The following is a 127,553-nucleotide window of genomic DNA, read 5'->3' on the forward strand; positions in this document are numbered from 1 at the left end:
TCACATTCTCGAATAACACCGTGGCCTTACAAAGAAAACAATCAGAGGAGTTATCTTGTTATCAACTCTTTCTCGCCCGAAACGTCTCCCATTATACATATGACCAAAACAATTCCACCCCCATTTAAGTCGGTATTGTTATTGATGAATGTGTTGAGCGTGTAGCTTACGTAGCGCGACTGTGACCCAGCAGCATGAGAGGCGAGGGTTGGTGGATCACGCAATGATTTGTGAAACTTCAAACAAAGAAACCCCGCCGGGCTGCTGCTGCTGCTGCGTGCTGGCGAGTGCAGCAAGCAGTAGCTCCGCCAACTCCGCTTCCGCGGACCCTTGAGCGTTTCCCCCCCCCCCCCCACCACCGTGTCTGTGTGATGGGTTCTGTCCGGACATCTCTGAGTTCCTGCCACACCAAACCAAAACACCTCCTCATACAGAGTGCGGTATTGATAATCGAATTAAGCAAAATAAAGAACAACCCCCACAATCTTTGTGGATGTAGCATTCTTTAGTTTAATGATATCGGTTCATGTATCGTCCATTGTTTGACAAACTCAAGTCTACACGTTGGTCATTCTATTTCCTAGCCGCGGTCTCCATCCAGAAGCAGATAGATTATGGCTGAGGCTGATAACAGCTGTGTTGGTGACGCGTTCAGACGGGGGGGGGGGGGTGATGGGGGGCGGGGGGGGGTGATGGGGGGCGGGGGGGAGTGATGGAGGCGGGGGGGTGATGGGGGCGGGGGGGTGATGGGGGGCGGGGGGGGGTGATGGGGGGCGGGGGGGTGATGGGGGGCGGGGGGGGCGGCGGGGGGGGTGGTGGGGTGGGGTGATGGGGGCGGCGGGGGGGGGGCGGAGGGGTGATGGGGGGCGAGGGGGGTCATCATCTCCGCCAGACATCGGAGGTGACGCATTATTTATTTATTTGGCAGCACGCTCCACGTATCTCGGGAACCGCGGCAGATGACGGCGACTGTGAAGCTCACAACTGGTGCATAACAAACACAAAGACCCCCCGTACATCCTCGACAAGGCGTTGGGGCAAGTGCTGTACGAAGGCCGCTACGGCACACGAGGGGGGTGGGCCGCCTTTGTCTCCCTAGTTGGCGATGTTTACACACCGCCCCAGGTGCCAATTTAAAGGCTGAGCCGACTTAGGGGAGGCTCAACACCGTCACTCGTGTTGGCTGTGAGCGGGAATCGAACTCGGGTCGCCGGGTTCGTAGCGCAGCGTCCTAACCACTACACCACCGCTCCCCACAACATTGACAACACATAGGAACACAAAACAAAGACAAAGAACCCCCCTGTAGCCTGAACAGACTGTTGGGGCAAGTGCTGTTAGCAAGCACCTACAAATGCCGGCACGGCACACGAGATGGGGGGCCACCATCATGCCCGGCCGCCTTTGTCTCTCCAGTAGCGATGTTTACACACCGCACCAGGTACTCATTTGAAGGCTGAGTCGACCTAGCCAACACCGGTTCAGATAATCGTCACCGGTGTTGGCCGTGAGCGGCGGGAATCGAACTCGGAGCCGCTGGGTTCGTAGCGCAGCGTAGCGCTAAATGTCCGACGTTTTTGTTTTGCGCGAGCCAAAGGTGTTTTTTTTGGCATCGACGAGCAAAGATCCGTTCACACGACAGGGATAGAGTCGCCAAACGGAGAACGAGGAGGAGGAGGTGGAGGTGGTGGGGGGGGGCGAACGTTTAGCCGAGTCAATAAACACAGCTGGGCGGCAGCGTCGCGAGCACTCCAGGCACGCATCGTCACGCGCAGAGGAACGCGCAGAGACACTCGCCCGGACCAAACAGCAGAGACGAGAGCCACGGGTCTTCTTCATCCGAGCTGCGAGGATTCATGTCAGGTACAGACCCCTCCCCACTCACCCACCCACCACGTGTGGCGAGACGCGATGATCCGAAGGGCCACGCGCACGGCACGAACAGCAGCCTCCCAGGTGCCCGTGCCGTGCGCTGCTGCGTTCACCACGTCCCTGGGTGCGCTCTTCTCGTGGATTCCGACGAGACCGGCGGTGAGCGGAGAGTCAACGCAAGAGCTTCACAGCGCATGGGACTCGTCCCAGTATAAGTAAAGATTGTGATTCAGGTGAACTCAGACCCGGGGGCAAGGCTGGACAGAGACAGCGAGTCGAATCGTCGCCTCTGGATTGCAAGTCCGGCGTGCGAACCACTCACACACGCCGCAGTCGCCTGCTGCGGTTGTGTGAGTGTTGGGTTTGCCGTCCTCTCCCGCTCACCTCCGATTCGCACGGTTGGCTACGTACGGTGCGAAACAAGTTCAACGCACACGCACAATGACACAATGACAAAGATCCCCCGTGTAGCCTTGACAGACTGTAGGTGCAAGTGCTGTTAGCGAGCATCTATGAAAGCCGGCACGGCACACGAGGGGATGGGTGGCCATTACCACGCCCGGCCGCCTTTGTCTCCCGAGTGACGATGTTTACACATCGCACCAGGTACTCATTTAAGGCTGAGTCGACCTAGGGGAGGCCCAGGACCGGTTCAGATAATCGTCACTGGTGACGGCCGTGAGCGGGAATCGAACCCGGGCCGCCAGGTTTGTAGCGCAGCGCGCTAACCGCTGCACTATCTCTCTGAGTCGTCCTTTCTCTGAGTCGTCCTCTGAGTCGCTCCCTCTCTGTGAGTCGTCCTCTCTGTGAGTCGTCCTCTCTGAGTCGTCCTCTCTGAGTCGTCCTCTCTCTGAGTCGTCCTCTCTCTGAATCGTCCTCTCTCTGAGTCGTCCTCTCTCTGAGTCGTCCTCTCTCTGAGTCGTCCTATCTGAGTCGTCCTCTCTCTGAGTCGTCCTCTCTCTCTGAGTCGTCCTCTCTCTGAGTCGTCCTCTCTCTGAGTCGTCCTATCTGAGTCGTCCTCTCTCTGAGTCGTCCTCTCTCTCTGAGTCGTCCTCTCTCTGAGTCGTCCCCTCTCTCTCTACAAGAGCGACGAGTGGATGCCGTGCTTCGGCGGAGCAGTATGGATGTTGATCTTCTTTCGCACCGTACGTAGCCAACCGTGCTCATCGGATTTTGCTGCAAGGTCGACAACATATTACAAAGTTGGCATCATCATCGTCATTGACATCAGTACAACTATATCGAACTATAACTTTATTTTATCTACAAGTTCCACAAGGTATGCGTGTGCGCTAACTCCCCCCCCCAGCCCCACGCCACCTTCGTGTCCTCGGCTACGAAGGGGAACACCGCAGCGACGTCCATCGCTCGGGCATTGCCAGACCCCCTCTCCTCCCCTCGCGATTGATGTTACAGACGCTGCGAGTCGCCACTTGACGCGATATTCGGGCGTGGCTCGCCGGCTCCAGGGATCGAACCCCATCGCTGTGCAACAACGCGGTTGAGTGGCTAAATCGCTCGATGGTTAATCTTCAAGATGCCAGAACCCAGGATCTCGTGTTCGTGGTATAGTGAACCCGACAATTCACGTCACTGGTAGTATCGGACATCATGATCGGATAAGGTAAACAGTCCGCAGTAATTAGTGATAACTTATCATGATGTATTGTAATGATAATGTATAGTCTTTTGTTAACCGACTGATCGATGAAGTCCTCCACCCGCTCCAAGTTGGTCATGGGGATTGTTTGACCACACTTCGCTGGTCCAGTGAATTGTGGTGATTTTAGGGACAGGGCCGCTTCAGATGTAACTCGCCACTGATGTTAGCCGTGGCCGGGAATCGAACTCAAGGTCGTGAGGTTCAAAGCACAGTGCGCTAACCACTGTGCCACCGCTCCATAGATCCACGGCTATTTATGGGCACAATCCGTTTAACGGAATCCGCACGAAGAGAAAATGACGCAAGAGGTCCGACTGACGAATTTAAGCTTCTTGTAACTCGTTTATTGTAATGTATTATGTTGTTGACGTTACAATCAATGCACGGTTTTGCATTGTTCACGGTGATATTGAACAGATTAGCTAAATTATATAAACTCAAATAAAGCCACCACCGTCACTTCCACCACTACAACTGCCGCTACTGCCCCGTGTAGCCTCAACACGTGTTTTGGGCCAAGTGCTGCCAGCGATCACCTATGAAGGCGGGCATGGAACACAAGTGGTTAGATGGCCAATACCACGCCCGGCCGCCTTTGTCTCCCCAGTACTGATGTTTACACACCGCATCAGGTACTCATTTAAGGCTGAGTCAACCCAAGGGAGGGCTCCGGACCGATTAGAATATTCACCACTGTTGTTGGTCGTGAGCCTAACCACTACACCGCTCCCCATCACCACTACCATCACAACCACCACGACCACCACCACCACCACATCCACTACCACCACCCCCACTTTAAAAAAACACAACCGTCACCCCCACCTCCACCACCACCACATCCACCACCACATCCACCGCCACCACACCTTCACGAACACCACCGCCACCACCACCACCACCACAACCACCACATCCACCACCACGACCACCACATCCACTGCCTCCTCTCCCACCTTCACGAACACCACCGCCACCACAACCACCACCACCACCACCACAACCACCACCACCACAACCACCACCACCACCGCTCCATACCTCTCCCCGCCTCGACCTCTCCCCGGACCGGGCAGCAGGATCGAGCGAGCCAAGCGGGTGGTGGTCAACTCGCACGGGAGGCAGCAGCAGCAACAACAACAGCAGCAACAACAGCAGCTGCTGCTGCTGCTACGCGGCGCTCCCGCTGCTGGGCCCCGCGTCGCGCTACGAGGAGCTGGACGAGAGGGGGTCGCCGCGGGGCACCGCCGTGATTCTCCGGGCCCCCTCGGCCCCTACGAGCGGGGACGCCGCGACTCCCGTGATGACCACGAGCAGCAGCAGCAGCGGCGGCGGCAGCGGCAGTAACGGGAGGCCGCGTCCGGCCCCCGACTCGCAGTGAGAGGGCCCCGGGCGCACTCCCCCCGCACTCTCCCCGCACTCGCAACCCAACTCGCCCGCACGAGTTCTGTCGCAACGCATTCGCCATCTCGCCACCACCACCACCACCGCCGCCCACGATTCGATGGCCGTGGCTTTCATGTCTCGCCGAATCATTTTCCGCCTTTTCCGACTGTAATGTTGAACTTCTTTCGCACCGTACGTAGCCGACCGCGATATTGCGGAGGTTATAGAAGTGGAGGCACCCGACTGGTAGTAGCTGCGGTCACAGCGCGATGTCTTACTGGATGAACCTCGAAATGAGTACGTGGCGCGGTGTGTAAAGACATCGCCCACCGGGGGAGACAAAGGCGGTCGGGCGTGGTGTTGGCCACCCACCCCCTCGTGTACCACACCGGCCTTCATAGGTGCTCGCTAACAAAACTTGCCCCAACAGCCTGTTAAGGCTATACGGGGCAGCTTTTGTTGTTTGTATGCCGGGTGGGGAGTTATTTGTCCGTGTCGCCGACCGGGCTGTAATTACGCCCCCTTCAAGACAACGTTTTGTGAGCCGCAAGACAATGCCTGGGGTGGCAGGAGTAGACTTCAGTGTTTGTAGGTGGCATTGCTCAAAGCAATTGATCAGCGTATCTCAAGCTTAAATTCCAGCGATGAAACCCATTTTATAGTTATTGAGAAAGTCCCCGTCTCGCGCAATATAAAACAACATCAGCAGTCCATCAGCCGAGCGGCCTTCTTCACCAATATTTCTCGGCACTGTATATTTCAGCAGGCTGGTTTCATGGCGAGATGTTAACTACCTCGGATGGTGTACAGGAGGTCGTGGGTTCGATCCCGACTCTGCCGCCGCCTATATATTTGAATGTTGCAGGTCCTCCCCGTGTTCGCGTGGATTTTTCTCCAAATTTTAGAATCAACAACACGCGTTAAGAGTATTTGGCTGCTATACATTCCCACATGACGATACGCCCACTTCGTTGAGCTGTCATCTGTGATGGCCTACGTCAGTAGGCCTTAACTCGTAAAATACAAAACACATGTTTGATAGTTCAGTTGAGACTTATCTGATTTTCATCAGCACGGAGCGGCCAGCAAAAACAAATTCCTGACGAGTTTCCGTATATAATTTGGCAAGAGTGTTTGCATTTCCTCCCAGGGATGAAATGCAACGTCTGCGTCTCACATAGTTAATGGATTGACTCAAGGCAAGATAGGATCGAGGCACCCCGTGGCATTTGTTCAACCAGGCCACACCTCGCTGATAACCCTCAGCACAGTCGAAACCCAGCCAACATTCCCCCATTCCATTCACGTCCGTGTACAATCAACAAGCTGTGACTAAACTAAAACTAAACTATTTTAAGTATTTTATTTCACCAGGTGAGGCCAACTGAGCTATATAGTTATTTTGTCAGAAGCGACCTGGCCACAAATGATAGTTCAACGAAGTGGGCTTACCATCACGTGGAAGTTTCTCACGGCCGAATACTACTCGTTGGTTTTTTCGGTAAAGTCACATAGATAGAAACAATTATAATAGAACACGACGTTTCGATCGCAACACAAGCAATCGTCTTCAGGTGAAAAAACACAGCAGGCGGACTGCTGAGGCAGGAATAATTGTAGCGAGAGAGCTACTGCAGCCAAAGGTTATATAGGTTTGTGGTGGGCACAACCCAAGGGTAAGTGGGCGGGGCCAGCGATGGAATTTGCAAGTCAATGTAAGATCGCAGAGCTAGGCACACCTCAGCTAATCCGAGGGGGGAGGGAGGGGAGGGGCTGCCGTAACGGGCGAGAGGGTGGGGGTGAAATTCAAAGAGGGGACAAGGTGAGAGAGAAAAAAAGAAAAATGATCTAACTTAGCAAACTTAGCAACGTAATGAGAGTGGGCCAACACAACAGTTAACACTTTACCTGGTTGATAAACGTCCTTCCAAAGATTGCTACATTTTGCATCCAAATACTCTCAACGAGTGATGTCGATTTTAAATGCGGAGCGAAAATCCCGAGGACCCGGAGAAAAATCCACACGACCACGGAGAGAGAGACATGCAAACTCCAAATATACAGGCGGCGTGAGGGTCGGGATCGAACTAACGACCTCCTTGTCCACGTGTTGAGGTAGTTGATATCTTGCCGCTGTGTCACCCAGTGAACGCTGAACACGTTGGTGTGTACACTATCGTGAACCCGACAGTGTACAGCACTTTGCCAATCCACTGCTGGATGAATGCCTCCCCGTACCGAAGTTGGTCCATGGGGATTGTTCGGCCACACTTGGCCACGCTGGTCAGCGCGGGTTGGCGGAGGTGGTGGGAGACGAGGACTGGTTCAGACATTACTCGCCACTGACGATATCCGTGTCTGGCAATCGATGGAACCGAGGTCGCAGGGTTCATAGCGCAGTGCGCTCACCGCTGCGCCACCACTCCACCTGCAACGCGCACGATGCCCGAGTTTCACTGCGCGTGCCATTCTCGGGAATTCGTCTCTCACTCGATGTTGTCCGGAACGCTGTAGGCTGGCTTGGGGGCAGGGATCATTAGCGTAAGGCACTAACACTACGCCCATCCTAAGTAATGCTCAAGAACTCAACACATTTGTCAGTAACACGACCTTACAGCACACACACACAATGTTGTCTCCCGTCCAACCGCATAGCAGCATGTCGAGTGAATTCAAACCACATAGAGCGACTTATGGTGGACATATGTGAGCCGCATATACACAGCGCGGAATCACAAACCGATCCCGCACAGAGCCAGGCAACCCTGCGCTCGACTAAACTGGATTCGAATTAGCGACGTTCATTTCGCCCAAGATGACAGTATTACGCAGTCCCCACCTCCTTAGCCTGCTATCCGTGCTTCTCTTGAAGCCTCTCCCCTCCCCTCCCCTCGCCCCGCCACTCCTTCCCGTCCCTCCCCTCGAGCCCTTTCGTGATCCCCAAGCACCCCTCGATCGCTGCTGTCACTCATTCCTTAATTCTTGCAGCACGCCCCCCGTCAACTACATCATTACATTCGGAGTCCCTGCGCTGTAAGCTACGCCATTGGGTGCCTTGAGTGAAGGCGCTCGATATAAACATCGACAATTACATTCGGTTTATAGGTGACACGAGAACACGTGACGTGTGCTTGAATGTACGTTGAACTTCTTACGCGCCGTACGTAGCCAACTGCGCCAATCGGAGGTGCGCGGGAAGGACAACAAACGAAACATGAAGAGCAGTTCTAAAATAAATTAATTTTCAATCTAGATTAATTTAAAAGTGCGTAACTCCCCGTGGCTTCCTAACATCGGAAGGAAGAGCGTTCCAGACGGCCACGCGAAGCGCATCTAAAACGCAGCGCGATGCGGTGACCGTTTTGTCCGACGGCTCGCAGCCAAAAGCCCCCGCTGCTGGTGCTGCGAAGATGACCAGAGTTGGCTTGATGATGGTTTATGCTCCATGACAGGTGGGGGTCTACAGAGAGAGAGTTGGGGCTACTGCCTCCCACCCAGAGAGACAGACAGAGATGGACTGGCGATTGTGGGGCCCTCCCTGATCGAGCCACAGCTCGAGTTGTCACAAACAGGACAGGAAGAGAGAGACACTCGCAGGAACGGGGACAGGAAATGTCTCGGCTTAAATCTCAGGAACCCCGGGGTCGGGAGAGACGCTGTCATCTTGAGAGGATCATTTGTACTATTATTATTATGGATTACAATTGTACTGTTCGTGATGCTGCGTTCGCAGTGGTGCATGAGTTAACAAAACAACAACACGTGCAACATCTCAGCAAACTGCTCAATAACACTTCCCTAAAAGAGGGAAAACTAAAAATCGTGCGTAACAAGCGACCGTTCCCCGCACAATCCGTGAATCCCGTGAAGACAACTCAATGGCCACGAAGATGAAATGCGGCGAGATGAACTTGGCGGTGGCTAGGAGATGTTAACTACCTCGCTTGGTATACAGGAGGTCGTGGGTTCGATCCCGACCCTGACGCCTGCTGTATATTTGGAGTTTGCACGTCTCTCTCTATCCCCGCGTGGATTTTTTTTCTTCGGGTCATTCGGTTTTCCCCTCCACATTTACAATCAACATCGCGCGTTTAGAGCGTTTGGCTGCTATAAATGGCAACGTGATGATAAGCCAACATCGTTGAGCTATCATGTGTGATAGCCAGGTCGCTTCTGAAAAAATATCTCGCAAGCTTGGTGGGCCTTACCTGGTAAAAAATAAAATAATAGTTTAGTTTAGATTCACGAGTGGCACAAGGTGGTGGGAGTAACTAGAGCCACTAGCCACGTGGGCTGCAGGCTGCCCGTCTCTCCCGAGTCACCAACAACCTGCACACTGACGAGTCTCAGTAGCGTGCGGTGGGGCGGGGGGTAGAGGAACTCGTCGGCTCGCTCTCTCGTTCTCTGTCGACATTCGCAAAAAAATCCAACACCCGTGGTGGGAATCCCTCGCTCAATGAAATCCACAAACCGCGCTCGCGTCAAAGCGACCTGCGCCGATCCGTGAAGAGTTTTACGCATTCGCGTTGCCTTCGCGACCCTTGGTACCCTGCGATCAGCACGGTAGGGTGCGAAAGAAGTTCAACACATGCGTACGTACGTACAGACCTCGTTCAGAAAACGCTAACGGTGCATTTCAGGATACGTTTCACGCGGTAGCGTGGGATTATCGGACTCCTTTTGTATTTGTTCGACTAAAAAAAAGAGTCGGAAAAAAAGAAAGAGCGAGACGGAGAGCCAGCGAGCGAGCGAGAGAGAACCGGTAAATTCTTACAGCAAACACGAGGCACCGATGCGTGCGAGATGTCTCGTTGTGCGCTCGGCCACGACGCGCCGAGACAACAGCTGGCACGAGCGCAGCACGCGGGTCGCGCTCGATGCGTCTCAACAATCTCGAGCAAACATTCTTGACGTGCTGCTGCCTCCATGCCGCTCCTCGCCCCCCACCCACCCACCCGGCTCTCTCTCTCTCTGCCAAGCTCCTACCTCCCTCACCCTCATCGCCCTCACCACCCCCCTCTCCCTCCCTCTCCTCCTCCCCCTCCTCCACCGACATTTGCCATGCCCAATGTCACTCGTCGCTGCGCGAGAACGCCCCTTTAGGAAATAACGACAGATCGCAATAATAACACCGCTTCATCTGGCCACCGGCTAAGCACGGAGTCACACGGCACGGCCCGCGCGCCCTTTCCATACCTCGCGCGCTCAACACTGCACACACACACACTCACCCACATTCACTCACTCACGCTCACCCACCCACAAAATCACGCTCACTCACTCATTCACACACTCACTCGCGCTCACCCACACACACATTCACGCTCACCCATTAACACACACTCACCCATCGACACATTCGCTCACACCCTCGCTCACACCGTCGCTCGTACACCCACCCACGCACACCACACACACACTGCACACTCACTCACCCGCACGTACACGCACCGCTCGCACACTCACCCACCAACACACCCACCCACACACTCACCCACCCACCCACACACTCACTCACCCACAAACTCACACACCCACACACTCACCCACCCACACACTCACCCACCCACACACTCACCGACCCACACACACAACCACCCACCCACCCACCCACACACACACCCAACCACACACTCATCCACCCACACACTCACTCACCCACACACTCACCCACCCAACCACCCAAACCACTCACCCCGAGGCGTTGCGAACTGCGGGAATAACGGGAGCCGGGCGCGCGTGGCTCTATGACAGCGGCTCCATGGAGCGGCCGATCCCGTTCGTGGTGCCGCCGAGAAGGGAGGCTGGAGGCGCGGGAGAGGTTCGCGCCCAGGAGCGGGGGTTGCCCGCGGGGGGAGGAGGAGGAGGAGGGGGAGCAGGGGGAGGATTTGACCCCGGCGGTGTGGAGCCAAGGAGGGCATTCGGCTACCGGCCGCGAGGTGCGTGCAGCGGTCTCCCTGCGTGTCTCTGTGTCTTGTCGTGTGTGTGTGTGTGTCCCTGCGTGTCTCTGTGTCTTGTCGTGTGTGCGTGTCCCTGCGTGTCTCTGTGTCTTGTCGTGTGTCCCTGCGTGTCTCTGTGTCTTGTCGTGTATATGTGTGTGTCCCTGCGTGTCTCTGTGCCTTGTTGTGTGTGCGTGTCCCTGCGTGTCTCTGTCTTGTCGTGTGTATGTGTGTCCCTGCGTGTCTCTGTGTCTTGTCGTGTGTGTGTGTGTCCCATCGTGTCTATGCGTCTTGTTGTGTGTGCGTGTATCCCTGCGTGTCTATGTGTCGACTCAGCCTTAAATGAGTACCTGGTGCGGTGTGTAAACATCGCCACTAGGGAGACAAAGGCGATCGGGCGTGGAGCTGGCCACCCACCCCATTGTGTACCGTTCCGGCCTTAATAGGTGCTCGCTAACAGCACTTGCCCCTACAGTCTGTTAAGGCTATACAGGGGATCTTTGTCTTTGTTGTCTATGTGTCTTGTTGTGTGTGTGTGTGCGTGTATCCCTGCATGTCTATGTGTCTTGTTGTGTGTGCGTGTATCCCTGCGTGTCTATGTGTCTTGTTGTGTGTGCGTGTGCGTGTATCCCTGCGTGTCTATGTGTCTTGTTGTCCCTCTCTCTCTCTTTCTGTCTCCATGCGTGTCTCTGTGGTTTTGTCTCTGCGAGTCTATCGCTGTCTGTTTGCCCTCCCTTGGTGTCTTCGTGTCTCTCCGTGTCTATTTCTGGAGCTCTCTGTGTCTGCCTCTGTGTGTCTAGAGCTCGTTCTCTCCGTCACTATCAACTTGTCTCTTTCTCTCTGTGTGTTTACGTATCATCGCAGTATTTCTCGTCATTATATCTCCGTGTGGATTGCTGCGTTTTGCAACTCTTCGTTGCTTAGACCAGGAATACAATTGTTTTTTTTTATTAAATAAAATAATGCTCGTAATAATTAATCAGTGTGGTTGGGTAACACCGTACGCGTTTATAGCTCTTGCACAATGCCGACGCATCGATCGTGCAAATTCCACGACGCATCGCTCAGGGTTTCACGTTCGTTCGTTCCGCGAGAAATCGCGGCCACGTTGTGGCGATGCCGAGTGGCCGGGCCACGTGTTGTGGTGATGCCGAGTGGCCGGGCCACGTGCCAACAAGGAGCGGTGGCGATTGCGATGCCGAGTCTCGGATTTTGTCGGAAAAGTCGACCAGAGAGAATAAGTAAAAAAGAAACTATTTTTTTTCTATTTCAGCAGGTAAGGCCCACCGAGCTATGTAATTCCTTTTCAGAAGCGATCTGGCCACAGATGATAGCCCGACGAAGTGGCTCATCGTCGCGTGGAAATTCATAGCAGCCAAATACTCTAAACGCGTGATTTTTAACGTGGAGGGGAAAACCGGAGAACCCGGAGAAAAATCCACGCGACCACGGAGAGAGCGATACGCAAACTCAAAATATACAGCAGGCGTCAGGGTTGGGATCGAACCTACGACCTCCTGCGTACCAGGCGAGATATTTAACATCTCTTAGCCACCGTGGCGCCCCAGCTCAAGCATTCGGTAAATCACGTGACTTCCGCGTGACCACCCCCGACTCCAAATCGCTCCCTTCTATCTGCAGATCTCTGATCTCTAAATCATCTCAAGCCTCCGGGAAATCACGTGATCAATGTTCGGTCGCCCCACCCCCCGCCCCCCACTCCAAATCCATCGTTTGGTGTGTCACGGTCTGAACAAAACGTGCCAATGAGCAACAGCTTCAGCGCCGCCGGTGTGTTGGAGAGCAAACCCGCAACACCTATAACTCGAGCATTTAACAAATTGGTAGATCTTGTTCACGCGACTAACCTTCCTAATTGGCTGTGTCGCGTGGAGGCGGTGCGTTTACAACACCCCACCCCACCCCCACCAAAAGTAACTTCATAACGAACACAATGTATAGCCACAGCCGAGGCGCTAAATGAAAACGAGTCTCTTTCCAAATAAACGAGCATCAATCTTGATTCGAAGCTTTCGTGACTGCAGGAATCCATACTCTTTTGTTATTTCGGTAAAGTCACGTAGGTAGAAAAATAAAAAAATAATATATCCACTGCTGGATTATTTTTTCCGCCTGAGGACGACCGCGTGTGTTGCGATCGAAACATCGTGACATATTATTTAAATTTTGTTTAATTTTTCTACCTACGTGACTTCACCGAAAGAACCAAAGAGTATAAACGAACATCGTCACCCCCCCCCCTCCCCAACTTAGAGAGCTTCGCGCTGGGCTCCATAAACCCCGAGCTGTACGGCTCGACGGGCGACGAGGAGGGCGAGTGGGAGCACGCGGCTGGCCCGAGCGGTCCCGACACTCCGCGCCTTTGCTTCTCGCTCCACTACGAGCTCGCCTCTGAGCGCCTCCACGTGACGCTGCTGAAGGGACGCAACCTGTGGCTGCCGGGGGGGGTGGTCCGCCGCGCGGCACCACGCGACGCTGAGGAGGTGGGAGACCCCCTGGTCAAGGTTTTCCTCCTGCCCGACGAGAGGAGGCACGTGCAGTCCAAGGTCCGGCGCAAGACGGCGCACCCCACCTTCAACGAGACGTTCGTCTTCCAGGTGACGACGACGAAGGCGACGATGATGATGACGACGACGATGGTGATGACGATGAAGACGACGACGATGATGAAGACGACAATGACGACGATGATAAAGACGACAATGACGACGATGATAAAGACGACGACGATGATGATGACGACGACAATGATGACGATGATGATGAAGACAACGACAATGATGACGAAGACGATGATGATGGTTGATTTATTTCTGTGTTAGTGCGCTTGTGGCTACCCTGTTGCACCGAGTGTCTGCCTGTGATCGAGCGCTGTGGTGGCAGCAGCGACTTGTTCGGAACAATGTGGTACATGCAGCAAGTGTGAACTAATCTCCATCTGTTTCATCTGTATGGGATAGAGTGTTTGCCCTCCCCACGTGTGTAGGTTTTCTTCCCACACCGTGTAAACACCCATCATTTCATTGTACGTGCGTACATATGTTGCACTTCGTTCAATCCGCACGTAGCCAACCGCGCTCATTGGAGATGCAGGAAATACGCTGACAACACCCTTACATGTAGAGGACCGCAGAGCTTGGGCAATTGTTGGCGCCGGCTCACCGCGGCGAAATTCGCCACACCCCGCTTGTTGTCTGTGGTTCCTCCTCGCACTGCCGAGTTATCTCTGTCTCTCTCTCACTCTGTCTCTCTCTCTCACTCTGTCTCTCTCTCTCTGTATGTCTCTCTCTCAACAGCAGTTGCATTGTATACTTTTAAAATCAATGATGATGATCAAAAACCTGCATTGATACGATGATGATAATTATCAGCTGCAGAAGTAGCATGCATAATCATCAGCGGTATGATCATTAGCAGAAGCAGCAGTAGCATCATCATCACCTCCATCAAAACCGCCACTACCGTTATCACCAATTTATCCTGCATGATTATTACAACCACCACTAACATCATCATCGTTAACAACACTATCACGCATCATAGCCATCATCATCAGCAGCAATATGAGCTCCAGCACAACCAACATTAGCAGCAGCCGCAGTATCACCATCAGCATCGCTATTACCACCACCATCATCATCAACAACAACACAACTCTCATCCACCACCATCATCAACACGCGTGTGCGTGCAGACTGGCGTCACAATCGACCCGCCCCGATAGCCACAGATTGCTACGTTCCGCGACCTCCCGCGGCGCTCCGCTCCCTCCTCACCACGGCGCGAATCGCCCTCGCGAGTGCGCTGAGACGCCACGATCCAGCAGCGGGCCGGCGTGCCGTGTCATGACACCGTCAGCCACGGCAACCACGGCAGCCACGGCCAATCCACCGCTGGATGAAGGCCTCCTCTGCCTAGCCGCAGCCCCCTCCCCCCGCATAGCTACCCAACACGATCCTGCGACCACGGTCAACACGGGTCCTGGGCTTCCTCTAGGTCAACTCAGCCTCACGTGAATACCTGGGAGCGATGTGCAGACATCGCCGCTGTGGGGGAGGGGGATGGAGACAAAGGCGGCCGTGCGTGGTGTTGTCCACCCACCCCGTCGTGAACTGCGCCGTCAACCTTCATAGCCGCCACTGCTACTCCCTAGCAGCACTTGCCCCGGGAGAATCCATCGAAGGCTATACGGGGGTGTGGTGGGGGGCTGTGTCGTTGTCCCTTGCAGGTGTCCCACGGGAGTCTGAGCGAGCGGACGCTGCGCCTCTCGGCCCTGGCCGTGGACGTGCACAGGAAGCACCGCGCGCTCGGCCACGCACTCATCCCCATGCGCGCGCACGCGCAGAGGTGCACGCGCGCGCGCCTCGTGCTGTGGCGCGAGCTCGACGCAGACGCGCTCGAGGTACCGCCACCACCAACACCACCACCACCACGACTACCACCACCACCACCACCACCACGACCACCACCACCACAACAGGGCGCACACAGACAACGATCCACTACCCCCCTCCCTCCTCCTGCTCGCCGTGTCGCCTTGAGGAGCGTGTTACGAGTCGTGCGTATGCAGGGCAATGTGCTTGTGTGCTGGCCACGACAAGAAGGCTTCAGGAGAGAGAGAGAGGGGTTGTGTCGTCTTGTTGATCTTCCTTTGATGGAGCGCAGGCCACAGTGGCTTTACTAGCTGGCCAATGGACTGAACACTGCCCATACACTGAACACTGCCCATACACTGAACACTGCCCATAGACTGAACACTGCCCATACACTGAACACTGCCCGTACACTGAACACTGCCCATAGACTGAACACTGCCCATACACTGAACACTGCCCATACACTGAACGCTGCCCATACACTGAACGCTGCCCGTACACTGAACACTGCCCATAGACTGAACGCTGCCCATACACTGAACATTGCCCGTACACTGAACACTGCCCGTACACTGAACACTGCCCATACACTGAACGCTGCCCATACACCGAACACTGCCCGTACACTGAACACTGCCCGTACACTGAACACTGCCCGTACACTGAACACTGCCCATACACTGAACGCTGCCCATACACCGAACACTGCCCGTACACTGAACACTGCCCGTACACTGAACACTGCCCGTACACTGAACACTGCCCGTACACTGAACACTGCCCATACACTGAACACTGCCCGTACACTGAACACTGCCCATACACTGAACACTGCCCGTACACTGAACGCTGCCCATACACTGAACGCTGCCCATACACCGAACACTGCCCGTACACCGAACGCTGCCCGTACACTGAACGCTGCCCATACACCGAACACTGCCCGTACACTGAACACTGCCCGTACACTGAACACTGCCCATACACTGAACGCTGCCCGTACACCGAACGCTGCCCATAGACTGAACATTGCCCGTACACTAAACTTTCCCATACACTGAACACTGCCCATAGACTGAACATTGCCCATAGACCCCATGTATCTCTCCGAGTCTCTATGTATCTCTATGTGTCTATGGGTTTACTATGTGGTCGATAGTTTGTGTTGCACGGTCACAATCGCACGCACTACTGTGGCTTGCATCTTGAATTTCCCATTCATGAAGTTGTTGATGTTCTGAAAGCGGTTGATGGTTCCACCACCGGTGTCTTCGAGGAGGAATGTCAAAGCCAGGAGGTGCGATGACGTTTGAGTCACGAATGAGATATTTTTTTTACTATTTATATTTTACCAGGTAAGGCCCATTGAGCGATATAGAAGCAACTTTGCCACAAAGGATAGCTCAACGAAGCAGCTTATCACGTGCAAATGTAAAGCAAGCCAAATACTCTAAACGCATGTTTCGAAATGTGGAGGGTAAAACCGGAGGACTCGGAGAAAATTCCACGCGACCACGGCGAGAATACGCAATCCCAGGTGAGGCCCAGGACCGGTTCAAATAATCGTCACCGGTGTTGGCCGTGAGTGGGAATCGAACTCCGGTTCGCCAGGTTCGTAGCGCAGCACGGTAACCGCTGAAACACCGCTGCCCATTATAAATAGACAGCAGGCAACAGGATTGGGATCGAACCCACGACCTCCTGTATACCAGGCGAGGTAGTTAACATCTCGTCACCTCGGCGCCCTTTTTATAGACGTCTGCACGAGCACTGCAAATGTTGTTCTCGCGAGCACCTCTCGAACTCAGATCGCCGCCGGATTCGTAGTGCACCAACCGCCACGCTACAGACACATTGCCTCCTCATCTGCAAGTGCCTGGACGATGTTGCCATTCGTCCTGACCGTGCGGAGTAGGGGCAGCGGAGTGGCGTTGATGGCATGGGCCCTGGTCCAAGGAATGGAATGCCACCCCCTCTCTCACCCTGCCCCCTCCTTTCATATTTGTAGCCCGGCACCCGCCCCCCCCCCGCACCCCCCTCTGGCCCGCACGCCTCTGTGCAGTTGCACCACCTGCGCACTCGATAGCGACGCCACTCGGGAGGCGGGGGGGGCTGCTCAACACAGGCCTCTCAGGCACAATTGGCAGCAGTAGGCAATGCTGGCTTCACTCGTACTGATGAGTTGCAATTGCGCTGAACCCTTTGGTTGGGCTTATGCCGCAAGCTACGTTACGCAAGATGCCGCTGCTCTCGGCTCTCGAGCTGTGGTTGTTGCAAGGCCGTTGCAGGGGCATGGCAAGTTTGGTTGGCGATGATATCTCGCCATGCGCGGAGACGTTCGTCCTGAGATTCCGGTTGTGTTGCGCTTGAAGTCGCCGTCCCAGCACGCAATATGTAAACCAACATTATTATTATCTCGTCGTGCAGTCAAGCAAGATTGTTGGAGGAAGTGTTGTTAGCAAGCACCTGTCAAGGCAAGAGTGGGTGGTTTGATGTGGCCAACACCACGCCTTTGTCTCCCTGTCCCTGGTGGTAACGTGTTTAAAAAACACATTGCACCAGGTACTCATTGAAGGCTAAGTCGACCTTAGAGGAGATTAGCAGTCCTGAAATTGCTCCTACCAGCTCCTGAAATTGACCCCAGCCGGTGATCGAACCCAGGCAGGGAGTAATCCCACCCGGCACACAACATCCAGTATACCTTTCAGGCTGGCTGCGGTTGCTAGTCACGTGCTCCCTTCCGCAATCGACTTGGGCAATCTTGAGCTTGTAAGGCCTGCATATATACCCACGGCACATGCAAATATCACCCGCATGTTTGCACGTTCTGCGAGTGAGCACCTCTTCAAGGTCGGCACGGCACACGAGCGGGTGGGTGGCCAACACCACGCCTGGCCGTCTTTATCTCCCAAGTGGCGATGTTTATACACCACGACGGGTACTAATTTGAGGCCGAGTCGGCCTAGGGAAGGCCCACACCAGTGTAGTTGGTTCTACAGAGGAATACACTTTAACTTGGAGGCAACACGTTTATGACACGGCCCTAAGAGGGCTACTACTTAAACGTTACAACGGGTTAACTAGACCCCAACAGGGTAACTACATAACCGGGCCAGTCAGTAACACACTGCCTGACCCACGATGCCGCACGTGACGACCGGAGACCGAATATCGAAGAGACGTAGCACCGACGGGTTCCATTCCAACAGACAGCCGCGATTGCTCTCGGGACCTCCCCTTTATGCTCCCGAGCGTGGCCTCGCTCCGCCCTCGGCCACGCCCCCTTCTGGATCTCACCAAAAGGTTCTCGACCCAGCACCACGTGTCCCTCAAGCCACCCTTTGGGGCCCCTCGCTACCCTGTTCTGATCACGTGCCCTCTCGGGGTCACCCAGACTGCCACGTCCTCACTTGCCCTCTCTCTGACCGTCACCAGAACCATGCCCTCTAGGGCCCGCTTACATGCCATACCTACTCTGGTGCCAGAGAGAGAGGCTCAAGATGCAGAGTTCCAGTCTTGTGACAGTGACTGGCGTTAACCACCATAGTGACTCCATTAAACGTCACTCCACCAGTACTCGCCATTCGCCACTCAGTGACGGTGACGTCACTACGGTGCTTGTGCCAGGCCAGGTGCACTTTGAGGCCACGTGAAGTGTTCAAGGCTCGCTGACAGGTCACGGGACAGAATCAGGTGCCATGGGTTGACTGAGATGACGAGCAGACATTTTATCCGCTCGGTGCTCCACTCGTGAGCGTCGTTTCCCTTCCCTCCGTTGTTGTTGGAGGGCGACTGCCTCCAACTACCCAGTAGCATCCTTCACGAGCCTCCTCCACAGAGCCCGATCTTGACACTGCTTGTACCAGTCGTCGGCAAGTCCATTCAGCTTCACATCCTCCCGTACCGCATCAGCTCCATCTATTCTCCAGCCCGTGTCGTGCCTGTTTAGCCCCTTATATGCGGCCAAACAGAAGCTGCTTGTGCATGTTGTGGTGGGGCATGCGGGCTACATGACCTCGGCAGCGCAGGCTTGCCTGCCAGAGGAGCTCACTAATGGGAATGTTTTCAGATCTTTCAAGGATTTGTATTTGTAAGGCGCATACATAAATACAAAATCCCCCGTATAACCTTACAACAGACTGTAGGAGCAAGTGCTGTTAGCGATTACCGATGAAGGCCGGCACGGCACACGAGGGGGTGGGTGGCCAGCACAACGCCTGGCCCCCTTTGTCTCACCAGTGGCGATGTTTACACACCGCATCAGGTACTCATTTGTGGCTAAGTAGACCTAGGGGAGGCCCAGGACCGGTTCATATAATCGTCACTGGTTTTGGCCTTGAGCGGGATTCGAACTCGGGTTGCCAGGTTCGTAGCGCAGCGCGGTAACCGCTGCACCACTGCTCCCCATTATACACACAGACACACACACACGTGCACACACGGTGTCACTCACTGCCCGCTACCTTGCGCTTCAGCCCAGCTCGGAGCACGGGGACCTGCACTTCTCTCTGAGCTACAACGCCTACCTGAGCCGCCTCACCGTGGTCGTGCTCCGGGCCAAAGGTCTGCGCTTCCACGGGGACAGCTCGGAGCTCGGTGCGTCCCGTCAGCATCATGAGCAGTAGCAAAAACATCATCATCGGCCAAATCATCAACAGCAAAATGACCGTTTGGCATGGGCAGCACAATCATCATGATCCACAAAATTGTAATCGGCAAAATCGTCATCGGCAGCAAAATCACCATTGGCAAAATCATCAGCAGAAAAATCATCAACAAAATCATTCCGCTGCTGCTACTGCTGCACGTTCGTAGCCATCCACACTGATTGCAAACTAAACAATTTTATTTTATTTTACCAGGTAAGGACCACTGTGCGAGAGAGATATTTTTTTAGAAGCGACCTGGATAACACAAATGATAGCTCAACGAAGTGGCTTATCGTCACGTGGAAAATTTAAAGCAGCCAAATATTCCCAAACGATTGTAAATTCTAAATATGAACGGAAAAAAACCTAGAGGACCCGGCCAAAAATCCATGCGACCACGGGGAGAGAGACACTGCACAATCCAAATATGCAGCAGATGTCAGGGTAGGGATCGAACCCACGACCTCCTGCATACCAGGCGAGGTAGTTAACATCTCCTAGCCACCACGGCACCTAAAAGCCTCGCCTCTCTCGCCCGGCTCTCGAGCGACACCGATCTTGGCAGAGTCCCGCACAGCCGCGGTCACGTGAATGAACGCACGCATTGCCAATTTGCACAACAGAACGATAACAATCTACCTCTCTGTCACCATCTCCACCATCAGCAGCAAACTTCATTCCCCCGCACCTCCGATCGGCGTGTTTGGCTACATACACTGCGAAATAAGTTCAACATTCTTCATCATCATCATAAGTAACCATCATCGCTGACCTATATCAGGACTCGGGGTCCCTTTTCCTCGCTAAGTACCGATTAGGATTTTCAAACACCGACGAAGCGCACCGTTTGGCCATCCAGAGGTACGTCACTCACCATGACCGATGATATCGAAACGTATGACCGCGTGAGAGACGCCATCAGCTTGGAGAATGTGCGCATACATCAGAGTGGTCGATCGTGACTGCTGCCGATTGATGATGACGACGATGATGACGACGGCGATGACGACGATGACGATGATGGCGATTGCCACGTGCGGACAGACGTGCACGTGCGGGCGACGCTGCTCAACCAGAACCAGCGCGTGCGCGACAAGGGCACGGGGCGCGCGCGCGGCTGCCCGAGCCCCCTCTACAACGAGACGCTCAGCTTTCCCCTGCCGCCCTCCAACCTCGACTCCTCGAGCCTGAGCCTCTGCGTGCTGCAGACGGGCACCGGCGCGGGAGACGGAGGTGAGAGCTTCGCTCCATCTCCCGAGTGGTTGCTGGTGATAAAAGAGAAAGACCCCCCCCATCCCCGTGTAGCATTAACAGACTGTTGGGGCTGTTAGCGAGTAGCACCTATGAAGGCCGGCACGGCACACGAGGGGGTGGGTGGCAAGCACCGCACCGCACCGCACCACACCAGCCACTCATTTGAGTTCAACTCGCAGAGGCCCAGAACCAGTTCAAATAATCGTCGTGTTGGCGGTGAGCGGGAATCGAACTCGAGTGTCCGGGTTGGTAGGGCAGCGTGCTAACAGTAGATAGCTAGCGGTGACATCACCACGGCGCTTGTGCCAGGCTAGGTACACCCTGAGGTCACTTGAAGTGTCGAAGGCTGGCTGCTGGCAGGAGGCCACGACACAGACCCAGGTGCTGTGAGTTTGACAGACATCAAAGACAAAGATCCCCCGTGTAGCCTTAACAGACTGTAGGGGCAAATGCTGTTAGCGACCACCTATGAAGGCCGGCACGGTACACGAGGGGGTGGATGACAAGGACCACGCCCAGACCGCCTTTGTTTCCCCAGTGGCGATGTTTAAGCGCAGCAGCAGGTACTCATTAAAAAAAAAAGTTCGGTAAAATTGTGGTAATGCCGCTGTTGTCTCGCTCGCAGGTGAACTGACTCTGGGCCGCGTGGTGGTGGGGCCCTTCATGTACGCGCGGGGGCGGGGCCTGGAGCACTGGGAGGAGATGATCGCCAAGCCCAAGGAGATGGTCAAGAGGTGGCATGCGCTCAGCCCCGACTCCTAGCGCCGCCCCGTCGCCGAGGTGACAGAGCAGCAGCGGCAGCAGTGACAGCAGCAGCGGCAGCAGCAGCAGCGGCGGCGGCAGCAGCAGCAGCGGCGGCAGCGCCAACCGTGAGGAACGGCACCCACTCGCGAAACCGACCGCAAGACAATCGTCGGCGGCGTGAAATCGATCCGTGGACACCACCCACACCCGCAACAGCACCGGAACTCACGAACTCCGCCGCTCCCCCCACCCCCCCATACGCAAGACACGACCCATCACGGCGATGACAATCAGCGGACTGCCCTCAGGTCCTCGTGGCACTGCCAACCACCCCCACCCGGGTGGTGCCGGGTGGCATCCGCCCTGATGCAAGGAATGGAATGGTGACCCCCCCTACTCCCCACCTTGTCTCCCCCCCCACCCTGTCCCTCTCCCCCCCACCCTGTCCATCTCGTCTCCCCCCCCCCCCCCACCTCTCTTCGTAGCACGGCGCCTGGGCCTCCTCAGTGCAGTTGCACCACCTGCACACTCGATAGCCACGCCGCTGAAAACGATCTCAGACGTCAATTTTGGTGGTGCCCTCCTTTGATTTTATCAGCCCCTTCCCCCCACAAAAAACGGGCTGTTTCGTAAAGGATTTTTCAAATCGAGTGTGGCCCCTTGTCACGCCCGAGAAGACCACGCTGGGTCTGCCGTTTGCACGCAGCGTGGGGGTCACGGCTGCTGCGTGGTGTGGCGTCACGGCTGCTGCGTGGCGCGACGCTCAGTCCAAGGCCGAAGAAGCAGCAGGGACTTCTTCACTAATTCCGGCAGATTGCCCGAGGAAGCTGGTTGTTGTCATCGCCAGCGAAACGTCACAGTACTCGGATTGCGAACGCTGTGGGTTGTACTCTCCCAACACACCGGTGTGCTGAAGTAGTAATGTGATTGGCACGTTTCGTTTACCTGACAAGCCTTACTGATTGGCTGGTGTTTAGAATTAGCATCATAATGAGGCACGGATGGGTTCCTCGATGACAGACGTAATGCGTGTGACGCACAATCGTCGCCATCATCGTGATTACTCCAAATCCTGACCTCAAATCTCTCCCCTCCCTCCCCGTGTCCCCCATGCGTGGTTATGGTGCTCCCATTAACACGTCCAATAGGGTGGGTCCCAATAGGTGGTCCAATAGGGTGGTCCAATAGGGTGGGTCCTAATTGGGTGGGGTCCAATAGGGTTGTCCAATCGGGTGGTCCAATAAGATGGGTCCCAATAGGGACTGCGTTGTGAGTGATGTATGAACGCGCGCTTTTCCAGTGGCGCACACCTCGAACGTCCCGTCGTGTTTCACGAACTTCATTGTGCTCGACTTTATTGTACACGACATCATACTGTGAATAAAAGCAACGTGAGAAAGAAAAAAATGAAAGTTTAAAGAAACTGATTTTGGAGTGGTCGAGACTAATGATGGAGCGACAGGCAAAGGATGGGAAACTCGCCCGTGAAGAGGAGCGATGGTAGTTAACATCTCGCCACCGTGGCTAGATGTTAACTACCTCGCCTGGTATACAGGAGGTCGTGGGTTTGATCCCGACCTTGACGCCTGCTGTATGTTTGAAATTTGCGTGTCTCTTTCCCCGTGTTCACGTGGATTTTTCTCAGGGTTCTCCGCTTTTTTCCCGTCACATTTAGAATAAAAATCACGCGTTTAGAGTATCTGGCTGCTACTCTAAATTTCCACGTGATGATAAAGCCACTTTGTTGAACGATCATTTGTGGCCTGGTGGCTCAGTGGGAGAGCAGATTTCACGCGCGCTCAGATTGATAAAGCACCGGGCGGCCACGCGAGCGACAGAGTGTGTAGGGTGTCGCTAACGCGCGGATTATTGCTCGGGCTCTGTGGCTGCTCAGCCACGAGACTGAACCCAGATCCCTGCCTGCAGATGAGATGCACGAAGTGACAAATTGTTCGATATGGAAATATATATAAATACTAGCGGTTAGTACTACCCAGCGTTGCTAGGGCGAAAAAGGCAAACACACATGTAGTTACACACGCAAATCGACTGACATGCACAGAGTTACACGCACAAATTGACTCACACATACATACATAGACTGAACAACAACCGCCATTCGCCACTAAGTGGCGGTGACGTCACGACAGCGCTTGTGCCAGGCTATGTGCACCTTGAGGCCACGTGAAGTGTCGAACGCCCGCTGGCAGGAGGTCATGGGGTAAACTCAGATGTGACAGGTCGACTGACTGAGACGACTGGCTGATGCACCACCTGTGGCCCCTTACTGTGCCAACTTTCTGTGCTTTAGCCACCCGGCGCTCCGCTCGTTGTTGTGAGCATCGCTCCTCCGCCCTCCGTTGTTGTTGGAGGGTGACTGCCTCCAACTGCCCAGTAGCGTCCTTCAGGAGCTTCCTCCACAGAGGTCAATCTTGACATGGCTGGTAGCAGTCATCCGCAAGTGGACTCAGCTCCAAGTCCTACTGTACCACATAACTCCATGTCTTCTGTTTAGGCATGCGGTGGCTGGCCATGCGGGCTACATGACTCAGGAAACGCAGCCTTGCCTGCCGGAGGTCACCGATGGAAATTGGTCCACATCTTTCAAGGATTTGTGAGCTCCTCACACAATGAAGCCAGGTTAAACCCAGGATGGATCGTAGGCAGGCCATCCTAAATGTTTCTAACCGACGAAGATGTTCCATTAGGGGGGTCCAAGTTTCACAAGCGTAGAGTTCGGAGGGAATGACCGTGGCTGAGAAGACCTGAAGCTTCGTATGGAGTGATAGAGCAGGTAGCTTCCACACAGCGTTACGCAGCCAATGAAAAGATAATGCAGCTCGACTTATTTGGAGTGAGACCTTTGCTGTTAAACCGGAGCCGGTCATTAGCACACTGGCAAGGTATGGGAAACTGTCCACTGTCTCGACAACAGCCCCATCAACAATTGGGAGTTGTGGGGGTGGAGTGTCCGATGGTACAAAATAGGCAGGCAGGTGCTTAGTTTTGGTGGGGCTCATGGTAAGGCCCCACCTCTTAGTGGCAAGCTCCAGGTTCAGCAGCAGTGAGCAGCAATCACCAAAGCATCTGCATACATAACATGGTTGAGCAATAGGGAGCCATCCCTTGACCGCACCCGGGCATCGATCAGCCTCCCATTGTATCTGTACCATATGGTAATTCCTCCGGTACAGCCATTGAAGGCTTCACGAACTACGTGGTCAAAATATATGTTAAATAATGTGTGAGCCAGAGGATATCCCAGTCACACCCCAAGGTGAAGAGGGAACGGCTCTGACTGACAGCCACGTAGTTTGACGCGGGGCCGCTCACCATCATGAAGGTCCTTAAGGATCGTGAGCAAAGGGCGAGGGACTCAGAAAGCACGAGGAACCCAGAGCCCAGGCCTACTGATGGTATCATAGGCCTTGAGCAGGTCAATAAAGCACACAGATGGACTAAGATGCACACATGGACCTACAGACACGCGAAAAAATGGACTTACACTGACTAACATGGAGGCATGCACACACAGCGACTAACACACACGCACATGGACTGAGACACACACACACATATCGACTCACACACAAACACATCGACTCACACACACATATGGACTCACACACACATAGACATCCACTTGAGATACACACACATGGAGTTACACAAACATATCAACGTACACACATACAGCGACTCACACACAGACATACGCGGACTCACACACATTGACGTAAACACACATATATACTTACACACACACACATATCGACTAAGACACACACACATGGACATACACACACATACATAGACTGACCCATACATTGCCCTACACACACATACACATGTCGTGAGTTCCAGGGAGACTCACGACGGAGTCGAGGCACACTCTTTTATTAAACTCAAGGACAGTACAATACTTGAGGGGGTAACGGCCCCTTCACCCGTACTAGATGAGAAACCACCCCTAGCACTAATTCCCCTGTCCTGTTCCCAGTCCTCCTCTAATAGTGCTACGGGAGGCTGTCTGATCCGGCCCTGGTAAGCACGGATCCCGGCACCCAGCTAAGTCGGCCTTGCTCTTACAAGAGCAGAGGTCCGGAAGCTCTCGGGGCCGCGCCGCTGGCTTGCCCAGCTCGGCCCTGACAAGGGCAGCGAGACAGGGGAGTCCCAGGGCCTATTCTGCCGGTCTTCAGACTTCACTGGTAAGCTTCTTCCACACTGGCCCCGAGCTCTCTGGCTCCCCGCCTTTTATAGGGATTCTCTCCGAGGGGCGGGGTTATGGGGAATCACAGAGCCCCCATGGCCCCCCAGTGGTTAACGGATGCGGACGTGGGTGTAGACACCCGTGTGTGGGTGCAGACACCCTTGTGTTTTCTGTCCGCCTTTCTCCCCGTAATAACCCCTACATCACCCCCCCTTGTACAGCCCGCAGCCGTCCCGGCTCAAACAAACCCCTCAAAAACCAACAATAAAGACTTAACACAGTCAACATGTGTGTGCCCCGTAACAATAACAAGAGTAACAACAATCGACGGTCCCCTATAAATACCCCAGCCCCAACATGCAACATATGTACAGAGTGTGGTTCCCCACCCCCACCCAACAAAAAAATTAAAAAAAGGTGAGCGAGCCCTCCAGCAGCGGAACACGCGCGGGAAGCAACTCACAACCACCGGCGCGTCTTGGCGCGTGTCTGTGCAGCGGGCCCGTCACAAGGGCCCGACCCGGTAGGGCCGGCGGCAGGTGTTGAAAATGCAGGTGCACGGCCCTCCGGCTTCTTGGACGAGCCAGCGCCGACCCCCTCGGGGGAGGCTGGCGGCCGAGAGGGCGTCAGTCCTTGGGCCCCTGAAGACGGAACAGTTAGCAGCGGATCAGAGGCTGGCGGCGACCCCGCCCTCCAGGAGTCAGTGGACCCTCCACATGTTCGGCCATAGTCATGAGAGGAAGCATGTGGCGCAAAGAACGCTTCAACCGTGAAGGGTGTACGAACCACCGACGCTTCCCCCATTTAATGCGAACACATTGGGGCTGCATAACCTGCACAATTTCCATGGCACCCGGGCGACAGAGCGTAGCCACGCTCTGTCGCCCGGGTGCCATTCGTGCGTGTGTGACCGGCGCGATCGCAACCTTTCATTAGCCTTCTGGCGAGAGTCAGAGTTTTGCATAGCCGCCTCCCGTGCCTCAGCCGACTTGAGGATATTAAATTTAACATGGTCCGCCAATTTGGACTTAGCGTGTGGTGTGGCAATTTTCAGCTGGGTCGCAACAGGCGGGTCAACTTCGCGGCCATACATTTAAAAAAATGGCGAGAATCCGGTCGCCACGTGAGGAGCCATCCTGTAAGCTGCCAGAACTCCCGGAATCTGAAGGTCCCAATCGGTTTGGGACTCAGATACCTGGTGTGACAGCATGGACATAAGAGTCCTATGCAGGCGTTCTACCATCCAATCCGTTTGTGGGTGGTAAGGGGATGTACGAATTTTCTTCGTACCAAGAAGCTCACACACCTCGTGTAAAAGGGAACTAGTGAAATTCTTTCCCTGATCGGTCAACAACCGTTCCGGAGCGCCCTTGTCGAGGACATAGCCCTGGACAAAAGCCTCCGCAATGGCTGCTGCCGACTGGTTGGCGAGGGGCCAAGCCATAGGCCATCGCGTGAAATATTCCACGCCAACCAGTAGGTACTTATTACCCCTAGGTGTGGAAGGAAACGGCCCCAAAATATCAAGAGCGACAAGCTCATTAACCCGGGTGACCGAAATAGACTGGAGCGGTGGGCTTGCTCCCCTTGCTGGCGGCTTCCGTTGAGCACACTGGGTACAAGACTGCAACAGATCGTCCACATCCCTTGCCATGCCCGGCCAAAATAAATTAAGCTGGAGCATGGCAAGGGTTTTGTGGGTGCCCAGGTGCAGGAGCCGCTGATGAGCAGCCCATACAGCCCTACCCCTCAACGTGGAAGGCCCCACCAGCCTGTGGCGGCGGATCGTTCCGTCCCAATGCATGAGGAGGCCCTGGCACAACCCCCATGAGTCAATGCCCGACTTCCCCTGACCGGATCCTTCCACGCGACGCCGTAGCGCCAGGAGGAAAGTATCCTCCATTTGGAGGCGCCCCCACTCCACACCTGACAAGCCCAGTAGGGAATCCTTCCCTCCCATATCAATAGGGCCAACGCCCCAAGGAGCCTCAACGGCGGCCGCAAAGACCCGATCCTGGCCGTCGCTCGCCGATTTGCAACGCCCCGAGCCCAAGAAACAAGTGCAATCCAAAGTGACCGGCAGGCGCGACAGGGCATCGGCATTAGTGTGGCGAATCCCCTTGCGATATGTTGTTTCGAAATCGAAATCCTGAATGATCTCCAGCCATCGGGATAACTGCCCCGATGGCTGGTGAATACGCAGGGTATACTGCAATGCCGTATGATCTGTACGGAATGTGAAATGCCGGCCGTACAGATATGGCCGGTACTGTTGAATAAAGAAAACAATAGCCAACAGTTCCCGGCGGGTGACGCAGTATCTTTGCTCGGCAGGAGACAATACTCTACTACCGTAAGCCACAACGTGCTCCAAACCACCCACAACTTGGGAAAGCACGCCCCCAATCCCCGTGTTGCTCGCGTCCGTGTCGAGCACGAAAGGTAGAGAAAAATCGGGGTAACTCAACGGCGGGGCCCCCACCAAGGCGTCACGAAGAGAGTTAAAGGCGGCCTCCTCTTCCGGCCCCCAATGAAACTTCACCCCCTTTGCCGTTAAGGCATGTAACGGCTTAGCGATGGAAGCGAACTCCGCGACAAACCGCCGGCAATATGAAGCAAAACCGATGAAGCTCCTAACCTCCCCCACCGAGGTGGGAGTCGGCCAGGAGCTGACACAACGCGTTTTGGCGGGATCAGTTGAGATACCTGACCGTCTGACGATGTGACCCAAATATCTTACAGATTCGCGTAGCAAATGGCACTTTCGTGGTTTGAATTTCAAATTAGCTGCGCGCATTTTGAGAAAGACGGCCCGATGCCTATCAAGATGTTCCTCAAATGTCTTACTAAATACGATCACGTCGTCTAGGTAAATCAAACATACCTCCCATTGCAAGCCAGCGAGAACCAATTCCATCAAGTGCTGGAACGTTGCGGGAGCGGAGTGGAGCCCCATAGGCAACCGATTGAATTGGAAGAGGCCGTGCGGCGTTCGAAAAACCGTTTTGGGCTTCGATTCGTCATCCAAAGGAAGTTGCCAAAACCCTGACAGCAAATCCAAGGTGGAGAAGAATCGTGATCCAGCTAGGGCATCCAGAGATTCGTCCATTCGAGGAAGCGGGTAAGCATCGGCCACCGAGATTTTATTGAACCGCCGAAAATCAACGCAGAACCTTAGGGACCCATCGTGCTTTTTAATCAATACTATGGGTGCACCCCAAGGGCTGGTCGAGGGAGAAATAATGTCAGAAGCCAACATGTCATCTACAGCCGATTTGACACGATCCTTTTCGGCGGGACTTAACCGAAAAGGATTTTGGCGGATAGGAGCGTTGTCACTGGTGTCAATATGGTGGCGCAGCAATTTTATACATCCGATATCATATTTGTGCTTACTAAAGACGTCAAAAAATTCTCGCAAAAGGGTACGCAATTTAACACGTTGTGAGTCGGATAGGTCAGGTGTCTCAGCACAAAGCGCCTCCAGCCAACCCTCGTCATGGTCTGACTGCAGTCGCGGCTGAGAAGCGGTGGCCACCTGGCCAATGATCGGCGTTTCCGCAGGTACCGGAATCGCATGTGCGAACACGGTTCCCTGGGAAACCACCGCCGTCCGTGTCCCGACATTGAGGACCGCGATAAACGGGTCCTCATCCCCTTTAACAATAGTCTGGGCCATCACCAAATCTGGCCCATTCACCCCGGCCCTAGACGGCCCCAGCAAAATGCCCTGGTCTGAGACCCCTTTAGCGAACGGTCGACACAACCGCAGGGGCACGAGCATCTGTGCCCCCGGGGGTACGCGCACTGTTCGAGCAACGAGCGCCTGTACCGTTGCACAGGCTGTACGCAAGGCAGGGGTGGAAGGCAGGAACGTTATACGTCAGCCCGATGGAAGCTCGATGCATCCCTGGTCAATCAAAATTTTGACAGGCAATTTGGCCAAAAAGTCTGTCCCCAACAGGCACAGAATTGCCAGAGAGGAGGAGACCAACACCGGCCCAGATAATTTAATGTCCCCGATAGAAATTTGCGCTCGAATTTGGCCGATGATACCTAACGAGCCCCCGTTCGCAGCGTAACACGGTATGTCGACGGGGAGCAACGGGCGACTCTGAACGGGCAGGATATTATAAATCAAATCGGAAATGATAGTCGCCGATGCTCCCGTGTCGATCAATACCCGTACCTCCACCCCATCAATGTGCCCCGTAACAACGGACGACCCCGCCGACGCAGCCACAACACGGTGAGCCAACTTGGACCATTGGTCCGGTTGGAGCGCCCACCCCATCAAGCCGCGACCTGACGCACCAGCACCCGAACCCCGAGAATCGTGTGTCGGGGCATGTGAGAAAGAAGTGGGTGTGCGTGCAGGCCGAACATGTGGGGTGCCACGACTTGCTGGAGGATGTTGTGGAGATTTTTGAAAAGGGCCGTCCTCAGCCGCAGTTCTTGCTCCGCGCTGTCGAGGAGCCCGGCATCCCGAAGCCACGTGGCCCCGGAGGCCACAGTCGTAGCACACGACGAGTGCTCCAGAAGACTTGGGCTGCTCTCGGTGGCTCGGTGCGTCCCGAGCCGGTCGCCCGCCAGACCGCCATCCCGCAGAACGGCCCGCAGCGAAGCCCCCCTCGGATTCGGAGGTGGTTGCCGCCATGGTGTGTCCCGCAGCTGCCTTGTTAGCCTTCCTCCGCTGGGAAATCATATTGGCATGAATGTGCCTTGCAGCCCGTAATGACGATATGTCCACATCATCCTGCGCCAGGATGACGAAGTCCAAGTCGTCGGCCAACAGCAAAAATTTTTCGGCCACCATCGCATCGACCCCTTCCTCGTCCATGCACGGGAAGGCCGCCTTCGCCAACGCCAGCAGGGCCGTGCGGTACGCGAGTGGTGACTCCTTGTCGCCCTTCTGCCGCTCGTAGAAAAGCTGGCGACAATCGAAAGGCGGCCCATAAACCGTGGCCAGCACCTGCAGCGCCGACTGAAGCGTGGAGTGTGCCGACCTGGGTGCAGCGGTGAGGGTGCCAAGGGCGTCGCTATCCAGCATCGCCGGAAGAGCACGCAGCGCCTCATTGTCCGTCCACCCAGCCATTTCTTGGTGGGCGAGGAAACGGTGCTGAAACCCACCCCAATCGCCGCCGCTCGATACGAACTCCTGCAGGGCCGGCAGGCGTTGCTGAAATGTCGGCTCCGTCTCCGATGATCGCCCAGCACCCGTACCGTGTCCATGAACAGTATGGGGAGCAATGGCGGACCCTAATGGAGGTCGCGCCGTCGGTGACGCGCTGGTTCCAGCTTGGTCGGTGCTGTCGTCCGCTGGTGATGACCTGGCGACCGCTGATAGGTAGCCACTGCGACCCGCCCCCGCCAATGACGTGGCGCACACTGGTTGGGCCCCGCCGCCCGCGTGACGAGCTGGGGCCCCTCCCTCGGCTCCTACTGTACCCGTGGCGGGAAGTTCAAGCCTCCGGCCCATCGCAAAGGCAGGAGTTTCTGGCGGGCGCTGTCCGTCTTCCCGCTGCGCTGCTCCCCCCGGCCCCAGGCGAGTTATCTGCTCCAGCGCGGCGGCCGCTGCATATAGGAGGCTCTGCCAGTCGGGAGTGGGCTAATGCCAACTCATCAGCTGATGTCCCGACCCTCTCCGACTGCCCTGCAGGTGGTGGAGCCGGCAGCGGTTGGCCAGGTACGTCGGCGGCGACATCTTGCACCGCCTCTCCCTCGCTGTCGTCCTCTCAGGGGTCTTGGGCACGAGTCGTCCGTCTCGTATCCATGCTTTCGACCACTTCTGATGCCAGATGTAGTGAGTTCCAGGGAGACTGACGACGGAGTCGAGGCACACTCTTTTATTAAACTCAAGGACAGTACAATACTTGAGGGGGTAACGGCCCCTTCACCCGTACTAGATGGGAAACCACCCCTAGCACTAATTCCCCTGTCCTGTTCCCAGTCCTCCTCTAATAGTGCTACGGGAGGCTGTCTGATCCGGCCCTGGTAAGCACGGATCCCGGCACCCAGCTAAGTCGGCCTTGCTCTTACAAGAGCAGAGGTCCGGAAGCTCTTGGGGCCGCGCCGCTGGCTTGCCCAGCTCGGCCCTGACAAGGGCAGCGAGACAGGGGAGTCCCAGGGCCTATTCTGCCGGTCTTCAGACTTCACTGGTAAGCTTCTTCTACACTGGCCCCGAGCTCTCTGGCTCCCCGCCTTTTATAGGGATTCCCTCCGAGGGGCGGGGTTATGGGGGATCACAGAGCCCCCATGGCCCCCCAGTGGTTAACGGATGCGGACGTGGGTGTAGACACCCGTGTGTGGGTGCAGACACCCTTGTGTTTTCTGTCCGCCTTTCTCCCCGTAATAACCCCTACACACATATGGACTGTGACACACAGCCATGTACTTTAGATACACATGAATTAACAGGCACATATCGACTCACACACACGCATTGACTTACACACATCGAGTGACACACACACATGTATGGACTTACACACACATGTGGACTAACACACACACAGCGACTGATACGCACACAAATGGACTGACACACACACACACATACTTGTACGTACACACACACATGGGGCGTTGTCCGTTTGAAAAAGACAGACACACACATGGACTTACACAAAGACATGGACCCACAAACGTAGAAACCCATCGATTTACACGCACACAAACACATATGGACTCACACACACAGACATCGACTTTAGGGACACACATGTAGTTTCTGCACACGAACATTATAATTGTAATATTAGGCAACTTATTAGTTTCATAATAGTAAACAATGAAGCAGAGTTGTTATGTGCACACAAATATTATCATTGTAATATTTGTAAACTTATTTGTTTAATAATAGTAAACAATAAACCTCAGTTCTTAGCGGAAGATGCAATAAAATTGTACTTTACATTGGCGTGGTGACGCCTCTTCCCGTGCAGAGCCCGCGGCCTCGCCTAGATTGGCAAGCCGGAGGTGAGACATTACCAGGCTGCTGGCTGGGCCGCTCCCCCCCCCCCCCCACCATTCCCCCGCCCGAGGCAGAATAATACTATGTAAGCGCTTTAAGAATATTAAGTTAATATCTAAGAACTTTATAGCACGCATTGGGGTGGTGGGGGGGAAGAGGACATCACACTGTGAAGAGAAATCGGCAGCGTGATGTGGATATTTATTCCATGTTAAACGCGTAAAAGGAAATGTCCCCGTGCGATGGAGCCAAGGCACATCACTTGGCAGGGTCCGCCCACCCCCACCACGCAATTGGCGTCAGTTGGTACGGTCAATGTCGCGCAATAAGTAAATCATTTATAATAGAAACGGCACAAATATGTTAATTAAAGTACTTTAAAGTTTAGGGATGGGGAAACGAAATATCCTATTCCCACCGCGGGGCTTAGGGCGTGCCGCCTGGCAATTTCTTTTCTACATATAGCCCACCGTCCGAGAGCCAAATACCCCGCATCAATGTAGCGGCAGTGTTGTGCACAATCCGACAAATTGTGTTGCTTTTGGAGGATGGGTGTTATGGTGAACACACATTTTACGTAGTTTATAATTACCTGGGAATTTGATCCAAATGTCGTGGTTGCATTTGTTATGAGTCCTGCCAAATGCGTGAAAAAATAATCACAAAACGACAAATTACAGGGAACAACTCCGATGCCGATTACCGAAATTAAAATTAAGTGTTTTTTGTATCGCAGGGTTTTAATCTGTTCTCAATCTTAACCTCGCACGAGGCTAACACGTTAAACTCACCGCCGTTGAGTAGTGCAAGTCTGGTCGAAAGCCTCCCTAAAACTGTGGCACTGACAGGGTTTGTCTAACCATACTTCACCAAATTTGTCATCGCGAGTCACCGCTAATGTCAGCAGTGGACGGGACCTCAAAACCCACCCAGCGTGCGGGTTTCATAGCGCACAAGGGGTGGCTGGAGAAAAACCCAGCCGCACACAGGGGCGGGCACTCCGCACCTCAACGCTCAGACCGGTTCAAAACTTTGACTGCAACGTCACCCATAACGGCACCGCCATATCGCATGAGCTCAAAATTCACCGTCATCGCCATCGACGGGTTAGGACTTGCGTCTCGTGAGAGCCATCTACCAAGCCAAATCAACAAAAATCTACCAAGCCAAATCAACAAAAATCTACCAAGCCAAATCAACAAAAATCTACCAAGCCAAATCAACGAAAATCTACCAAGCCAAATCAACAAAAATCCACCAAGCCAAATCAACAAAAATCTACCAAGCCAAATCAACAAAAATCTACCAAGCCAAATCACCAAAGAAGGTCGCTCGGTTAAAATCACGCGCCACGGCCGTCGCACCCTCGGAGCGAGCCCGCCGCTCTGGACCAATGCGATTCTTGGTTCGGCTCGGCCAAGGGCCGACGATTTCCCCGCGTCGGTGAGTCTGCGTGGAATGTTGCAGACGGGAAAATGCCAAACGTGGTTAGGGGGGGTTCTCTCTCTCTCTCTGCTCGGTGTAAACAAAGCCGCCTGATTTAATCTCTGAGGGGGGGGGGAGAGCGTTGCGTTACACCACTTCCAGGGAAATTGTTAGCTGAAAATCGAATTGCGCAGTGAGACGAGTTGCCAATATAGTGGCTGTAGCCGGGTCAGGGAGAGCCACTCCAAACACACAACGGCGATTATCAGAAATTAATTTAGCACCTTCGCACGGACCAGCTCATCTTTCATGCCTCAGAGACTCTGGGCGAGATGAGAGAGAGAGAGAAACAGTTATAACGCGGCGCGCAACCAACTTCAATGTGTCGCAGAGACAGCGCGTGACTAACGAGGCCACGGTCTGGGGGAAGCGGTCGGAAGCAGCGCGTCACTCGCACCATGAACCCCGGCGACCTGGGTTCCCATCCTAGTCACGATGTCAACATATCGGCTGCAAGCGATCTCTTGAGCCTGCACCCGAGCAATGCCCGTGCCAAGCCCGCACAAGATCGCCGTGGTCAACTATGGGCCGAACAGCCCCCATGACCGAAAACGAAATGCGGAGGCCTTCATCCGGTGGAGGATTGACAAAGGGCCGTACGCTAGCACTGGTGAAGCCACACAAGGCGACCAAGTTAGCTCAGTCCACAAAAGCCGATAATTTGCTGTCCACGGTTAACGAAGAGGAGACCACCCAGAGACCGGTACTCTGGGCACAGAGCACGAGGAAGACCAAGGGCATTGCATACGAGAGTTGCGAAGCGTTGAGAAGCTCATCGTACTGGGGCCACGATCCTTGAAGAACAGTGGTTGACGATGTCCCATCTAGACGCTCTGGGCATCCTGCGCACACACAAAGTATACGATGGATGTCGATAACAAAGACAAAGATCCCCCCCTGTGTAGTCTTTAACAGACTGTTGGGGAAAGTGCTGTTCGCGAGCACCTATGCAGGCCCGCACGGCACACGAGGGGGTGGGAGGCCAGTACCACGCCCGACCGCTTTTGTCTCCCCAGTGGCGATGTTTACGCACCGCACCAGGTACTCATTTGAGGCTGAGTCGACCGAGGGGAGGCCCAGGAACGGTTCAGATTATGATTAATCGTCGCCGGTGTTGGCCGTGAGCGGGAATCGAACTCAGGTGGCCAGGTTCATAGCGCAGTGCGCTAACCGCCACCGCTCCCCATCCAGACGATCTATACGATGATGTCACGCACGCACACGCGGACACGCGAGATTTCTATCAATTGTAATCGGCGCGCTCTACATCGCGTGGGCCGCGTTTGGCACTCATTGGATCGGGTGGGGGGAGCGTGCAGCAGCTTGGTCTGTATTGCAGCGGGGAGGATTGGTAAACATCATTCTTGTCAGCTGCCCCCCCTCCCCTCCGAATACTGACAGTCCCTTGCCCCCCGCCAGCCATTCATGCTGTTGACTCCCTGTCCCTGTTCAAGTTGAGGCTCGAGAGAGGCCATTTATGTCTTGTGACCGACTGCCTCTCAGTGCTGCCAGTGTAGAATTAAACACGGTGTGGGCTTGGTGGGGGGGGGAGTGGGGGACGATCAATGGACATCCGCGTCCGAGTCGCTACCGCACTCCCCGCTTGTTGTCGGCGCTCGCATCGACCGGCGGATAAACCCTCTTGTGTCACAGCGTCAATGAGGCCCTCGAGTGGTCGGAAACATCCCCCCCCCTACCCCCACGCTTCCCCTCTGGCCACAGCCGCTAAAGGCCTCCCCTACAACCGTGGCAGCCCCCGCGTCGCGACGCTCTGCCGACGCAGACTGCGGGCCGCCGCTGTTTAGCGAAACTCTTTGGTTGACGGCTGATCACGTGGAAGTATTGGCGCGCTCGTTTTCGGCGCAGCTTCTTTTTTAACAATAACTTATATATCCAGGAGAGAAACACAAGGACGCTTTTTTTCAAGAGGGTCCTGCCACATTGGGTTTTTTTTTATTTCAAGGATGTTATCGGCCAATTAACGATGAGCGTTTGTTAAACACATGGGTGGAAACCGGAGCACCTTGAACACCAACACGTGGGGGGGGGGGGGGTGTAACACACTATCCCCGTACAGATGGAAACAGATGGAGATCAGTTCCACACTCGCTGTACCATCTTCTCCTTGGCGAGCCAGGAGAAGGCACCTCCTCGACGCCCACAGGAAGGGAGTTTCACAAGCAATCTGTGTGGCGGTCCGCCAACCCTCGCTGCGGCCCCCACAGTGCTGGGTTGCAGGCAGCCAGCCACGTGCAGCAGAGCCAACGTGGTGCAGGATTGAGTCATCATTAATTCATTCGTCATTTGCATGCTAATTCATATGTTGTGGCTGTTTGGGCCGAGAACGCTCGGGGGTTCATTTGAGGGTCCTGGCAATTACAAGACGTGAAGGTCACGTGCTTGTGCTTGAATAAAAAAAAAATCGTAAAATGTCACTTTGGATATTAAAAAATAGCCTCATTTGCTAGATGTTAAAATTTAATTCGCAATGATGATAATCTTCACCCGAGAGAATGTCCCGGCCTAACTCATCCGCGGCCCTTTTGAACAAAGTCTCCATTTTATCTTTTCGATCCTTGACATCGTCCCGCGATGAAAGATTCCCACGAGAGAGAGAGAGACGGGAAGTCTTCTGCAGCGGTGCCCTGCTGTGGCTGGAGGAGCTCACGGCTGGAGGAGCGTGGTGTCGAGCGAGAGCTGCAGCAGCGTGAGGGAGCGACGTGTTGCCACGTCGTTCTCATCGCACTCGGACAGCGACGCCAGCAGCAGCCGGAAGCGCTCGGTGCCGCGAACCAGCGCCGAGCAGAGGTCAGCCACGAGGTCAGAGAACGTCAACCCGTAGCCTAAATGCAGAGCACGCAAGTACGCTTACAAGCATGCAGGCATATGCATGCACAAATACAATTATCCCCCCGTAAAGCCTCAACAGACCTTTGAGGCAAGTGCTGTTAGCGAGAAGCACTTATGAAGGTCGGCACGACACACGACGGGGTGAGTGGCCAACACCACTGGTGATATTTACACTCTGCATCAGGTACTCATTTAAGGCTGGGTCGATCTAAGGGAGGCTCAGGACCAGTTCAGATAATCGGTGCTGGTGTTGGCCGTGAGTGTAAATTGAGCTCGGGTCGCAGGGTTCATAGCGCAGCACGCTTCCCGCGACGCCACTGCTCCCCACACACATGAATACATGTACACACACACACACGTGTACACACACTATTGCACGCATAACTACACACAAGTACACACACACACCTACACACTTCTTGTATGCTCCAAAAGGTGTCGTCCAGTACTCACTTGCAGTCTAGAGGTGGAAATTCCCACATTTCCTTTCGGGGAACCAGTCTAATCATAATATCCCTAGAGCTCAACTTTAATCATTATGACCAGGCAGGAATAAAAAAAATTACCCTTCAGCGTTTGTGCATCATCATTATCATCATCAGCCGTGATTCATCCACTGCTGGATGAAGGCCTCGAAGAGCCTTCGCCATCTCTCACGGTTTCACCAAGCTCCCTTCCGACCTTTCCAAAAACCGAGATGCTGCTGCCTTAAATGCCCGAAAGAGGACGGGCCATTTCTGGGAATGTTGGGATGAAAAACAGGGCACCTGGGAAAGCCCCTCCACCGCCCCCCCCCCCCCGAGCACCTGCAGGTCTGTGCAGCCAGCTGGGGGGGATGTTGAGAAGCAGCTTTTCCACGGTACGAGGGGACACACGCACCTCCACGCGCTCCACTCCGTCGGTCACGCACAGCACCGCCGGCCTGTCGAGGGCGACATGAGGGGTTACAGCTTGAACACGCAGCACCGCGCGGTTGTCTTTGGGGGAGGGGGGTTCGTTGGCAGGGTCATTGCCGTTCTGGGCTCAGGTATTTAAGACCCTTCTAAGGTTTACGAATGGACCCCATGCACGTGCTGTATTCTTCTCCCTTGTCTCCGAGATTATAGCTCAGAAGCTCCAGTGCTGAGATTGGGCCTAAATACAAAAACCTATCTTTTTTTGTGAATGGCCTTAAATTATGAATTTAATCACTTTCACTCTCTCGTCACTTTCTCTCATCACTTCACTTCTCTTTCTCTCTCTGTCGATGCAGTAGTCGTGTAGAGTTTCAAATGCGATTCGCGGGTAGCGCCGGGAGATCGAATCGGATCGAGCTGGTCACCCCTGGATGGCAAGTCCTGGACTTCTAGGCATTCAAGGAGAGAGACGGAGTGAGCAATGTTTTGGTAAAACAATGTTTCCCCCACCATCCGTATAGCCTTAGAAGATTCTGTTGGGGCAAGTGCTGTTAGCGAGCGCCTATGAAGGCCAATATGGCACACGAGGGGGGTGGGTGGCCAACAGCACACACGGCTGCCTTTGTCTCCCTGGCATCGACGTATTTACACATCGCTCCAGGTCCTCATTTGAGGCTGAGTCAACCTAGGGGACGCCAAGGACCGGTTCAAATAATCGTCAGTGGTGTTGGCCGTGAGCGGGAATGGAAACGCGGGGTCGCTGGGTTCATAGCGCAGCGTCCTAATCGCTACGTTGCTACCGCTCCCCACACACATACACACACGTACACACGCACACTTACACACGCACACATACACACACACGTACACACGCACATACACACGCACGTACACACATACACATACGTACACACATACACACACACATACACACGCACATTAACACACACATACACACGCACATTAACACACACATACACACTCACATACACACACATACACACACATACACACGCACATACACGTACGCACGCGCTCAAGCGTCGCTTGAGCAACGGAGCCACAGAGTTGGGTACGGCTCATCTCCCGTTACCGCGCGGAATCACCGCGCGAGATAAACGATGGCCTTTCGTGACATAAGCAGTAATGACGCAGAAATGAGAAACAGATGGCAAGTAATTAGGTTAACATCGACGGAGGTTTCGAATGACAGCGGAATGGAGCGGGAAAACGAGACGGGGTAAAGGCTTGGATTGTAAAGGCAGCTCTGACCACGTGGTGTATGTTTTTGATTGTTATTATTTACAATTTCACTGACGACTGTCGGAAGGGCCAGGTTCTTCTAATCGCATCAGCGTCACCCCACTGGATTCCCCGCCTGGGAGAACTGAACGATGAAAACCGTGAGATGACGGCGCCACCTCGTGGCGACTGCCCAGCCCTGGCGTCTGTGTGGAGCGCATGATGCTTGTTTATTTATTTTGAACTTCTTTCGCACCGTCCGTAGCCAACCGTGCTAATCGAAGGTGCGGGAGAAGGACAACAAACCATACACAAAATCCAGTTAAAAAGAAATTAGTTTTCAATCTGACCGAACCAGGGTCAGATTGAAAACTAAACCCCAGTGTAGACCCTTGGGAAGTTGTGATGTGAAAGATTTGTCCAGCGCTTATTGTGGCAAGGTGAAAAGTCCCTACCCACAGACGTCCGTGCTGTCAACTCCCTGCCCATGTTGAAGCCCATTCTCAAGACCTTTATTCTTTTCTCTCAGCCAAAAACGAATGGGACTGTGTCCGTACAGCATATTGAGATACGGTGGCATTTTGACAATGTATAAAGCCACGTTGTAATTGTATTGCGAGGTCGGTGGACTGATTATACGGAGCCATTTCAAGTGTAGGTGGCGACGATGGCTGAGGTTCGAGTTTAAATTTGTTTAACTCGGTGAGAACTCAAAACGACTAGCATAGTCTCATTTGCAAGAATAACCTGGGGGGCATTAGTATGCTAGGAGATATTGATGATTGCTGGGGGTGTATGGTCTCAATCGAGTAATTGGCTGGGCGCAATTGTAGAATTCGACCAATTTGGACTCGTGACTGTCAGCACGGTCGACTCGTGAATGACGTCAGGGGAGGCTTAGGGTTCGCTCTGTGAAGCAGACGGTGGGGCGCGGTTTTATCGCCACGCTAATTACACCTGCGGCAAATAACCCCGGAACTGTGAGCCTCTGCGACAAGTGGGGGAGGCGCTCGCTACCTGCTGGGCCGCCGCCGCCTCAACGATTGGCGGTGGGAAACGCGACAGCTTGTGCAAACGGAACACCAGTCAGACTGCCTTGGCTGGCGATCGTATCACCGATTACGATCGCTCGGAAATACAGCACTTTGTTGCGTTACTGAAAACTATTCACAATTAACTCAATATCTACGTTACCTACTTTCTATACTACTAGATTATACTATTTTTTTTACCAGGTGAGGCCCAGTGAGGTGTATATAGAGCTATTTTCCAGAAGCGACCTGGCCACAAATGATAGGCTCAACGAAGTGGCTTATCATCTGGATATTTATACCAGCCAAATACTCTAAACGAGACTACACGTGGATTTTTCGGGATTGAACCCACGATCTCCTGTATACCAAGTGACATCTCGCCACCGCTGCGTCAATGTATCTATCGTACGTTGACCGTTCCTCTCCACGTAACGTCTGGTGTTCACGAGTAGAATGGGCAAATGGTAACCGATCAACTACGCAAACGCACTCCATCGACACAAACGGCTAACGTTTTGGTGGTGCGGTCTGACCGAGTGCCATTAGGGCATAGCGCATACCAATCCCTAGCAGACTCGACCACGGCAGTATTCCATTCATTAACCACGAAGGGATGATTAGTTGAGTACTAAAATGAGTACCAGTCTATGAGCAGTCCACAGTCGTCATCCAACGGAAACTGGCTTCTGCCACAAACGTGCGGAATTTGCTCGGCTTTTGCTCGAACGCTTTCACTAACGCGGCTTTTCCGCCCCTCGAAGCGCAACGGACAAAAACCGTTTCCCCCCGACGGCATGCCTCCCCCCGAACGTCGCCGTTGAGTTTTCCCACGCACGGGTAGAAGAGGCGCGTCGCCCGCGGCGCGCAGGGCAGGCACGGCGCCACGACGCCGCGGGCGTCCTCCCGCAGCTCGCGCCCGCATCCCGCGCAGCCCCGCAGCAGCAGGCCCGGCAGCGCCGTAGCCACGGCGACGAGCGGCGTCGTCGCGTCGACGCGGAGAGCGGGGGGGCCGCCGTCTCGCGGCCGCTCCGCCTGACCCTCGGGCTGCCGTCCGCGTGGCGGGCGGCCGGTGCGGAGGAAGAGCAGGGACGCGATGCGCGCCGTCACCTCCACGCGGCCTGGGACACGGCAAACGACGGCGACAGCGCAGGGTCACCGAGCCGCAAAGTCCTTAAATGGGCGCGAGATTCGAACGCCGCCGCAAGCTGTTTTTCTTCCCGCTGCTTGGGATGTCAGCGTCACGTTGTTGTGAGATTGTGCGGGGGGGGGGGGGAGGTGGGGGGTGGTGGGATTTCATTTGGAAAAGTTCCCCAGAAGGCAACGTGTTGGATTATAATTCTGAGGTTCTTTTAAGCAGTGTGCTATCAACTTGAGATGAAGCATCGTTTTTGCACGCTCCACCACAGTGTTCCTCGGACAGTAATCAAACCAAAACGTGACAATTATCAGAGCTGGAAGAAGCCAAATTAAGATAAAGGCCCAATTTAAATTAATGTTTTATCGTGCGTAATTGTTGCCCAGGCTGAGACCATTAAATCTCTCTAAATTGCGACCTTGCTATAATTCCGGGAGGCTGAACCACGCCAGATTTAAACCCAGGATCCCAGCCGTGTCGGCTCAGTGCCCTGCTGCGACATATTCGCTTGCCGAGCCACACAGCATCAGAAACTTTATTCATACTGGAGGAATCCGATGAGCTACAAAGCTCGTTTTCACAGATGTTCACGTCCAATGGCAACTCTTTATTTTCTGAGCGCAAACTCGCATCACCGCCGCTCCTGGCCTCGGGGAGCCACAATCACCAACGCCACGAGAGTCACGCCACTGCCGGGCGGGGCGGGAGCAGCACGTGTGCCACCACCCGGCCCGCTGACCAAACAGCGGAGAGGACCCTTCACCGCCGCCCATCCCGGAGGCGTCCGTTCCTTGCCGGTTCGATGAAGATAATCCTCCCGCGTGCGGGGCCGGCGGAGAGAGCAAAGGCAACTCGATGGGGATTAGAAACCAAAGCGTCTCCGGTCCCAAGAGAGGGTCCCAATAATCAGAGGAAGCCACTGGGCTGCATCCAGGAATCTGCAATTACTCCAAGGTTGGCGCGTAAGGTGCACGCCGTGAGCCCGATTTAGTTTCGCAAACCTTGGCGCGAGCGTGAAATAACGGGGTTACGTAAAACAAATATTATTGCCGCCTCGTACGCTCATGCACAAACAGGAGAGAGGGCGTGCGCACACGCAACCAGCCCGGCTAGGGCAGCCTCCCCAGCGCCGGTGGCAGATTTCCTGCCATTGTGGACGTGAGCGGCGGCCTCTCCTGACCTGCGCCACTCCGCAACTATCGCCTTGGCAAGCTGCTGGGTGGTGGGACGTCTCTGATTCTCACGGCTTTCTTCCCTACGCTCTCATTCCGTTGTGCGTAATATTAATCAGAAAGGTAAAGGCGCCGCCCTGTAACTGCTAACTCACACCACTGCTGGCGGAAGCCCCCCCCCCACCCCGCCACCTCCTAGAGAGAGCTCAACAGAGCTCCTCTTATGAGACTAATTGGCCTACTCTTCCACGTTGGACATATGTAGACTTTGGTAAAGGTGGGAGAACGCACACTTCACTCAACCGCACACAAACCTGCTGGTCAACTAAACTGCGGTGAACCAATTTATACTGCTGGTTGGAACTTGAGTGGTGGTAACATTTTAAAAACGACGCAACCCACCACACACACCTTCCATCGCAGTCCATAATTTATGGAATCTCATAAGGAGCAGTATTGAGTTAAATTCATTTTAACATTTCATTTGAAATCTCTGGAGAGAATCGAGCAGCTGTTCACAATTTAAATGCCTGGGTGCCTCTGTCTAGAATTCCATACACATGCTGAACTCACCCCCCACACACACGCACACGTGTGGACACAGACACAAAATGACAAAGATCCCCCCCCCGTATAGCCTTAACAGACTGTTGGGGCAAGTGCTGGTCGTGGGCACCTATTAAGGCTGGCACTGCACACAAGGGGGTGGGTGGCCAGCACCATGCCCGACCGCCTTTGTCTCTCCAGTGGCGATGTTTATAAACACTGCAGTGGCAATGTTAATACACACATGCGTGCACACACACACATGCGTGCACACACACACATACACGTGCACACACAAAGACATACATACACACACACATACACGTGCACACACATACACGTGCACACACAAAGGCACACACACATACAAGTGCACACACATACACGTGCACACACAAAGACACACACACATGCAACACTGGGTTCGAGCTGTTTTGTATAGTGACTATTTATGAAGGGAATGTGTCGGATTGGATCTTAAGACACAAAGCAGAGTAATAATATAATTGGTGGCTTTGCAGGAAAACACTTAAGACCTAAGATATAGAGTGAATTTTTAAGTCTGACAAAAGACCAAAAATAAGCCACAGAAGACATGCAATGCCATCCGGCTTCCCTTCCAAAGAACTAACTAAACACAAATGAAATATTATCTTACTTTTCAACCCAGGTTTAGCAAAGGACCCGTGCGGCCTCCAGCGTAAATTACTTTCAGGCCAGCATCAAGAAAACTGTATTTTAAATACCAATCATCAACCTGTATTTCTCCACTCACTGGCTTCACGATGACCAGGCATACAATGATTCACATCCGTGGTAATGAGACAAATCGTCACAATCTGTTCGATGCATAAATTAATTAACACTCCTTTAATTGACGGAAAACATCTTGATATATAGGGGACTGCAGAGCTTGGGCAATTGCTGGTGCCGGCTCACCGCTCGTTTGTTGCCTACCGGCTTGTCCGGTTCCTCGGCGATTGTGAGATCCACTCTGCGAGGGAGGTTAGAGAGGTCGAGACTCTACTTCTCTGCATCTCTACGCTCTCTGACGAAGGGCCAGTGCCCGAAACGTTACCTATTAATATACATAGATGATCTCTACGTAATAATGTGCTTGTTTGCCTGTCTTGTCTGTGATGCACCGGGATGACCTCACGCGAGATTGGAGTGAGGGGTTGATAACGTCATGAGATGCTGGAGTATTCAGGAGAGGAGTATTGACATCACGCGACACTTGGATGAGGGGGTGATGACATCATGCGACGCGGAGAGAGCGAACCGGGGTTGTGACATCACGCGACACTGGGAAGGTGAGGGACAGGTGTGATGATGTCACGAGACACTGGGGAGGTGAGGGACAGGTGTGATGACGTCACGCGACACTGGGGAGGTGAGGGACAGGTGTGATGACGTCATACGAAACTGGGGAGGTGAGGGACAGGTGTGATGACGTCAAGAGACACTGGGCAGGTGAGGAGAGGGGTGATGATGTCATACGAGACACTGGGGAGGTGAGGGACAGGTGTGATGACGTCAAGCGACACTGTGGAGGTGAGGAGAGGGGTGATGACATCAAGAGACATGGGAGTGGTGAGGAGAGGAGGAGGGGTTATGATCTCACACAACACTGGTGGGGTGAAGGAGATGGAGTGATGACCAGCCAAACCCTGCGTCCAGGTGGGGGGGGGGGGGTGCCTAAACGGAAAGAGTTGGCGCCTAGAGAACATGGGGCTGGTCCTAAGCAGGAAAGGTGCGGAGCCGAAAGAGGATGAGACGGCCTCACCAGGTAGGGGTGGGGCCTAAGACTTAAGGGGGCAGTTCATGAAGAGGAATAGGGTGGGGCATCAAGCGGAAGGAGGTGAGGCCTCAAGAGAAAGGGCCGACAGAGACTGAACTTCCCCGATAATTTCAGGTCATCGACGCGTAGAATCAAATACGTGCAGCGGTCAGCGTACGTCTAGTGCCACAGATGCGGCCACAGCAGGCTGGCTAGTTTGATGATTATTAAATTCCACCCGCATTGTGGTTGTCTACGATGCTGGAGATCTGACAGCAACCCTTCCCCCCACTCCGACTCGCTCGTCTGTAGAACAGTGGTCGTTGTGCATGGTGCCAAATGATTTTAGCTTTTACTCCCCCGGGACCTTGGAGTTCGCGGTGACTCTCTCCTTGTGGATTTTTCTCCAGGTCCTCCGGTTTCCCTCCACATGTAATAAAATGTGTTGAGTATTTTGCTGATATAAATATCTCCATGATAGGCCACTTCGTTGGGCTATTATTTGTCACCAGGTTGCTTCTGAAAAAAAAATTCATACCTCGGTGGGCTTTACCTGGTAAGATAAAAATGAAGTTTCATTTGTATATTTTTCAGCGATTTGTTTACCTTTGCTAGACTTTGCACTCCTATCGTGTTTTTGTATTGTTTATTTTTGGAACGTTCTTACTCGCCCTGACTGGACATCTGTGAAAAAGAGCCTAATAGCTCATCGGATTCCTCCAGTATAAATATTCTGATTCACTCGCTCGTCTGTAGAAGAGCGAGCATTGTGCACGATGCCAAATTATTTTAGCTTTCACTCCCCCGCCGCCTTCTCCGCCCCCTCGCCAGCCTACCTGTGATGTGAGCGGCGAGCAGGCTGGCCAGGCTGGAGGGCCGGGCGACGGCTCCCTCGGGCACCAGGTCGGAGCAGAGGGCAGCTCTGGGGTCGTCAGGGAACAGGCGCTCGCACGACGAGAGCGGCGTGCTCCACAGCTCTGTCTCCGTGGCGACTGCCGGGTCTTTGCGCACCACCAAGTAGTGGAAGGCCCAGATGGTGTCTGTAGAATCAATTTAATAATAAAAAGTGTTAAATTATTAACATTTCATACCATTCGGATGGGCCTACGCACTTTAAAATTAACTTACCATGAGGGGGCTCTAAGAGAAACGAATTCCCTCATCTTGGCTATGTCGTGGTCTATCTCGTTCATCGCTACCGAACGTGGCGATGGAGCCAGTGCTGCCACTAGAGGGCACGCGTTGCCCTGAGGAGGGGCTTTCCTCCTTTGTCGAGGGGGGGACGACGTTAAGCTCAGCGGTCAACTCAATAATCAAAGCCGCAGCCATTTAAACAAACGTACGTCACATCAGACATGTCTGGGTATTGGCTGTGAAAGTGCGGAAAGACAGTTCACATCTTCTCCCAAGCACTTGTCCCACTAGGAGTGGAGGCCACTTCTGAGTCCTCTCCATATTCTTGATCCATCGCCATCTCCAAAGAAAAAAATTATTTATAATAACTTGATAGGCACCGTGGCTCCCACAAGGCCATGCGGGAGGGCGTGTGGCACAGTTTGGCGCCGGCTTTCAGAGTGCAGTCGTTTCGCTGCAGTTCTCCGCGGTAAGTCCAATGTCTTTAAAAACAGCGGCGTCACGCCACTCGAAATAAAACGAACACTGAACCGCTTGAACCACTTGCGCGTTTCCAAGAATAAGCGGTGAACGGGACGCACCCTGCAGCTTTGCAGACGTCTCGGAACGGGTTAAGTTCAAATTCAATCCCAACTCCAAGCAATCAGCGTGTTTAGGCGACAAAATAAAACTCCAGGCTCGACATAAGGGGGAACTAAGCCTGGATGCTATAAGATTTCCACGTGATAAGCCACTTTGCTGAGCTGTCATTTTTGGCCAGGTCACTGGGTGGGCTTTACCTGGTAAAATAAAAAATAGTAAAATTTTAGTTTATTTATTTGTCGTGATTTACTTACCTTTCCTATACGCTGGACTCCTATCGTTTTTTTGTTCTTTGTTGTTACTTTCTGACGCCATGCCCCCTACTGGACATCTGTGAAAAAGAAGGTTCACAGCTCATTGGATTTCTCCAAGATAAATAAATATTCTGATTCTGACTATTTATCGGGGGGGAGAACGCGATCGTGGTGCTAAGTTTCACCAAGGGGCGCTCTGCGGATGTGTCCGGCCCACGACGCAGCCTGCCCCGTCAGCCGGAGGGTGTGCTCCACCCTGGAGCTCTGTTGGAGCCTCGCGGTGGCCACCAGTCGCTCCGTGCCGGCCTGCGCTCTTCCGTTCAGCGTGTACGGGTCCCACTCTGCGGGATGGAGGGAGGCGGGGGAGGAGGGGGTAGGAAACAAGAAACATTTGCTACTTTGATGACTCGTTTCCTCTGAACCGTATTGTCTTTGAGCAGCGTATCACTGCATCTGTTGGATGCAACATTTCGCATCCACCTTCTGTTCCTCACATCACTCAACTCTGAAATTCCCTCCAGTCACCCATAAAAAAGGGTGTTTTGGGTTAGGTCGTGTAAATATAAATCGTTAAATCCACCACCACCCGAGACAGCCAATTAGTAAGGTTTGTCATGTAGACGAGAGCGAATCCAGAGGACGTCTTCACAATTCTGGATGTCGCCCGATGATGTTAGTTGTTGTGATCACCAGCGAAACGTCGTACTCGAATTGTAAATGCTGTGGGTTTACTCTCTAACACCGGTGTGCTGAACTAGTATCAAATTGGCACGTTTTGTTTACGTGGTAAACCTCACTAATTGGCTGTGTTGGGTGGTGGCAGGTGTAACAACACATTTATATTTAAGCGATAAAACCTCAAAAACATATTTATTATGGATAATATTGGTCGCAAAAGCCTACGGGTTAAACTCCCTCCAATTACTTCTAGATTTGAAGCTTTCGTGACTGCAAGGATTCATATTCTTAGGTTTTTTCGGTAAAGTCACGTAGGTAAAAAATTAAAATTAATAAAAGTAAAATAAAAATAAAAATCACGATGTTTCGGAGGCAACACAAGCTTCCTTCTTCAGGTGGAACCGTCACAGCCAGACAGTTGTATCAAGTAAATGAGGGATTACAGGAGATACCACTCCGTATATATAATGGTTGAGGGGGGCAGGGCCAGGAACGGCACACTTTTTATTAATATGGTAAGGTGAGGCTTAAGACTAAGAATAGACTGCATAACAAATGACTGAGCCTTTGTTATGGAGAGGTGCGGTTTGTGACTAACGCCTAGCCTACATAACAAATGCTGCAAATGAGACCGAGCCTCTGCCATGTAGATGGTAATAGGCTACATAACAAAAGACTGAGCCTTTATTATGGAGAGGTTCGGTTTGTGACTAAGCCTGGCCTACATAACAAAAGTGTGAAAAAAGAAAGCTAAACCTGGTAAAACAGAACTGGCTGTCTATCAGTAACCTGTAATAGTTGTCTGTCAAATAAGATGGTCCAAATAAGTGTAGTTAAATCTTTTTTGCATGGTTAATCACATCTTTCCAATGATTACTCAGTTTGTAACCATCATCACAGTTGAAATTATGTCTGTGTTTGTATATTTGTATGGCTTCGTGTACAAACCTTTGATGGAGCCAGGAGGTTTGCAGAGCACCTTGGTCTCGGAAAAGACAATTTCATGAGAGCCCACAGAGTTGTAGCAATGATCGGCAACAGCCGAAGAATCAGTTCTGCCGCGTTTCAGATCTGACTTGTGCTCGCGGACACAATCAGAAACATGACGTTTCGTTTCTCCAATGTAGCAATCACCACAACTGCAACTCAATTTGTAGACTCCAGGATACTGTAAGTCAGGAACGACATCCTTCACAGATGGAATCAGATCACGGATTTTATGCACTGTACTGAATCGGACTTGGATCTTATGTTTGTTTAGAATTTTGGAGATATTTTTGGTCAGTTGTGGTGATTGCTACATTGGAGAAACGAAACGTCATGTTTCTGATCGTGTCCGCGAGTCAGATCTGAAACAAGGCAGAACTGATTCTTCGGCTGTTGCCGATCATTGCTACAACTCTGTGGGCTCTCATGAAATTGTCTTTTCCGAGACCAAGGTGCTCTGCAAACCTCCTGGCTACCATCAAAGGTTTGTACACGAAGCCATACAAATATACAAACACAGACATAATTTCAACTGTGATGATGGTTACAAACTGAGTAATCATTGGAAAGATGTGATTAACCATGCAAAAAAGATTTAACTACACTTATTTGGACCATCTTATTTGACAGACAACTATTACAGGTTACTGATAGACAGCCAGTTCTGTTTTACCAGGTTTAGCTTTCTTTTTTCACACTTTTGTTATGTAGGCCAGGCTTAGTCACAAACCGAACCTCTCCATAATAAAGGCTCAGTCTTTTGTTATGTAGCCTATTACCATCTACATGGCAGAGGCTCGGTCTCATTTGCAGCATTTGTTCAAATAATCATGACTGTTGTTGGCCGTGAGCGGTAATCAAACTCGGGTCTCGAGGTTCGTAGCATGGTATGCCAACCGCTGCACTGCCGCTCCTCATGGAAATCAGCTCCGCACGGTGCCACACAGACACACACGCGCTGCCGCCTTCCATCAGCGCGGCTGGCCATTGCCGAGCCATCAAATCGAACGGAAGAATCTTGACACTGCCGGCGACAGCTCGATCGGCAGGATGCACTTCCCAGCCTCCGTCCTGTTTACCCGCACGTGGCGCTTGTAACTCAGCAGCCGAGCCACAATCGTTCTCTCTCTCTCTCCCAGCAACTCACAATGGTGGCTAAAAATACCGCCGAGTTAAACTCGGCTTGCCCAATGCAGTTGCGGAACTTGGAAATAAATAAAAACTCAATAACACTATCCTTCTGCTTATTTGACAGAAAAAATAACGACCTTTCTGTACAGTGTACAGCAGGCCCAGACTGGCCATAGGGCAGTCCACATGGCAAAAGCCCAGTGGGCCGGTCCATTCCGAGGGCCGGTGGGGCGGTCTGTGTGAGAAAATTGTAACTGTGATCACAGTAAAATAAAAATATTTTAATAAAAATATTTTATTACATCTGTGTATGCTGCATTTCTTATTTACACTCTCAGTTGGCATTAAGTCCCCATATTCGGCAGCCCCAAAGATTCTCCCTCACCAGCCCATTTGTGTTTTTGTACCCAGTCAAAATAGGCCAATGAGATCGCATTGCAATTTGGGCTCGGTGTGCTTACAAATGCCTGGGCAGATTTTTTCGTCCCAGTCCGTCACTGATATACGGCACCTCTGTTAATCCTGCACTGAATGAAAGCCTAAGGCCTCCCCGTGCCTCGTTCATCGTGAGGGGCTGTTTGATCATACACGTCCACGCTGATCAGTGCAGGTCAATACATTGGGGGGCAAGGGTTGGGCTCAGGACTGGTTTTGGACATTACAAACCACGTGGCTGGGAAGTGAACTCGGGCTGCTGGGTTCAGAGTACAACCGCATTCGCCACCACACAACCGCTCCACTGCCCATGACATTTTCAGAAAACTGCGATTAAAATGTGATGCGCAGTGAGAGCACGTGACAGCTTCGCCGTGGGTGGGCAAAAACACACACGAAACAAAAAAAGAATGGGGTGCTAGAATTGATAAAAAAATATATAAAACTACAGATCCTGCTCACTGAATCTGATTGCGAACACAATTTACAGCGAGCCTTTTCACAAGACGCCGCCGTCTTCAAGGTTATGTACAGAACAGGATTTATCACGCGCTAAACATCGCTTTTTTTCACGTACTGCTTAAAATTCCGAATGTGTAACGGTGGCCTTGCATGGGAATGCTACGGCGCAATAAATCACACGCTCATTACTCTGCAACGGTTTTCTCATCATTTTGCACCCTCCCAGCAATTACCGCTGCAGACCACGCGGCTATTTTCTGCGTTCCCTCCCCCTCTGCAGACGCCAAAATGCTCGCTGCCGCCAGAGCACACACCGCAGACACTGTACGCCTTGCGAGTGGAAAGCCGTTTTTGTAAATCGAGTGCTGAATGAGGATGGCTCCGCACGCCCGTGCGGGTAGTGGGAGATATTTGACCGTACTTCACCACGCCGGTCAATTGGGGTTGATGAAGGCAGGATTCTTTTGACGCACTGCCCTCTGCTGCCCAAACTGTAACACAGCCCCGCAAGAATCAGAATATTGATTTTTACTAAATGAATCCGATGAGCTATAAAGCTAATTTTTTCACAGATGCCCAGTAGGGGCGGGTAAGAACGTGATGGCAAACAACACAAAAACATGATAGGAGTGCAAAGTACAGGAAAGGCAAACAAATCACCCAAACACGTACAAATAAAACTAAACCAATCCAATCCTTCCAGACAAAGCACACTGAGATATTAACACCTTGGACAAACTGTTTGTGCATGATGGGTCATGGACCGATCAAACAACTATCCAGTTTCAGACCTGCTTTAGCTTCAGAGATCTGATGAGACTGGCCGAAATCCGGGTGATGTGGTCATATTCTAGATACACCCACCGTATTTCGCTGTGTGTATCCCGTGCGTCAACTTGCGCGTGTGTGGGGAAACGTTTTCTCGAGTGGCAAGCGTACACAAAGCCAGCAACGCGAGCTGGATTCCCGGGCCACAGATGACACGAGCGACAAGCGGTATCCGAATACGGTCCTGGACCTCGCCTAGGTCAGCTCGGCATTAAATTGCAAACCTAAAACAGTCCTGCGGAGACAAAGGTGGCAGGGCTAGCGTAGCGGTCGCCCCACCACCTCCGTGTGCCTCACGGTGGCCTTAATAGTCACTTGCTGACGGCCCTTGTCACAATACATCAGGCGATGAAGTCTTTGTCTTTTTTCACGTTTGCAATTAAAATGTGCTTGCAATCATTTTGAGAACAGAGCGCCACACTTGAGAACTAATTGTACTATGGTGGTCGTGTCACAAGAGGAAGACAGCTATTTATGGCACTTCCCCAAGTCGCAAGGCCTCACATTGTGTGGGAATGTCCACAGAAGGCATTACAAATTAGCCCCTTCTCAGCCAACGCTAGATGGCGATCTTTCCCACGAATAGCGATTCAATCTATTTAAAGTATTCTTGGTTCTTTCGGTAAAGTCCTCAAGCAGCCGTCCTCATGTTGTGGCCGAAACGTCGTGAGAATTTTATTAAATTATGTTTTATTTTTATTATTTCCCTTCTACGTGACTTTACCGAAAGAACCAAGAATATGAATCCCTGCAGTCACGAAAGCTTAAAATCGAAATCTATTTAAAGTAATTCCCCCGATTTAAGTCTTCCCCCCTTTTACGCTGTTTTGCAAATACGTCGTAACTTTATCACTAACAACGCGACCCGACTTTCGTCGCCTCAACCCCCACTCTCACGTCGCTGACAGCATCGTCCGTCCTTTCTCGTATCGGTCGCCTCAGTCTTCACCTCCACCTACCCTGTACACTAACTACTTTGTATCGTACGTACAGAACTGTACCGTGCTGTAGATTACAAGATATTATTTACGTACGGTATTTTGGTGATTCGGAAAAATTGCTTTGATTTACGTCGTTGCGAAATTCGTTGCACCTTTCAGGAACGTATTTCTGGCGTAAACAGGGGTATGACTGTATATGGCGAGATGTTAACTACCTCGGCTATTATACAGAAGGCTGTGGGTTTGATCCCGACCCTGATTATTACTATAATGAGCCAAGAATGTCTGTTTGTGTGTAACGCGTGTGACGTCACTCCACATGCCGCACCCCCCCCCCCAACATTAATATTCATGAGCGGGTGGATTTTTACACTCACGCAGAAGGTCGAGCGAAAATACATGTTTTCGCAAATTCGCTTTAAGTTTGACGGTTCTTTATTGAAAATTAATCTAATAAATAATTCCACGCAGCAAGAAAGTGGATTTGGTGTCTTTATTTATTTCTTCAGCACTTCAGACAAAAGGTAAGTCTAATTTATGCTTCTACATTATGGTAGAAATATAAATTTCTCAGTGATTTTCCAGATATTGTATTTAAATCCAATTTATTTCAACCCCAGCGACCGAAAGCAGAAGAGAATAAAGTATCAGAGCAGTGAATTTGAACAAATTGAAGGTCAGCTAAACACAGTGCTACAGTGACATGAAGTGAGGTGTTTGATGACTTCGTTTTGTGCCAGATTCACTGCCATTAATACAGTGCTACAGTGAAATGCAGTGAAGTGTTTGATGACCTACTTGCGTGCAAGATTCACTGCCATTAAATTTACACAAGATACAAATATACTCTGCTCAATTGTTTTGTAAATATTACAGCTTCCATCCTAGGATGGCCAAACAAGCTCGTGCCTATATATTTGGAGTTTGCATGTTTTCCCCATTGTCGCGTGGATTTTTATCCGGGTCCTCCAGTTTTTCCCTCCACATTTAGAAACGTGCGTTTCGAGTATTTGGCTGCAAAACATGTCCACATCACAAGCCACTTTGTTGAGCTATCATTTGTGGCCATCTGAAAAAGAGCTGAATTAGATTAAAATATCCCGGATGAAAAACCACAGTGGGGAAAATGTCTCTTGAATGGTCAATTCAATTCTTGCGCACGATGGCATTGTGTTCAGGAGCTAAATTCTCAAGTTGAGGTCGGCGAGCAACAATGAGTGGGCCCTCAGTGGAGTGCCTGTTGTTATGTTGTGCCTCCTCCAGTGAATAAGTGCAGACTGCAGTGGTGTACGAGATGGCCCACAGTTTTGTGTTGCATGGCCGCAATTACACTGCTGTGGATTGTCTTCCATGCAGAAAGCACGGAGACCATCAACTCTGCACATTTCAGAAATTGGTTTCATTGTAGGCAATTGGAACCAGAATTCAAACACAACACCTCCATGTCGCTTTCTGGAAGTCTCCAACACAGCCATTGTAAGCCCTCTCAGCCAAAGTGCCAACTATTCTCATAAAAAAAATATTCCCAGAGTGTCTACCCGTTTCTTCATATTACCCCCATGGCAATGCGGAATCATCCACCGCTCACCCCAACTGTTCAAGAGGCAGAGAGGGTGACTTGACCCGATAACCTCACCTGTGCGCGTGACGACGCCGGAAACCCGGCCAACGCAATGGAGGATGGAGTCGGGCTCGGAGGTGCGCGGGTCGCGGTAGCGCACGCTCGACGTGTGAGCCAGGCCCGGGCGAGGCCCCACCACTCCCAGGTGCGGGTGGCGCTCCGACAGGTAGCGCAGCAGGGCGTCCAACTTGCGCACGTCCACCACCTCCCGCCCTGCCGCTCGTAGCAAAACCGGCGCAACGTGGGCGTGCGTGTTAACGTGACGTTAACGTGATGTTAGCGGGATGTTAACGGGACGTTAGCGGGATGTTAACGGGACGTTAGCGGGACGTGAGCGCGATGTTAACGGGACGTTAGCGGGATGTTAGCGGGACGTTAACGGGACGTTAGCGGGATGTTAACAGGACGTTAGCAGGACGCGCCACGCAGTGCCGTGGGCCTCGTCGGTAGGAAAGAAATTGTGGACCCTTTTCAAACCCCCTTTCTTCATTTAAAAAACTATTAAACAATTTAAATATTTTCTTTTATTTTGCCAGGTAAAGCCCACAGACCTATTTGGCAAGACCCATGCAAATACAACCACATAATTTGGATAAAATTCTCAGGAAATCATCAACTACATGAAATGTAACGCAACACAATTTGTCGGATTGTGCACAACACTGCCGCTATATTTATTTTTGTTGTTATAATATATCTTTTCATATCGAACAATTCGTCACTCCCCCCATCTCATCTGCAGGCAGGGATCTGGGTTCAGTCTCGCGGCTGAGCAGCAAAAGAGCCTGAGCAATAAACCGCGCGTTAGCGACACCCTACGAACTCGGTCGCTCGCGTCACCGCCCAGCACATTATCAAATCTGAGTGCGCGTGAAATCGGTTCTCCCAATGAGCTAAACAGCTCTCTTTTAGAAGTGACCTGGCCACAAATGATAGCCCAACGAAATTTGGAGCAGCCAGATACTCTAAACGCGTGATGCTGATTCAAAATGTGGAGGGGGAAAAACCGGAGAACCCGGAGAAAAATCCACGCGACCACGGGGAGAGAGACACGCAAACTCCGTCAGGGACGGGATCGAACCCACGACCTTCTGCATACCAGGCGAGGTAGTTAACATCTCACCACCGGGGCATTGCCCAGCACATGGGCTCCTCGGGCCCATGGGCCCAGCCCGTGCAGCTGCACCACCTGCATATTCGATAGCTATGAAACTGGCATCGCACTGCGGGTTAAACAAAACTTAATTCGTCGTCTCTACCGCAAGGAACACCTTAGCATCACCATGGTGAGTAACCATGGTGATGCAGGGTAAAAGCTAATGCACAACAAGAAAGCACAGGGGCAACACAGGTGGTGTATCCTGCCAGTCATCTTATTCGGTTAACCCATAAGATGTGGGTTGGTTCTGTGACCTGCTGTCAGTGAGTCTTCCACACTTCAAGTAGCCCAAAAGTGCACCAAGCCTGGCAAAAGCGCTGCGGTAACGTCACGATCACTTATTGGTGAATAATTTATGTTGCTATTGTGTGCCTGGGTGCCTGTGTGTCTACATGCCTATGCGTGTATATCTGTGCGTGTATTCGATTTCCTGTGTCTGTGTTCCGATGTGAGTACCCAATTGTGTGTGTGTAGATCTATGTGCCTGTATGTGTGCAATATGGGGAGCAAGTGTAGCGGCTAGCGCACTGCGCGATGCACCTATTGGCCCGAGTTCCATTCCCGCTCACGAACCAATATCAGTAAAGATTATCAAAACCGGTACTGGGTCTCTCCTAGGTCGCCTCAACCTCAAATGAGTATCTGGTGCAGTGTGTAAACATCAGCACTGGGGAAACAAAGGTGGTCACGGTCGTGGTGCTGGCCACCCACCCCCTCCTATGCCGTGCCGGCCTTCATCGGTGCTACTCACAAACAGCACTTTCCCCAACAGTCTGTCAAGGCTACATGGTGGGACCTTTGTCTTGTGTGTGTCGCACCAGCGAATGTGTGTGAGTGTGCGCCGCTCACAGTGGGAGGCTTGCACCAGTGGCCACAGGCCGAGCTTGAGCATGCGGCTCGCTGGGCTCAGCTGCAGTACCTCCTCCTGCCTCCACGTGTCCATATGGGGGCAAACGTCTGGGGGGGGGGAGTGGGCAGGCGAAACGGAGAGGGGGGGGGGCGACGGAAGGGACATTTATACAAAAAACTAACCGATAATTTTTTTATTTTACAATGTAAGGCCCACTGATCGAAATAGCTCTTTTTCAGAAGTGACCTGGGCCACGAATGACAGTTCAACGAAATGACTTATCATGTGTAACTTTATAGCAGCCAAATACTTGAAACTAATTTTTCTAAATGTGGAGGGTGAATCCAGAGGACCCGGAGCAAAATCCACGCGACCGCAGGGAGAGAGACACCACAAGCTCCAAATATACAGGCTTCAGGGTCAGGATCAAACCCACAACCTTCCGCAGACCAGGCGAGGGAGTTAACATCTCACCACTTGGGCACAAAGAACCTGCAACTTGGCCGGGTTTGAAAGTTTTACAACACAATTAGGTAATAACGATGCAGCTATAAAATAATTCACCATCAGGTCTGGCTAACGCTTTGGCAAAAACCGGTACGGCAATACCCCCCATTTATGTCTACCCCTTTTACGTGGTCTCGCAAATACGTCTTCACTTTGTTATCAATACCGTTGCCCGATTTGCTTCGCCTCAAACCCACAAGCATTACCTCCGGTTCACGAGGTTGGCTATGTACGGTGCAAAAGAAATCCAACAAACTGTAAATATAAAAAAGAACCTTGCAGTATGCGTCCTGACTTTTGGGCTACCCTGGAAATATATAATCTATATATCAACGCACTTGTCAACAACAGTGCCTTCAAGAAAGCAATATATATAATTGGTGACATTTCAGGCAATGGCCCCGCTTAATAGCACAACATGAAGTTGGGTCATTTCCCGAAACGTCGCCGACTATATATTCTTTCCTCTTAATGAGTGCGTTGAGTTTTTGTTGTTGGTAATTGTGCATCTGCCCCACTGCCAACGCAGCAGCAGCATCACTAAATGATACGTTTAAATATATAAACATTTGCGCACCTGTGTTCACGAGCGGTAATGCGCGTTCTCAACGTGCTGAGTGCACATGCAGCCTCGGACGTCTCAAGCCAGAAGCCGACGTGAGAATGTCGCTCGTGAACAGCAGAGGGTGCCAGTTTCTCTCTGCAGCTCATCAATAGCACTGCCATCACTGTCACCACCACTAAAACCAACCCCACCACCACGGTCACAACCCTCCAGCACCATGGGCCCCACCTGCGGTTGCACCGCCTGCACACTCAAAAGCTGCGCCACTATTACCACCATCACAACCTCCACAACTACCACCCTGTTAACTCCTCCTACTTCTACCAAAAGACAAAGATCTCCCGTGTAGCCTTAACAGACTTGGGGAAAGTACTGTGAGCGAGCACCTATGAAGGCCGGCACGGTACACGAGGGGGTGGGTGGTCAACACCACGCCCGACCGCCTTTGTCTCTCAAGTGGCGATGTTTATACACCACATCAGGTCTTCATTTGTGACTGAGTCGACCTTGGGGAGGCCCAGGACCGGTTCAGGTAATGATCACTGGTGTTAGCCGTGAACAGGAATCGAACTCGGGTCGCTGGGTTCGTAACGCATCGTACTAACCGCTACACTGCTCCCCACTACTACTAGCATCGCCGCGATTATAATCTCTGCCATCGCCACACTCACAATAACCACAACCACTATTACCTCCACAACCACGACGTTCTTCACGAACACCACAAACATTACCACCACCACTACTATCACCATCACCTCCACATCTATCACCCTGCTGAAGCACAACACCATGGGGGTTGTGCCAGACAAGGTGCACTTTGAGCCCACAAGAGTGTGGAAGGCCAGCTGGCCTTCCACACGTCACTCAATCATGTTAACACACACACAGACACACGTGCAAAGCCTAATGCAAATACCCGCCATTCGCCACATAGTGACGGTGATGTCACCAAAGTGCCTGTGCCAGGCCAAGTGCACTTTGAGGCCACGTGAAGTGTCGAAGGCGCGCTGACAGGATATCATGCGACAGACCCAGGTGCCATGGCTTGGCTGATGACTGGCAGATGCACCAGCTGTACCCCCTACTATGCTAACTTGGTGCATTTTTACCCCCGGTGCTCCACTCGTTGTTGTGGGCGTCGCTCCTCTTCCCTCCGTTGTTGTTGGAGGGCAATGCCCAGTAGCGTCCTTCACGAGACTCCTCCATAGAGGCCGATCTTGACACCACTGGTGCCAGTCTTCGCAAGTCCACCGAGCTCCACATCCTTCCATACCACATTAGTCCATCTTCTCTCCAACCCATGTCGTGCCCGTTTATCCCCCTCTATCTGGCTAAACAGATGCTGCTTGGGCATGCGGTGGTTGGGCATGCGAACAACATGATCTAGCCAACGCAGCCTTGCCTGCCGGAGGAGCTGACTGGTGGGACTGTGTCCAGATCTTTCAAGGATTTGTGAGCTCCTCACACAATTAAGCCTGGTATAAACCCAGGATGCGTAGCAGGCAGGCCAAAGACACACGCTCACACACAATAACGCGTGTACACACACACACCTGGTCAAACAAGTGTACACGCACACACACACACGGCCACTCACTTGCACGCGCACACACACACGTGCAAGTGTGCGCGCAGGAAACACACGACTGCAGGCCGCGTGTTATTGTTGGGGTGGAAAGCCGTCTATTCCGCCTGCAACACCGCCCTGCGCTTTCCGGAACGGAGACATTCAATTTAATTTTATCGCTGCCGTGCTAGCGAGCAGCGGCAGCCGTTGCAGCAGCAGCAGCAAGCGGCGGCGGTACAACCCTTCCTTCCTACACACGCGCACGGACGGGCGGGCACCCGTGCCCCACCACCACTGCCGTGACTCACTCAGCGTTGTTTGTTCGTTCAAACCTTCTTGTACATTGTTGTTTTTTACGTAACTTTTCTTACGCAACCCTTGGGATAGTGTTTATTAATAACCACTCCTTTTGTTTTTAAATAGGTATTAAGTCATGCTCGGAAAACAAGGCAGGCTGGCACGCAGGGCATGGGGTTATACTGACACAGCTGGTGGGCAGGGCAGGTGGTAATACTGGCACAGTGATCAGTTTCGAACATATTCCGTCGCTGTAAATGCAAAACGAGAATTTTACCGGTACGGAATTTAATGTCCGCAAGAAAACACGCCCGTTGCATAATATAATTAACTTACTGAGCCTCGGATTTTCATTACGTTCGCTGGCTAAACGGATTTGGATGTGGATTACACTTGGATGGGCGACCGATTTGCCAACGCAGGTTCTGGCAGAGTAATGAATGCGCTATATTAGGTAGAGTTCAGAAATCAACGCGGCAATATGCTCGGGCGGGTACCGTGCCGTATAAAGTAAAATATTAAAATATTAAATATTTTTTTTTAATATTAAATAAATATATTAAATATTAAATAAAAATTGTAATTATGGTGCCGAAATTGATAATACAATCTGCATAATTCTGTATACAATCTGCATAATTCTGTAAAGACAATATTATATGGCACCCAATTCATATGCTTGAACGCAGGCCTCCCCATGCCAGTGTGGGGAGTCGTGTAGGTTGCGTGACCATACTTCACCACGCTGGTCCGTACTGGTCAGTCAAGTGGTGCTATTCTCATCACAATACGGAAACGTTTTTTGGGCTGGGCAGATTTCTCCCAAAAGGCTACATTACAAATCACAACTAAATAGCTTCTCTCTTACGAAGCTGGACATTCCATTAAATCCACGCCCAAAAGAAAGCACATGCGTGTAGAAAAAGCTAATCTTGTGGCCACCGTACGGAACAAGAGTCACTGCACTCCATTGGCAGGGGTTGGTGTTACTCAACGCAGAAATATGCCGTGCGTAGTCGGATGCAACGTGGTTGGCATGGGCTCTGTCCAAAGACAGGACACTGTGGTATTGTTGTTCTAAGGGAGACACGGAGCCGTCTGCAGCCAGGCTCCGCGATTGTGAAATCCCCTTCCTCGGTCTATAAGAGATTCCGAGTCTGTTTCACTTTTCAAATCGGTCTTAAAACTCCCCTATTTGTACTGCAGACTTTCCCTGTAAAATGAAAAAAAATCTCGTCTGATTGGATTACTCTGTAATTATTATTATTATTCGCTTTTATCATAGTTGTTCATTTTATTGGAATTTCGATAGTAAAGTGTTTTATATTGTTATCAGCTTTCTATTTCGCTTAGATTATATCTATACTTGTGAGTGTAAGTAACATTTTTAGGTCCTTGGCTTTCAGATACTTTAAGATGAAAGGCGCTTTATAAAAATGCAGTTACACCGCCTGCTCGATCGGTTAGCTATGCCACCGCTGGCACCGGATCATTCCGCCACACCGTTTCTCCGCACCGTTCCTCTGCATCGTTCCGCCGAGAGAGGGCAGCGAGCGGGTGAAACGCCGCAGGGGGGGGGGGTGATTAGTTGTTTCTGCCGTGCCGGCGAGGTGCTGCTGCATTTGCGGTGCCAACACAACCCCAGTTGGGGCAGGAAAGGGAGAAAGTTTAAAACGTATTTTTCCTATCCCAGAGACAATTCCTCGCAGCGGAAGGAGGGGCCCGGGAATGCGCGTGGCACGCGACCAACACGTTCTGTTCCGCAAACACTTACGCGCAACACAATGGGAGCATAAATAAGCAGAGATTCTGTCAGTCGCAAGGTGATGCTGACATTTAAAAGATCCATTTGGTTCCCGTACGCCGCTTTGGAAAGTGACACGGCCGCGGACACGGAAGGCACCCTCCGGAATAACAATGAAAATGACGAGAGTTGCTTGCCCAGGAAAGCCTCCTCTTCAGTCACGAGACTCTTTGTCAGGAGGAGCCTGCATTTGTGTGCTTGGCCGATTCCATCGATGAGTTTGTTTGGTAATGTGGGAGGAAACCGGAGTTCCTGGAGACATCTCACGCATGCTCGGGGGGGGCACTCGCAATGCACATCGGTGGGGCGGCCCCAGCAGCTAGATGTCATCTCAAGCACGCTCCCTCCTTCGGCTGCAGCTCCATCGTTCGTCTCGACTCCTGGCTATCATCATCATCATCCCTTCTAGCGAAAGTGTGCTGTCCAAGCCCACTTCCTGTCATTAACAGTCAATTCCAATTCCTTTTATTCATTTAACTTCTCTATTCCATTTGTTTCTACTCTATTAACAATATAAAAATTTTCCCAGGCAAGGCCCACACTGAGGCATATAGCTCTTTTCAGAAGCCACAAATGATAGCTCAACGAAGTGGCTTTTTATCATGTGAACATGAGACAGAAGGAGCGAAATACTGTAAATGCATCATTATCGTACTGTAAACGCATGTTTCTAAATGGAGAGGGGAAAAACCCGAGGACCCGGAGAAAAATCCACACGACCATGGGGAGAGAGACACCGCAAACTCAAAATATATAGCCGTCAGGGTCAGGATCGAACCCACGACCTCCTGTATACCAGGCGAGGTAGTTAACATCTCGCTACCTGTCTTTTAAACGTGATTCCAAGCACGCGCCTCTCAATGCTTTCCAGCTTTTGTTCCATTTTCCGTATCAACGCCCACGTTTAAAAAGATGATAATCAGGCTGTAGTGCTTTTGGAAAACTGAACTTACTGAATGGAAGGCAACATACTGCACCAATGCAAGAGCTCCGCTCTTCCTTTTTGTGGTTGTACCGCGCGTTGTTCGGCGTGAAGTCCGACGTTTCGCTCCGCGTGGTGGCAGCTTCTTCAACGTCGAGCCCCTGCTGTGACGTACGGAGGCTCCCACCAGCACGTGCAGTGCGGCATCGGGACATCGTGCTCAACAAACACCTCACGATACACCCAGAATATGCGTCGGAGAGATAGATAAAGATCCCCTGTATAGCCTTAACAGACTGTAGGGGCAAGTGCTGTTAGCGAGCACCTATGAAGGCCGGAACGGTACACGAGGGGGTGGGTGGCCAGCGCCACGCCCGACCACCTTTGTCTCCCCAGTGGCAATGTTTACACACCGCACCAGGTACTCATTTCAGGCTGAGTCGACCTAGAGGAGGCCCAGGATCGGTTCAGATAATCGTCACTGGTGTTGGCCGTGAGCGGGAATCGAACCCGTGTCTCCAAGATCATAGCACAGCGCGCTAACCGCTACACCACCGCTCCCCACAATAAACTGTGGGCTTAAATGGAAAAAAAATATATAATAGGTGACGTTTGGGCAATGGCTTGTCTTCATAGCAAGTAAATAATTTAGAAAAAATGTGCTATGAAGAAGGGCAATTGCTCGAACTATCACCTATTTAACAGTGTTATTGACGAGCGTGTTGGAGTTGTTGTTGTAAATCGATACAGTTTCATACAAAACGTGCCTCAAGAAGGAAGACGCCGATGAGGAGATATCTCACCTGCTGTGACATGTCCAATTGTACTTTTTTGGGGGGGAGTTTAATCATTAAAAAACACACGCAAAGAGGGGCACACACGTCGTCTCACCGGAGCCATAACCGGCTATCGATCGCGAGCACACAATCGAGCACGGTCGTCTGCGTACGGTGCGAAAGAAGTTCAACATACACACGTACAGCACACAACAATTACTTGACTGCGGCTCCAGTGTTTTTGGAAAACATTCCTCGTGTAAAACACACAAAAAAACCCACCCCCGCCAGTGCCGTGGGTGCGGTTGTTCTTGGACGGGCGTAAAATAATGGAAGGAAGGCTTGGAAACGGCGGGGTGGCGTAGCCTGGTACGGCGAGCTAGTGCCGTGCCGCACAATGCCCCCCACCCACAGTTTGTTATTCGGGGCCGTGCAAGAGTTATGCAGGGCCTCTTTGTATCTGTGGGAACGTTTACACAGTGCCCCCTCGGTGGGACAATCAACAGAAACGATAGGGGAACAAAAACGGTTAAATAACTCAAGCTGCATTTTTGACACCATTGTTGTTCACCCCAAAAAAGTTAGGTCATTTGGCTTCACACCATAATCATCAGCAGCAGCCATGGTCAATCCATCTAGTGCTGGATGAAGGCCTCCCCCCAATCCACCTGGCACCTGCACACGCGATGATTTCATCGCTCCATCTCACAGTTGGACGTATCTCGTCGGACACTCCCGTAATTATTCTTGACCAACATGCTCAGCAGTTACTGACCACCTTTTAGAAAAGCACGGAGTGCAAGAGAAAGTTTCGATTTTGTGACCGTTTCTAATGCGGCGCGGCAGCGAGATATTTACTCCCTCGTCTGGTATGGAGGAGGACGTGGGTTTGATCCCGACGCTGACGCTTGTGTATTTGGGGTTTGCATGTTCTCCCCTTGGTCACGTGGATTTTTCTTCGGGTCCCCTGTTATTTCCCCTCCATGTTTAGAATCATGCTTTGAGAGTATTTGGCTGCAATAAATATCCACATGACGATAACCAAACTTCGTTGAGCTATCATCTGTGGCCAGGTCACTTGTGAAAAAGAGCTGCATAGCTCAGTGGGCCTTACCTGGTAAAATAATGTTTTAGATTAGTTTAAATGTTCATTGCAAGTAGACTGCTTGTTATTCCTACTGCCCCCCCACCCCCACCCTGTAAACAGGAAGCAGGATTCTCACAGACAATGCTGGGCTCTTTCCAAGGCCCGGGACAGCTGTTTATCATCCTCATCTGCACACAACGTATACCGGCATTGGAGCGGCAGGGCAATGTACCGCGTGAACTATTTTCCTCATGGTTATTTTCTGCTTTGTCCCCAATTTGAATTGTGTTGTCTACCTGCGTCACGCGTCACGAGACAAAGACGTTTTCCCGCTCACAGAGAGCAGTGCCCCACCTTGGGATGGTGAGAAAACAACCCCGGAAAAATCATGTCACAAGAACTACCTTTGTGGGTCACTTCAACAGGCCTCTGTACGCACACTCGGCAGTCGGCACACACATTTGACACTGCTGCCTTTCGACATTTCTATTTTCAGATGTTTTTGTACAGCCATTGGTGACCGAGCTGCAACCATCAACTTGTTGTCCTTGAGATTCTAGTTGAATCATGGGTGGCGTCGAGGAATGTCAGTGGTGCTGCATCAGTGCACTGGCGGTGCATTGGCCCTCAGAGCCACCGACCCGCCTTGACTTATTTTCTTCTAATGGGGTGCCGTAGTGGCGAGGAGATGTTATCTCCCTCGCATGGTATGCAGGGGGTCTTGGGTTCGATTCCGACCCTGACAATGCCTGGATATTGTACATTTGGATATTGTACAATGAATATTGTATATTTGTCCATATGTTTTCTTCCTGGGTCACGTGGAATTTTCTCAGGGTTCCTACGGTTTGTCCTTCCACATATAGAAACATGCGCTTAGATGATTTGGCTGCGACTATAAATTCCCACATATGATGATATAAGCCACTTTCATGAGCGACCATGTGTGGCTCGGTCACCTCTAAAAAAAGAGCTCATCGGTTCAAGAGAACATCCGGCTGAATGAGGAATCTGCCGGTCAGCCAATGCTCCAGTCGATAGGTGTCGCAATCTATTTGATGATACGAATTTAAATATTTGGTGACCAAAGCCAAGGCTTTCAATAAAATCACCACGGAATTTTCACCCCTCATGGCCTCGTCCCCATCTCTCCCCAGTATACACTTTTTAAAATTACAACCTTGACTCCAAGGCTTCACAATAATTTCAGTTTGACATGCGGTCACATAGCACTGCGGTTCAAGCGCTCAACTCACAAGGAGATGGTTTCTGCTCAAGCCCAATCGAGGGTGCTGAGACATTGATCCTTCCAATTGTTAATAAAATTAGTATTGTTCGCTCCTATGCGAATGTCATTTCTGCAAATGGCTCAGATACGCCAGAGGAGATGAGCACCGTCTCCGTCGCTCATCTGAACAGGGAGACATGTCGACCGCATTCACGAGAAAGCCACCACCGGCCGCCGCATCGTACACCTTGGCAGTCGCCCGTCGCAACCCCCTTCCCCCCCCCCCCGCCGCCACGTTACCTGTGAGCACGACGACGTCGCCCGGCACCAGCAGGAGGGCCCAGAACGCCGCCAGTCTCCACATCACCACCTTGGCGCTCACCAACGACTGGTCCGTGGCCACCACGCCCGCCACCGGCACGGAGCAGCCCGCCAGGGCGCCCCTCTTCACTCGCACGTCTTGCACCGGCAGACAGGCCAGCATGGCCACCAGCACGTTCCGCCGCTTCGCGCCCGAGCTGCCGCTGCGGCCGTTGCCGGGACCGCCACGGCCGCCGCCACCGGTGCAGTCGGCGAGCGGGGTGGTGTGGACGGCGCGCATTTGAGGGTCGCCGCGCCGCAGCCGAGTCGCCCTCTCCTGCTGCTGCTGCTGCAGCCTCCCCAGGTCGGAGACAATCGGCGCCGGCGCCCGTGCTTCACTGTCATCGCCATCTCTTGGCCGTTCGGTTTTTGGGTCCGTGGCTGAAACCGCCTCTTCGACCCAATGGGCTTGACTTGCAAGCTCACACTCATTGATTTCAGGCAAAGGCAGCATTGGTGTTTGTGGATTTTCTGATAAAATTTCCCCTGCTCCCCCCATAGCATATTTCGTTTCAACAATAGAAGGGGGTTGGGTTAAAGGGTGGGATGCTTCCACCTCACATTTCTCATTTCCACTCAAAATTACGGAAGCATCTTTCTCATTTGCACAATTCGCCAATTTGTTATTTTCACCTCTGAGGGCTTTGCCGTGACCTCTGACCTCTTGTTCCAACTTCCTCTTCCTAACGAAGTGTTGTTTCAACCGAGCCGCCTTTCCGCCGCGCTTCTCGAGCGCCACAGGGGTCGGCGGCACGACCTGTGAGCACAGAACCCCCGATCCAAACGCTTCGAAACTTAGCTCCTCTAGGCCAAAGCTGCACGAGGTGCGCCCGAGCTCCGTGGCATCGGCACCGAGGCTGCGCTTGAACGCGACGTCGCGGCCACTGGGGCGACCGCGCCGGTGCTCCTCGCAGACGGTGCCGGCGCCACCGCCGCCGCCGGGCTCCTCGTTCCATTTTGCCAATGAAGGAGGTGACGGCAGCCGGTCCGAGGCCGACGCCGCAACCAGTGGCGGCTGCTGAGTCAGAAGGGAAGGAAAGGTTACTTGGGAATAGTCGTCGGCGGAGGACTGGCTTGCGAGGCTCCCCGAAGCCTGCAACGTCCTCGCCGTTGGATTCGTGAACCACTTGTGATGGTTGGCAGCAGCGGCGCTGCCGAAGGTCAAATCGTCGCACGGCCCGGGGAACGTGCTGTCAAAGTACTCCTGCAGAGACGGCTGCAGGTCGAAGAGTTCTTGGGAGCGGTCCATCACGCAAGGCTCGCCCTCATCCTCACAATCGCGGTCCACCCTTTGCTCGGTCGTGCCGCTTCCCGCTGTAGAGGCCGACATTGGAATCCTGCCATCACCGCGGCCACTGCCACTGGAGGTGGATTTTAGCAGGAGCTGCGAAGTGGATTTTTGCCAAGTGCACAGGAATTCCTGGAAGCCCGTTGGAGGTCTTGACGACCCCGACACGTTGTTCCTCATGTCACAACAATCGGGGTTAACGATGGGGGCACCCACGAACACGTGCACCCTCCTCACTCGGCGTGACCCGCTGGTGCTCATTTCTCGATAATTTCACACAAACACTTTACGTTGCGTTGGAAAAGGTTTGGGAGCTCTCACATTGGTGGGCCGCTCACACTACGTTTTAATATCTAAGCAAGTATCGGTAAGGAGAGATTCTCCAACGGTATTCATTTAATCTCCAGAGTTTCACACGACGTTTTGAAGATATTGATCTTTCAAGTGTAGTTTAAGCCTACGCCTTCCATGATTAGCAATTGTTATCCCTGCATTGGAATCCCATCTTGTTAAAATAATCCTTTGAAGGAACTCATTACATCCATATTGGAAGAGCGATATATACAGTGATGTGAATTTGCATGAGAGGGGAGTATCCACGAAATATATCTGGCATCGAGTATCTCAACGGTGCTATTGTTTGCAGCGGTTGCTTTATTTGTTTCGGGGTTTGCAACGGTCAGCACTGTCATATTTCATTTTGGCAGCGGATCCCCACTCTATTGTAACAGTCCACACAATTAACAATTCGCTCCCAGACTTTCAAGTGTACAATTGATCGATTGTTGTATGTAAAAAAGGGGGGAGTAAATTAAAAAGCATGAGGTATTTCTGATGTTTTTTTTTACAACGTTAAAATCCCATGCGAGTACGTTGACAATGCTGTGACGCAAACGTTCCATTTGTTGAGAGATGCAGCGGTTGTAGCGGCATTGTGGGCAGATGAGGCTGGCAGCACAAAAAGGTCCAAAGGAACCCCCCCGCTTGCCAGGTTCTGAACATCCTGCCAGGAAACAGAAACCAGTCTCAGCTTCAGTGGTGCCAACTGGAAACAAAATAATGTTTACGATAATTTTACGCGTTCAAAAGAACGAAAAATAAACCGCCGGCAAACCAGTTTCCTGACACATAATAAAAATATATATATCAGTGCTACACCTCCTTGATTACACCAAACTTGCATTTTGACCGCACCCGTCGTCCCTCGGGAGCCCACGATTAATCACGCGACATGAGTAATGACCAGAGAGCATCCATGCGATCGTAGCGGCGCAGGAGAGTGGAATGATGAGTGGAAAAAAGATGTTCCCTTGGAAACAAAACGTTGCGCTATGGTCAAGTCGACTCGTCAAATAGCTCGGAGAAATATTTGGAAACGCCCTCGTAAAGCAGCGGTGGGGAACTTTATCCCAATCGATGGCGAGATAGGACTTTCCGATACCTGTTGAGTGAAACGCTTTAACATGCACCTTCGTCACTTCTGTCACTGCAAAGGCCCAAGCACTGAGAGAATTGACTGAGCGTGTTAAAATTAGCAGCAGTATGGCCGACTGGAAAATATTTCAACTCGAGTACATGCATGTTAGTTGAACTTAGTTTAACGCATAGGCTTTCGCGACCAATATCATACATAATACAGGCTTTTTGGGTTAGATCGCATAAATATATGTGTCGCCTGATGAAGTTAGTTGTAATTACTGGCAAAACGTTGTACTCAGATTGTTAATGTTGTGGCTTGGCTCTCCAACACACCGGTGTGCTGTACTAGTGACAAATTGGCCATGATCTGTTTACGTGACAACCCTGACAAATTGGCTGTGTCGGGTGGTGCCGGGATTAACGGCACATTTATATATTTACGCGATCTAACCCAAAAACCTGTATTATGGATGATGAACTTATTTTGCACCTTACATACATAGTAGAGAACCTGATTAGCGCAAATAACTTGGTGGCTGACTATATTGTTTGCGTAACTCAAAATAATCATTCACGTCATTGTGGAGAATAGAACATTTTCCATGTTATTTAATTTTGCTGAAAACTAGGACGCCATAGCGTAAAGACAGGGTCCTCGCCCGCCTTGCTTGGAAGATCGGCAGATCACCCTTGATTCAAGCAAGCCTGACTCTAAATTTTGATTTAAAGCTTTCGTGACTGCAGGGATTCATATTCTTGGCTCTTTCGGTGAAGTCACGTAGAAGGGAAATAATAAAATAATATTAATATTAAACAATAAAAATTCTCATGACGTTTCGACTGCAACACAAGCGGGGACCACTTTTTTTCAAATTTTCTTTCTGTGGATTTCACACCTGATGATTGCTTGTGTTGCAGTCGAAACGTCGTGAGAATATGTATTGCTTAATATTTATATTATTTTATTATTTCCCTTCTACGTGACTTTACCGAAAGAACCAAAAATAAGCCTGACTCTACTCATGAGACAATGTGCGTTGAAACCGGTCCAGAGATTGCTTGTCTTGAATCTATGCTGCTGGAATTACACACTCCCAGAAATCTGTGCAGCTGATTGGCTGTGTAAGAAATGTTTATATTTTTTACGTGGTGACGGAGATATGAAATATAGCCCGCTTGTTAATGTTTTGAGTCGTTTCGAAGTAACAGACCTCTTGTGGCCGGATGAAGTGAAGTCACGGGCTGCAGGTACCTCATCCCATCAGCTAATTTCTACACATACCGATGGACCATAGTAGCATCCAGCCAGCTTACAGCGAACAATATCAATATGAGTTTTTTTTAAGTTAGATCGCGTAAATATGTGTCGTTAAACCCGCCACCAGCCGACAGCCAATTAGTAAGGTTTGTAATGTAACACAACATGCCAATGGGTTACTAGTTCAGCACACTGGTGTGTTGGAGAGTAAGCGCACAACACTTACAATTCGAGTACGACGTTTCGTCGGTAATTACAACCAAACAACCCCTGCATATTGGTCACGAAAGCCTACGTGTTAAGCCAATGTACGAACAATGTGAACACGGATTTGTTTTTTTTACATTCTATAATTTACTGTGTGGGGGAGCCAGATTAAGGAAGCCTTGAGTTTCCTGGTCCATAACTGTAGTATGTTTTGTCTACTGCAAGAACAGATCAATATCCTAAGGAGTCCAACGACAAAAGGTCCATTTTATTATGCTCTTTCCTCTATTTTATTGGGCTGCTTGAAACAATTTACGGATTATTTACTCGCCGAGCACTTATCACTGTTTGCAAAATAAACTAATTTTAAACGAGTCCATCCTGAAAATTCCACACGTGCCAATTCTTGACCCAGTTTGCCATTTTAATGAGTTATCATGAGATAACTTGCACGCACCCAGCACATACTATTTGTCCACTGCTTTGGCTAAAATCTTTTCAGAAATTACCCTTCTTTAGAACACATCTACTGGGCTTCCAATTTGCATTTTGAGGAGCTTATTCGAGCCAAACATTGTTTTGAAACAAAATAACGCTTCTTTTAAAAATGTATACCGCTAAAGTCCAGGACAATTTTCAGCCCTCTTTTAGCATCCATTGTTGAAGGCCTCCCCACGGCACGTTGGTCATGGGGAATGTATGACCATACTTCACCACTCTGGTCAGCGCGAGTTCACGAAGAAGAGTAAAGATGGATTCAGATATCACTAAATTGCCACCAATGTATACCCTCTCACTCGTAAATAGCAATGTAATATTATATTAATCCTGTATTGTACTGCCCACATTTAAAAGCTTGTTTCAAAATTGTCAGCTCGTGTCTCCTTTACAAATATATCCAACCACCGAGCAAAACAATTATTACTTATTATAAAAATATACAGCCCTTTGTCAATCCACTGCTGGATGAGGGCCTCCCCACGTCGTGTGGATCGTGGGGGTGATGTGACCATACTTCACCACGCTTGTTAGTTTAGGTTCGTGAAGGTGAAGAAGAGTATAGGCGTTGGAAGCATAGTACAGTACAACAAAGCATGTTTCTCTCCTGCTCTCTGCTGACAATGTAAGCGTACAGCAGCCTACACCACGTGTTTTATGCACGGCAGTCACCTGTCCCAGCACTATCCAGGCTCAAGCCTGCTTGGCTTCTGAGATCTGACGAGATGGGGTGGGTGCACCCCGTTTAATCTGGTCATAAGACTCATAGTGAACGATAAATGAGAATAAAAAATGTCTAATTGTAGCCACAGTGACCAGAATTACCGAAGCCGGTGACGAGTTATCGCCGGTTACTGAATTCCAGTGAGGTTCATACAGACGACAGAGCTCAACTGAACACAACTGACGCAACTTGGGAGCTGCCGATTGGAGTCTGAGGGGGTAGTGGCCGACCCTCGGCCAACGAGCATTGGGGGGCGTTCATGAACACTGCGGTGTCTGTGTTCTCCTCTACCCCCCCACCTCGTGTGACACGAGCTGATCATGGAGAGGCGTTCTCTCGCGCAAAACCCGCGGCACGTTGGATCAATTCCAAACTCCGCACAACTCAGTGGCCAAGTCCACGCAGTGCATACCACCCATGCCGATGACTCGGTCGACTGAAACTATCATTTCTAGTCCGTACTGCGTCCAACCACAGTACTGCAGGTTAAAACATTTATCCTGCTTTTCTTACACTGCCCCACTTTGTAATTCCGTCCCATCAGCTACAACCTTGCTCAATTCGAGAAACACATTACACGCCGATTCGTTGAAGCGCTCTACGTCCTGGATTTTGTTGTTTACTAAAACAAATGAAGAAACTCAAAATATTATAAAGTGCTTACGAGTGAGAACATGCAGCAGCGCTGGGCAAGGAAATGCCCCAACCCCCATCAGTCGTTCGACCAATGAGAGCGACAAACGCTGAGCCAAACAGACACTCCTCCCCCCGAGGTTCGATTATCACTATTTGTAGTCACGAATAAAACATTTTTTATCGAACTTTTTTAATATTTACAGTATAATCGTTGAGTCAGGTGGGAACCCACGGAACCAGTATAGACTCTCAGGCTCCAACTGAAAGAAACCTCACCACAGAAATGTAGACCGAGGGCATTATGAAGACCACGGAGGTCCTGGATCTCTTCTCTGAGTATGACGCAGATTGGGAGTGCAGCAGAAGCTCCTCCAACCCCATCTCCCACCGCTGCCTTGTAGGAGTAGAATGGCCTTGTGATTACAATACATAATATGAATGTTGTAATAATACATAAATATTTTTACTCATGAAATATTGTTTCCCATCTGAAATATTAGCGCTATTACCGATACCCCAATGAAGCCCCATAATATGTTGCTCATGCTAAATTAATAATGCTGCTGTCGGGAATGCATCCCCATCTTTACAACGGTATAATGACCTCTTTTAGCACTGATTCGATTAGCGCTCACTTCTCCAGGAACGCATCAAGAGCGCTAAGCGAGGTCTGCCTGTATATCTTAGCTAAAACAACTTCAAAGGTGATGTTTGTTGCTGGCTGCTTGGCGTTTTGGGCGTTTTGGTCTGTGCTCGGCAACTGTGTTTAAATAAAAATTTTCAAAGAAACATTTTGCATCGGATTCATATTATATTTAGAAACGCACTTAAAAGAGTATTTGGCTGGGATACATTTCCACAAGAGCCACTTTCTTTGGGCTATAATTTGTGGCTAGGTCGCTTCTGAAAAAAAGCTACTTAGCTTCGCGGGGCTTACCTGGTAAAATAAGTTAGTACAATTTTAGAAGTTTTGCTGGCTGGCTTGCTGGCTGGCTGACTGTCTGTCTGGCTACCCACCCCAGCACGCCACCCGTCTGGCTGGAGACCATGCGAAACACAGCACGTATAGGGGAGGGGGCGTGCAGAGAGTGGGGGGGGGGGCACCGAGGGTAAGCGCGGGTGGTGGGTGCGTGGGGGGGGGCAAGGAGGCAGGTGCGGGTGGAGGGCGACTGGGGGGCAGGCATGTGGGGGTGGGGGGCCTGAGGGCTGTCACGCGCGAGAGGTCACTCAGGGGTGGGGAGGTGGAGACGTTGGGGTTTCACCATACTTCATATGTTGAACTACTTTCTCACCGAACGTAGCCAACCTTGCTATATAATATAGTTTTTTTTTTTTGAACAAGTTTTACTGGCTGGTTGGAGGGACGATAACGTCCAAATAACGTGCTTGCCGATTGTCTGATAAAAAAAAAGTATCATGCAGTATTATTAGCTTTGAAAATCAGCATGCGGTAAAAGTTTGAAAGTTGACAGCCTGCGGCTTACATTGACAGGGTTGACAAACTTGTAGAAGTACCGCAGTTAAAACGTCGCATTTCGGCTCACAAAATTATATTAAAGGTAATGGCACACAAACACAAACAGGTCTGGCCCTGCAAACATTAAACATGTCCACAGTATAATACCCTATCACATGGGGAACCGTTAAACTGTAGTCTGTGTACTGCGCTATAAAACCGGTTAAATTCCTGGCCAAGTCTAAAACATCAGTGGCGAGTAATCTCTGAACTCGTCCTGCAGTCCCCAAACCTGCAGTGACCAGCAAAGTCTGGTCAAACAATCCTCATGACCAACTTGGAGCGGGTGGAGGACTCTCTATCCAGCAGTGGACGGAAACGGGGCTGTAACATCTCCCTTACATTATATCACATCAGTCTATAAATAATATCGCAAAGTTGCTTACTGACCAACGCGTACTAGCAAACACTGCCACTGCCGAAACAATTCTGTCAACACGTGGGGCTGGCGAGACCACGTGGCACCCACTACCGGGTTCCCCGCAGGCAAACAAGGCGGACACCACCCCCTCCTGCCATTGGCTGCGAGCACGAAACGGACAACGCCCCCTTGTCACGACCCCACCGCGCGTGGCGTTGACCCGAGCAAGAGCAGTGAAGGACGCTTGCTATTAGACAACCTCGCTAACCCATGAGTAGGGCAGATTTCATTTCACATTACATCCAGTATGTGTGTAAACTTCTCGCTATGTCTGTGGATGTTATTCACATACCAACCATGAGAATGTTCATAGAGAAAATAAGCTCTCTGCTCGGCAGTTTTGTGTTTAAATGGTCACGATATTATGATGGGGCTGGAATCAGAATGTGTATTAGTACTGAAGGAATCCGATGAGCTATATAGCTCATTTTCACAGATGTCCAGTAGAGCAGAGCTCCCCAGTTTTCGGATTTTTTGGGGATTCGAAACCGGTACCAGGGCTTTCATGTTTTAACAAATACATAGCAATAATCAAATATGAGGATGCATATTGTCTGTTGTTTTTAAATCAATTAAATTCATTATAGAACAGGGCACGGAATCTGACCTTCACAAAATGTAAAGGGAATCGGGGGTTTTCGTTTTGTCATTTTCTTTCATAGCAGGTTGATGCGAAACATGCTTCACCTGTTTTGCCAATCCACTGCTGGATGAAACCCCATCGTGCAACAATTTAGTAAAACATCTCTGATGTAACTGCATTTGATATTCTCACTCCGTTACTGTGGAATCACCAAACTCTTTGCTGGAAAACATTGGATTAAAACCTTTAGGCTGGTGATCTAAACGTTGTATGCTCATGCATGGACACAGACGTGTGTGTCTATATGGTATTATAACACCTGTGTTATGCCATAAATGTTATTGATACTGGCAAAAGGGTCCCATCGACATGTCTTTTGTGTGCTTACTATTTTCTAATCCGTTTAAATTCCTAAACAATTCCATACGATTTAAATCAACACTAGCCGCACTCGTTCCAAAATAATTAAAAGTCCAAAATAAATCAATTTGATGCGTTCATTCCCACTGGAGTGACGCATGTAACAGTTAATATTTATTTCCATGAAATGCCCCCCCCCCAACAAACTATTATACACGTGGATAGTTGCGTGTGCCCGACTGTCAAGACTCGAATACAAATCCTCGCTCATCCCAAGTGACTTTCGTGTTTAGTTTGTTGTCCTTCCACCCGCATGTCCGAATAGCGGTGGTTGGCTACGTACGGTGCGAAAGAAGTTCGACACGTAATTAACACAGCGGCACGCTCCTAGAAAGCATTTCTAAGTAGTTTTTTTTCTCTTTAAGAAAATTGGGAGCTCTGCACTTACCACTGTCGAATCTTCTTTCATTCCGCCCGCCAGCCGCGTGCAAACGAAGACCTTGTCTGATATACAGGACTGCCGCAACACAGCTCTCTTATTCAATCGAGAAACCTGGGATAAAACACAGAGTACCGACAATACTATCAGAATTCTAATAACAAAACCGAACATTTGATCAAACAAGAAACACAATACGCTGTAAAAGAAACGCAATGATTTGCTAAGACTTTGACCGCAATTGTGCAATTTAAATAAGCACACACACATCTGTGTGAGCACGTGGATTCAGCTTGCACCCATTACGCGTCGAAACAGTGCTCATGTTGACAATGCAATACAAATTATTGTTTACAAGCAAACCCCACTGTTGCTGATGGAGGCCTCCCCAGGTCGTGTGGGCTCATAAGGGGTTGTTCGGCCATACTTCACCACGCTGGTTCAGCGCGGGTTGGCGAAGGGGCTTGCTAGAACTCACAACGCGAGGCGCCAACCACTCTCATTACACTCCAGTACAGTCTCATAGTTGTTGTTTTTGTCACGAACCGTGGCGGACATTGGACTTATCATAAGGGAGGAGGGGGGGGGGTCAATGGAGTTAAACCAGTCACGCACCAGCATCACCAGCATCACCAGTTCACCATCACCCCACCATCCTCACCACCACCACCACTCGGCTTCCCCCTCACCACCACCACTCGGCTCTCCTGTACCAATATGGCCGCCACCCACCACCCCCCATTGCGCGACTCCCTCAAATCAACTTTACCCCTCACCAAGATGGCCACACAAACACCGCCGATGACGTCACATCCGCCCCATCAGCTGAGCTCAGACTGCCCCCGCCCCCACCTCACCCCGGTTAGACTCCGACCCCGGGTCCCGCTTCACTTCGCCTACTCCACACCGCCACCACCACCACCGCCCGCACTCGACTCGACTCCCCCGTCGCAATGCACCGCTTCCTCAGCCTCCCCGCGCTGCGGGCCGCCGCCTCCCGCGTCGCCTTGACGGGGCCTGCTCCGACCGCGAGGCCGCTCTCGTCCACGGCAACGTTGGCGTCCTCGGCTTCGACGGACTCGACGGACGTGGACGACCCCAACTTTTTCCGCATGGTCGAGGGCTTCTTCGACCGCGGCGTGAGCATCGTGGAGGACAAGCTGGTGGAGGACCTGCGCACGAGGGAGTCGCCCGAAGAGAAGAGACGCCGGGTGCGGGGCATCCTCAAGATTGTGAAGCCGTGCAACCACATCCTGAGCGTCTGCTTCCCCATCAAGAGGGACAACGGCGAGTGGGAGGTCATCGAGGCGTACCGCGCGCAGCACAGCCAGCACCGCACGCCCTGCAAAGGAGGTGATGATGGTGGTGGTTGGTGGTGAGGGGTAGCCTGGGGCTATCGTCATCATCTCACCTGTGTCACCTACAATTAAAGTATAATTTGTGCCACCCAAATCTGTCATCTCGCTTGTGTCACATAGGGTGATCATCTCATCTGTGTCATTTCGCCCGGGGGCAGCACTTGTTACGTGAGGGCAGCACGTGTCGCCTGGTCAGAATATCTCCATGTGGGCAGCATGTGTCACGTGACCTAAACGTCACTCTTTCAAGGGGCAGCATCACCTGTTGTCACCTGGTGGGGCGATCTCACCTGAGGGCAGCACACGGCACCTCGCGAGTGCTGTCCCTTCGTATGTTGGTGTAATTTTGAAGGTGCAACATGATCTATGAAGGAAATGATGGCCTTGGGGATTAATTTTTCCTCATCAAGAAATTATGACAAACGATGTATCTCTGAATTAAAGTCCTAAATTGTGTTTAGTGTATGACCCAATTTAAAACGGACTTCTTGGTTAAACTCATGGCTGCCCACATCTTTGAAGCGTCTTAAGTGCACGTCCGGAGTTGTTGAACTACCCACAGATATTTTATTTCCAAATTCTCCGTGCCCTCTGCCAAAGACAGGGGCCGTACATTGTCCCGCTGGACTTTGGCACAGGCAGAGAGGTCATAGGCACGACGGCATTCGCAGCTCTGACGGCAATGGAAAACTTGGAATGCGCAGGACTGCACGTTACATAATAATCGTGTCGAGTGGGCTGCCTGCCTCCATTGATTGGCTTAGTCTCATTGAAACTTTGCAACTTTTCCTTATAGAGCAAACTAAATGTAGCCAAGGCACCCGCCGCACCCACCTCTCATCCTTGATGTAGACGAAGAGCGACGTCATTAAGTGAGGGCCGTTGGAATTTGGCATCTTTTAATGGGGCTCTGATTTGTAAGGGCCCCCTAATGTTTTTCAGCATATTGTAGCTGCTCACCCCGAGCTATAAATTCCCTGAGAGTGCATTGTCTTTGTGCAGTTCGCCTTTTGGCGTTCTCTGGTCTAACACTTTGAGACGAGGCTCAAAAGAAAGCTGTCTCTGGTGTGGACCAATCAGTTTCAAAGAAAATGCAAATATTATCAGAGCATGTTTTTTGTTTGCATGTTCACCACAAGTACGTGTGGTTAATGCGGACAGGATTCCTTGAATAAGGATTCTGTACGGTGTTTTAACATCTTGATGTCTGTTTTATTGCCAGAAAGGGTAAAACCTGTTATATTTTAATACTGGCAATAAAGATCCCATATTGAGCCTTCATTAGTCCAACGACACCCGCAAACGAGTGATGGGTTATCATCGCGTTACAAAGGCAGTGGAGCCTACATTAAGACATCAGCATTGTCAGCTATGATAAATCCACTGCTGGATGGAGGTTTTCCCAAAACTGGCATTGGAGGCGATGGTGGGATACACATGTTACCATACTTCCCCACACTCGTCGGTGTAACTTGGTGAGCATCCTCGTCTAACATGGGGCACACACCACTCACACTCAGGTGACCCCAGCCCATGAAGAAAAATTAAATGCACACGAACACTGCCTTATTCTACACGGGTTGTTTCTTTGTGCTTTAAATGGCCACGCCTTTGGCTGAAAGCTGCAGGAATGACATCTACTGTCTGTGCGCCACACCCAGCGAGCACCCCCCCCCCAGACACATTTTTGTAATACTGAATTGGCAAAAACACAAATAACAAAAGCACTACAGATCCTTCAATAACACTACCCTAAAAGGAAAGAGTACGTATAATATAATAGGCGATGTTTTACAAGAGACGTCTCGGGCAGTGGCCCTTTTTGTGTTTGCTCTTCGGGCAACATTATTGATGAATTTCTTCAGTTTTAGTTATTTTTATACCCAATAAAATGTGGGCCATCTTGTTTTTTTCCTTTCCTCTGTGAGGTTTAAATCAAACTGTGTGACACCGTTGCATTTTAACACACATTCCAATCTGGAGCCATCTACGTTTACATATATAGCACACGGACGGCCACTTGACCCACCGCATCACATTGTTTCACACTTGCCAAGTCTATAAATGTTTGTTGCTGCCCAGAAATGTTGACTTCCAAGAATGTGTAAATACATGTGTTGTTATCTGTGTTGTTCTGTAGGTCCATAGCTGAACAACATCGTACATGGCAACTCAATAAGCACAGTACAATACTCGCCGATAACAGATGAGCAATTGTTTTTTGTGCCCATTACTCCATGTAGTTAACTACCTCGCCTGGTATGCAAGAGGTTGTAGGTTCGATTCCGACCCTGACACCTGTATATTTGGAGTTTGCACATTTTCCCTGTGGTTACGTGGATTTTTCACTGGGTCTTCCACATTTAGAAACATGCCTTGAAGAGTATCTGGCTGCTATAAATTTCCACATGATAAGCCACTTCGTTGAGCTATCATTTGTGGCCAGCTCATGTTTGACAAGGAACTATATATCTCAGTGGGCCTTACCTGGTAAAAGAAAAATAGTTTAAATAGTTTATTTTGTCTATACCATCTGAGGTTGCATAACTTTAGCATTTTCAATATCATAATGTGGCCAAAAACAGTGAATTACATGATAACCATTTGAAATGAGTGGGTTATCAAATAAACTACTCTTATTGGCCATGTGAATAATTGAGTACGACTAAAGTTGTGTTACCTTAGGTAGCACTGATTTATGCCCCGCTCGTGGACTAATGGACTGGCCCCCACCTTCCTCTGTCCCTCTCATCACCACCTCGGCAAACCAAGGTCTTCTGTCGAAGCCCTGGTTAACCTCTGTTGGGTGGGAGGTCACACATTCGCCATGCTTTTTGCTGATCTCGTCAAGGAGCATAAACCATCACGTGAACTCCGGTCATCCTCGCAGCGGCTTTTGGCTAGTCATCGAACAAAGATGGTTACCACATCGCGCACTTTCAGATGCACTCCTGAGGCCATCTGGAATGCTCTTCCTTCCGATATTAGGAAGCCACTGGAGCTATGCACTTTTAAATTTGCTATATTGAAAACTCATATCTTTAGAACTAATTTTTGTATTTAGTTTGTTGTCCTTCCCCGTACCTCCGATAGCATGGTTGACTATGTCCAGTGCAAATGGAGCTCAGCATACATACATACATCCTGACTGCCTGTTCAAGTCCAGGCTTCAGACCTTCTCTCTTACGCTCTATGGTTCCAAATAGTGATTGGTGTTGTGATGTGGTGCGTGTGGACTCCCAGGAATCCGCTACAGCATGGACGTGTGCGTCGACGAGGTGAAGGCCTTGGCGTCACTCATGACCTACAAGTGCGCTGTCGTGGGTACGTTTTAATCGTTCACCTGGGGGGGGGGTAAAGGGTGGTGGAAATGGAGAAATAATGCACACAATTACACGATGTTCACTTGCAATGGCATACCAAGTGCAAACTCTCACCAAACATACAACAAGAAATTTAAACTCGTTAGGGAAGAGCCTGTGTATGCATGACTTATGCAACTCTTTCCAACATGTGTTTGTTTTTAGAAGTATTTGATTATCAGTACTGAAACTGATTGGTGGCTGTCAGGGCAAATATATTAGTGCAACCCTTGGTTCAATTTGTCTGGTTTTTAATCAGCTAACTCTAATAGCAACACATCTATTTTCTACACATTGGTTCATATTGTTCGCATTTGATTACCCTTTGAAGGTACACTACTGACGATGCACTCCCCAAATTTCACCAGGTTCGCTGTTCATGAACTCTTGGAAGTGCTTGCACAAAGGATAGTAACATCTCATCCTGTGTTCTTGGAATCTGAATATCTGGACTTGTCCAGTGACTGCTGAGAAAGATCAGCTGACAACAGGGGAAAGTACTTGTGGCGGCACGTAGAGACGGCTGACAGGAGGGAATAGACCCCAATGGGACAGTCATGGGTTAGCTTCCCATTTCTGTAGTTTTTCATGCTTCGCAGTATGTTGGAAACACCCGCTTTAGCTACAGTAGTATGAAAGGCCGAAACACCCTAGGAACCAAAGGTACACTACTGACGATGCGCTCCCCAAATTTCACCAGGCTCGCTGTTCATGAACTCTTGGAAGTGCTTGCACAGAGGATAGTAACATCTCATCCTGTGTTCTTGGAATCTATGCTCTCAATCTTATAGGATGGTCATGTCTGCATTAACCACACCTGTGGTAAATGACACAAACGAGTCTGGTTCATGCAGACATGATACAGTGAGGGAAAAAAGTATTTGATCCCATTGTGATTTTGTACGTTTGCCCACTGACAAAGAAATGATCAGTCTATAATTTTAATGGTAGGTTTATTTGAACAGTGAGAGACAGAATAACAACAAAAAAATCCAGAAAAACACATGTCAAAAATGTTATGAATTGATTTGCATTTTAATGAGGGAAATAAGTATTTGACCCCTCTGCAAAACATGACTTAGTTCTTCTTGGTGGCAAAACCCTTGTTGGCAATCACAGAGGTCAGACGTTTCTTGTAGTTGGCCACCAGGTTTGCACACATTTCAGGAGGGATTTTGTCCCACTCCTCTTTGCAGATCTTCTCCAAGTCATTAAGGTTTCGAGGCTGACGTTTGGCAACTCGAACCTTCAGCTCCCTCCACAGATTTTCTATGGGATTAAGGTCTGGAGACTGGCTAGGCCACTCCAGGACCTTAATGTGCTTCTTCTTGAGCTACACCTTTGTTGCCTTGGCCGTGTGTTTTGGGTCATTGTCATGCTGGAATACCCATCCACGACCCATTTTCAATGCCCTGGCTGAGGGAAGGAGGTTCTCACCCAAGATTTGACGGTACATGATGCGGTGAAGTTGTCTTGTCCCCTAGTAGAAAAACACCCCCAAAGCATAATGTTTCCACCTCCATGTTTGACGGTGGGGATGGTGTTCTTGGGGTCATAGGCAGCATTCCTCCTCCTCCAAACACGGCGAGTTGAGTTGATGCCAAAGAGCTCCATTTTGGTCTCATCTGACCACAACACTTTCAGTTGTCCTCTGAATCATTCAGATGTTCATTGGCAAACTTCAGACAGGCATGTATATGTGCTTTTTTGAGCAGGGGGACCTTGCGGGCGCTGCAGGATTTCAGTCCTTCACGGCGTAGTGTGTTACCAACTGTTTTCTTGGTGACTATGGTCCCAGCTGCCTTGAGATCATTGACAAGATCCTTCCGTGTAGTTCTGGGCTCATTCCTCACCGTTCTCATGATCATTGGAACTCCACGAGGTGAGATCTTGCATGGAGCCCCAGGCCGAGGGAGATTGACAGTTCTTTTGTGTTTCTTCCATTTGCGAATAATCGCACCAACTGTTGTCACCTTCTCACCAAGCTGCTTGGTGATGGTCTTGTAGCCCATTCCAGCCTTGTGTAGGTCTACAATCTTGTCCCTGGCATCCTTGGAGAGCTCTTTGGTCTTGGCCATGGTGGAGAGTTTGGAATCTGATTGATTGATTGCTTCTGTGAACAGGCCTTTTATATAGGTAACAAGCTGAGATTAGGAGCACTCCCTTTAAGAGTGTGCTCCTAATCTCAGCTCGTTACTTGACACCTGGGAGCCAGAAATCTTTCTGATTGAGAGGGGGTCAAATACTTATTTCCCTCATTAAAATGCAAATCAATTTATAACATTTTTGACATGCGTTTTTCTGGATTTTTTTGTTGTTATTCTGTCTCTCACTGTTCAAATAAATCTACCATTAAAATTATAGACTGATCATTTCTTTGTTAGTGGGCAAATGTACAAAATCAGCAGGGGATCAAATACTTTTTTCCCTCAATGTACCTTGGCAATTGGTGTCTATTTGGTGTTTGAACATCTTAACAACCTGTATTTGCACCATAGCTCTCAACTTTAGTTGGAAAGCATTACAAATATATCCGCTTGCATTTATGTTGACCAGTGAAAAAAATACACGGCGCACGTGATGTGATACGCATGCAGGAGAGTATGAACACACTAATGTCCTTGATTAAAGAACCTCCCGGAAACGTTGTCTGAACGTTGACTGATTGTGTACTTGTGTCACTTGTTTGTGTGTAGATGTGCCTTTCGGAGGTGCAAAAGCTGGAGTTAAGATCAACCCCAGAAACTACTCGGTGTGTATACAGCATGCAGGCACGCACTTCATCCTACATATATTGCCCTGGAGTCAAATTCCTTTTGAAACGTGTGATATCTAAAGTTCGAGCCTGTACCAAAGTCTTTCACACGGACAATTATGCTGAACCTAAAATCTGATGATGTTGCTTAAGTTCCTAGGACACTGCATCTCCACAGCTATCAGCAACCCTATGGGACCCAGTGACAGATAGTGGGTTGTTTTGCAAGCATAAACAGCCTGGATTTTGACCCGTGATAATAATGGTGCGATGATCACGACTAACGCCGGTTTGGTGCAGTTTTCATGGTTAATTGAAATGCAAAGTCAGGTGTTTTGGAATGAATGCCCATGAAGTTTTGTGATAATGGGAATCTTTACAGGACTTAGTCCTCGTACACTTAGAAAAATCATTGTCTCCACTTAATGGGATGTGTCATCACTTATTAATTCTGGCAAATTATTTTACATGAATTATACAAGCCACGTTAGAGTCGAAGCATTAAAATATTTATTGATCTTTTGCACAGCACAGGGCACAATATGGGTGAAAGCCTCCTTTGCCTTTGGGACATGGGGATTCTTCCACCAAGCCCCACCACGGTAGTCATCGAAGGTTGGTTAAGGGCATGGCCAGCACCGGTTACACTGGTCACTTGTTATTAGCCGTGGCTGGGAATTAAACTCGGGTTGCCAGGTTCATCGCGCAATGCGCTAACCACGGCACCATCACTCTACCCCAACGTATACCAGAAACGCTGAATCTGTACGATGTTATTGTTAATCTTTTTGCTATGATAATTAACTGTGATTGCACTTGGCGATGCAAAATCGCACATTGTTAGTGCAGGCTATCTACAGTGAGCTTTGCCCGTGTGGGTGTAAACCCATGCCACTGGGTGATTGGTGGAATTGTGGGTGTGCGCGCCTGCGTGTGTTTTTGCAGTGGGGAGCAGTAGTGCAGTGGTTAGCACTCTGCGCTATGAACCCGGGATCCCGAGTTCGATTCCCGCTCACGGAAAAGACCAGTGACGATTATCTGAACTGGTTTTGGGGGCCTCCCCTAGGTGGACTCAGCCCAAAATGAGCACCTGGTGTTGTGTTTAAAAATATCGCCACTGGGGGGACAAATGCGATCTGGCGTGGTGCTGGCCACCCACCACCTCGTGTACCGTGCCGGCTTTCATAGGTGCTACTCGCGAACAGCACTTGCCCCAACAGTCTGTTGTAAAGGCTACACGGGGGGGGGGGGGGGGCGGAATCTTTGTCTTTTTTGTGTCTGCATCCTGGGGACCACGCCGGACGTGAGAAGCGCTACTCCGACGGTACCTTGATCCCTGTCCGCAACCTTCGGCAGCCCCAAATGGATTGGGATTAGGTTTTTGTGAGATACAGCGAGTGAAAAAACATGGCTGTAAAAGAAAATATTTGATGGCATGTGTTAAACGTTGGCAGATAAACCTGGCTGGGAGTTGGGAGTGGGGTGGGTTAACCTTAGCCAGAGTTCATAGATTAATGGTGTGCACTGGTGGTGGTGGTGCTGTTGGCTAATCTATTAATACATTGCAAAGTTGTGGCAATGTCAGCATTTTCAACACAGTGGCATTATAATCATAATTGGTTAAAACCGAAGTGCAAAAAAGTAATTTGCGTGGTGACCTGTTGATTTTCAGTGCGGCACACATTTCGTCTGCAAAAGAAAAATGCGAACTGCTGTTTTTTCTTTCCTTGTACGAGTTAACGATCCGGTATTTTGCTGACCATTAACAAGTGCTGATAACGGCGTGAAAATCAGCGTTGTCCAATGGGCGCAGTGTGAGACCCCCCCATCCCTTCTCTGACCGAGTCCTTTTCCATGTCAATCCATTGCTGGATAAGAGGCTCCCCCACCACAGCATGCCCTGCCATGGTGATTATTTTGCCAAACTTCACCACACTGGTCAGCGTGGGCTTGTGAAAGAGAAACACGCGTTGGGAGTATTTGAGTAGGAAAAAAAATAAGAATGGGTTTTACCCTTTCTGACAATAAAACGGGTGTTAAGATGTACAAACACCAAATATAAACTTTCTGCAAGGAATCAAATCTGCATGGACCACACGTACTTGTGGTGAACATGAAAATCAGTCTTAAAGACAATGCATATATTATTAGAGCATGTTTGTTAGCATTTTCACCACATCTTAAGACCTGCTTAGCTTCTGAGTTCTGGTGAGATCGGGTGCATATACCAAGTGGTGGCGAGATGTTAACTCCCTCGCCTGGTATGCAGCAGGTTGTAGGTTCGATACCTGACCCCTGTATATTTGGAGTTGGCACGTTTTCCCCGTGGTCGCGTGGATTTTTCTCCAGGTCCTACGGTTTTTACCTCCACATTTAGAAACAACATTAATTTAGAGTATTTGGCCAATATAAATGCCACGTGATGAGCCACTTCGTTGAGATATAATTTGTGATAGCCAGGTCGCTTCTCAAACAGAGCTATATAGCTCAGTGGGCCTTACCTGGTAAAAGAAAAAGTAGAAAGTAGATTTGGTCAGGCGCGTTGCTTTTAAGAGCATCAAATTTGACATTCTGAAATTGATATTCACATGTTGGCGATTATTTTTTTTTTTCAATGAAAATGTTAACACTGTGGCACGGGTTCCCCTGCATCCCCCGTTCTCTGCCGTTGCTTTCACAGGACGTGGAATTGGAAAAGATCACGCGTCGCTTCACGATCGAGCTGGCCAAGAAGGGCTTTATCGGTAAGAGCCAGAGTTTGTGTTGAGTTGGGGGATGGGGGTGCGGGCAGTGAATTGCTCTGATGTTTGTTTTGATTCATCCAACTTGACAATACGATGGGCTTTCATGACAGCACAGTATATATTGCGTTGGCAATATATAGGGACATGTTAGATGCCAAATCACATGTTTGAGAACGTAACAATGTATAAGTAGTGTACAGTCACACTCCACGCAAGGATCTGAGCATCGATTTGGATGTGGGGTATCATCTCACCCGTGTCACCTGGGGGTATCATCTCACTTGTGTCACCTGGGGCTATCTTCTCACCTGTGTTGCCCTTGTGACGCGCCAGGACCGGGCATCGATGTGCCAGCACCAGACATGAGCACAGGCGAGCGCGAGATGTCGTGGATTGCCGACACCTATGCCAACACCATGGGCCACACCGTAAGGCCCTGCACACGCCTGCCCCTCCCCCACCCCCACCACCTCCAGCAGAGCCACGGTGGCGAGATGTTAACTGCTTTGCCTGGTATACACGATGTCGTGGGTTCGATCCCGACCCAGACGCCATGTTTGGAGTCTGCATGTCTCTCTCCCCGTGGTCGCGTGGATTTTTCTCCAGGTCCTCCGGTTTTTCCCTCCACATTTATAAACATGCATCTAGAGTGGTTGGCTGCCATACATTTCCACGTGATAAGCCACTTTCTTAAGAAATCATTTGAGTCCAGGTCGTTTCTAAAAAAAGAGGCACATAACTCAGTGGGCCTTACCTGGTAAAATACAAATTGTTAAATAATTATTTGTTAGAGACCACGGGAGGGGTAATGAACTGGATCCATACCGAGGGCCGGAAAGGACTTGCAGATGCTTTTGGCAGGCCACACATTTACAACAACAACAGCCGCCATTCGCCACAAACTAGTGATGACGTCACCATGTCGCTTGTGCCAGGCTCGGTGCACTTTGAAAGTGGAAAGACAGATATGCCCCGTATAGCCTGAACAGACTGTTGGGGCAAATGCTGTTAGCGAGTAGCACCTGTGAAGTCCGGCACGGTACACGAGGGGGTAGGTGACCAGGACCACGCACGGCTGTCTTTGTCTCCCCAGTGGCGATGTTTACACATTGCATCAGGTAGTCAATGAAGGCTGAGTCGACCTAGGGAAGGCCCAGGACCGGTTCATATATTCGCTACTGTTATTGGTCGTTCGCGGAAATCGAACTCGGGACGCCGGGTTTGTAGCGCAGAGTGCTTACCACTGCACTACCAGCGCCGCACTTTCAAAGTCCAAGTACACATTAACACGCTCGCACACCTCAACATTATCCAATGATAAATATCATGCGAAAAATAACGTGCGTGTCTCACGGGTATGAAGAGGCTCTTGAAATGATAGAAGTGACTGAGCGTGAACATGAGAAACACTGCTGTCAGGTTCTGAATATTGCCCTCCAGTATGAGATGAGAGAGGCGAAGATGCTCGCGGTGATGGATAAATATCTTTTTGAGAACCGTTTTCAAGTGGAAGGCATCATCATGTGGCCGTGGGCCGTATGAAACTAAGCAGATATAACCGTACACCAATCAAAGGCTCCGTCCTCATCGGTGCTTCACCTTCAAACGTTCATTCGTCTTATTTTTACATTATGTTTTTAAATCAGACCGACGTAAGAAACGTCTCCCTGCTTGAGCAGGCAAAAAATAACAAATCTTAGTGACGCGAATCGCTGCCTCCCACAGGACATCAACGCGCACGCGTGCGTGACGGGCAAGCCCATCACCCAGGGGGGCATCCACGGGCGCGTGTCGGCCACGGGCCGCGGCGTCTTCCACGGCATCGAGAACTTCATGAACGAGGCGTCGCTCATGGGCACCGTGGGCCTGGCCCCGGGGCTCAAGGACAAGACCTTCATTGTGCAGGTACGGGCGGGCGCACGCATGCAGGGGCGGGACGACGACTAGTCGATCCGAATCGGTGCTTGCGCTTGTGACAGTACGTGCGTCGAATCGCGCGCGTGCTTGAGTGATATAGGGAAATGTTTATTTTTTGCTAATGGTTGCAGTGAATGAGATTGACGAATGAGAACGATTATACGAGATAATACATAATGTACGGTCAGTAACAAGGCAGCAAGGCAAGACGGCTAAAGATGTTTCTCCTGCTCCTCGAATATTCGATACATTTCTGTAGTTCGGTTAATTCGGTCTAAATGCCATTGGAATTTACGTCATCTTGGGAATTATTAACACGGTTTTCTGTGGCTTGGGCAACTTGCAACAACGGATCTGAGTTTGGTTCCCAGCAACGCTATCGTTAGTGGCAAGTGATACTTGAACCATTCCTGGCTTTCCCCCCTTTTTACCAACGCGTCTTGACTAGCGCTGTGCAGTAGTATCAAACATCTCCCATGACTGACAGGATAGAGAAGCTTATGTCATGGTTTTAGGGGGAAGTCTGGGCTTAAATTTTTTATCATAATTGTGGTTTTCGGGGCTTGGGGTTGCAGAGCAGATAAGGATCTTTAGTTACCGTATATATAATACTGCAGGCCTGAAGTTATTAGTTTCCCTCTTTGGGAGAAACTAAAATCAAGACTTGACGAAAGAAACAATTTAGAGACGACAGAATGACTGAGACATACGTTACAGACATTACAGAGAATAATGACAGAATTGTAACCATTCATTCATCGCTTGCAGGCCTACACAGGTGCACTGCAATGTAAAATAACCCTGACCCGTGAGAAACGGGTCAGACTTTTTGAACGCGTGGCGTCGTTTCTCCATTTTTTTTGCCATGAACAGGGCTTTGGCAACGTCGGTCTGCACTCCATGCGGTACCTGCACCGGGCTGGAGCGAAGTGCGTGGGCATCGGGGAGCTCGACGGGAACTTGTACAACCCCAGCGGCATCGACCCCAAAGACCTGGAGGAGTACAAGCTCGTGAGATGCACGCCCGTGCTCACCGCACCCTGGCTTACTGCCACGCCTGTTCACTTTTTTAGTTTCACTCTTTCCTGTTCAGAGACGTCCGCAAGTTGCAGGGTGGGGTTCCGTTCACCGCTGAATCTTGGAACGCGCACACGGCTCAGCGTTCAATTTTATTTAGAGAGGTGTTGCGCGACGTTGTTTTTAAAAACATTGTACTCGCCGCAGAGAAGTGTAGCGACATGATTGCACTCTACGATAGCTGGCGCCAAACTGCCACAAGCCCTCCCGCGTGGCCTTGTGAGAACCTCGGTACCGATAAAGTTATTTTTTCCTTCTGATTTCACTTTGATGATGTACACATACGTCATCGGAATGGGAAAGGGCGAACTGACAGCTGTCATAAGCTGCCAACATGCCCAGGAGAGCAACCCTTAATTAGTATTGCCACATTTGTATGCTCTGTTCTGCCATTCAGCCATCTGTGAGTAACAATTGTGGTCTTCACCAAATCGCCCGGAATGCGCCCGACCTCGTCAGACCAATCAGTCCAAGATTTGTAACGCGCCACGTTGAGAAAAAAATGCTGAGATAGGAGCGTGGATGGCACAGATCACGGAAGCCAAGCAGATTTGAACCTGGATAGTGCTCGGATGGGCCAACACCACCACGCACGTCAGGATTTCGTGGACGGGCTGTCGGGCTCTGCTACAGAGTCGGACAGAAGCGGGCATTGCGGCAACATCCAATGTTGGAATGTACTAAATGCTCGTGCATTTATGCTTCCCAACTTCACCATTGTCAGAGCACCTCCACGACCTGCGTGGGATGGTGAGATCGTCATCCAGCAGCAGATTAAGAAAAGGGCTCTATATAGTCTTCACCACGAGTTTGACTTATATGGGGCCTTTCCAATGCCTTTAGAGGGTGCCACAGTGGCAGGGTGTTTAATACCTCGCCTGGTATAAAGAAGGTCATGGGTTCCATCCCGACCCGGACGCCTGTATATTTGGGGTTTGGATGTTCTCCCTCTGTTCACGTGGATTTTTATCCGGGTCCTCCGGTTTCTCCCTCCACATTTAGAAACATGCGTTTAGAGTATTTGTCTGCTATAAATTTCCACACGATGATAAGCCACTTCGTTGAGCTATCATTTATGGCCAAGTCGCTTCTGAAAAAGAGCTCTATAGCTCAGTGGGCCTTACCTGGTAAAATAGAAATAGTTTTTGAAAATATTTTTTATCGTTTTTTACGAATTTGAGCCATGAGAGATCAGCGCAGTGCATGTGACAATCGCCTCCCGTGCGCAATGACACCGCTCTTCGCCCGCGACCACGTCTCTGGCACGTCGTTGATGATCCGCCTCTTGCCATTGGCGCCCAACAGCAACACGGCACGGTGCTGGGCTTCCCTGGGGCAAAGCCGTACGACGGAAACATCCTGGAGGCGCAGTGCGACATCCTCATCCCGGCCGCCGGAGAGAAGCAGCTCACCAGGCTCAACGCCCACCGCATCAAGGCCAAGGTGGGGAACCACGCGCGGACGCACTAACGGACGCACGCACGCACACGCGGCCTCATTTTCGGTGACCTCTTCCCGCCTCTTTTTGCTCGACGCCCCAGCGGCCAAGGCCTCCGTTAAAGCCCGCAGTCCAGGCGCCCGCATGCCTTATTCGCGTTAATAACAGCAGTCAATTAGTGTTAATTATTTGATACTGATCTATGGTTTTGTATAGTCAGAACCGCATTGTGTATTTGTCATGTATGTTAGGTTTTTATTTTGCATGCTGCAGGGTCGCGCACGTTATATTTGCAAGTTTGCACCTATATGAATTTGCACGAACGCGGTGTGGGTTTGTGCACGAGTGGTTTTCCGTGCTTGGGTAGTGGTCGAGTGGGTGAGTGCACTTCACTGTGAACCCAGTGGTTGGAGTTCGAATCGCTACGAAGGCCAATATCGGCGGCGGGTGGCATCTAAACCCTTCCTGGATCTCTCACTCATGGCCAACCTGCACTCACCAGCGTTGGGGCAGTGGGGTCAAGCGACCTCGTTTTTCATCACCCCTTCCCCTCTCTTTCGCTTGCCGCTCCAGCGACCAAGGGCCTGCGTTAAAGCCTGCAGCCCAGGCGGCCGCAGGGGCTCAGACGTCAGATTGCTGAGCTTGCACCGACGAGATACTGGGTTCGAGCCTGTGGTTAAACTGGGCTCTCAAGCGTAGCGACTTGATGGGTTCAGTTCGGTCACCGTTGACTGCAGTGAGAAAACTATCGCCTGAAAGAAATGTGCCCGCTTTATTTGGTTAAATCTCAGTGAAAAATATATCGGTTTGACTGTCATGCTGCTAACATTAATCTCTGTGGCAGGGCAGATGGCAAAGTGCAGCCACTTACTGTGCTGACCAGAGATATCTGGAAGGGATCTAGGAGGTAGCTCTGTGGGCAGTTATCTAGCACAGACAGTCGTGCTGCTGTGCGAGAGATCCGAATGCATTCTCTTTCCCGTGACGCAACGCTGATAGCACGATTGGGATAACATGAGGAGAGAATGCCCTCGGTCAAACTCCACTCAATGGGAGGTCACTGCTTCTCTGCAGCTGCCTCCGTAGTTTGCAACTCTCTCCCCCAACCCATCCGCTCAGCCAACTGCCTTCCGGCTAAGATCCCATTCTCAAACAACCTCCTTTCCTCCTCTGCCTATGACTCCATACAACGTCTTTAATCGCAACATACTGTCACTTCCCTTACCCCTACCCCCTCACTTCCTCACCCACCACAACCCCCCCATTTTTCATTTTTCCACGTAACGCACACGTTCCATTATCGTCGTGCAGTATCTACTGGAGATGTGCTTGCATTGTCTGCGCTACAGTTTGAAATTGCGTTGCCTAGGAACAGTGAAAGCAACGTGGTGTGACCGGCGGGTTGGGCCCCCCCCCCCACGGTGCCGTGCGATCGTGCTTTTGCATGCAGATCATCGCGGAGGGAGCCAACGGACCCACTACCCCCGACGCGGATAAGATCTTCCTGAAGAACAACGTCATGGTTATCCCGGTGCGTGGCACGCTTCCCGTTTTACGGCAAATCCCGCCGTAGTGCAGCGGCTTCGCCGAGTGGGCTGGGTGGTGGCACCGCCGCTGCCATAGTGGTTAACACCTGAGCCTGACGGCAAGAAGGGCGGCGTGGGTTTGATTCCTCACTCGGGGCGTTCTTTTGCGTGGAGTTTGTACCTTCTGTCTCTCCCTGTCCTGTGTATGGGTTTTTTCTGGGTTCTCCGGTTTCCTCCTTTGGCAAAAAACAGCAAACAATAAACTACATTTTTTTTTTATTTCACCAGGTAAGGCCCACTGAGCTTTGTAGCTCTTTTTAGAAGCAACTTGTCCACAAATGATAACTCAACGAAGTTTGCTTGCCATCACGAGGACATTTATAGCAGCCAAATATTCGAAACGCACGCTTCTAAATGTGGAAGGTAAAAACATGCAAACTCCAAATATACAGCAGGCGTCAGGGTCGGGATCGAACCTACATCCTCCTGTATATCAGGCGGGGTAGTTAACATCTTGCCACTGTGGTAATTGGCCAAACATTCCAATGCAAAACAAAAATACCTGCAAATTACTCCGTGACAGGATTACACACAGAGCAGCAGCAATATCTCACCCTGCTGGGAACACCTGGCAGGCGTCCCCTGAAATAGTGCCTCGGAGACTCCGTGAGGCTTTTTTGGGTAAACAAGCTGAATAATAATCTGATTATTGCCAGTGTCTTTCAACAAAATGTATACTAATATAAAGAAATATTTTACTTCATTCATCCTTGGCACTGTCTTACAAATTCATATTTAACAGGCTAACGTTTCGGGAAATGGCCCTTCTTCAGAGAGAAACCAATCAGACCACGAGCACGTTTGGTATTCGCACGATTCTCTTAGCGCAAGTCCATCACAAGGGTGCTGCGTTTCACATACAGGTACGCTCTGCTAGTCGGGGGCAATGTTGCTATGTGGTTACTGACCCAATTAAGTACTGTCAGCTTATACATTTTTCCATTGTTAGACAGTCGTAATGACAAACATGGCTAGTTTAATTTTTTTACCAACGTAGACATACATTTTTTTCTTATTTCAAAATGTATTCTTATTCCTACAGGTTTCCCTCGCTTTACGCGGGTTCGGGTTGTGCGATGTCGCCCTCAATTAACTCTACGTGCGGCTGCGCGGTCGGACATGGGTCAACGTCATGTCTACCGCCGTACACGCTACTCGGCAGGCAGCTGTCTCCTCGTGCTGTTTCGCTTTGTTACGCCACTTTTTTTGGAAAACATCTACTACCACTGCGTAAAGCGAAGGGAAACTTGTCTTAGGAAACATGTAGTCTGTGATATATCTGCGGTTTTTTTCTGTTATTCTGACAAGAGCCCGGTACAGAGCACGAGCCAGAATAGGGAGGGGGGCACGGAAATTCCACGGGCAGAAGCGAGTGGAATGGGCTCACTGCTCTACTACGAGCGTCGGGGCTGCGAGCGGGAGTGCGGATTTTTTATACGGGGAAGGGAAGGCGAGGGAAACGGAGCAAAATTAACGGGGAAAAGGGTCGGGGGGGAGTGGGGGGGTTGGGAACCGTCTTGCCATCTGTGGTGTTTTGTTTTTTTGTTACTTCAGCAATCTCTCTAGTGAAGTACGTATTGGCGCTTCAGTGTTCGCGCTGTGTGTGAACTCTGTGAGGCGGAGCCGGCGGTCTCTCTGTGCCACCTTGTAGGACCTGTACCTGAACGCGGGCGGTGTGACGGTCTCCTTCTTCGAGTGGCTCAAGAACCTCAACCACGTGAGCTACGGGCGCCTGACCTTCAAATACGAGCGCGAGTCCAACTACCACCTGCTGAGTGAGTGACCCACAAGGCATCACTTCTCCTCGCACCTATCAGTTTCCTCTGGATTCTCGGTTTTTTCCCCGTACCTGAAAAGAAAATTCCAAAATACACTAACTAATGTTGCCCAATCATCCCAATGCTGTAAATGTGCCTTTGAATTGGCTCAATTAGGATGGCAGGAGCCTCCTGAAAAAGAGTCTTGGGACTCGGTGAGGCTGTCCTGGGTACACAAGCGTCATCTAAAAAACCTCCGTGCCTAGAAATAGAACCGACTTCCACACAAAACCAACTTGAATTATTTTGTTATGATTTTAAACTGGGCCATTATGCATCATGGCCGTCCATTTTGTGACTTTATATATCATTAAATAACTGTTATTATTGTTCATAACAACAATAATCAAATTAGTGTTAATTATGCGACACTGACCTATAACTTTACATAGTCAGAACCACACCATTTGTTTATCGTGTATGTCATGTTTTTAGTTTAGCTGCTGCTGGGTCGTGCATGTTTGCGCCTATATGAGTTTGCACGCGCACACGAACACGCTCGTGTGTGTGAGTGGTAATGCATGCTTGGGTAGTGGTGGTGGAGTGGGTGAGTACACTGCACTGTGAACCCAGTGGTTAGAGTTTGAATCGCCATGACAAGCAACAGTGGTGAGTGGTATCTGAATCCTTCCTGGACCCCTCACCCATGGCCAACCCTCACTGATCAGTGTTGGGGCAGTGGGCTCAAGCGACCTCCATGGGGAAGCTTTAGTTTTGCACCATTGTGAATGTGCGAGATCGTGTGTATGTATGTGTAAGTGTCCGTGTTAATGTACAGGTTTGTGTGTTCACCGGTGGGGAGCGGTAGTGTAGCGGTTAGCGCGTTGTGCACGAACCCGGCGACCCGAGTTCAATTCCCACTCACGGCCAACACCAGTGACAAATATCTAAAATGGTCTGGGCCTCCCCTAGGTCGACTCAGCCTCAAATGAGTACCTGGTGGGGTGTGAAAACATCAGTGGGGAGACAAAGGCGGCCAGGGTTGGTGCAGGCCACCCACCCCTTCGTGTGCCGTGCCGGCCTGCATAGGTGCTCGCTAACGGCACTTGCCCTTTCAGTCTGTTAAGGCTACACGGGGGATTTTTATCTTTGTTTATGAAAACGTGTGTGTGTCTGTGTTTTCACCGGTACCTCGCAGACTCGGTACAAGAAAGCATCGAGCGAAAGTTCGGGAAGACCCAGGGAAGCATCCCCATCGTGCCCACCGAAGACTTCCAGGCGCGGATCGCCGTGAGTGTCTCAGCGGAGGGAAGCCGCCCCCCCCCCCCTTACCAAACCCCCGCCCTGCCGCTCTGCTCGGTCACACAAAGGCCCCGTAGGTGCCGGTGAAGAGCCACGTCCGTTGTATGTGTGTTGAACCGTACGTGGTCAACCGTGCTCATCAGAGGTGCGGGGGAAAGACAACAAACTCACGGCGACGACGGTGGTTCTGCTGAAGCCTCCTGGCACAACGAACCTCACCGCATTCGTATGCAACAGTCATGGCCCTCTTGTGTCAAGGCCCTAACACAATAATTATTATAATACCCATGTGTAAAACAGGTCTTGTAGGCTGCCGTGGCACTTGTCAGCAGAGGGCAGTACAGAAAATGTATTATTATACTGTGCTATGCTGCTACACCTATGCCCCCCCCTCTCCTCCCACTTTCGTCAGCCTACACTGACCAACGTGGTGAAATACGGTCAAATAACTACCACGGCCGGCTCTTGTCTAGTGGCCTATTGACAAAAAATGGCTGCGCATGTACACATATACAAATCCACAATAGTGGTTTAAGACTTATTTGTCAGTCGAAGCTTGTTGCATCGTCGATTGTTAAAACATGTTGTCACCGACTCATTTCTCTTCTTCTGCTGAGCAATCTTTGAAACGTTTCTGTCAGCAACATGTGTCGCAAGAGATCGATAAGGCACGAAAAATTGTCAGTGTCCGCTCGGTTAAAACCATCGCTTCGTAGCCATATTTCTTTTTGCGCGTTTAAAGCCATTCGTCATCGTGTGAATATGTACTTACGTGGGCACACGCACTGCTCCGCTATTACAATCGAGTTAAACCGGGGTTCATGTCGATCCTACGAAGCCGGTGGGTGGTCACGAGGATGTTTTTGCTGCGGTGTCCGCTGCTGCGGTGTCCGCTGCTGCTCAGCCGTGTTTCCTCCGCCGTGTGGCCCCTGTTCCCTGTGCTTCCCAGGGTGCATCAGAGAAGGACATTGTCCACTCGGGGCTGGCCTACACGATGGAGCGCTCCGCAAGGGTGAGTAAGCACAAGCGGAGGGGCGGTACGAGGGGGGGGGGGCGGTGGTGGGAGGTGGCGGTTGTGGGGATCGATGATCGGTGACGCACGCAAAATGGAATAAAAATCGCAGGATGATTCTTGTTTCCACCAGAGTACAAAGTTTGACGAAGCAAAAGTAGTAGCATATACAGTTTTTCGTTTTGCACGATTAAATGTGTATAAAATGAAAAAAACATGAAAATGTTGAATTATATCCTGACAATTTGACATTCATGACATCCAAAAAATCCTCTGCTACATTCAATACCATCTAAATATATTTTGGGGTGGGTGGGGGGGGATGTGTGGTAGGCAATTGGAATGTGCCCTACATCCTGACTCCCCTGTGGTGGTGATCAAACAGAGAACTCGCCATCAGTCAGCCGCATCACGTGCAGTTTGAGTCGCGTATCCTTCAGACGCTCTCATTACATCATCATAATCATGAACGTAATTGTCGAGCGGTGGAAACATCCTTCGCTGGCTGCATATATGTGACATGTGTGTGAAATTATGATGTATGCGACAATCCATCGATCCACTTATTGCAGTCGATTTCTGCGTTCATAATAGCACATTGAGTTGTGGGTATGAGAATACATTATTTTTCAAGTTATGATAATCTTAAACCTGTTGAACGCTAGTTTAACACTTAGGCTGATCTGTACAAATGCAACTCACATTGTGATGTTTCACAAAGTCGCTGGGGCTGGTGACTTATTACGTGCCTATGAATTGTAGTATGTTAAGGCAAGCAGTTCTGACCATGTAGAAACTGTGGGTGCCACGGTCGCTTCCAGGAGGGTTCAATCCCAACCCTGGTGCCTTTATATTTAGAGTTTGCATGTCTCTCTCCCCGTGGTCAGTGTGCCTGCTTGTGAGCATGTTTTCAACATGCGTTTAGAGTATTTGGCTGCTCTAAGTTTCCACGTGATAAGCCACTTCATAGCATTTGTGGATAGGTTGCTTCTGAAAAAGAGCTATACAGCTCAGTGGGCCTTACCTGTTAAACTAAAACAATAGTTTAATCGTTTATTTGCGGGTAAAAAAACAAGCAAACAGGTATGATGATGTATTTTTTTCTCTCCGAGCTAATTGTGCCACGTTTTCCTGCACGCGTGTGCACGTGTGTGTGCACGTGCGTGTATGTGTGCGCGTGTGTGTGAACGTGTGCGTTGCAACAGCAAATCATGCGCACGGCGATGAAGTACAACCTGGGGCTGGACCTGCGCACGGCGGCGTACGTCAACGCCATCGAGAAAGTGTTCCGCGTCTACAACGAGGCCGGCCTCACCTTCTAAAGGCCCTCACCCAAAACAACGGGACAACCACACTCACACGCCTGAACGCCAACCACGTGCCAAACGCCGGCGCGCCAAACACCCGCACAGCACCACGTGTCAAACATCCGCACAGCACCACGTGCCAAACACCCACACAGCACCTTTTAGCATGATGAGCTAAGACTTTGCCTTGAAACCCTCTCTCGTGGCTAGCAGGCCGTTGGCATTTAGCTTCTGAACGGTGCAACGCGCAGGAAGTAGTTAAGATTGACCATGGCACGAGCCGAGGTCCCTCATTCCTGGGTTCACTTTTTGTTACACGATTTTCCGTGCATCTCTCTAAACCACTGCCCTCTGGATACGATGACCACGTGGGAGTTTCACTGTTATACGTTGCCGAACGGTGGATGCTTGTAGCCACTGTGGCCTCAAGGATGAGCCATGCCGCATTTCAAAATAAGCAACAATAGTGTAAGATGTACTTTAGGGCTAATGTAGTGTCGATTGTCACCTGTGAGCTGTCAGCTGTTGGTGTGGGGTTATCCTCACGGTTTAGGAGTGAAGTGATCGCGGCTGCAAGTGTAGGCTGAGACTTGACGGGTTACCGCATGATGTACACAGACCCCTGCCAGTACACGCCACGCAGGAAGCTACACAGTAAATAGAATGCTCGTTTATACGTCCCGTGACGGGCGCAGGAAATGTCGACACTGCGTCTTGCTTTCTCCTGCCCCGGTGCGACCAAGTCATCCACGTTTTTAATTTTTTTAAATTCCACGGACAGTCTCGACAAAAGTATAACATTGTTTAAAATATTGCCAAAGAAATGTTATGACATTTTCTCTCTTTTTTTATGATTGTGCTTCATTTTGCACGTTAATATTACTCAAACTAATGCAAACCTTCACTGTGGGGACATGGGCCACGCCATTGTCAGATGCCAAATTTCATTGGGTGTGCAGTGTCGCGTTCGTGGATGGACCCAGTTGGTCAGACCTGTGTTGTCGTGTTCGCACACTGTCATTGATCATGCCAGGCTGTGTAATCTTAGGCTGAGATTGATGTTTTCACAACCACTGACTTTGCAAGCACGATTAATACTGTCAACTCGGACGCTACAGCAGAGTTTGAGGCAGATTTAAACGTGTGTTTTGTCTTTTGCGTTTCCAAACCTTTTAAATGGCTGGGGTGTTGGTGTGGATTTTTAAAAAATGTGGTGTTGCAACAGAAGCTATTTTTTTATTTCATTTCAGCAATATATGCTTAAAGTCTCTTAACATTAAATGCATATGTTGTCATACGTATACCATTTTCAGCCATTCCAAATCCACTTCTGGATGAAGGCTGCTCAATGTCGACAGCAGCACTGTCCAAAATTCCATACGGCCACAATGCATTTCACTCGCAAACCTCCTCCCGATACCTTCCTGGTCTCCTATGGGCTTCGTCGTACATCGTGCGATGTGTTGCACTGGCCTGAAGCGAATGCAAGGAACATTTTTCAGAGGACGTTGATTTTTATATTTTTCTGGAATGTGCGACTTCAACGAAGAAGTCTGGCTGACCTCTGCGTTTTAAGTGCATCCACACAAATGTACCGTCCATTGCCACCTTCAAGCTTGTTCTGCCCCCCCTTCCCCCCCCCCGTGGAGTTCAGTGGCAACGATTTACGTTTTGGGGGGGGGGGGCAGTGACACTTTTTTTTTTTTAAACACCGCGAGAGATGCCCGCACTCAATGTGCCGCCTGCGCTCTGTGCATTTTTAACCGAAGCAGCCTCTTCTGTGTTCCCAACGTGCCTGCTGCCCGTAAAAGCCATCCTACATTACTTCGGCCAGGGTATTGGCCACTGCAAGTCCCGCTGGAGACTGCAGATTCGCATTTATCTCGAGAAGACATTTCGGCTCTTGAAAAGTGCCTCATTCCGTCCATGGCGTTTTGCTCAAGCAGGCATGGTGTTCACGGAGTCTCTGGGGGGGGGGGGGGTTGCTTCCGTTTCTCTCGCATTGCACTGATTGTGTCACGAGTTGAGAGGGAGAATGTTGAGGCTTGCCGATGGGGGGAGAGGGAGAGAGTGTTTGCTTGGGTCGTCATCGTTTGGCGATCGGTGGACACTTATGGGGCGGTGATGATTTCATTTCTTCTGGAAACCTAAGTTGACGTTCAAACATTGAATAAATGTTGCCGTTTAAACTTTGTATGTCGTACATTTTCTGTGCCATAAATTGGTTGTCCAAATCCCATATACTTTCTAAGCGGATTGAGCTCCGGTGTGCAGTACTGGTTAGCGTGCCTCGCCATAAACCGAAGACGCTCAATTAATTTTCTGGCCACAGCTAACATCAGTGCCAAGTACTATCTGTCGTAATCCTGGCCACCCCCTTCAGCAACCCACACGGGCCATCGTGGTGAAGTATGGTCAAACAACCCTTATAACTCGCACGGAATGGGGAAGCCTTTATCCTGGAGTGGATTAAAAGGCTGTATAATGTACGCATGTTGAACTTCTTTCGCACCGTACGTAGCGAACCATGCTAATCGGAGGTGCGGGGAAGGACAACTAAACACAAAAAAGCGGTTCTAAATAAATGAGTTTTCAGTCTAAAGTAAAAAAAAAAGTGCATAGCTCAAGTGGCTTCCGAAGATCGAAAGAGCGTTCCAGACGGCCGCAAGCGCGCGATGCGGAAACCATCTGTGTTCGATGGCAATACATTAATTAAGTTATAACTACGAACGATAATTACATTTACAGCTAATTTCTCAATTCACAGGCTCATGCGTTACGCCACTGACGCATTCCAACAGGAAGCCGTCGTTTGCCGGCGCCACTGTCTTCCAGTTGGGATCGAGCGTCGTGCAGCGCTGTGCTCCACTCGCAGCCCTGAGCCAGTGCGATAAATTCCAGGGTTCGCACGGCCGCGGGTCGGTCTATCCATAACTTACGGTCGTAATTCAACAATAATGGTATTCATCATTATTATTTATCATCGCCGTGTTAGCGGTGGCTTTGTGACACTCCGTCGCGTGCACCTCTTCACACTCGCGCGCCACTCGCGGAGCGCGTGGGGTGTCACGCGCGCCCCACGCAATGTCTCCCGCCGCCCCACACACACATTGCCCAGATTCTTGGGGCGTCCTCCCAAGAGCTCGGCCTCTCAACCCCCCCAGGCAAAGCGTCACACCGCAACAAGGGAGTCTCCCGCTCGCCACGCCACCGTTGCGCGTGCTCAGGACTTCAGTTCTCATCCGATCATTTCCATCACTCCGCCAGGCCGCCGCGCAGATGGGACCGTCGGTGTAAGGCACTACCACTAGAGTGCAAGGTACGCCCATCCATATTTATTTTATCGTGAAGACAAAATCTGAGATGGATTATGGGGCGCTGAAATTATTCCCAGAACAGCGTTTTAGACTATTCCGACTGAAGTTAAGCGCTGGTTGAATATACATACGCATATACAACCAGCAGCTACATCACATTACAGTCGGGTATTCTGTAATGTAGCGTGCAAGGTAAATGCTTCATTGAAGATGCCTTCACTGCCTTTGACCGGTGCGACCACCACTTGCTCAGTCGCTGTCTTAATGCTGCATGCGTGAATCCGACTCCTCGCTTGGGACATTCGCTGTGGTTCCCATTCAACTGCCCAGTTCACAAACGACAGCGAAAAAAACCACGTGAACATCAATAATATTTTATTGTTATTTGTGATGACGCTCATTTGCCCGGGAAAGCTTCGCCGAGTCTCAAGACCCTTTTTCAGGAGGGTCCTGCCAAGTGTGGGTTTTTTTTGCCGTCGGGGGGCGATGCTGATGCTGCTGCTGCGGCTGCTGTGTATAACTCCAGTCGTGTCATTTGCAGGTAATGGTCTCAGCATTGGGATGTTTGGCCAGTACCAATGACATTGTTAGTTTGTCTCTTTAGCTTGGGAGAGGAAACCGGCGATCCTGGACAAAACCCCGTTTAGAACAGGAGGAGAGAGAGAATACATAAACTCTACAGTCGGGAATCTAACCCAGACGCATGTTCTTTTGCTGCTGCTGCAAGACACGTGTGCTACCACTGCCGCCACTATGCGCCAGCATAGGAGGCCGCAGAGGCGTAGCTAGGGAGGGGCAGGGGGGTACATATGTCCCCGGGCGCCAAGGTAAAGGGGCGCCAAAATGAGGCTTACAACGTTACATTATAACTTATTGCGGCGGGCACGGCAGCCTGAAACTACTGCACAAATCTACACCTCAACCTAAAAATTAAATATCCCGCCACACACAGCCTACATGTCATGTAATTACATTTTGGTACGCGCGCCTATTAAGAACTTACATGGAAGAACGTCCCAAACAACAGACAGGCGCAGTCTTTCAGCCTTAGTCACTGGCCTGTTTTTTGGTGGCAGAAACTACGACATGATGATGAACTTGTTGACAGTAACGGGGAAGATGAGATGGAAGAATCTTCTGATAGAGAAGCTGAAAATACTCATTATGATGCTGTTCCTGCTGTACTAAGGTTTCACGATGTTGGCTACTTAGAATATGATAAAACGACAAAGCTATCGAAAATATCACAGCCTCTTCGCAATGAAATGATTACTCTCGGATCCTTGCCTTTTCCGCACGGAGACAATCTATCATCAGTATCCAGAGAACGTTCAATTACATCCGCATGGTATGAACGCCGACTAGCGAATGAAGAGGAAGTGGATCGTTCGTGGCTATTATATTCACCAATCAATAAAGCTGCTTACTGTTTCTGTTGTCTATTATTTACATCATCGAGTTCAAACTCACGAGCTTCGTTTGAGTTAACAAACGGTTTCAACAAGTGGAGAAAGCCAGAAAAACTAAATTCTCATGAAAACAATCCTAGCCACCGCACAGTATATATCTGTTTTTCTCTCGTTCAACAATTCGTTGCGAAGAGTTAAAAAAAGCTGTGCCCATCACAGTAAAGCGGGAGTCTGAAACACGCTGGAGTGTACGATCAGAAGCTGTTAAAGCTATCTATGAAGGACTGGATGAACTAGTAGGGCTGCTAGACAAATTATCGGAGGACGTAACTATGACGCCTGAAACCAGAAGTGATGCAGAACAGTTACAGGCATGCGTATTAAATTTTTACTTCATAGTTTTATTACATTTCTGGAATGTCATTCTTGAAAAAATTGATCGTGTTCAGAAGCGCTTACAGGATCCTACTTATGAATTTCAAGGAAGCAGCAACTGATCTTGAATCTTTGGAGCATGAATTTTTCAAGCTTCGTGATGATTTGAGCCAAGTTGCTGTAGAAAACGCCAAAACAAGATGCACAGCCTGGGGGATCGATGTGGACAGAAGAATTAGGCGACGTCTGAAGATTCCAGGAGAACTGGCAAGAGATGCAGAACTTTCAGCAGAAGAAATTGTGCGCGTTATGAAGAGCGTATTTTATCGCCTTCAACAGGAGATGTCAACACGGTTTTTACGACTAAAAGACCTGAACACAAAATTTGGATTTCCGCTGGACGTCAAAACTCTTCTATCCGACAGATGTCGATGCAATTCGTCGAAATTGCACAGATTTTGGAAATTTCTATGACACCGACATTAATGGCCACGAACTTTTCACAGAAATTGGAGGTTGCAAAATGCTGCTCAGTAACCGGAATTAAGTTCTACCAGAAACTCCTTTGGATCTTCTTGGTTTTATTGTGTTTTATAGAGACGACATATTTCCGAATTTGCGAATTTCACTGCAAATTTTATTAACAATAGCAGTTTCAATTGCAAGCTGTGAGCGGTCGTTCAGCAAATTGAAACTTATTTTGTCGTATTTGCGTACTTCAATGGGACAAGATCGTCTCAGCGATCTTGTTCTTCTTAGCGTTGAAAGAGAAACATTGGAAAAAAACAGATTTTGATTACGTGATTGACTAGTTTGCGACAGTGAAATCAAGAAAAATTAATCTTTTGTAGACTATGTCAACCAGTCTACGACAGTGGCTGAGTGAGCCATGTAATATAATTTCTATAAATTTGCTTATTTAAATACAATGTAATAGGAAATGTGATTAAACGGGGGGGAGGGGGGGGCGCCAATTTTATAGTTCGTCCCCGGGCGCAAAATATCCTAGCTACGCCTCTGGGAGGCTGAACGACAGCGGGAGGTGTTGGGACAGCTCGTTCCTGAATAGTTACCAAATGCCCTCAAACAAAACCACCTGTCCACGCTGGAACAATCTGAGTCGTACTCCCCTCACCACAGGCGGACCGTGCAATCGGCGCCCCCGCACCCCCAAGAACAGATCTAGGCCGAGGTTTTTGGTAGACCCTGGTTGCACAGGCAAGGCACAAGAAGATCGGGGATATATCTCAGCATTTGAAGCCAAACGTTGAGGACAACTTTGACTCAAAGGCTACGTCCGTGGTCTGAATAATTCGCTACTTACTTTCTAACTGGTGAGCCTGCGTGCCAGTACTTGAATCGGTGACCAATTAACTCGTGCTGATGGCAACTGCATACCACGGGAAAATCGTCCAATTAGTTAGAGTGTTTACTTCAAAGTGACTTTGAAGTAATCACTTCGGTTCGAGGGGCTTTCGGTGCTATTGGAAGTAAGCCATCTTCCAAACGAGCAAATGCAGCGGCGCTCTTTAAAAGGAAATTTATTGCAAGCAGAGACCAGGTCCACGGCGAATGCTGCGATCGTTTATTGTGACGAGCTGCGCGTGCTGGTGCTGAGCGGGCGAGACGCTGAGCGTGGTGGTGCTGAGTGTGGTGGTGCTGAGTGTGGTGGTGCTGAGTGTGGTGGCACTGAGCGCGGTGGTGCTAAGTGTGGTGGTGCTGAGTGTAGTGGCACCTAGCGGGCGAGACGCTGAGCGTGGTGGTGCTGAGCGGGGTGGTGCTGAGCGCGGTGGTGCTGAGTGTAGTGGCGCTGAGCGGGCGAGGCGCTGAGCGCGGTGGTGCTGAGCGGGGTGGTGCTGAGCGCGGTGGTGCTGAGTGAAGTGGCGCTGAGCGGGCGAGGCGCTGAGCGCGGTGGCGCTGAGCGCGGTGGTGCTGAGCGGGGTGGTGCTGAGCGCGGTGGTGCTGAGCGGGCGAGGTGCTGAGAGTGGTGGTGCTGAGTCCGGTTGTGCTGAGCGGGCGAGGCGCTGAGAGTGGTGGTGCTGAGCGCGGTGGTGCTGAGCGGGCGAGGTGCTGAGAGTGGTGGTGCTGAGAGTGGTGGTGCTGAGCGTGGTGGTGCTGAGCGCGGTGGTGCTGAGCGGGCGAGGTGCTGAGAGTGGTGGTGCTGAGAGTGGTGGTGCTGAGCGTGGTGGTGCTGAGTGTAGTGGTGCTGAGTGGGCGAGACGTTGAGGGCGGTGGTGCTGAGCGGGTGAGGCGCTGAGCGTGGTGGTGCTGAGCGAGCGAGGTGCTGAGAGTGGTGGCGCTGAGCGCGGTGGTGCTGAGTGTAGTGGCGCTGAGTGTGGTGGTGCTGAGCATGGTGGTGCTGAGCGGGCGAGGCGCTGAGCGGGCGAGGCGCTGAGCGTGGTGGTGCTGAGCGGGCGAGGTGCTGAGCGTGGTGGCAGCGACGACAAACGCATCCCCCAGACGTCAAATGGTCGGCACGGGCGGCACGAGCAGCAGATTCCGCGGAACTTTACGACTCCTGTAAAATATTGAAAAAGAACCAGAACGGTTTTATTGAAGAGTAGCTTTGCGTTGCCGCGCTGCTCGGCGCACAATCACGCGAGGTGAGGACGTTCACCATTTTCAAAACCGCAGTTGCTGTGTTTTATCTGTGGGACCCTTTTTGGCCGGTATCGAGATGATGAAAACAGAATAACACTGGAGGTGCTAAAACCAATAATGCAGGTGTTGGGGCAAGTGCTGTTAGTGAGCACCTATGAAGGCCGGTAAGGCACGCGAGCGGGGTGGGTGGCTAGCACCACGCCCGGCCGCCTTTGTATCCCGAGTGGCAATGCTTATCCACCGCACCAGGTACACATTCGAGGCTGAGTTGACCTCGGGAAAGTCCAGGACCACTTCAGATAATCGTCACGGGTGTTGGCCGTGAGCGGGAATCGAACTCGGGTCGCCGCGTTCGTAGCGCAGCGCGCTGACCGCTGCGCTAACGTGTTGTGTGTGTAACACACGACCCGTGTGTGTGTGCGTGCGTGTGAGTGAGGTTGAGTGTAATGTCTCAAGAGATCTTGTCCTTGCCTGTGGTGCAGCCTCGTCCCCTCCAGGTGCCGTCTCCCCCTCCGCCTCTTTGTCCTCATCCTGTGATGAGACGCGGCCGGATGAAACGCGCGTAGCCCACGATACAAACCAAGGCCGTAATTATAATATATAATGGGGGGGACACATCCCCCCAATATTCAAATATGTTCAAAATATCCCCCCCCCCCCCCAATATTTTGCAATAAACAATATTTTAAAAAATTCTATGCTGTGTAAATAAAAACTAAAATTTGCCAAAACCTCGTCTTCATATAACAATGCATAGATTTATATTCATATGATTGTGGTAATGGTTGTACTTTATAAATCCCTAATCTCTGTCATTACATACAATGAAACAAGAAAAGGTAAAACATAAAAAAAAACAGAGCAATGTAATACAATACACTGTTTGACATTATTGTAAAAAAGTCCATCCCATGTGTTAGTGCATTTTTTTATATTTTAGGCAGGAAATTTGTTTTAAAATTTTGATTTTCTTCTGGGGGAGGGGGGCCCTAGACCCCCTGGAAGATTTGATCCCCCCCGATGTTGACTCCATGGCTACGGCCTTGATACACACAGCAGGACAGCGCGCCGGACGTTTTGCACCACGTTGCTCTGCCGATATAGACGCGCTCTGGGCTCTAACACGAAGCAGCATTTTGGTTGTTTTGAAAGCCGGTCGGGGAGTTGCCAGACGGGGTCCCCTCCAGATCTGAGGCCGAGGGCAAACTGCACCCCCCCCCCCCCCCGTGTCCCCTGTCCTCCCCGTACCGTGCCCCCCCCCCCCACACATTCACTCTGTGCCCCCCCCTGTGCCCCCCACCCCGTACCCCCCCCCTATGCCCCCCACCCCGTACCCCCCCCCCACACCGTGCTCCCCACCCCGTGCCCCCCCACCCCGTGCCACCCCCACCCTGTGCCCCCCCACCCCGTACCCCCCCACCCCGTGCCCCCCTCCCACCCCGTGCCCCCCCCCCCTCCCCACCTTGCGCTCCTTGGCGTGTATCCCCGCGGCGGAGGCGACGTTCTCGGCGCTCTGCACCGTCTTGGTGGCCACGGCGTTGGCGCCGCTCACCACGGCGCCCCCCACCGCCTGGGCCCCCTCCTTCGTCTTCCCGGCCACTGCGGTGACAGCGTCGCCACGGCAACCACGCCACTCAGCCACGGCAACCACGCCACTCAGCCACGTGATCTATATTCCTGTACTGCCAATCCACTGCTGGATGAGGGCCTCCCCACGCCATTTTGGGTCATGGGTGACGTTTCATCATTCTTTACCATGCCGCTCATAAACTATCCAAAGTATAAACATTTATTTTTGTTTTACCAGGTAAGGCCCACTAAATTGTGTAGCTCTTTTTCAGAAGCGGCCTGGCCAAAAGTTATAGCTCAACGAAGTAGCCGCTCATGTGGACATTCATAGCAGCCAAATAATCGAAACGCGTGATTATTAATGTGTGGGGGGAATCTGGAGCAAAATCTACGCGACCACGGGGAGAGAGAAAACACGCAAACTCCAAATATAGAGCAGGCATCGTCAGGGTCGAGATCGAACCCACGATCTCCTGTATACCAGGCGAGGTAGCTAACATCTCCTAGCCACCGTGGTGCCCTGAGTGCGGGATTGACAACTATGTCTCGTGGTTTTCATTGTGTATTGGTGTGTGTGCGTGTGTGCGTCTGATTGCGCAGCCCTGCCACCGCAGTGCCACTCCACGCGTCCCGTTCAGCTCCGGGGCCTGAATGACGAATCGTCGAGTGCAGAGGTCGGCAGCCAAATTACAGAACCAAGAAGAGCCAAATATTTTGCTTCGGATTCGGTTGTCAAATATTTTTTTTAAAACCCCGTCAACATTTCAAGAGCCGCCAATGCAACGTGGCTAATACGATGCGGTTGGGTGGCAAGCCATCAGCCTCGTGCGGCTCAAGATGCGCAGATCGCCGACCCCCCGACCCCCACTGGTGAAGTGAGGGAGAGACGTGCGGTGAGCCGCGGATGGGATGAGTCGCCGTACCGGTGCTGACTCCGTGAGCCACGCCGTCCTTGGTCTTGGTGCCTGCGGGCCACGAGGGAGGCGAGACACGTGGCGGCTCTAGTACGAGACCATCTTTCACGATCGGCTATTCCCGTCGCAGTCCGTTTTTTATTTTAATCGGATCGCAGCGCCACGCCCTGAGCCATGCACATCACCCCCTCCCCTCGCCACACTGCGGTGACGCAATTGCCCTGCAGCGAGCGTCACTGCGTTATATTCTTTGATCTTTTTTTATTTTCTTGCCTACGTCTCAACGTAATCCCCCCCACCCCCTACCCAACTTGCTGCTGGCCGTGTCGCTTTGAGAGTCTCCCTGGGCTCGGCAGCTCGGTCACGAGAACGGACGCAGCCAAATTATGTCGCCAGTGCTGGCAGTTACGTAGAGATCCATAGAGTTACGTAGAGATCCATAGAGTTACGTAGAGATCTATATAGGTACGTAGATATCCATAGAGTTACGCAGAGATCCATAGAGTTACACTGAAATCCATAGAGTTACGCAGAGATCCATATGGTTGCGTAGCGATCCACAGAGTTACGTAGAGATTCATAGAGTTACGTAGAGATTCACAGAGTTACGTAGAGATCCATAGAGTTACGTAGAGATCCATAGAGTTACGTGGAGATCCATAGAGTAACGTAGAGATCCATAGAGTTACGTAGAGATCCATAGAGTTACACTGAAATCCAGAGTTACGCAGAGATCCATATGGTTGCGTAGCGATCCACAGAGTTACGTAGAGATTCACAGAGTTACGTAGAGATCCATAGAGTTACGTAGAGATCCATAGAGTTACGTGGAGATCCATAGAGTAACGTAGAGATCCATAGAGTTACGTAGAAATCCATAGACCATTAGCAGTGGCTATAGTTACGGATATTGCATGGTGGATGCGGGCAAATTAACAAGAACAAAGCCGAATAATTTCGATGAAATCTACGCAAGAACTTACTGTAAACAGGATAAACAATTATCCGTGCCATGAATACAAATCCAAATATAAGAACAATTTGAACTTGTAAATTACATCACAGAATTACAATCCGTGAACGTGCTCGTGTCGCAGCGAGTTATAGACCATACTTCCCCACACTGGTCACTGCGAGTTCGTTATGGTGGGGGGAGAGAGGGGGGCATAGACGCGGTAGTGTATAGTGCAGTACAGCAACTTGGTTATGCGGCACTGCCCTCTGCTCTCCAGCACCTGCGATTGGCACGGTTGGCTACGTGCGGTGCGAAATAAGTTCTACACACACAGCCACGTAGCCGCGCAGTCCTGTGACTGCTGTTGGTGGTCACCCATCCGAGCACTACCCAGTGAGAACTACCCATACACACAGAGGGCACACTTTGCATGATTCTAAGCTGCCTTCAATTGCCACTTCAGAATCTGTATTTATACTGCAGGAAGAATCCGATGAGCTAATAAGCTCTTTTTCACAGATATCCAGTAAGGGGCACGGGGTCAGAACGCCAGAACAACAAACAGTGCAGGGTATAGGGCAGGCAAGCAAATCACTTTAACATATCTACACAAATAACAACTAAACTAATTTTGAAGCCCCACTGAGCTATTGGCTTCTATTTCACGAGCGACCTGCCTGCGCCGTGCTGCGCATCAACTTCCACTACTCTGCTGCAGTTGGAAATGGTGACACGGATCCCTCGGCGTGCTTAGCATGGGCCGGGGGGGTGGGGGGCGCTGTTCAATCGCCCCCCCCCCTCTTCGTAGCCCTGGTGCCTGGGCCCCCCCCCCTCTGGCCTGTGGCTCCCCGGTGCAGTGGCACCACCGGCTCACCGAGACAGGTTACGCCGCTGCACAGGAGATTCGTTGGGGGGGCTTTGGTTCACGAGAAACATTCGCAATTGCCGCGGTGGGCGAGCTGTGCAGCAGTGGGCTACGCGCTGCGCTGTGAACCCAGCCACCTGAGTTCGATTCCCGCCCACGACTAACGTCAGAGATGAAGACTAACCAGATCGCTTCTATTATCCCCCACGCCATCTTTCACTCTGAACCAACTCCAAATTGACCATCGTGGTGAAGTATGGTCAATCAACGCCGATGACCCCAGGTAAGGTCAACTGAGTCATAAAGTTCTTTTTTTCTGAAGCGACGACGTGGCTATCACAAATGATAGCTCACAAAAGAGGTTTACCATCACGTGGAATATTTAAGACTCCGAATGCGTGTTGATTCTAAATTGGAGGACCCGGAGAAAAATCCACGCGACCACAGGGAGAGAGACCAGGGAGACTCCCAAATATGCAGCAGTCATCGTCAGAGTCGGGATCGAACCCACGCCCTCCTGTAGACCAGGCGAGGGCGTTAACATCTCGACACCTTGACACGGCGTGGAGAGATGGACAGTAAACGATGACGATGGTATATCAAAATCAATCAGTATATGTATTGATTTAACACAAAGTCTTTCGCGACCAATATCATCCATAATACAGATTTTTTTTGTATTAGATCGCGTAAATATATAAATGTGTCGTTAAACCCGCCACCACCCGACACAGCCAACTAGTAAGGTTTGTCACGTAAACAGAATATGGCCAATTCGTCACTAGTACAGCACACCGGTGTGTTGGAGAGCCACGCCACAACATTTACAATCTGAGTTACGACGTTTCACCAGTAATTGCAACGAGCTTCATCAGGCGACAGCCACATTTGCGGATAAATCCTCCTGTTTCGTTCCTTAAATAGAGGTGCAGATGTGATTACATCACTTGTGAGCCCTTCTAGAGCGAAGTGTGGTGGGGGATTATTGAATGCAGATAAATTACAATGGGTATCCATTGCCGGTTGGTTTTTTTTACATGGTAACCAACGTCCCTTACGCATGCGCATTATGCAAGCCCATTGTCACGTGTAGTTACCCTGGCGGAATACGATGAGCTACAAATCTCCTTTGTGCCACTGACATCCAGTAAATTTTTCAGAGGAGAGCTCAGCGCGTGTGCAGCTGTCCCCGTGCGGAGTGCGCGCGCCATCCTTACCCACGGCCACGACTCCGTCCTTGGTTTTCCCGGCCGCGTCCGTCACGCCCTGCTTCGTCTTCTCTGCGGCAGAGCTCACGCCCTCTTTCGCCTTGGAGAAGCCTTTCTTCAGAGCGTCCATTCCTCTTGCTTCGTCTTCCTCCTGTGCTTCAACGAGAGAGGTCTTTAAAAGACCACGCGCACGCACACACAAAGCGCTCGGTGTGAATGTCACTCACGCGTGCTGCTGCTGCTGCGTGTGGTTGAGTTCGCGTCTGCGCGGTGTTGTGAAACATTCTTGATCATGATCATTATCATCTCGATCACTGCGCAATATTAAAAAGAAAATTCCGCTCCGGCTATTGCACATTGATGTGACCCACCAGGCGCTGTCTCGGAACACGATGCTGTCTGCTACTCGTTTGAGGTAGGATGGTTGATGATGATAGTACCAATGATTAAACCCAGCAGGATATCGTTGTCTCACCCTTCGTTCGCCAGATTACTCCTGATGCGACATTGGGATGTTTGGACATTTCTATTCATTAATATTTGACTTAAAGTAGGATAAAACCGGATAAAACCGGATAACACCCCATCACGCATACCAGAGGGCAAATGTCATCGCAGAGATGGATTCTACAATCCGTCACTGATATACATAATCGTTTGGCTACCTAAGCAGCCCAAGCCGACAACAACGCCTGGCATTCGCTGGCAGTCTCCCATGCAAGTACAGTGCTAACCAGGCACGGTTCTGCTTAACTTCTGAGAATTAAATACTGAGGAGTTTAGCGATAGTGATGATGATAATGATTTGTTTTTGATACATATATATAAGCATGGGAGTCTCAGAGCGCTTCACATCTCATTTCAAACATTGCGAAAAGAGGCACTCCCGGTGGCAGCTGTCCCTGTGGGGCACAAGGCGACTCGGCGTGGTTCGAGATCGGGAGCGTTGAGTGCGGGATGGGACAGAGTCGTGAGAGGTGAAGAGAAGGTCGTGGGCAGGAGCGTAACTTCGCGTGGGGCAGGCAGGGGGTGCCTTTCTCTCCCCCACCACAACTGGTGGCCAAAGCTACGAGTTGGGCCCCCCCCCCCCCCCGTGGCAACCACCGTTAGATCTGTTTTCAACAACAGTGTAAAAGAACAACAACGCTTATTTAAAACGCGGTTTATTACTTTTTATGTAAATACTTTCAGTTACGTTCCACGTGTTGTTGTTGTTATTCGAGCAGTATTGGGGCCCCACCTGACAGATGGCCCACCCCTCTCCCCCTGAGCTGGTAGTGTACTTTACTACGCCACTGGTGAGATGTGGAGGGCTAGAGCCCCCCTCCCGCTATATGCGACGAGCGAGCGACCGCTGGGCCGCCGCGTCGCGGCCACGTGCGGTGGCGGCCACGTGCGGTGCCACCGACGGCGAGACGAGACGCGCGGAGCAGGAGGAGGACTTCGGTTTCTCTGCACAAACTCCGCTCGCCGCTCTTCCCTTTACGACGTAACAATCACCGAACATGCGCAGGAGTTCCTCGTGTCACTCCACTGCTGGATGAAGGCCTCCGCACGCCGAGTCGGCCCATAGGGGTGGGGGAGGAGGGTGGTTGCTTAACCAGACTTCAGCACGCTGGTCAGCACAGGGTGGGGGCCGCAATGAAGGACCCGGTCAGATATCCACTCGCCACTGATGTTAGCCGTGGCCGGGAATCGAACTCAGGTTGCCGGGCGCGCAAAACCACCGCGCCGCCACCACCACCAACCACCCTTCGAGCAGTCGTCTTACCGAGTCGAGGGAGAAATTCTGTACCTTTAGGAATGCCGGGGCGGGCTGGTCTTGTGCTGTGGCTGGGCTGGGTCTTCTCGTCTCGCTGGCTGCGTCGAATGCGGCACGGCGGGCGCGTCGCTTATATATGGGACGAGCGGGCGCGTCAGCATTGGGAGACATCAATCCATCACGGATCGATTCACGGGCAACAGAGAGGGGAGTGGCCGCTCCTCGCGCGCGTGCCAGAGTTACACGGGGTGGGGGGGGGGGGTCTAGGGGCCATGCGGAGGGTTGGGGGGGCTGCTGACGATGGCAGATATTTGGCAGTGGTCGAGGGAGAGAGGGGAGCTCGTAAGATGAGAGTGGCGGTGGTGTAGTGGTGAGCGCTACGCTGCGCTACGAAACCGGTGACCCGAATTGGATTCCCGCTTGCGGCCAACACCAGTGACGGTAATTATCTGAAACGGTCATGGGCCGCGCCTAGGTCGACTCAGCCTCAAGTGAGTTACACGGGGGGGGGGGTCTAGGGGCCATGCGGAGGGTTGGGGGGGGCTGCTGACGATGGCAGATATTTGGCAGTGGTCGAGGGAGAGAGGGGAGCTCGTAAGATGAGAGTGGCGGTGGTGTAGTGGTGAGCGCTACGCTGCGCTACGAAACCGGTGACCCGAATTGGATTCCCGCTTGCGGCCAACACCAGTGACGGTAATTATCTGAAACGGTCATGGGCCGCGCCTAGGTCGACTCAGCCTCAAGTGAGCATCTCATGCGATGTGTGAAACATCGCCATTGGGGAGACAAAGGCGGTCGGGCGTGGTGCTGGCCACCCACCCCTCTCGTGTTGCCGTGCCGGCCTTCATAGGCGCTCGCAAACAGCACTTGCCCCAACAGTCTGTTCGGGCAATGTTTTTTGGAGAGCGATATCCTGGGAAGGGAGAGGGGGCAGGAGAACGACCTCGCAGGGAGCCTTGGCGAATGGGGGCGGGGGGTGGTGGTGGTGGTTGCTGCAGAGTTCGGGGTGGGAGCTGCTCCCTTTCTCGAGAGAGCCGCGTCATCACTGCAGCAGCGGGCGGGCGGCCAGAGGGCGAGCGATTGCGGAGTGGAGCAGGAAGAGGAGGCTCCTCGTCCTCGAGGGTTTTCGGGGCGCGGTGAAGCGCCGGCTCGCATGCGGCTTGGCGTGCGCGTGAAGTCGCGCAATCACTGCTGGGCGTTGAACGTCTCTCGCGCGGCACTTTTCTGGGGACGCTCCTCGGGATCGGTTCGGAGTCGGGATGTGCGTACATGTGTGCCGTGTGCGCGTGTGTGCTGTGCGTAAGTGTGTGCTGTGCGTAAGTGTGTGCTGTGCGTACGTGTGTGCTGTGCGTAAGTGTGTGCTGTGCGTAAGTGTGTGCTGTGCGTGTGTGCCGTGCGTGTGTGCTGTGCGTAAGTGTGTGCTGTGCGTGCGTGTGTGCTGTGCGTGCGTGTGTGCTGTGCGTGTGTGCTGTGCGTAAGTGTGTGCTGAGCGTGCGTGTGTGTCGTGCGTACGTGTGTGCTGTGCGTAAGTGTGTGCTGTGCGTAAGTATGTGCTGTGCGTGCGTGTGTGTCGTGCGTGCGTGTGTGCTGTGCGTAAGTGTGTGCTGTGCGTGTGTGCTGTGCGTGTGTGCTGTGCGTGTGTGCTGTGCGTAAGTGTGTGCTGTAAGCACGTGTGTGCTGTGCGTGCGTGTGTGCTGTGCGTGCGTGTGTGCTGTGCGTGCGTGTGTGCTGTGCGTACGTGTGTGCCGTGTGCATATTGAACTTCTTTCGCGCCGTACGTAGCCAGCCGCGCTCATCGGAGATGCGGGGGAAGGACAATAAGCTGTGATAAGGACATGGACAGGTGTACGCCTGTCCATGTTCGTGCTACAGGGATACACCGATTTACGACTCCCCCTTTTCCGTCGTTTCGCAAATGCGTTGTCGCTTTATTATTAAGTACGACTGCCTCTACGTGATTTGCGTCGCCTCAAGCCCCACACTTATGTCGCTGAAAGCATCGTCCGTCCTGCCTCGTTGTCCGTCGCCTCTCCGCCCTCCGCCACCACCACCACCACCACCCACTACGACTACTACTACCACCACCACCACCCACTACGACTACCACCACCACCCACTACTACTACGACTACTACTACTCTGTACATCGCTTTGAATGACGTTTCGAAATTCGTCGTCACAACCTGTCAGGAACCCATCCCCGACGGAAACCGTGGGGTCTGACTGTAATTTTAATCATCGTTTCATATTCAGTACACATTACAAACAGCGTCACTGCACGCTGTAGGCATCACCACGAATCCCATACGTCACAAATAAAGACGTGGAAATATCACTCAGCCTTTCTGCATTATGCAAACAACCACTAGGAATTCCTGAAGTGCATTGTGGTCCCCATGTCTTAGGGGCCGTCCATAAATGACGTCACGCATCTGGGGGGGGAGGGGTCAGACATTTGTGACGATGTGTGACGAGGGGGGGGGGGTGCGAAATGTGACGTCACGTAAAAATGTGCAACTTTAAATAAATATAGACAACACGTTCTACTTAATTAAACAGACTTTTTAATAAATGTTTTCTCTTACAACATCAGAGTGCAGCGCCACATTAAATACGCACTACAATGACAATAGTTTAAAGCGATTTGAAGCATGTTTGATTTTTTTGGGGGGGGGGGGGGGGCAGAGCGTTGTGACGTCATATCTGACTTTTTGTGACGCCGTGTGACGAACGGGGGGGGGGGGGTCAAAAATCGTCCAAAACAGCGTGACGTCATTTATGGACGGCCCCCTTAGCTCAACATCAAAATGAAATGAATGATTTCATAAAGCGCCGAGATGACACGGTGACAGCCACGTTGACGGCCTTGCACATTGTGTAGGGGTGTTAGAGAGAGAGCCGTTATGCATGGCAGCTTATGGGAAACAAACACAGTGGGCGGGGCTACGTGAGTGCACGGGGGGGGTGCTCTCAACGACGTCCGCACCAGGCAGCCCGGGGCCCCACCCCTCAGCGGGGGTGGAGTATAAAGGGGGATGTGTCAGAGGGCTCGGGGCAGAATGTTAAAGCTAAACCAGTGAAGACCGAAGATCGTCTAGCTAGAGCCCTGGACTCCCCTGGGACGCCGCCCTTGTCAGGGCCGCGCAGGACCGAGCCAGCGGCGTGGTCCCGAGAACCAGAGCTAGTGCTCTGGGACTCCGGGTACCGTAGCCCGACTTACCAGTGTCGGGCCAGACAGCCTCCCCTAGCCCGTTAGTGGAGGACTAGGAGGTAGGTCAGAGATAGCTAGCAGTGTATTCCCAGCTAGCCGGGTGAGGGGGCCGATACCCCCTCTAGTATTGTATGTCCACAGTTGTGACTACTTGTACGGAATAAATACGTGTGCCTCACCAACGGTGTCCAAGAGTCATCAACGGTACTTCATCTGGTGTCAGAACAACTACGAACATGGACACGCACCGGACAGCTCGAGCCGGAGTACCGCAGGTGGAGGACACCGCTGAAATTGTCGAGCCCGAGACGGCTCAACAAGACATCGTGCAGCCGGGGCCGGACGCATTCTTACCGGGGCATCAGGATGAAGAGGAGCCGCCATCAGAAGGGCTGAGGCTGGCTCACGCGAGGCTGGCGGAGCTGCTTTACGCCGCTGCCGCCACACTCGAACACATCACGCGGCTGGGGGCTGGTGGACCACCACGGGGCGAGGAGAACCGACGTCCGATGCGCCTTCCAGCCATCTCAACGGATTCAAACTTTGAATCTCCCGCCATCGCCGCAGCAGCTGCTGAGGGCGTGGCCGGCCTGAACCTCGGGTCCAACATCGCTCTCGCTGGGGCTGCCACGTCACCGCCAGCGGAGGGAGCGTCATCACGGCTGCGACAGGCGATACCATCTGCCGTTCGCGCCGAAGCGCAGCCGAGTTACGGGGACAGCAGCCTGCGAGCTTCCATGGCGACCGCTGCGCTGCACCAACGGCTGCCTCCGCTCAAAGAGTTTGTTGGCGCGGAGGGCGACTGGGGCGGCTTCCAGCGACGCTTCCTCGCCCACCAAGAAATGGCACGGTGGTCGGATGCTGAGGCTCTCTGCGCGCTGCCGGCGCTCCTCGACAGCGACGCACTCGCCGCCCTTACATCGGCGCCGAGGGAGAAGCGCTCCACGCTACAGATGGCGCTGCAGTTGCTGGCCGGGGTCTACGGACCTTCAGCGGAATGCAGGCAGCAGTTTTACGATCGCCAGGGGGTGCAAAGGAGTCGCCCCTGGCGTACAGGACGAGTCTCCTGGCACTGGCGAAGACGGCCTTCCCTCGAATGGACGACGACGGCGTGGACGCCATGGTCACAGAAAAAATCCTCCTGCTGGCAGACGACCTGGACATCGCCGTCGTTGCACAGGAGGACACGGAGATGAGTTCCCTCCAGGCTGCGCGGCTCCTCCACGCCAACCTGCTGTCACAGCGTCGGAAAGCCAGCAGGGCAGCGGCCGGGCGTGCGGTGGCTGCAGTCACCCTCCCGGCGGAGGAGGTTTACGCCGTCGACCGTCGATGGCAGCAGGGGACGGGAGCACGGTCGGGCCGGGATGGGTCGAGCCGCTTCGACCGTCCGTCATCGCCGCCGGCGCTCCCGCGTTGCTTCAACTGCGGCGTCCGGGGCCATGTCGCCTCGGGGTGCCGCTCTCCTCGGCAGCGCGGGACGACGCCTCGACAGGACGCCGGCCCTCCTCCTCCCAAGCTCCATCAACATAATCCGGCGAGTCGCGGCACCCCTCATGTTTGGCCCAAGCACACACTCGTCACACACTCGCACACCGCAACGAACGGGGGGCCGACATTGCGCTGCGACGGGCCAACACGCACCACTATGGGGACTCAAATCGAACCCAGGCAGTGGTCCATGTTGGCCCATCGCGTTGTGGCCGCGTCGTCGGGGTCGTCGGCCGTGGTGGGACACATTGACGGGGTGGAGGTACGCATCCTGGTCGATACGGGGGCATCGGCGACCATCATTTCCGAACTCATTTACAATATTCTACCTGTCCAGAGCCGTCCTTTACTGCCAGTTAACGTCCCATTCTATGCTGCTAACGGGGGCTCTCTTGGCATCATTGGACAGATTCGAGCGCAAATTTGTATCGGGGATATCAAATTGTCGGGCCCGATTTTTGTTTCCTCCTCGCTGGCGGTTCCGTGCCTGCTGGGGACGGACTTCTTGGGCAAAATGCCGATTCGTATTTTAATAGACCAGGGATGCATTGAGCTCCCGTCGGGACGACGCATGGCGTTCCTGCCTTCCCCTACTGCGGCTCGGACGGCGTTCGTAACAGTACCAGCGTTCGTTGTTAAAACAGTTCGTGTGCCGCCGGGAGCTCAAATGTTGGTGCCTCTAAAACTTCGTCGGCCCTTCGCTGAGGGCATTGGGGACCAGGGAATTCTGCTGGGACCATCTAGGGCCGGGGTTAGTGGACCTCATTTGATTCCGGCCCAGACCGTCGTAAGAGGGGACAGGGACCCTTTCATCGCGGTCCTCAATGTGGGGTCGCAGACAGTGGTAGTTCCTCAAGGGACGGTGCTTGCTCACGCGACGCCGGTGCCCTGCGAGGAACCTGTTGCGAATCACGTCGGCACTGCTCCCCGGCCGCACCCACATTCGGACAGCGATGGAGGGTGGCTCGATGCGCTTTGTGCGGGATCGACGGACCTGTCAAATTCAGAGCGCCAACAGCTTAGAACGCTACTGCGGGAATTTTCCGACGTTTTCAGTCGGGACAAATACGATTTGGGTTGCACTCATCTGCTGCGTCACCATATTGACACGGGTGACAGCGCGCCAATACGCCAGAATCCGTTTCGGTTAAGTCCCGCCGAAAAGGACCATGTCAAATCGGCTATTGATGACATGTTAGCCGCCGACATCATTTCTCCTTCCACCAGCCCTTGGGGAGCGCCGATCGTCCTGGTTAAAAAGCAGGACGGCTCGTTGCGGTTTTGCGTTGATTTTCGGCGCCTTAACAACATTTCGGTTGCCGACGCATACCCGCTCCCACGGATGGACGAATCGCTGGACGCCTTGGCGGGAGCGCGATTCTTCTCCACACTGGATTTACTTTCGGGATTCTGGCAGCTTCCTCTGGACGATGATTCAAAGCCTAAAACTGCTTTCCGTACACCGCACGGCCTGTTCCAATTCAACCGGTTGCCGATGGGCTTACACTCAGCGCCGGCAACTTTCCAGCGTTTGATGGAATTGGTTTTGGCTGGATTGCAATAGGAGTCGTGCCTGATTTATTTGGATGACGTTATCGTCTTTAGTAAAACTTTTGACGAACATCTCCAGAGGTTGCGGGCGGTTTTCCTAAAGATGCGGGCTGCTAATTTGAAATTCAAACCCCAAAAATGTCATTTGTTACGCGATTCGGTGCGTTATTTGGGGCACATCGTGGGGCGCTCAGGTATTGCTACCGATCCCGCCAAAACGCAGTGTGTCAGCTCCTGGCCGACTCCCACCTCGGTGGGAGAAGTCAGGAGTTTCATTGGCTTCGCGTCGTATTACCGACGGTTCGTCGCTGATTTTGCGACGATTGCCAAACCCCTACACGCTTTAACATCAAAAGGGGTTCGGTTCCACTGGGGTCAGGAGGAGGAGGCTGCTTTCTGCTCCCTTCGGGACGCCCTGGTAAAAGCTCCTCCCTTGATTTACCCCGATTTTTCGGAACCATTTTTGCTCGACACCGATGCGAGCAACACGGGTATTGGGGGCGTGCTTTCCCAGGTGGTTGACGGCGTGGAACGGGTGGTTGCGTACGGCAGTCGGGTGTTGTCTCCAGCGGAGCAAAGATATTGTGTCACCCGTAGGGAACTGTTGGCAATTGTCTATTTCATCCAACAGTATCGCCCATATCTGTATGGTCGGCATTTCACCGTCCGCACAGATCATGCGGCACTGCAGTACGCCCTGCGAGTTCAACAGCCATCGGGACAATTGTCCCGATGGTTGGAGATCCTCCAGGATTTTGATTTCGAAACCACCTACCGTAAGGGCGTTCGCCACACCAACGCGGACGCTCTGTCGTGCATGCCAACCACCTCCGAATGTGCATGCCTCCTGGGGTCGGGACGTTGCAAGCCAGCAGGGGACATGCCGGTTCCGGTCCTGGCGGCCGCCGCCGACGACGAAACATTGCTTCCAAATTCTATCGCACAACAGGGAAAACATTCCCTGCTGGGTTTGCCTGTTAATGAATGGGGGCGCCTCCAGATGGAGGATACCTCCCTCCTCGCGTCGCGTCGTCGCGCTGGGGAGGCGGGGCGGGGGACGGGTGATGCCGACGCATGGGAAATGCACGCGGGGTTGCTGATGCATTGGGACGGGAAATCCCATCGACACCGGCTGGTGGTCCCTTCTGGGTTACGGGGTAGGGTGGTGTGGGCTGCTCATGAGCGCCTCCTCCACCTGGGTACCCAAAAGACCCTCGCCTTGCTCCAGCTTGATTTTTTTTGGCCAGGCATGACGAGGGATGTCGCAGATCTGTTGGCATCATGCCCTCGGTGTGCGCAGCGAAAACCACCAGCACGGGAGTCAAACCAGCCTTTGCAGTCTATCAGAGTCTCCAGAGTGAACGAACTTGTCGCGCTGGATATTCTGGGGCCATTTCCCGCCACCCCTAGGGGCAATAGATATTTGTTGACCGGGGTGGAATACTTTACGCGCTGGCCTATGGCCTGGCCCCTGGCGAACCAGTCGGCAGCAGCCATAATGGAGGCCTTTGTCCAAGGTTACGTCATGGACAAAGGTGCTCCGGAGCGGCTGCTGACCGACCAGGGAAAAAATGTTTCCGTCAAACTCCTCCAACAGGTCTGTGAGCTCCTGGGAACGAAAAAAATTCGTACCTCTCCCTATCACCCGCAAACTGACGGGATGGTCGAGCGTCTGCATCGAACCATCACGTCTATGTTGTCGCAGCAGGTTTCGGACTCACAGACCGATTGGGACTTGCAAATTCAAGGGGTCCTGGCAGCATACAGATTGGCCACCCATGCTGCGACAGGATTTTCACCCTTCTTCCTCATGTATGGCCGCGAACCTGACCCACCTGTTCGGGCACAGCTGCAGATCCCCGCGCCGCTGGGAAAAACTAAATTGGCCGACCATGTTAAATTTAACCTTGCCAAATTGACTGAGGCACGGGATGCTGCCATGCTAAATTCCGACAGGCGTCAGAAAGCGAATGAGCGCCTCAGACTGGGTCGCGCGCACGTGCTACAGTGGAAGCCGGGGGACAGGGCATGGCTGCACTGTCCCCAGGTACCACTCGCGACCTCCTCAAAACTGGTGCGGCCGTGGCGGGGCCCCGTCGAGGTGGTCGAGGTTTTGCGGCCTCAGTGCGTTCGCATCAAATGGGGGAAGCGCCGGTGGTTTGTGCACCCCTCTAGGCTGAAACCCTTCGTTGCGGTGCGAGGCCCCACTCCACACACGCGTGGCCAAACATGTGGGGGGTCGGCCGACTCAAAGGGTCCGTCTCTGCTGCTCTTGCCTGACGTGTTGCCGGCTGTCCCGCCCCCAGGTGCACCAGGAATGACGGGCTCCCGCCCAACAACCCCTACGGGGGATGCCGAGGGTCTCGCGACATAAAGCGCAGACTCACTTCGAAATGGACAGCTGCCACCGGATGGTCCGCCATCCGGGGTTGCCCCGTGTGACGGGCCTGCGGCAAGGACGCGCGCAAGAATGTGCAGACTCTTGTGATGCACAAAAAGAAGAATTTTTTCTTCTCTTTTTTATTTTCACGTGTATGGTTACTGTGCGCTGCGTCGGTGGTGTGCTCCTGGCACATTGTGTTGTGTTGTGTGTGTGTTGGGGGTTCCTTGCGATTTGTATATACGTTGCTTTTACGGAATTCGTATTTATTCGGGGGGGGGGGGGGGTGCGTCGGGTTGTTTTCCCTTCGGGGTTTTCTGGTTCTTGTTGTTGTTCTCTTCGCGTTATGTTGAAAAATAGTGAGGCACACGCGCGGTCAGGGGGTAAATGCGCTTTTATTGTCGTTTTTTTTGTATGTTGGCAGCCGAGACGGCTGCAAGCTATGCGGGGGGGTGATGTAGGGGTGTTAGAGAGAGAGCCGTTATGCATGGCAGCTTATGGGAAACAAACACAGTGGGCGGGGCTACGTGAGTGCACGGGGGGGGGTGCTCTCAACGACGTCCGCACCAGGCAGCCCGGGGCCCCACCCCTCAGCGGGGGTGGAGTATAAAGGGGGATGTGTCAGAGGGCTCGGGGCAGAATGTTAAAGCTAAACCAGTGAAGACCGAAGATCGTCTAGCTAGAGCCCTGGACTCCCCTGGGACGCCGCCCTTGTCAGGGCCGCGCAGGACTGAGCCAGCGGCGTGGTCCCGAGAACCAGAGCTAGTGCTCTGGGACTCCGCGTACCGTAGCCCGACTTACCAGTGTCGGGCCAGACAGCCTCCCCTAGCCCGTTAGTGGAGGACTAGGAGGTAGGTCAGAGATAGCTAGCAGTGTATTCCCAGATAGCCGGGTGAGGGGGCCGATACCCCCTCTAGTATTGTATGTCCACAGTTGTGACTACTTGTACGGAATAAATACGTGTGCCTCACCAACGGTGTCCAAGAGTCATCAACGGTACTTCAATTGCGCAACGTCGGAGGGAGTCATCGCCACGCGTTTTGAAACGTCCCGGTGTTCCGGAGTGCGCCGTAGTATTCTGCCGCGATGCGGCTCGCTCATCACAGTTACCGCAGGGTCTGATGGCTGTCGGTGACGCAAGCTTCCCGTGCCACTTCGGTGGTGACTGCGCAGGGAGTTGAAGAGGAAACAGTTACGGCACCACACGTCCGCGTCACGGCGGTGGTGAGTTCTAAATGAAACTCATCTTTTTGTTGATTTAAAACTTGTTATTTTACCACGTAAGGCCCACTGAGCTATGTAGCTCTTTTTTTTCAGAAGCAACCTGGCCACACGCGATAGCTCAACGAAGTGGGCTTATCACGGTGGACATTTACAGCAGTAGCCAGACTCTAAACTCGTGATGTTGATTGTAAATGTGGAGGGGTGAAAACCAGAGGGCCTGGAAAATGTTTTAACGCGACCGCGAGAAGAGAGAGACACGCAAACTCCAAACATACAGCAGCAGGCGTCAAGGTTGGGATTGAAGCCACAATCTCCTGTATACCAGGGGAGGTAATTGACATCTCGCCACGGTGGCCCTCATTTTACCAGGTAAGGTCCAGCAGTTCTCGGTAAGAGCGCGGACATTATCCCTGTAACAAATCGAAACACATTCCTGTGGAGGGAGCTGGTAGGAACGTTGGGTTGCTCGGTCAATGGCCAGGGTCAACGGCGGCGTGGTGTATTCTGCAAATATGCCCGACTGTGAGGGCGGGCACAAGCCGGCGTGAGTAGGTTAAACGTTGAGTTTTATAAGGGCACCACGGGGTGACCAGCCCCTCCCCACCCAGCCCCACCCCTCCCACCCCCCACCCAGCCCCACCCTCCCCACCCAGCCCCTCCCTGCGCGACGGATGGACGGACACAATAATCCCCTGTGGGCTGGTGTAACCAGAATGTTCCTACCAGTATCATCATTGAGCGCGTGTTAACGCCTGACAATGATGATGTTGGATGTAATGCTGATTTTTTTAAAGTACATACAAAAATAGAGTAAAAGATCTTGCTCGCTTCTCAACATTGCTCCGCTTTTGCTGATGAATCAAAACACTGGTAAATAACATTCTTAAATCGACCCCCTTCCTGTTTCTCTACTCTTTTTTTTATTAAGGGACGCCACAGTGACGTTATCTTACTCGTCTGGTATGTAGGTGGTCGGGGGTTCGATCCCAACCCTGATGCCTGCTGCTGTATATTTGGAGTTTGCGTGTCTCTCTCTCCCCGTGGTCGCGTCGATTTTTTTCTCCGGGTCCTTCGATTTTTCCCTCCACATTTAGAAACAACGTGCGTTTAGATTATTTGGCTGCTAGACATTTCCATGTGATAATAATCCACTTCGTTCGGTTATTATGTGTGGCCAGATCGCTTCTGAAAAGGGAGCTATTAGCTTAGTGGGCTCTACCTGGCAAGATAAAACAAATCTTTGGATTTATTTGCATCTATTTTTAAACAAGTAATTTGTTTACCTTTCCTAGACCCTCCCACTCCTCTTGTGGTGTTTGTACTGCTTGTTGTTGTCACGTTCTCACCCGCCTCTGCTGGACATCTGTGAAAAAGAGCTTTATAGCTCATCGGATTCTTTCAGCATAAACAAAGATTCTGATGCGGATAGCTACTGTGTAACAAAACCATTGTTTTTTTACCCTGGGTAGTAAGTGTTATTTCCTAATTGCGTATGCCTCACGCGTACAGAAGATGGCTATTATTCCCCACAAACTTTGCTTTTGTGACCAGGACTCAAAAGAAAAGTTAATCATCCACTCCATTAATAACACTGTGTAGTAAATTTATTTTAAAAAAATTGTTCCTGGGTAGTAAGCGTTATTTTCTAATTGCTTATGCCTCAAACGTACAGAAATGTATTCTTGGTTCTTTCAGTAAATTCACGTAGAAGGGAAACAATAAAATAATAAAAATAAAACATTTTATTACGTTTTATTTTTATAATAAAATCATACAAATAAAACATTTTAAGATTTTTTATTATTATTATTTCCCTTCTACGTGACTTTACCGAAAGAACCAAGCATATGAATCCCTGCAGTCACGAAAGCTTTAAATAGAAAAGTACAGAAATTGGTTATTATTCCCCACAAACTTTGCTTTTGTGACGAGGACAGTGATATCTTGAAATTTACCTATTTTCAATGAGAAAACGTGGTGTGCATTTGTGTCATTCCTTCACGTAAAGTCCTGGTCACAAATGCAAAGTTTCTGGGGAATAATAGCCATGCTCTATACTTTTGAGGCATACGCAATTAGAAAATAACACTTTACTACCCGTGGGACAAAAATCGTGTTACATCGTGAATTTTATAGCGAGTCGATCGGTGGGCTAAAGTGTGAGTTCGCCTGCCTCTAGCAAGACAGCCGGCCAGTGAGGTAGAGCAGACCAAATGCCCTCTAGAGTGGCTCTGCAGAGCTCGCTGTAGCGGAGGCCCTCTCGCCAGCAGTGGCGTGAGCAAGCAATTGCAGGGGCTGCACCTCTACCTATTCGCCCACGCGCGTGAGTGGCGGCGATCTCGTGGCTATGCTACCGCAGCAGGCAGAGCACTGTGTTGTCTGCGTGCATTGCCAGATCGCCTCTTGGAATCCTGACTTCCTAGCTCGGCCACGTATGTGTGTGTGTCTCGTGTGCCGTGCCGGCCTTCATAGGTGCTACTCGCTAACACCACTTGCCCCAACAGTCTGTTCAGGCTATACGGGGGATCTTTGTCGTTGTATGTGGGGAGCGGTAGTGTAGCGGTTAGCGCGCTGCGCTGTGAACCGTGCGACCCGAGTTCGCTCACGGCCAACACCGGTGACGATTATCGCAACCGGCCCTGGGCCTCCCGCCCTTAGGTCGACTCAGCCTCGAATGAGTACTTGGTGCAGTGTGTAAACATCGCTACTGGGGAGACAAAGGCGGTCGGGCGTGTTGCTAGCTACCCACCCCCTCGTGTGCCGCAGTGCCGTCTTTCATAATGTGTTCGATAACAGCACTTGCCTCAACAGTCGGTTAAGGCTATACGGGGGATCTTTGTCTGTGTTGTATGTGTGACGTATCCAAGCGTTGCGCATTGTGGCTGCTGGCCACACCACCCGGTACGTGACCGAAACTCGTCAGAGCTCGGAAGCTAAGCAGCGTTTGAGCCTGGCCACGATGTCAAAATAACATTGTGGCTTTGACAGAAGGAAAAACACCGACACGCATAAAGAGAGAGACGCGGAGGGAAACGCAGACGGACGGACAGATGGAATCAGAATTGTCATTTAGATTGGAAGAATCCGATGAGCTATGAAGCTCTTTTCACAGATGTCCAGTAGAGAGACGCGGCGAGAGTCGCAGGGAGAGACAGAGAGAGACACAGAAACCGAGAGACGGAGAGAGGCACTGAGAGTCACGGACACAGAGATAAAAAGACAGAGAGAGAGGCACCGACAAAGGGCACAGACACAGACACGAAAACACCGAGACAGACAGACAGACACAACGGAGACAGACATACCCACACACGGAGAGAGAGAGAGACACGCACGCGCGCAGACAATGTCGCGGCTCTCAGTCACAGGCGACAACTCGCCCGAGAGGACGTCCCTGCAAACCGCTGGGCTGGTTGCGATGGGACCAACTGGGGTGCATCAGCTGGGTGGCTGGTTGCATGCGCGCATGACGCTGGCCTGAGATTTGCCGACGACGCGGGGTGATGGCCTTTAAACCAGCGGCTCTGCACGAGCGGCGTGCGTTATAATTCGTAGTTATTGCCATTCGTCTTGCTATTGCACGGGGTCACCAATGACTCCATCACGGTTTTGCAAGCTGTGGCTGTTTTAGAATAGCAAAACTTTATTGACTGCAGCCTCGCCTTGACTGGCAATTGTCGAGTCCCGGGAGCCTTTGGAATGTCAAGATAAAGTGAGGGAGCTCCCGCACAAGGATGGACACCAGCTCCCCCTGTTCAGCGACATCGCCCGAGGTGGGTAGGTGAGTGACTGAGCGGGTGAGTGACTGAGCGGGTGAGTGAGTGCGTGGCTGAGTGGTTGATTGGATGAATGGGTGTATGCATGAGTGAGTGGGTGAGTAAGTGGGTGGATGAACGGGTGAGTGAGTGGGTGGGTGAGTGAATGGATGAGTAATTAAGTATTCGGTGGGTAGGTGAGGGAGTGAGTCGGTGGGTGGATGGATGAGTTAGTGAGTTGTTGGGTAGGTGAGTAGTTGGTGAGCGAGTGGGTGGGGTGGATGGATGAGTTATTGAGTGGCTGGGTAGGTGAGCGGGTGAGTGGTTGAAGGAGTGTGTGCCCCGTGCGATGAAGGCGCTTGGCTCCAGGAGTGGAAGGTGCATTTCCTCGCTATCTGCGGCAGGCTCTAATTCTTAATGCTGCGCTGGCCGCAGGCCACTCTAATTGCCGCTAGAAATCTGCGGAACTGCCAAATTGTCGCAGAGGCTCTGCCAAGAAACATATTATTTTACAGAGGTGCTGGGAGGGATGAGGACCGGTGCGCCAGGATGCACATTGTTCATGGAGCAGACTTCGGTCAATCCACTGCTGGATAAGGAACTTCCCACCCCTTGCGGGTCGTGGGAATGATTTGACCACGCTGCAACCAGTCTGGTCAACGTGGGCCGGTAGAATGCGCGCGCAGCGTAAATGCGAGAGCGTTGAAGTACAGTACAACGGTGGATTTGCGGTACCACACGCACTTCTCCCCTGAGAAACATTTGGGTGCGGGGGTTGAGGTTTGGTTACTGACTCAAGCAGGAAGGCCACTGGGAAGGTGGAGAGAAGGTTGCGCTCAACACACACGCAGTGCTTGCCACAATTTACCCACAACACATCTTTGATCTCGTACTAGGAGCATCAACCATCGTCACGCGAACTCAGATCATCCTCGGAGCAGCGGCTTCTGGCTCAGCCATCAAACAAAGACGGCGGTCACCGCATCACGCGCTTTCAGATGCACTTCCGTGGCCGTCTGGAACGCTCTTCTTTCCGATAGTAGGAAGCCACCGGAGCTATGCACTTTTAAATCGTCTAGATGGACAACTCATTTTCTTTAGAACTGCTTTTTGTGTTCAGTTTGCTGTCCTCCGCACCTCCGAGTAGCGCGGTTGGCTACGTACGGTGAAGAAAAAAAAGTTAAACGTACATACATATGTAGGGGTGTTAGAGAGAGAGCCCGTTATGCATGGCAGCCTATGGTAAACAAACACAGTAGGCGGGGCTACATGAGTGCACGAGCAGGTGCCCTCTGCGACGTCCGCGCCAGACACCCTGGGGGGTCGATTCGGTCGTTATGATCCCCCGGGGCCCCACCCCTCAGGGAGGGGTTGGGTATAAAAGGGGAATGTATCGAAGGGCTCGGGAGTGATGTTGAGCTAAAGGAGAGAAGACGGAAGACGTCTTAGAGAGAGCCCTGGACTCCCCCTGGTACGCCGTCCTTATCAGGACCGCGCAGGCTCGAGCCAGTGGCGTGGTACCAGGGCCAGAGCCAGTGCTGGTCTGGACTCTGGGTACCGGGCCCGACTGACCAGTGTCGGGCCAAGATAGCCTCCCCTAGCCCATTAGTGGAGGACTCAGAGGCAGGCTAGGGTTAGCTAGAGAGGTGTGTCCTCAGATAGACGGGTGAGGGGGCCGATACCCCCTCAAATGTGTATGTCACAACGTTGGTGTTAAATAAACAAGTGTGCCTCCAACTCCGGTGTGAACGAGTCGTGAGCGTTACTACATCTGGCGTCAGAAGTGAAACAAAGTACGAACATGGATACACGCCGGACGACTCGAGTCGGGGTACCAGAGGCAGAAGACACCACTGCAGTCGGAGGGCCCGAGACGGCTGAAGATGCCATCGACCAGCCGGGGCTGGGCGCATCCACGCCACAGCAGCTGGAGGAAGGGGAGCCGTCGATGGAGGGGCTGAGGGAGGCGCACGCGAAGCTGACCGAGCTGCTGTACGCCGCAGCCGCCATGCTCGACACCATCACGCAGCTGGGGGCTGCGGGACCGCCACGGGGCAACGGCAGCCGACGATCACAGCGCCTTCCCGCCATTTCCACGGAGCAACATTTTGAAACTCCCGCCATCGCCGCAGCTGCTGTTGAGGGCGTGGCCGCTCTAAGCATCGCGTCCAACGGCGGGAGTACAGTACCTGCCGCGTCACCACCAACGGGCGGAACGTCACCACGGGTGCGACCGGCGATGCCATCGCTGGTTCGTGCCGACGCTGAGTTGAGTGAGGCGGACGAGGGAGTGCGTTCTTCCTCTGCAGCCGCTGCCTTACATCAGCGGCTACCTCCACTCAAGGAATTTGTGGGCGAGGATGGCGACTGGGGCGGCTTCCAGCGGCGCTTCCTCGCTCACCAGGAGATGGCACAGTGGACAGACGCCGAGGCTCTCCGCGCGCTGCCAGCACTTCTCGACAGCGACGCCCTCGCCACTCTAACATCGGCTTCGAAGGAGAGGCGCTCCACGCTGCGGAAGGCGATGCAGGTGCTGTCGGCGGTATATGGTCCACCATCGGACTGTCGCCAACTCTTTTACGATCGCCAGCGGGGGACGA

The 127,553-nt window shown here is 51.5% G+C and overlaps 4 protein-coding genes across 9 annotated transcripts; 2 read left to right on the forward strand and 2 right to left on the reverse strand.

Moving 5' to 3' along the window:
- The first annotated feature begins 1,911 nt into the window (after window positions 1–1,911).
- On the forward strand, window positions 1,912–21,986 carry LOC144934281 (synaptotagmin-15-like). Its single transcript, XM_078859960.1, has 8 exons — window positions 1,912–1,996; window positions 4,615–4,912; window positions 10,676–10,860; window positions 13,135–13,478; window positions 15,110–15,283; window positions 19,733–19,853; window positions 20,951–21,139; window positions 21,786–21,986. The coding sequence occupies exons 1-8, from the start codon at window positions 1,912–1,914 to the stop codon at window positions 21,920–21,922; spliced, it is 1,533 nt and encodes a 510-aa protein (XP_078716086.1). The 3' UTR covers window positions 21,923–21,986.
- A 14,507-nt stretch (window positions 21,987–36,493) lies between these two features.
- SHLD2 (shieldin complex subunit 2) lies at window positions 36,494–75,728 on the reverse strand. 6 transcript variants are annotated; one of them, XM_078859874.1, is made up of 11 exons: window positions 75,612–75,728; window positions 74,764–74,868; window positions 71,712–71,829; window positions 65,346–67,696; window positions 56,289–56,396; window positions 54,296–54,493; window positions 47,383–47,538; window positions 46,064–46,267; window positions 41,430–41,712; window positions 38,229–38,344; window positions 36,494–37,415 (listed from the first exon to the last, which is right to left on the reverse strand). In XM_078859874.1, the coding sequence occupies exons 4-11, from the start codon at window positions 66,952–66,954 to the stop codon at window positions 37,237–37,239; spliced, it is 2,853 nt and encodes a 950-aa protein (XP_078716000.1). In that variant the 5' UTR covers window positions 66,955–67,696; window positions 71,712–71,829; window positions 74,764–74,868; window positions 75,612–75,728; the 3' UTR covers window positions 36,494–37,236. The 6 variants fall into 6 exon arrangements, with proteins under 6 accessions (XP_078716000.1, XP_078715998.1, XP_078715999.1 ...); XM_078859872.1 differs by lacking the exon at window positions 75,612–75,728 and adding an exon at window positions 75,370–75,468; XM_078859873.1 differs by lacking the exon at window positions 75,612–75,728 and adding an exon at window positions 75,370–75,468 and having other exon boundaries at window positions 71,712–71,848.
- On the forward strand, window positions 75,611–98,552 carry GLUD1 (glutamate dehydrogenase 1). The gene is made up of 13 exons (XM_078859878.1): window positions 75,611–76,107; window positions 79,356–79,436; window positions 82,171–82,226; window positions 84,910–84,973; window positions 85,307–85,401; window positions 86,699–86,878; window positions 87,764–87,901; window positions 89,273–89,410; window positions 90,856–90,936; window positions 92,643–92,766; window positions 93,947–94,038; window positions 95,000–95,062; window positions 96,268–98,552. Exons 1-13 carry the CDS (start codon window positions 75,708–75,710, stop codon window positions 96,382–96,384), a joined length of 1,629 nt encoding a protein of 542 aa, XP_078716004.1. The 5' UTR covers window positions 75,611–75,707; the 3' UTR covers window positions 96,385–98,552.
- A 5,219-nt stretch (window positions 98,553–103,771) lies between these two features.
- Window positions 103,772–111,541, reverse strand: LOC144934245 (uncharacterized). Its single transcript, XM_078859886.1, has 6 exons — window positions 111,378–111,541; window positions 109,592–109,754; window positions 106,564–106,605; window positions 105,534–105,670; window positions 104,543–104,602; window positions 103,772–103,988 (listed from the first exon to the last, which is right to left on the reverse strand). Exons 1-6 carry the CDS (start codon window positions 111,513–111,515, stop codon window positions 103,980–103,982), a joined length of 549 nt encoding a protein of 182 aa, XP_078716012.1. The 5' UTR covers window positions 111,516–111,541; the 3' UTR covers window positions 103,772–103,979.
- Window positions 111,542–127,553: the final 16,012 nt, after the last annotated feature.

This window comes from Lampetra fluviatilis, chromosome 9 (genome assembly GCF_964198595.1).
Source record: "Lampetra fluviatilis chromosome 9, kcLamFluv1.1, whole genome shotgun sequence".
In the NCBI taxonomy this organism is placed as follows: Eukaryota; Metazoa; Chordata; class Hyperoartia; order Petromyzontiformes; family Petromyzontidae; genus Lampetra; species Lampetra fluviatilis.

Bases quoted from the DNA above. Each gene is read 5' to 3' on its own strand.
- LOC144934281 (XM_078859960.1), top strand. From the start codon at position 1,912: ATGATCCGAAGGGCCACGCGCACGGCACGAACAGCAGCCTCCCAGGTG. The intron at 4,913-10,675 runs GTGAGAGGGCCC...GCTCTATGACAG, and splicing joins CGTCCGGCCCCCGACTCGCA to CGGCTCCATGGAGCGGCCGA. The intron at 19,854-20,950 runs GTGCGTCCCGTC...ACGTGCGGACAG, and splicing joins CGGGGACAGCTCGGAGCTCG to ACGTGCACGTGCGGGCGACG.
- SHLD2 (XM_078859874.1), bottom strand. From the start codon at position 66,954: ATGAGCACCAGCGGGTCACGCCGAGTGAGGAGGGTGCACGTGTTCGTG. The intron at 54,494-56,288 runs GTGAGCGGCGCA...TACGAGCGGCAG, and splicing joins ACTGGTGCAAGCCTCCCACT to GGCGGGAGGTGGTGGACGTG. The intron at 41,713-46,063 runs GTAGGCTGGCGA...GCCGTGTCCCAG, and splicing joins GCTCGCCGCTCACATCACAG to GCCGCGTGGAGGTGACGGCG.
- GLUD1 (XM_078859878.1), top strand. From the start codon at position 75,708: ATGCACCGCTTCCTCAGCCTCCCCGCGCTGCGGGCCGCCGCCTCCCGC. The intron at 84,974-85,306 runs GTAAGAGCCAGA...GTGACGCGCCAG, and splicing joins GGCCAAGAAGGGCTTTATCG to GACCGGGCATCGATGTGCCA. The intron at 94,039-94,999 runs GTGAGTGTCTCA...TGTGCTTCCCAG, and splicing joins ACTTCCAGGCGCGGATCGCC to GGTGCATCAGAGAAGGACAT.
- LOC144934245 (XM_078859886.1), bottom strand. From the start codon at position 111,515: ATGTCTCCCAATGCTGACGCGCCCGCTCGTCCCATATATAAGCGACGC. The intron at 109,755-111,377 runs GTACAGAATTTC...GGTCTTTTAAAG, and splicing joins CCGCCCCGGCATTCCTAAAG to ACCTCTCTCGTTGAAGCACA. The intron at 105,671-106,563 runs GTACGGCGACTC...CTGTCACCGCAG, and splicing joins GGCTCACGGAGTCAGCACCG to TGGCCGGGAAGACGAAGGAG.